We start from the raw sequence: 121,896 nt of genomic DNA on the forward strand, positions 1-121,896 counted from the left end.
AAAAAAAAACTGTATCAAGGACATATTATCTTGGATTTTTGGAAAAAAAAGTTAATAAATACTTTTCAAGGACTCTCAGATAATCGTGAAGTTTTCAAGGAGTGTTTTTTTAAGGATCCGAATCTTTTTTAAATCATGGACTTTTTAAAGAATATTCTTCAAGGACTCCCGGGGCCATAATCGTAGATTGTTAAGGAATATTATTCAAGGAACTAATCGTGAAGGACTTCCAGAGCCATTACTGTGGATTTTCAGTTAATACCTCTCAATTTTAGAGAATGAGTTTCGGAGATAAACTTTTTTTAGGACTCCAAGAAAAATGATGGATTTTTTAAAAAATATTTTTCGAGGCCTCTCAGAGCCACATGGTGGATTTAAAACAATATTTTTAATGAACAATAGTGGATTTCATAAGAATATTTATCAAGAATTCTCAGAGGGAAATCATTTTTTTTTTTTTGAAGAAAAACTTCAAGGACTTCTAAAGTCATAGATGTGGATTTTTAAGAAATATTACTTAAGGACTCCTAGAACCATAATTAAGTAATATTTTTTATCAATAATGGGGAATTTGTAAGGATATTTTTTGGGCTATCCAAGACTCCAAAAAGTCATAATTCTAGAGTTTTTAAGGAATAGTTTTAAGGACTCCAAGAAACATAGTCGAGGAATCTCAGATCAATAATCAAAATTTTTTAAGGAATTTTTTTAAGCTATAAATGTGGATTTTTTTATAGAATATTTTTGAAGAATTTCAAGAGCCATAATCGTGGATTTTTTAAATACAATTCTTGACTCTAAGTGCTAAATGCGGATTTTATAAAGAATATTTTTTTGGAGTACTTCCAAGGCCATAATCGGGGATTTTAAAATATTTTAAAATGCTATAATCCTAGATAATTATTAATCAAAACAGCTCGTATACCCGCAATAATAGAATTTTTAAGAAATCTTTTTATAGACTCCGAGAGCCTACATCGTTGCTGCTTTAATGTTTTAGAATACTTTTCAAATATTCAATGAACAAGAATCGTGGGTATTTAAAATAATATTTAACAAGCTTATAGAGATAAAATCTACGATTTCTTATGATAATGATTTAACAAATATTGATATAACAAAGTTAATCTGAACGACAAAAAACATTTTCAAAATCATCCCTTCCCCCCCAAATTTTGCCACCTACACAAGAGCTTCAACAACCTTCTCCCAAAAAAAAAATATTGACTACATGGTGTCAGTTTAAGTTTATAAGATTGATACCTCTTTACATTCCACAGCCAACAAACAAACGAAAAAACAAACACACAAACAAAAACATATTTTCCGAACTTCTTTTTTTTGGCATGTACGTATGCAAATACAGACAGACAACCTGTAAATGTGTGCCATATTACAGAAGAATGTGTGAAAAGAGAAAGACGAAAACTCCAGATTGCATGCAGTTAAGAAGGCAGGCAAGAAAGAGCGGGGTTATCTCCTCGAAAGAACTATCAATAATGCATTTCATGTTTTTTGTTTGTGATGCCAGCTCAAAGACGATATTGGTTTATGGAAAATCATGTAACTTCTTAACTCAAAAGGAGACTAGACGATAAATGAGGCATGACACTCAGTAGAATGTGATACACTTAGTTACAGAAGATAAGAATTGAGAAATACAATTTTCGAAAATAAAAAAGAGTCCTGTAATGTATACACATAACGCCACCACTCATACGCCCCAAAGCAAAAAAACATAGATTTTTTAAACGTGCATGTTAAAAAAAATTGAGGCCCAATAGTCCAACATATCAACAGTCTTAAATTTTCAAATAAAATTTTGAAAAATCAGTAGTCCAGATGAATTTTTAAAATGATTTTTGGCTTTTGTAACGACTTTTTTTTAATGACTAATAGTTTTTTTTTTTTTTGTTGAAGTGGTATTGAAGTCCAAATATATATTTTTAAAAGATTTATAAAATATATATAAAATATATATTTTTTAGCAATATCAGCTAATATTATTTATTTATTTATTTATTTATTTATTTATTTATTTTTTTTTTTTTTTTTTTTTTTTGAGGATATTTTCCACTTCTCCAATTAGTAGTCTATTTATTGAAATTTTAGATCTTCAAATGAAGTTTTTTAGGACAAGTTCGAGGAAATTTAAAATCCAATCGTATATTTTAAAAATACCATCTGAGGTCCAAAGTTAGATATTATGAAACATTTTCTTTAAAGGACCATTAGAGCTACAGTGGTATGTTTTTAACAGGAGTTCCTCAAGGACCAATGGAATTTCTAAATAAGAATTTTCCAAGTATGATTTAAGTTTAATTGAATTGAATTTTACTCAAGGACTATTTGATCGAGTATTCGAATTTTGTAAAGACTTTTTCTTCAAGGACTATTTGAGCTCACAACGTGGATTTTTAGATGATTTTCCAAGACTCTCGGAGGTCCAAACGTTAATTTCTAAAAGATTTTTAGAAGATTTTTAAAATATTGTTTAAGGATTATTTGAGGGTTTCTGCAAGTACCAAATGTGGACCTTTTTATATTATGACGTAAAAAATATTTTGCAAGGATCCCTAGATTTCCAAACGTTGATTTTTAAATGAATTTTTAAAAGTTTTCTGCAAGTACCATAGAGGACCAAGCGTGGAATTTTTGAAGAATTTTTACAAGAAATATTAGTACTTCGAACGGAAAAGTTTTTATGGATTTTCACGGACATTTTAATGCGAAGTCCTTAAAGAATTTTTCCAAGAAGACTCAATACCAGATATTTTGAAGCTGTTGTTAAAAACCTACAGTTCTTCAAACGTTTATTTTTTGAAGAATTTTTGCAAGGTCTATTGGCAATATAAAACAGGACGAAAATTCCAAAAATCAGTTTCTTTAAATATTTTTTTTTTTCAACACTTGTAGAGGTGTAAAATTGGATTTTTAAAATAATTTTTAAATGATTTTCTCGAAAACCTTATATTTTTAAATAACTTTTAAAATATTTTTTCAGGCATTAAAGGACTTTTCAAGGGCCAAACTAGAGTTTTTCAAAGGAATTTATTCTATAATTATTAGAGGATAAATTGTGGATTTTTAAAGCATTTATTCTAAGGACTATTGAAGGTAAAAACTTGAATTTTTCCGGGTACCTTTCAAGAATTTTTTCATGGAGGTCACCTAGGTTTTTTAAGGACTTATTGTAAAGATTGGTAAAGGATTAATTTCCAGAACCAATAAAGGTCCAAAAGTGTTTTTGAAAGGATTTTTGAAGGACTTGTTTTTTTTTCTTGCAAGGACAACCGAAGGTCAAATATTAGATTTTTTTAAGAATTGTTTCAAGAATCACTGTAGTTTTTAGATTAAGTTTTTTAAGGTTTTTTTAAGGTCCTGTAAAAGTCCAAAAGTTGAATTCTTAAAGAATTTTGTCAAGCACACCTTAAGGATATATTTTCATCGAATTCCGGAGATCAATAACTATGCTTTTAAAATGAATTTTTTTTCAAGGACTATTAGAGGGCAGAAGTTAATTTTTTTGAAGATTTTTTTATATATATATATATTTTTTTTTTTTTTTTTTGCAAATATATACTATCCTGACACTTTTTTTTGGATGAAGGACAAAATCCTGAATTTTAAAAAGATTTTTTCAAATACTTTTTCAAGAATTTCTATAAGAACTTTTGAAGGATTTTTTCAACGAAATCGGAGGCCAAAATCAGATTTTTTAGAGGATTTTTGAAGGATCACTGGGGTTCTGACATGACATCTTAAATATATTTTTCAAGGACCATTGAAGGGTCAAAATAAGCCATTGGTTTCAAGATAACTTCGATGTTCCTTGAACCCTACAATGGCACAAAATTTGGATACTTAAACCTCTAAAATATTATTTAAAGTACGAAGAATTCCTCAAGGATAGCCAGAACTTCTAACTATAATTTTTCGAGGTTGAGTAGAGCTTCAAAACGGGTTCTATTAAATAATTCTGTAGATTAATCAAACATATTTTCCAAGGACTCTTTAAGTAATAAACATGAATTTTTTGTTCTGTTTAGGGACTTCCCAATTATATTTTAGAGCATTTCTAAAGGATAAAGGGTTTTTAAAAGGGTTCAAGGGCTCTCTTAATTACAAATGTGGATTTTTCATTAGATTTATTCAAGAACTGCATATTAGAATATTTTTAAAGATACTTTCAAGACTTGTTTGGATTTTTTATAGATTTGTTTCAAAGACCCGGTGAGCTATGCGGACTCACAGAGTTTTTATCGTGGATTTTTTACGAATAATTTTCAAGGATTCCCAAAGTCATCCGGGAGCTACAAATGTATATTTAAGAAAAATCAAAGGAATTGCAAAGTTTTGAAACTCGATCTTAAAAGAATTTTTTTCATGGATTTTTTTAGCAATTTTTTCAGGACATCCAGGATAACAAAAATGAATTTTTTGGACATTTTAGAAAATCCAAAAAAAATTAAAAATTTTAGGCAAATGACTTAAAAAGTGGAATTTTTAACATTTCTAGGAAAAACTATCAAGGATTGTCTTCCATGGATTTCCAGGGCATATTTTGCAAGGATAACAAACATGAATTTTGAAGACATTTTTTCAAGGACTATAAAAAGAAAAACGCTAAAAAATATTTTGTCAAGGACTTCCAGAGTTAAAATCTAAACATTGTAAATAATATTTATTCAAGGATACCCAGGGCAACAAGGATTTCAAAACGTGGATTTTTAAGAAACATTTTTGAAGGACTTTCAAACTAACATCGATTTAGATAAATATTTATATTTTAATTAAGTGTTGATTTCCAAGTGAAATAAATATTTATTTTTTTGTTACCCAGTGTAAACCAACTCCCCTCTACCCCCAAAGTGGTAAATATAAATAATGATGTGCGATAAAAAAAAGAGAAAACTATACTTCGTCTTGTTATCCTCCATTTTTTCCTTTCTTTCCATTTTCAACAAATTGAACATTTCTATGCAATCATCACTTTGATCCATCAGTTGGTCTGTGTTTTCGTGAACAACATGATCCTTGCAAAGGATTCTCGCTGCTGCTGTTGATGATAAACTTTTGGATGGTTGGCAGGAACAGCATTCATCACAGCAATCCATCATTCGGTTAACTTTATTTTAGAGCAATCATCGATGCTAGTAAATGATGCTGTGCCATAGTTACTTGCGGGGAAGAGGGAAACTTGTAACAGATTAAGATGTTGGAGAAAACTCTCAAAGGGATTTAGTTTCCTTTTCTTTTTTTGAAAAATAAGATGAAAAGAGTTAAATAGTTTTTTAATATTTTAATGTCCTCCATGGACTTAAGTGTCTTTTTTTAAAAGGCTTGTAATTAGCTTTTCCAGCTTACTTTCCTCTTTGCTGAAATTTCTGCCGGTTTGTCTTCTCATTGGCCTCTTTCCCTTGCTGGAATGTTACCATAGAGTCCTGCGACCAACCATGGCTTAACTGATGTCTATCAGCACACTGTTTTAACTTTCGGCCCCAAGAGATTAGCGGTGATTTAATGGTCTATAAAATGGGAAAATTATATCGCTATCTCTCATTCTCTCTCTCCTTTTTTCTCTCTGTTGTTGTAGTTGGCGACAAACACACAAACTCAGGGTTTTTTCCATAAAACTTTCCACAAGAGGCTCTGTGTAAAAAATCATAATTAAATTTTGCATTAATTAATGCCGAGTGGACAACATTGACCTACCGAACATTTGTTGCTGCAGCTATGAAATATGAGTGGGTAAGGGTGTGTATTTATTTGAAAGGAGGATCATACATCATTGTTGTGCAGGGTCGTAGTCAAATAACATTTTTAGAAGTAAAACATTTTCTATATGGAAAATTACCAAAAATAAGAAGAAGGGGGGAGAGGAGATATATTTTGAAAAAAAAATATCTTTAAAAGGTTAAGTTTATTTTTTCAATACCTTTTCAATTATTCAAAAAAAAATAATAAAAAAAAAATTTTTTCAATTTCAATTTTAAAAATTTTTTTCAAAGACTCCTAGGATTGAATTTGTCAAAGACCCTAGGAGCCATAAACGAAGATTTTGTAAAATATTTTTTCCAAGGACCCTTACTGTTCTAAATATTGATTTTTAAAAGGATTCCCCTTAAGGCCCGTACTGTTCTAAAAGTGGATTTTCAAAAAAAAAAAAAAAAATGAAAGACCTTGACAGTTCGAAACGTGGATTTTTCAGGGACTCTTAGAGCTTCAAAATTGGATTTTTAAATTTCATTCAAGGAGCCTAAGGACTCTTAGGACTGGATTTTTCAAAGACCCTAAGAGCCATAAACGAGAATTTTGTAAAATAATTTTTTTCAGGGACCCTTACATTCTAAAGATTGCTTTTCAAAACGATTCCCCTCAAGGACCCTTACAGTTCTAAACGTGAATTTTCAAAAGATTTTTTTAAGGACCCTGACAGTTCTAAACGTGGATTTAAAAAAACAAAAATCAAGGAAAAATACAAAAAAAACTATTTTCAATTTCCTTTTTTCAAATATATCCCCTTTCCCCCCCTTTGTTACGAAATATGCAAACATATTTCCGATTTGCTACAGCCACACATGTAAATGTCACAAACTGTTTGATATTTTTTCTTTGTGGTCTTGTCGAATAGGTCACTTGACATATATTCTTACACACGCACACACACGCACCATATGTGTGTATATGGGATCGTATGCATATGTGTGTATTTGTATGGGTGTTACATTTATTTATTCATGTTTTTAATTCTTAAATTGTTATAACAACTTTTGTTGCTAAAGACCTTTTTGAACCCAACAACAACAACAGCAACACCAACATCATGTCATGATAAAATACTTCAAACATAATATAACAGATGGTGGAAAGTTGATAGGACTAAGGAAGGAAGGAGGGTTATTAAAAAGGCAATACAAAATATAAAAAAAATTAAATATTTTTTCAAGGACTTCTTGGAACCTCAACAAGGACCTTTTCTTAAGGACCTTTGGAGGCTCAATTTGGGTCTTTTCAGATTTATTTTCAAGGATCCTCGGGTGTATTTTTTTAGGAGTTCAAGAAAAATAATTGATTAATGTTGTTAAAGATATTTTCCGAGGCCTATCAGAACCAATATTCTGACTAAAAAAAAATAATTTTCAATGTGAATTTCAACAGTGAATTTTTTTAAGAATATTTATCAAGGATTCCCTGAGCCGAAATCATGTTTTTTTTTTTTTTTTTTTTTTTTTTTTTTTTTTTTTTTGTGGAAATAATTTCTTTTCTAGGACTATCAAAGCCATAATCGTAGATATTTCAAGGAATATTTTTAAGGACTCCTTGAACCATAATCAAGAATCTTACATCCAAAATCGAGACATTTTTGGGGAATGTTTTCAAGACCATAATGGTGGATTTGTAAAGAATATTTTTCAAGGACTTCCAAAGCCATAGTTGTTTTCAATAATATTTTTCAAGAACTCCAAGATATTCATTCCTAAATTTAAAGGAAAAATTCTTCAATTAGTTTTAGATAATACCTTTCAATTTATGATAATGAGTTTCAGGGAGAGAATGAGTTTCAGGGACTCCGAGAATGTTTAAAAAAATATTTTTCGATGACTCTCAGAGCCAAAATGGTGCGGTTTTCATCAAGGATACTAGTGGATTTACAAGAATTCTCAGCACGAAATCATCAAGGTTTTCCAAGGCCATAATTGTGGATTTTTCAGCCATATATTAGAGGGATCTTAAATCAATAAACAAGGATTTTTTAAGGAATATTTTTAGGGACATAAGATACTATTTCAAGGACTTTCACACAAATAATTTTTTTTTCAGGACTCCTAATGCCATAATCGTGGATTTTTCATTTTTTAATTATTTGTTAAGAACTCCTAGAATCATAATCCATGAATTCCAGATCAATAATCGAGGAATGTCGTCAGGAGTTATAGAAAAGGCAATACAAAATACGAAAATAACTATAAATATTTTTCCAAGGACTTCTTGGAACCTCAACAAGGACCTTTTCTTAAGGACCTTTGGAGTTTCAATTTGGGATTTTTTTGAGATTTATTTCCAAGGACCCTCGGATGGGCAAACGACGTAGTTTTTTAAGTAATTTTTTTCAAGGACCAATAGAGCTGCAAATAAGACTTTTTGTCAAATTTTCAAGGATAAGCATAGCCCCAAACTAGGAATTGATTAACCTTTTATTCAGGGCTAGAAAAAATATATTTTTTAAGAATTTTTAAGTTCTCTTAAGTCTTTAAACCTTGGGTTGGAAAAAAATGCTTTCAAGGAGGTTTGGAGCCTTCAACGAGGACTTTTTTAAAAAATTAATTTTTAAAGGACCCTAAAATCTTCTTACCTGGATTATCAGGAAAAGTTTCCAAGGACTCGCAAAAATGGATATTTTTTCAATTCCCAAGGATTCCAAGGAAAAGCCTTCAATCCGTGGGTTGAAAAAAAATATTCAAGGACGTTTAGAGTCCTCAACGAGGACTTTTTTAAAGAATTTATTTTTTTCAAGGACCTTAAAATCGTCTAAACTGAATTTTCAAGAAAAGTTTTCAAGGACTCTCAAAAAATTGATCTTTTCCCAAGGATTCTGAAAAACAACTAAGAAAAGTGGCGAAGGACTCCAAACACTGGATTCTTAAAGAAATTTTTTGAAGTATTTCCAGTCGAGGATATTTCATATTTTTTTTTAGGATTTACAACGTGGATTTTTTTTAAACTTCAGGACTTGAATTTTTTTAGGAAACATATTTAAGAACAACCAAACGTGGATTTTTAGAGAATTTTTAAATAACTCCCAAACTTGCATTTTTTAAGAAAAAATAAACTTAAGGACTCACAACCTTCGATCTTTTATGGAACTTAAACAAGACAGTGAATATTTCAAGAAAATGGTACTGGTCTGGGGAGACCTGTATTTTTTAAGGAAGCATTTTCAAAGACGTTCAAAAAAAATCCAGGTTTATTGGTCCTTAAAAAAAATTCCTTTAAAAATCCACGTTTATTGATGCTTAAAAAATTATCCTTTAAAATCAACGTTTATTGGTCCTTTAAAAAAAACCTTTAAAAATTCACGTTTATCTATCCTTGAAAAAATATTCTTTAAAAATCCACGTTTATTGGTCCTTGAAAAATATTCAAGGACTACAAAATATATATTTAAGAAGTAGATTTTCTACAAAAAAATGTTTTAACAACTTCCAAAAATAGATTTTTTTAAGACAATATTTCAAAGACGCCCAATGATGGATTTTTGGAGGAACAATTTTCAAAAGGCTACATTGTTCTTAAGGATCCTTCGAACTACAAACGTCAATTTTTTAATTGTTCCAAGCACTTTCAAAAGTGGATTTTTTAAGCAAAACTTTCAAGAACACCCTGGGTTGGATTTTCGGAAGAAAAATTTTGAAGGACTAGATTTTTCACTAAATCATTTTTCTACAAGGACCCTTCGAACTCCAAACATGCATTTTAAACGACTTTTTAAAAGATTTTTTTCCAAAGAGCCAAAAATCCATAAACGTAGATTTTTAATTTTTTTTTTTTTTTTTTTTTTGAGCCATAGACGAGGATTTTTAATGATTTTTTTTCAAATATCCATGGATTTTTAAAGATTTTTTTTCAAGGACTCTGAGAGGCATAAATATGTACTCTTCAAAGAATTTCTTTTAAGGATCCAACAAGCTACACATATGGATTTTTAAAGATTATTTTCAAGGATCTTTTGAGCCATAAACTTGTATTCTTCAAATAATTCCTTTCAAGGATCCTACAACAAACGTGGATTTTTAATAATATTTTTAAAGGACCCCAAGACTAATAAACTTGGATTTTTTAAAGAATTCCTTTCAAGGACACTACGAGCGATAAGCTTTAGTTTCTTTGGAAAAAATTTTAAAGGATTTTTGAGCCATAATTGTCGGTATTTATTTAAAATTTTCAAGGACAAGGACTAAGGATTTTTTCAAATATTTTAGGAGCCAAAGACGTGAATTTATAAGATAATCTTTTTCAAGGACCCGTAGAGCTTCAAATGTGGATTTTTGAGGAATTTTTTTCGAGGACCGATATATCTTCAAACGTAGATTTTTTGAAGAAATTTTATCAACGACATTCTGAGTGATAAACTTGGATTTTTTAAGATTTTTCTACAAAGGACCTTCAGAGCTATAAACGTGGATTTCCGAAGAATTTTTTTCAAGGACTCTCTTAGCGATTAGCCTTAATTTTTTGAAGGATTATTCGAGTGATAATCGTGCTTATTTATAAGAATCTTTTCAAGGACTATCTGAGGCATAAACGAGGATTTGTTAAATATTTTTTCAAACAGCTTCAGAGTTACATACGTGGATTTTTGAAAGATATTTTTAAAGGATATTAAAATACAAAACAATTTCATTCAAGGACCCTTAGAGCTACAGACGAGTATTTTTGAAAGATTTTTTTTACCGTCAAACTGGAGTTTTTGACGAATTATTATCAATGACAGTCGATATCTGTAAAAAAAATTTAAGCACCATCTGAGGCATAAACGAAGATTTTTTAATTTTTTTTCAAGCACCATCAGAGCTACAAATTTGGAATTTCGAAAGATTTTTTAAGGATCTTAAAAAAACACAAACGTGAATTTTTAAGATAATTTTCTTCAAGGATTTCAGAAAAATTGTTTTAACGACTCTCCTAGTGAGAAACCTTAATTTTAAATTTTTGAAGGATTATTTGAGCAATAATCGTCAATATTTATAAGAATTTTTTCAAGGACTATCTGAGGCATAAACGAGGATTTTTTTAATATTTTCTCAAGCTGTTTCAGAGCTACAAATTTGGATTTTTGAAAGATTTTTTTTCAGGGATCTTAAAAGTCACAAACGTAAATTTTTAAGATGATTTTCTTCAAGGATTTCAGAAAATATTTTTCAAGGACTCTCTTTTTTTGCAGAATTTTTTGAAGGAATACATGAGTCATAATCGTCTTCACTTATAAGATTTTTTTCAAGAACTGTCTAAGGCATAAACGAGGATTTTTTAAATATTTTTTCAAACACCTTCAGAGTTACAAATTTGGATTTTTGAGAGATTTTTTCCAAGGATCTTAAAATTCACAAACGTAAATTTTTAAGATAATTTTCTTCAAGGACCCTTAATGTAATGGAAGTGGATTTTTTGCAGATTTATTTCGAGGGCGAAAAGCTTGAATTTTTTGAAAAGTTTATATAGATTTTTTAGAGAGCTCCAAACTTGGATTTTGTGAAGATTTTTTCAAAGGATATTTTGAGCTATGAACGCTCTAAAAGGACAATTGGGGTTTAAATATTGGATTTTTTGTAAGGACAATTGGAGTTTTAAAATGTGAGTGTTTGGATTTTTTGTTTTCATTTCTTATAACCCCTTAAAAACAGCTGGCATATATTTGCAAACATCCTCCCCCCTTATCCTCCCTCAATTGTGGCCTGAAAGTGTAGGCGTTAGGCATTGTGCAGTGCTGGTCTGTCAGTCAGTCAGCCAACCAGTCACCCAGCCAGCCAGCCAGCATATGTTACAACAAGTTGCTGCTATTCAAAAATTTTTATATAAACTTATCCCTGGTGTGCCGGCCAATTCGGACAAACTTGGATGAGGGGAAGAGGGGGAACTGGCTGTAAAATATTCAAATCCAAAAGAAGATAAAGTACAACAACAACAACTACAAAAAGTTATCAAACACAAGGAAAAAAATTATAAATTCATGTAGAAAAATGACATGCTCCGAACATACGGTGACGGAATATTTTCAGATGAAATATTTCCACACTCAACCGGAGGCAATTGAAAAGAATGGCAAACACACAATTGTTGTTGCAGTTGAATAAAATTTATTTTTTATAATTATTATTTATTAAATGCCATTAGTAATTGTGGGGGGAGGGAGGAATTTTTGTTTTTCTCTTCTTGTGTGCGGAAAATAAATCTCTGACAATTAAATTAGGAAAATTATGGGACAATTTTCTGAGGTTTTTTTTTCTTGCCGTAGAAGAGCCTGACATTTTTTTCTATTATTTGCTTTTAAAAAAGGAAATGATGATGAGTCATGTTGATGACCACCCTAAGAGCTGGGCATGTCACTTTCCGCTGGCTTATCATGAGCTATACCTGAAGTTCCTGTGAGAACTTGTTGGAGATATTTTCTAAGAAATTCTTTTTTAGCTCTTTGCCTTTGTCTCTCCTCTCCCTTATTTCCAACTTTGTAATTAATGACTTTTAGTTCTGAAGCAAGTCCTCAAAACAAATATTATGATTGGTTACAACATCACAAGAATAATGGTCACCCACACACACATACACTCAATGAAAATAACAACGCCAAACAGAAACCATAAGAAATTATGAAGAAAAATAGCCTTGTCTTACACCTCCATCATTAACCTGAAATGAGGACTAAATACGGGAGAGTGAAAATGAAAAATAAAACTATAAAAGAAAACCCCCCTCCGACAAAGCAAAGGAAAATAATTTTCTCGCTGGAAAAAAAGTTCCACACATAAGTAATAACTACAGAGCACGGAGGATAAGGAGTGCTGCCGGAAAACCCCCCATTGCTTGTGACATGAAAACTGTAATCATCATAAATTATCAATCCGTATCCGTTTGAGTGATTTCAAGTGCTAACGATAATTGCTGGATGGCTGTGGTACTTCAACAACCAGATTGGAAGAGTGGAGGGGTGAGGGTGGAAAAAACTTTTAATTAATTCAATTTATCGAGTGAAAATTATAACTGTTACAACACAAACAGAACAAAAACAAAAAATGCAATTGCAGAAAAAAAACGCCCGCACTGAAAAGCACGCATAAGTTGTCACAACAAAATATTTTCTGGTTCAACGATTTAAACACGATTTACATTTTATTGATTCGTTTCAGGTTTTTGTTGTTTTTTTACTGTTTTCACAACAAATTATAATTAACAATTGCTTTTGTTGTTGCAATTTGTAAATGTTTCTTTTTAAAAAAATAAATATTACAAAGCGGAAAATGTTAAATGCATTCTTATTAAAGGGATATTGGGGCGTATACATGCTGACATTAGTCATACGCAGTGATGTCTTTGGAATGTTTAATTTTAGGTTGGAATGTAATTTTTCTATTTCTTTCAGAAAATTATTCGATATCGATCCATGTTTTGACACATCTCCCAAAAATCGATACCCAAGGACTTAAGGTATTTTAAAAATCTCAACCATATTTTGTATGAGGATTTTCAAAAACTTCTACAAGGCCTACCATCTAAGCCATAGACCGGAATTTTTTTTTGAGATTTTTTCATGGACTACCCAAGGATTTTTAAAGATTTTTTAAAAGGGCCATTTCCATAAACTTGGATTTTTTCAGAGAATTGAGCCATATCGGTGAATTTTTAAAGAACTTTTCAAGGATCATATTTCAAGGGTTTTTGAACACTTTTTTCAATTATCCTTAGAGGTCTAAAGTTTTTATTTTTTGAAGAATTCTTTTAAGAACCATATGGCCCATAAACAGGAATTTTTCAATGATTTTTTTCAAGAAAACTTTGGGGTCTAAATTTGATTTTCTTTTTCAAGGACCACCTGAGCCTTAAAACTGGTTGTTTTTTCAATAACTCTTAGAGGTCCGAGGATCCCTAGATGTCTGAACCTGGATTTTTTAAGATTCTTTTTTCAAGTATCCCTAGATTATTGAACGTGGATTTTTAAAAAATATTTTTCAACAACCCTTATAGGTCTCAACATGAATTAAAAAAAAAAAAACAAATTTCTCGAGGATTCTTAGAGGTCAAAACGTGGAATTTTTTAAAGAACTTTACCAAGGATCCTTAGTGGTCTAAAGTTGAATTTTTTAAAGATTTTTTAAGGCATCCTTAGAGGTCTAAACGTAAATTTAAAGGCTTTTTTGAGGACTCTTAAAGGTCTAAACTTGGATTTTTCTAATTTTTTTCTATTGAGGGATCTTTAGAGGACTACATGTGGATTTTTTTAAATAATATTTCAAGGATTCTTAGAAGTTCTAACGTTGATTTTTGAAAGATTTTTTAAGGGATGCTTAGAGAAAGATTTTCTTCAAGCACATTCATGGATTTTTCAAAAAATCTTCTGTAAGGACAATCAAAACCATAATCCCGGATATTATTAAAGAATTGTTTTCGAGGACCATCTAAACAAAAAATAGACTATGTGTCTCTTCAGGGGCTTGTAGAGGTCCAATCGTAATTTTTTTAAATAAGTTTTCAAGGACCCTTAGATATCTAAAGACCTTTAGAGGTCTAAACGTAAATTTTTTAATGGAATTGTTCGAAGGACCAATTGAGAGATAGTTTTACATTTTTTAAAGAACTTTTTAAGGGATCTATTTGAAAGATAGACTTGGATTTTGCAAAGAATTCTTTCCTAGGATCTTCTGAGCGATAAATATTAATTTTTCAGGGCCATGTGACCAATGAACGCGAATTTTTTAAAATAATTTTTTCAAGTACCCTTAGAGATCTAAACTTGGATTATTTAAAAAAAATTACAATATTTTCCGAAGACCCTTAGAGGTCCAATCTTTAATTTTTTAATGAAATTGTTTGAAGAACAAATTGAGAGATAGGTTCGCCTTTTTAAAGAATTTTTTCCAGGACCTTCTAAGCTATAAATATGAGTTTTTCAAATATTTTTTCAAGAACCTTCCTCTGGTATTTTAAGATTTTTTTTCAAGAACCAGGAGAGATTCACGAATATATTTTTTTAAAAATTTCAAACGTGGATTTCTTAAAGAATTGTTGTCAATGATTTCCAAGGCTTCAAACGTGGATTTTTGAAAGAATTTTGTCAAGGATCTCCAAGGCTTCAAACGTGGATTTTTTAAAGATTTTTTGTCTAGGATCTCCAAGGCTTCAAACGTGGATTTTCAAAGAATTTTTTTTTTTTTCAAGAATGACACAGTCTTCAAAAGTTGATTGTTTAAAAAAATTTTGTCAAAGATCCCCAAGGCTTCGAACGTGGATTTTTTAAAGAATAGTGTCTCCAAGGCTTTAAACGTAGATTTTTTTAAAGAATTTTTGTCAAGAATCTACAAGGTTTCAAACGTGGATTTTATAAATATTTTCGAGAATCTCCAAGTCTTCAAACGTGGATTTTATAAATATTTTCGAGAATCTCCAAGTCTTCAAACGTGGATTTTATAAAGATTTTCAAGGATCTCCAAGGCTTCAAACGTAGATTTTTTTAAAGAATTTTTGTCAAGGATCTCCAAGGTTTCAAACGTGTATTTTATAAAGATTTTCGAGAATTTCCAAGTCTTCAAACGTGGATTTTATAAAGATTTTCAAGGATCTCCAAGGCTTCAAACGTGGATTTTTTAAAAATTTTCAAGGATCTCCAAGGCTTCAAAGGTGGATTTTATAAAGATTTTCAAGGATCTCCTAGGCTTCAAACGTGGATTTTATAAAGATTTTCAAGGATCTCCAAGGCTTCAAACGTGGAATTTATAAAGATTTTCAAAGATCTCCAAGGCTTCAAACATGGAATTTATAAAGAATTTTTGTCAATGATCTCCAAGACTTCAAACGTGGATTTTTTTAAGAATTTTTTTCAAGGATCTCCAAGGACTTAAACGTGGATTTTTTAAAGGATTTTTTTCAAGGATCTCCAAGGCTTCAAAGCCTCCAAAAATTTTTTTCAAGGATCTACAAGGTTTTTATAAAGATTTTAAACGACCTCCAGCTTTTCAGACTAATTTTTTTTACAAAATGTATACAATTGTTCAAGGACCATTTGTTTCTCTTTTTTTCTTTCTTTCTCTCTCTCTCTCTCAATCCAATTCTCTCTCCTTCTCTCTCAATAGAACACCACATAATAGATCCTTATTACATTTTCTCATAATAATCTCCCAATACATCAAACAGCCTTTTCGAGTGCTATCCAGCTGTTTAACATAATTTGCAAATCCTTTTTGCTCTCAAAAGGATAAATTATGGCAACATAATCAAGCACACCTACACATGTATGTGCGTATGTGTGATATTGATTCCATGCCACTCCGAGGCAAGACAAATAAAATCACTTATACGTATCTAGGGCTCTCTAACAGAAAGATAAAATATAGTAATAATATATTTGTGTAACTCCCCCATCCCTTGACACTTGGAAAAAGGTCCCTTTGCTCGACAACTGGGGTTATCTGAAAGCAACCCGGTTGAGGAGAATAATGGGTAACAACAACATTTGTTATATCACAAAAATCCATTTACTTTGAAGTAACTCCACTTTAGAATTTAACATTACTGGCGATGGATGACTGGCAGGATGGCTGGTTGGATGGCTGACTACCTGGATGGATGGCTGACTACCTGGATGCTTGGCTGTCTGGTACGTAGATATCAACTGGGTTTCAATCTATTACCATTTGCTTTCCCAGTCTTCCAAAAGAAAATGCAAAAGCTTGCAAAAAAATCCAACTTAAATTCCCTCTACCATCAGGCACATTTATGTAAGCTGGCAAGGAAAAAAGGAACTACAGGAAACAGCAAAGAATGGGAGAAACACAGAGACTGAGAAAAAAAAATGTTGTAAAGTAGTGGAAAACGGAAGTACTTGAATGCAATGCTTGGCGGTGTTAGCCTCCCGTTTGAGTGTGGCAACATCCTTTGTTTACTTACCAATGCTTGTAAAGGATTTGTGCCACTTTCGTTTTTTTGCTGTTCTCTCCTTTCATCCTTCATTCTTCATGCTGCAGAACGTTACACCATTGCATTTGAATGCCTTGAATAAGGCAAAGTAGTGGCAAAGAGGGAAAAAATGTTTTCATGAATTTCCCTCCCGTTTTTTTCGAAAATTTCCTCTGAGATGTAGAGGGAGTGGGGGGGAAGGGAATTTGCTGTTGCCTTGATAGAAATGAAACTTTATGATATAATTGGATGATTTGAATGAATGTTGGTCGGTCGGTTGGTTGGTGTTACTATCTTCATCTCTAACAACAAAACTTTGTAATTTTTGCTCCCTGGTTGTGGAGGCTATCCTGGATTTTTGTTTCGTTTTCATTTGAAATTCTTTGTCATCATTCAAACCCAATTGATTATCATTGTAGATGCGTGTGTGTGCGTCTTAATTTCGCAATGTATAAAATAGAAAAAGGAAAACATGAAAATTGCAATATTTTATCAAACGAATGGAAGACAATAAAGACACATCGGTTATAAATCAAAACTGAACTACCAATACATTCAGAGGATTTGATTAAATATATGGATCACCAAGGCGTATGACAACTATCGTTATGTATACGTTGTAAACTCGAATTCATAAATTTCATTAATATTTTAATAATGTGATTTCAAATCTGTTTTCCATTTTAGGAAAAAAAATTAAATAAAAAAAATCCAAACTAATTTCCAAATGTGCCCCAATTGATGTTGAAGTCCATCTTTTTGACTCTGCAGATTACTGAATTCAGAGTCTTAAACTATTCTTAAAAAGCTGTAATGTTTCCTGGCATGAAATTTCATTGAAAATTCATATTTAAGTCTTGGCGGTTCTTGATAAAAATGGCCTTCGAATCTGTGATGATCTTTGAAAAAACTAAAAACTAAAAATCCATTTTCGAAGACTTGGAGGTTCTCGAAAAAAAATATTTGAAAAATCCACGTGTGAGGTCTTGAAAAAAATGCTCTAAAAAATTCACATTTGAAGCCTTGGAGGTCCTTGAGGAAAATTTTTTAAAAAGATTTCTTTAAAAAATTCACGTTTGAAGGTCTTGGAGTTCTTTAAAAAAATTGTTTAAAAAATTCAAGTTTGAAGGTCTTGGAGTTCCTAAAAAAAATTGTTTAAAAAATTCAAGTTTGAAGGTCTTGGAGGTTCTTAAAAAAATTCTTTTAAAAATTCACGTTTAAAGGCCTTGGAGGTTCTTAAAAAAATTCTTTTAAAAATTCACGTTTAAAGGCCTTGGAGGTTCTAAAAAATTCTTAAAAACTCCACGTTTGAAAGCCTTGGAGGTCCTTAAAAAAAATCTTAAAAAATTTATTTTGGAGTCTAGGCCTTGAAGGTCCTTGAAAAAAAAATAAAAATCCACGTATGAGGCCTTAGAGGTCCTTGACAGAAATTCTTTAAAAAATCCGCGTTTGAAGCCTTGGTGGTCATTGCCATAATTCTTTAAAAAAAAGTTCTCTAAAAATCCACGTATGAACCCTTGCAGTTCCTGAAAGAAAATTCTTTAAAATTCGCGCTTGAAGTTTTGGAGGTCCTTGACAGAAAAATTCTAAAAAAAGTCCACTTTGAAGCCTTTGATATCCTTGACGAAAATTCTTTAAAAAATCCACATTTGAAGGCTTAGAGGTCCTTGACAGAAAAATTCTAATAAAAGTCACATTTGAAGCCTTGAAGGTCCTTAGACAATTTTTTTCTAAAAAGGCCAGGTTTGAAGCCTTGGAGGTCCTTGAATTAATTCTTTAAAAAAACTCAAATTGGAGGCCTTGGATGTCCTTGAAAAAAATCTGTAAAAAAATTACGTTTGGGTCTTCACAAAAATTCTTTTAAAAAATCCACATTTTATGTATTGGAGGACCTCGAAAAAAAATTCTTTAAAAAATTCACATTCAAGACCTGGGAGGTCCTTGATGATAATTCTTTAAAAAATCAACGATTTAACCCTTGGAGGTCCCTCAAAAAATTTCTCTGAAGCCTTGCAAAAATCCATGATTGAAACATTCAAAAAAATTCAAATTCGAAGCCTTGGAGGTCCTTGAAAAATAATTCACGTTCAAGACCTGGGAGGTCCTTGATGAAAATTATTTAAAAAATTAACGATTTAATCCTTGGAGGTCCCTCAAAGAATTCTCTGATGCCGTGTAAAAATCCATGATTGAAATATTAAAAAAACATCAAATTCGAAGCCTTAAAGGTCCTTGAAAAAAATTCTTTAACAAATCTCCGTTTGAAAATCTTAGAAAAACCGCATTTGAAACCTTGGAGGTCCTTGAAAAAAATCTTAAAAAAAATCCTCGTTTAAGGGGGAGATTCTTGACGTAAATTCCACATTTGAAGTCTTGGAGATCCTTGAAAAACAATTTTTAAAAAATTGTATGTTCTCGAAAAAAATTTCTAAAAACCCAAGTTTGAAGCCTTGGTCCTTAAAAAAACATGAAAAAATCCTCTTTTGATGGGAGGTCTTTTATGAAATGTTTTTTCGCAGAAGATATCTCCCATATTTACAAGCCTTCTTTAGGGTATCCTCTCCATAAGAATCCTCTAGAGGCTTTTTTACATAAAATACTTTTAAATAACATTCTTTATATATAGAAGGTCTCTAAGGGTTCTTTTGTCTTTCGATGTCTTCCACAAAGCGTTCTAGGAGATCTAGGGTATTCTACAACGAATTTCTCTATAGGCTCTCCAATCGGTAAAAGACTTCTAGAGAACATTATGTACATAGGACATCTCTTGAGGGTCTTCAGACTTTTAAGAACCCCCAAGGGGGTTCCCTTTTTAAATTTGACTTCCAATGATTTTCCACATAATCATAAAATAATTTCTAAACTCTTTACCATTCCCTAAACTGTTTTCAATTTTCATTATCCTTTCACCGCATAATATCCTTATGCATTCTCCCATTTTCGAACGCCACACATCACATCACATTACACTTAAACCAAATCAACTCCCTTAAAATAAACTTCTCATTGGTTTTGATTGCTTCCTAATCACTTCGGTATGGCTGATGTCATGTCATTACAACAGCACATAATTAAATAAAGATCCAAAGGTGAGAGGGTGTGCAGTGAAAGGAAGGAGGTTAAGAATATATTCCCTTTTTTCGAGTAGATATTTTGAAGAGTGAAAGGAATAAATTGCTATGAAAAGCATTTCACAAAATCAAAGTAAGTTTTTATAGTTCCCTCTCAACTCTCTCTCACACACACACACGCACACCCACGCACCCAGCAATTGCCTTGATGTGGTGCAATGTCGCTCAGCCATAAGAAAATCAAAATAATATTCCGAACATGTGCATAATTAAATATGCATAAATAGTGTTTAAAGTGTGCCATTTTTTTGCTACGCGATACTTTTGCGATCAAGTGATTTTTGTGTGGTGGCCAGGTAAGGTTGGGAGGTGGGTAAAAGGGTTGGAGTGCTGTGAAGTGCTGTGGCGTGGGGGTGTGAAAAAAATAAATTAATAAATTGTTTGCAGTATTACCTGCCGGTGTTGGAAAACTTTTTGTGTGTATGGCTGTGTGGATGTGAGAAAGTGAGAGCCATATGGGGGATTTAAAAAATGACTCGACTTATGTTGAAATAGGAAATATTGGAAAAAAAATATTAAAAATAAAAATATGAAATGTAAACTATTTGTTATAAAATTTTGGCAAAAAATTGCTCTCCTCAAAAACCTCTAAAGGATATAAAAATGCTTCTACGATTTTCATTTATGATATCAAGAAAATTTGTGGACCCAGGGGCTTGAAGATTCTGGAACGGAGTAATTACAAAAAATATTTCTAGGTAGGATATCCAAAATTTGAAAAAAAATATTCGTTTATAACCTCTAGAACCCAAAAATTTCCACAATTACATGTTCAGGGTGAGATGAAGAAAACTGCAACCATTTTTAGATTGTTGTCATTTCTAAACCACTCGTCCGATAGCTATTAAAATTATTCCAGAGACAGCTTATTGTATTGTTCACAAGTGTACAAAAGCATTTTGGTGAGAATTTTCCAGAAAAAAAGTTATTCGTGGTGGAATTCAAGCGTGATTGTGTGATAGCTGGAAAACCACAAGTGGCTATCGTTAGAGCACTCCGGAATTTGAATGTGAATAATTCTTTTGTGTCTCGTACCATCGCTCGTTACCGTGAGTGAAACTGATAGCGTAGTCCGACGTCAAGGAAGTGGACGTAAGAAATCGGCAACATCAGCAGAAATGGTTCGAAAAGTAACGAAGCGACTTGATCGAAACCCGCGTTGCAGTGGCCGAAAAATGGCTCGTGACCTGAACATATCACAATAATCCATTCGGCAAATATTGAAAAACAAGCTCGGGGTAAAGCCATTGAAATTCCAAAAAATGGTGCAAGAACTAACACCGCAACAGAAAGAAAATAGACTCAAAAGAGCTAAAGAGTTGCTTTGCTTGGCCGAAAGTGGTAAACTGCCGAATTACGCTTTTCTCTGATGAGAAAACATTCGTTGTCCACAAAAGATGTCGGCTGAAAATGTGCACCTTTGGTTGGCCACAAGAACTTAAGCGTCGGCCAAGGTGATGGTATGGGCCGCCATAACAGCCGATATTCGCTCTCTGTTCGTATTAAATGACCGTGGCATCAGAATAAATACAGAATATCATCGCGAAAATACTCTGGAGGGTGTGTTAAAGCCTTGGACACGTAAACATTTTGACCGCAGGCCTTGGATATTCCAACAGGACTCAGCACGAGCCACCCAAGAATGGTTACAAAATGAGGTTCCTCCAGAAATCAAATGCCGGCCATGGTGATGGTGTGAGCAGCCATAACAGCCGATGGTCGCTCACCGCTCGTATCGACCGTGGCATCAGAAAAAATGTCGAATATTAAAGCGAAAATATTCTGGAGGGTGTATTAAAGCCTTGGGCAAGCAAACATTTTTTCCATCGACCTTGGACATTCCAACAGGACTCCAGGCACCATCGCACTCAGAGCACGCGCCACCCAAGAATGGTTACAAAATGAGGTTCCTCCAGAACTCAAGCGCCGGTCAAGGTGATGGTGTGGGCCGCCATAACAGCCGATGTTCGCTCTCTGCTCATATTACATGACCGTGGCATCAGAATAAATACTGAATATTATCGGGAAAATATTCTGGAGGGTGTATGAAAGCCTTGGGCCTGCAAACATTTTGGCCGCAGATCTTGGACATTCCAACAGGACTCAGCACACCACCGCCACCCAAGAATGGTTGCAAAATGAGGTTCCTCGATTAATTTCCAGCGCACAATGACCATCTCCAAAATCTCCAGATACCAATCCCTTGCATTCGTGTGTCGGGAGTATTTTGGAAAGCAGGGTTGGCACCTCAAGCAAGCGCTTCACCGGGAATGGGCCAAAATACCGCAGAGCAACATTCGGGCAACGTGTGACGGTTTCATTGGCTGTTTGAAGGCCATAATTCGTGCCAAAGGTGACCAATTCAAACAAATCTAAACTTATTCTAAAATTTGATGCTATTTCCGACATTTTTTTGCTTTAATTCAATAAAATTTAAAAAAAAATCCTTTGTCCTGATATCGAGAAAATTTGAAACAAAAAATATATGTTCCCTTAAATTTAACGAAAAAAAATATTTGGTTTATGAGTTGTAGAACCCAAATATTTACTAAATTTAAATGTGTGTATAATTTATCCTTAAAATGCCCTCAATGCCTCATATGTCCATATTACCTGCCGAATAACAAACTTAATTTTGTATGTGGGTGTATTTCATTTTGTAGGTGTATGATTCTCACTCGTCTCTCTATCTCTCTGTCTATAGGTTTTTCACCCACTCTCCCTCTCTCATCTCTCTCCCCCCTCCTTTCTGTAAAATATGTAAAACCAATATCACACACACACATATCCACCCAAATATCCTACCATTTAACAACCTCTTTTGCCGCAATGCATATTTGCACTCAATTAAGTACGGCAAACATTCAAATATTTTAGGGAGCAAAATATTACCGAGAGCTGGTAGCCAAACCAAATGCCCCTGGAGCAGAAGCATGAACATGAAGAAGAAGAAGACCAAGTTCATGCTGAGCTCTTCATTCGAAGAAGAGAAGTTTGGAGGACAATTTTACGTGATTTGATTTTTTAATTAATTCCGAAAAATTTTAAAACTCACACAGGGACACACACACACGTTAATACATAGGTACACACACACAAGCACATAGGCTATAAACAATGGCTCAAGTGCTCACATAATTAGAGAGTTAAGGAGAGAGATATTGAATAATTGAAAAATATTTCCACAACGTAGCCTCTTGAAGGTTTCCATGATAATCTTGACGATTCTATGAAGAACTCTGGAAGACCTTCGGGGTAAAAAATCCTTTAAAGGTCCCCGGGAAGACTTTACGAGGCTACAACTTTAAATAATGAGCTCTTAGACTTGATTCTGACGGTTGAAGAGTCTTTTATATATAGAAGATATCGTCAGACACCTATATATAGAAGATCTCTTCAAGAACTTCTGATTATGGTCTCTTTAAGGGCTGCTAGAGGATCTTCTATGCAAAAAAAAAGTCCTCTAGAAAATCTCGCCAGAATGTGAAAATAATTTTAAAGGACTTAGTTGATGCTCTCTAGAAGATTTCTTATGCCAAAAATGGGGTCTTTGGGGTCTTTGGGGTCTTCTTAAGTTGCCCTTTCTATAAGACTTCTAGATTTCCCTCTTTGTATAAAAGACCCGAAGTCCACATGGAATTAGTAGAAAGTCGTATACATATTTCAAACACCGTTTGGTGGTCGCCTATTGAGGTGGTCATTGGTGGTTCTTCCTTCTTTACATTTGCAGGAAACTCTCTCTCCCTCCCCTCTCTCTCACTCTCTCTATCTCTCTCTTCATAAAAGGCCTCTTAAGACTATTCGTCGTTCTAGGACCACCAGTCCTTTTTTAAACACTTTTGAGAATACAAGGTTTCAAGAAGGTTTTGTCTATATAGAACACCACTTCAAGGTCATCTAGGAATGAAAAGACCCTCAAAGGACTTTTGAGTATGAAAGTCCTCTAGAATATTTTCAACACATAGACCTATTAAGGCCTTTTGAAAACCTTCTAATCATAAAAGACCTTCAAAATCTACAGAGTACGGAATATATCCTGAAAAAAATATATAGATCACTTGAATCTTGAAGTAAACGGTAGCCACCTTTTAAGATTATTTGTAGGTAGTCTAGGAATCGAAAATCCTCTTGAAGGTCCTTTATGAGTAAGATATATTTTCAAGGGTTTCTACGTACGAAAGATTTTATAATGGACTTATATAATAAAAAGGACTCTACAATGTATACGGTAGATCTCTGGAAGATATACCGAATGCAGATGACTTCCTGAAGGTCTTCTATAAATCGAAAACCGTTTGAAAGACTTTTGTGAAAGGAATGTCTTCAGAAGGTGTCCTCATCATGGAAAAAACTCTTGAAGGTCCTGATTTCATTGGAAAGAATATCACTTAAATGACTTCGGGATGTGGAAGATCTGTAGATCTGAAGTCAAAAGACCATCTAGGGTCCTTCTAATCAGAGAAATCCTCTATGAGATATTCCATCTGTAGAAGTCCTTTAAGAGGTCCTAAGTTTACAGTAGTCTCCGATTCATGGAATACCTCCCAGTGGCTTTCTATTTATCGAAAATTTCCAAAATTGTCGGAAGTCCTTTTCAAATCTTTTTGCAAAGAAGAAGATATTCTTCATCGATAATTAGAAATCAATTTGAAGGTTTCAAGAGTGGGGAATTGGTGGTATTGAATGTCTCCAGAGGAGGTTCTGAGTATGGAAGCCTTGTTGAAGGCCTTCTATAAATCAAAGACTTTTTTAAAGACTTTTTTGTCTGTGGAGGGTTTTTAAATTTTTTTTTTTTTTAAATATTTTAGGAATCGATGGTTACTTAAAGGACTTGTGAGTGTGGAATATCTGTAGGATTTGGGAAATTCTCTTCGAAGTATTCTATGAAAAGAAGGCCTCTCGTGTGTATTTAAGGACCCCTTAAGAACTTCTGTGAATGGCAGATTTCATTAAGGAATACTATTACAAAAAATCTGGTTTTTAAATACCAAAGACCTTTGGAAAATCGTAGATGACTATGAATGGAAAATCTTTTCGAAATCTTGCATAAATTAAAGACATTTCAGATGCCTGAAATAAATGTAAGACCTCTTTCAGATCGTCCATGGCTGGAATTTCTATGGAGATATATAAAAATGAAAGCCCTTTTGTAAAAACTCTACGATTAGAAGTCCTCTGAGCATGGAAAACCTCAGAAGTATATTCTATGCCTTTAAAGGGCTTCTGGATTACCAGGTATTCTAGGAATGTAAAATCCCGGGATTTTCTTCGATAAAGGTAATCTATGAAAGCAACAAAGAACGGGAAATATCTAGGAGCCTTGTGCTCTCCTTATGATAGATGGCCGTGAGAAACTTTCTAGAAGATATTCTCTGCATCGAAGGTCTGAAAGTCTACGAAATGAAGTCCTTCTAGAAAAAAGACCCCACTGAAGATCCATATTATGAAAAAAAAAATTTGTCCCATTCTCTCTTTATTCTGCAGATGTCTTTATTTTATATATTTTAGAAATTTATAAAGAACTATTAGTCGGATGGTAAAATTGATGGTTAGCTGCCAAAATATATATATAAATATTTTCCTACAAATACAAATGTGGCCAAAACTGTTTGCATACCTTAAGGCGTATACGTTGTGACAACACTCATACGCTCCATATGGAAATGCAATAAATAATTTTTCTTCTTCTATATATCATTAAAGCTTAGGAAAATTAAAGATTCTCTTGTTAATTTCGATCCACCACAAATGTTAAAATGTAGCCTAAGTCAAAAAACACACAAAAAAAGCTCGGAGAGCTATCCATTAGCTCCGCGTGCCAGCCAACCACCTTTATTTTTACTTCTTCGGCTTTGGCAAAACAAAAACCATTTATTTTGTAAATTGTGCGGAAATTGAGATAAATGCATATGGCTGCTGCTGCTGCCATGGCTTGGGTGCGGCGGTTTGTGGTCTAAACTGGACTGAGCTGGCTGGCCATTATGGAATGTGGTGGGAAAGTTCATGTGATATGAATATATCTCGGTTTTGTTTTAGAACTTCGAGTTTTTTCTTCCTTGGTCAGGACGATTATAAATGGTTGTGAATTTATAACGCCCTAACAATTTCTACACCTTTCCTAGTTTCCAAGTGAAAGGAAAATGGATATTTGTGAGAGAAAAAGTTGTGGGAAAAAATATTTCCAAATTGAGTTGTTTGTCTGTGGCAAGTTTCAAACCTTAAGAGCTGGGAATAAAATTCTTGGAAATTCTTCAAATTTCCAAATTTCAAAATAGTTTTGTTTGTCCGCGGCAAGTTTCAAACCTTAAGAGCTGCGAACAATAATTCTTGAAAATTCTTCAAATTTCCAAAAATTTTCCCTGAGTTACAAGTCCTGCCCCTCGTACTGACCTCCAACATAACTTTCGTTATGTTTATTTGCTCAAATATTGTTTATATGATTCCTCCCCTTATGTTGTTGTAGTAGTTTTTATTGTTGTTGCTGCTGCTGTTGTTCTCTGATTTTTATTAGATTTTAGTACGTGCGAATTATGCGATATAAATTTTTAAGGATTACGATTACGATTCATAAACACGTACCAAACATCATGGCTAGGCAAATAACAGTATTCATATATGTGAGCATATGTATATGTATGTGTGATATGTATATGTATATACATGGACATTTATATTCACTCTATTATTTCATGTGTAATTGTTTATGACCCAACATTTCTGGTTGGTTGTTCTTCCGACAAAAGGGGAAGGTAGGAGTCGCGAAGGCGTTTGGTAAATAATTTTATGATCCATATTTTTGGCATACACACTCCTCTGGCCGGCTGGACGTGAATTTTAATTGCGTTTTTCCGTTACGCGTTAAGCTAACATTTCATGGAGTTTATACCCATAAATATCTAAATAAATATGGGTTTATTATCAACATCGTCATGGTCATCATCTTCATCAGGAAGAGGTCAAATGACAGGAATTGTGTTGAGGGGGGTGGGTAAATTATTTTTGGCATATTCTTTAGTTAGGAATATTTTTAATATCTTCAAAATTAAATACACACAAAGATTTTTATTTGTGGTCCTTTCCCCATTGTCCGTGTCCTTTCAAGCCCTCTTGTGGTGGTCCTGGCCTTCCAGTTTATTTCAATTTCACACAACATAAAAAATTATTACCAGGACATTTTATTGCCCTGGCCTGGTCATTTGCCAAGGCAAAGCACAGGACTTAAGGTTGACTCATTTAATTTAATAATTTGTTTGTTAAAAAGGGAAGAGCGGGAGGAAGGGGAGATAAAAATAATTAATTTTAATTAATTGAATTAATAATTATAACTTTTTATATGTATTAAAGGCCATCTGAGGTTGTTACATGCCTTGAGGACATCTAAGAGGTATTTTTTGTATATAAGATCTTTAGGGAAAAAAATCAGAAGTCCTCCCATATTTAAAAGGCCTTCCAGAGGTCTTTTATGAACACAAAAAGAACTTATGGACCCCAACGTTGAAAATTATGACCTAAGGAGTCAGGACCCCTTCGATATGAAAACTCATAGACATATTCCAATTATTTGGTAATTTTTGAGGACCCATTCCACAGACAGAAAATCTTCTAAAGGGAGAGATAAAAAACGCCATAATTTTTACATTTTTACCATTTTATTGAATGAAAGCAAAAAAATCCGGAAATAGCATCTACCTTTAGAATAAGTTAGATTTTTTCGAATTGGTCACCTTTGGCACGAATTATGGCCTTCAAACGGCCAATGAAACCATCACACGCTGTCCGAATGTTACTCTGCGGTATGTTGGCCCATTTCCGGCGAACCGCTTGCTTGCGGTGATCGACACTTTGGTATTTTTTAGTGCCAACCTTGCTTTCCAAAATACTCCAGACACAATAGTCCAACGGATTTGTATTCGGACATTTTGGTGGCCATTGTGAGCTGAAAATGAGGCGACGAACCTTATTTTGTAACCATTCTTGGGCGGCACGAACTGAGTGCGATCCTGCTGAGTCCTGTTGGCATGTCCAAGGTCTGCGGCCAACATGTTTGCGTGCCCAAGGCTTACATACACCCTCCAGAATATTTTCGCGAAAAAATTCGCAATTTCTTCTAATGCCACGGTCGATTAATACTAGCGGAGAGCGACCATTGGCTGTTATGGCGGCTCACAACATTACCATCGCCGGCGCTTGGCCAACCGATTGTCTTCAATAATCCACGTCCTCGTCCTTAAAAAATCTATGTCAAAAAAAAATTTTAAAATTGAAATTGAATTTAAAAAAAAAAATACTTCTAGAGGTACTTCATATAAAAAATTTCCTTGAAAAGTATTCCATACATAAAAACCGTTTTAAAGAAGATCGTCCTTGTCAGAAAAAAATCTCAAAAGTCTAATCTTATGTCCTTAAAAATATTAAAAATCCTTGAAATATATTTTTAAAAAATTCCAACCTCATAAATTGTTTTTTTTTTTTTTTGCAAATAGACTACATTTATGTCCCTTCCAAAATTTTCATTTAAATGTCCTAGAAAAATATTTTCTCAAAATATTCTCTCGTTTTTAAGAAATTATGTCCTCAAAAAATCCTTGAAAAATACTTTCTTGAAAATTCCTCGTCCTTAATAAATCATGTTCCCAAAAAATCTTTGAAAAATATTTTCTGTAAAATCCTCGCCATTGTCCTAATAAAATTGTTTTAAAAATCCACGTTCTGATAAATACTTTAAAAATCTACCCTAATATCCTAAAAAAAAAACATTTTTAAAAATCCAAAAAAAATCATTAAAAAATTTTCTTTAAAAATATATTACAAAAAAATTCGCGACCATGTCCTTGAAACAAACATTGTAAAAAATCCTTGCTGATCCTTAAAGAAATAATCATAAAAAAACCGTATGTCATATATATCATCATACCGTGATCAATGTAAAAAGTATTTCGCAAAATCCAAGTATATGTCCTTGAAAAAATACCATTTTAAAAAATCCACGTCCATGTCCTTGAAAAAAAAAACATTTTAAAAAATCCAAGACAATAAAAAAGTTTTTAAAAAATTAAAAATTCACGTCCATGCCCTTGAAAAATCATCCGAAAAAGTGATCGTCGATGTCCTTAAAAAAAATTTAAAATCCCAATCATGAAAGTCCGCTTCCATGTCCTCCAAATCCTCGAAAAAATCTTCATAAATATGCATTCTTCAAAAATATCTGTCCTTAAAAAAAAATTATTCTCAAAAATTCTCGTTAGTCCTTATAGATCCTTGTAGAAATGTTCGTTAAAATATATATACTCTTCTTTGAAAAGGTACCCTTAAAAATTCATATACATGTCTTATTTGATCCTTGATCATTTCAAAATTTTCTTAAAATATCCTCGATGACTATTCAAGAATATTCTTAATAATGGTCATTTATCCTTCAAAAAAAATCCATGTCCATGTCCCGGAAAACATATGCTTAAAAATTGATATGCTCGTCGTAGAAAAAAAGATATTTTTTAAAATTTCCTATTCTTGTCCTTGAAAAATAATCCTTAAAATTTAAATAATAGTCTTTAAAATATATTTTTAAAAAATAGATTTTTATGGCTCTGTTATTAATTTAAAAATATCTTTAAAATCAAATGGTTGTATTTACCCTCTTTAAAATTTATTTTTCCTAATAAAAGTCATTGTCGAATTTTGAATTTTTTTCTCTTCCGAAACCTAGGTATTCTCTGCCTTACCCCCCTGGTAAACATTACCATCGTTTTCCACTAATAAACAAACGTTGTTTTTATAAAAATAACATTAAAGGAATTAATCCTGACAACTTTGCAACAACAAAATACTATGATATCCCGAACAAACAAGCTAACACTGTTCTTGAAAAATATTTTTTAAAATTCATATTCTAATCCTAAAAAATGTTGTTTAAAAATCGAAGTTTCCTTGCTCCGATGGTCCTTAAAAAAATATTTAAAATTTAATCCATGTACTTACCCTACTTTTACTGTTTTTTTTTTTTTTTCTCTATTAAATCCAATTTATTTTTCAAATTTCTTTTTTAAATATTTTTTATAATTTTTATTGATTTCTTTCCTTACTTATTTTGTTATTTTTCATCTTCATCTTATCTATGGCCATTCATTTCTGTTTACAATTACAAATTTTATTTCCACAATTTCAATTTCCATTTTTTTTGTTTTCAACTTCACATCAGAATTATTAAAAATAATGCTATGCTAGACTAGATTAAAAACGAAAATATGAAAAATATTGGAAAATTAAAAATTCAGAATTCACTTGAACTATAACTAACATTTAGAATCTAGATTATTTATTTTAAATATTATTTCCTTTTTTTTGTAGTTTCTGTTGTCTTTGATTTGCTGTTACCTTACATTTTCGTTACATATCGATTTGATTTGAAATATTTGGCGGTTTTATTTTCATTTTTATGATTTTTTGTATTTTTTTCTCTATTTTTGTTAAATGTTACATTATTTCATAATGGTCTGTTTATTTTAAATGTTTATTTTTTAAGTGCACATTTAGTAGAGTTAAATGAACTTAACTACATTACTTTATTATTTCTGTATGGAGTTTATTATTATTATTTTTTTTTGCATATTTTTTATCAGTCGCTTATGTTGAAATATGTTTATTTTTGATTTATTTTTAAAAATATAACCAAAATCGACTGCACAATTATTTTTAATATATTTTTTTTTTTTTTAATTTTTATTTCGATTTTTTTTCTTTTCAAATAAAAACAAAACGAAACCTTGTTATTAAGACTTTAGTTTTTTTTTTTGCTTTTTTCAAAACATAGCATTTAAATGTATATTTTTAATTCTATTATATCCACATATATTATTTATATTATTTTATATTATACCTAATGTTAACTATCTATATTGTTTTTGATTTTATATGTTACAATATTTTTTGTGCCTTTTTAAATAGAAAAACAAATTGGTTTGTTTGATTTTTTTTAAATTCAATGAAAATCACAATTACTTGATTATATGTTTGGATTCGGAAATAATATTTAGTTTTGAAATTGAAAACTCCACAAGAAATTAACTTAAAACAAGTAAAAAAGCTGTAAGTGCAGCCGGGCCGAACTTTAAATACCCTCTACCATTTGGAAAGAATTTGGAAATTTTCAAAAAAAAAAACCAGTAAGGAAAGCTCAAAAGTCGGGCGGGGCCGACTATATGATATCCTACACCACTATGCATATTTAGTAGAGCTCTCGTAAAAAGGTTTATACAGGGCATTTCAGAGCTCTATGAGATATTTAGTACAAAATCAAAATCTATCTAATTCTATCGTGCATTTTACGAACTATAGCTATCTCTGAACCGGGTTTCTCCAAATTTTATGTATTAGCTTCTAGACTGGTGATTTGGGCTGATATTGACCATTTAGTGCACATTTAACCCGAAATCGGATGAAGATATATATGAGAGCTATATCCAAATCTGAACCGATTTCGATAAAATTTAAAACAGCTATTCCTGTGCTCCATCTAATATCTGGTACCAAATATCACGGTTGTGGAGTGAATATTACGAATGTATGGGACTAAAACTCTAAATCGGATGAAACATATATATGGTTGCTATATCTATATCTGAACCGATTTTCACTAAATTTGATATACTTGCTTCTAGGCTGAATTTGGTCCGATGTACTAAAATTCAGTCCATTTGGACTTATATCGGACATTTGGTGAACAATTAACCCGAAATCGGATGAAGATATATATGGGAGCTATATCCAAATCTGAACCGATTTCGATAAAATTACAAACAGCTATTTCTGGGCTGTATCTTATATCTGGTACCAAATATCATTCTTGTGGAGTGCATATTACGAATGTGAGAGGCTTAAACACCAAATCGGATGAAAGATATATATGGGAGCTATAGCTATATCTGAACCGATTTTCTCCAAATTTGATATACTTGCTTCTAGGCCGAACTCGGTTGGGTGTGCCAAAATTCAGGTAATTTGGACTGATAGTGGATATTTGGTGCACATTTAACCCGAAATCGGATGAAGATATATATGGGAGCTATATCTAAATTTGATCCAATTTCAATAGGGTTCATCCTTGGACCAAAAAAATATTGTTTGGAAAATTTCATCTCAATCGGATAATAAATGCGACCTGCATTTTGTTCACAAGAATACATGGACAGACGGACGGACGGACGGACAGACGGACTGACATGCATAAATCGACTCAGAAAGTGATTCTATGAAGGTTCTCAAAAGTAACTATGGGTCTATCTCGTTTCCTTCTCCATGTTACAAACAAATGCACAAAGACATAATACCCTTACCACTATGTGGTGTAGGGTATAAAAAAAAATAAAATAAAATCCTTGAAAAATTCTGTTAAAATCTTACAAATATCGAATGTAGCTATAATATTAGGGTCTATACGACGACCTGGAGCTGCATAGGTAACTTTTGTCACAAGCCATTACAATATTTAAAAACGAAACTTGAAAAAATCCGTTGAATAATGTAGCTAAAATCATCAAAATACCGAATATCGGGAGGTACCGTTGTATGGGGGCTATACGAAGTCTTGGACCTGCACAGGCAATTTTCTGTCATAGGCTGTTGTATCCATTTCGAACTTCAAATACCAAATTTGAAACAATTCTGCCGAATAATGTAGCTAAAATCACCAAAATACCGGAAATAGGGAGGTACCGTTATATGGGGGCTATACGAAGACGTGGACCTACACAGACAATTTTCTGTCATACGCTGCAGCATCCATCTCGAACTTCAAGTACCAAAATTTGAAATAATTACGGTGAATAATATCGTTCAATTATCAAAATACCGAATATCGGGAGGTACCGCTACATAGGGGGCTATACGAAGACGTGAACCTGCACAGGCAATTTTCTGTCATAGGCTGTAGCATCAATTTCGAACTTCAAATACCAAATTTGAAACAATTCCGGTGAATAATATCGCTAAAATCATCAAAATACCGAATATCGGGGCGTACCGTTACATGAAGGCTATACCAAAACGTGGACCTAAAAGACCAAATTTTTGGAAAAAAAAATCTTTAAAAATGTCACGCTTACTAAATGACTGTCTTTGAAAAAAAAATCCCGCTCCGTAATTAATCCCGTCTTTCAAAAACTTTACCTTAACAGCTCAAAAAGACCTTGAAAAGGTCTTTGTTGGCTTTGTTGGCTATGAAAGTCCATAATAACTATAATTTTAAAACTCCACGTTGATAGCTATAGAAGTCCTTAAACATTATCCTTAGAAAATTTTACGTTTATAGATCGGAAGGTCCTTGAAAACTATCCTTAAAAACTTCACATGTGTGGCTTCGAAAGTCCATTTGTTCTGAAATTCCATAATAACTATAATTTTAAAACTCCACGTTGTTGGCTATGAAAGTCCTAGGAAATTATCCATCGGAAATTTCACGTTGATGGATCGGAAGGTCCTTTAAAACTATCCTTAAAAAACTACACATTTGTGGCTCTGCATGTCCTATAGAAAGTATCCCTTAAAAATTCCACAATTATGGCTCTGAAAGTCCTTGAAAATATTTTGTTTCTAAACCCATGTTGAAGTCCTTGAAGACATACGATGCTCTACTGCTCCTAAAAAATATAGTGAAAAATTCACATCCATTATCAACGAGGACCTCAAAAATATTTTTAGAGAATTATAAAAAATTAAGCCTTTAAAAGTCCTTAAAAAATCATTTTTAATTAACTCTCGATTTACGCTCTGAGAGTCCTGAATAATAACTCTTAATTTATTTTTCATTTGAATAGATTTGGGAGTCTTTAAAATTACTTTTTTTCAAAAAAGCCACGTTTATGGCGCCCTGCTTTGAAATATCCATGTCAATGCTCAATGCAATCCTAGGAGTCTTTGAAAATATTCTTCTAAAAATCCTGAACTATGTCTCTGGGAGTCCCTGAGGAGTATTTCTTAAAAAAAATATATTTTCATCAGTGGAAGTCCTTGAAAATATCCTTTAGAAAATCTTAATTGTGATGCCTGCGCATCCTTAAAAATATTTATTAAAATATCTACCTTAACTTCTCTGAGAGTCTTTAGAAAAATTTATATAAAATTCTTGAATAATATTCCTTATCAAAATTAAGGGTATTGGTTTTGATATTCTTAAATTTTTTCAAAGCTTTCTGGGTTACTAGAAATTACAAAAATATTCTTAAAAAATCCTTACTTTTAGCATTTGAAGTCCCTCAACACAAAAATCAAATTTCCCCTGGAATTCCAAAAAAAAATTACAGTATTCTTTAAGAATGAAATTGGCTTCCCTTAACTTTCCATTGAAGATAAATTTCGTGAATTTAAGTTTTATTCTTTTTTCTTCATTCCTTGCGACATGACTTTTAGGAGGATTCAACGCCAGCTGCTGCTCTGACGATGTCCTTTGTCGATTACATTGTATCAATATTTCATTTACATAATGCAAATAGTCCTGCGATCCCTATATTAAACAGTATTTTTAATTAACTCATAAGCAAATAATGAAGGAGGGGTGTATTGAGGTGGGTCGCTACAAAAAACTTTTTTTTTTTTTTTGAAATGGATTTATATGAATTTTGTGGAATTAAAAAAAAATGTTGTAATATAATATATAATAAAATTATAATTCTCACCCCCCACCCTTTTCCAAAAAAGAATTGGATACATTTAATTTTTTTTTTTCAAAATAATATTTCTTCACCCAACCCCAAGGTGTATATTTGCTACGTGTACGTTTCCACATTTGCTAAATTGAATTTAGAAATATTTTTTATAATTTTAAATAATCTGAGCAGGACTCGAAAAATTGTCAAACGAATATTTTTTCCACCCCACCCTAGTGTTTGTTCTCACCCTTACTAGGTTGTATTGATCAACTTAAATGCAATTTTTTTATGTTTAAATAGTTGGAGCGGAATTAGACGAGTTTTTTTCAAAACATTTTTTTTCAACCCACTTTAGTGTACATTTGCTACATTTTGCTGGCCATTTTAAATGCAATTTTTGTACTTAAAAACCTTAGTGAAAACAAAAAAACTTTGAATTTAAACAAAAAAATATTCCTCGACCCACTTTACGGTAGTTTTTTACACTTACTTCCATTAAGAAATGCTTTTGTATAATTTTAAAAAATCGGATCAAAACCAGGAAATTTTTTTAAATATTTTTTTCACCCCACTCTATTGTAGATTTTACATTTGCTACATTGCATTACCCATTTTAAATTCAGATTTTATAAGTGGAAAAATTAAAAATGAATACAAAAACTTTGAAATATATATTAACAAAGTTTTTTTCTCGACCCACCTTACTTTGAGTTTTCACTCTTACTTTCATTAAGAAGTGTTTATTTTCTATAATTTTAAAAAATCTGAGAAAAAATCCAAAAATTTTGGAATTTGGAATATTTATTAAAATTTTTTTCCTCGACCCAACTTACTGTACGTTTTCACACTTACATCAATTTAGAAATGTTGATTTTATAATTTTAAAAATCCGAGCAAATTTTCAAAAATTTTAATTTTTGGTTCAAAAAGAAAAATTATTTACCCCACTCTATTATACATTTCACATTTGGTATATGTCATTGGCCACCCTTAATGTAATATTTATGCGTAAAAGAATCTAAACTTAATGGATAAACTTTAGAATATATATTCAAAAAAATTCCTCGACCCAACTTAATGTACTTTTTCTCACTTAATTTCATTTAGAAATGTTAATTTTTTAAAATTTGAAAAAATCTGAGCAAAATTCCAAAAATTTAAATTTCTTTTTTTAATAAAAAAATATTTATTCACCCCACCCTATTATACATTTTACACTTGCTACATTGCATTGACCACCGTCAGTGTAATTTTCATAAGTAAAAAATCTTTACTGCATATAAACTTTGGAATATTTATGAAATTTTTTTGTCGACCCACCTTACTGTACATTTACACACTTACTTTCATTTAGAAATGTTAATTTTTGTAATTCTAAAAAATCTGAGCAAAATTTCAAAAATTTTAATTTTCTTTTTCAAAAAAAAAATATTTATTCACCCCACCCCATTATTCATTTCACGTTTGCTACATTACATTGGCCACCGCAAATGTAATTTTTATGCGTAAAAAAATCTAAACTAAATAACAAAACTTTGGAATATATATTAAAAAAAATTCTCGACCCACCTTACTGTACGTTTTTACACTTAATCTCATTTAAAAAATTTATTTTCTTTCAATTTTAAAAAATCTGAGCAAAAGTAGGAAAATTATTTTTTTTTTCAAAAAAAAAAAATATTTTTTCACCCCACCCTATTAAACATTTCGTATTTGCTACATTGCATTGGCCACCGTAAACGTAATTTTTATGAGTAAAAAATCTAAATTTGGAATATATATTCAAATTTTTTTTCTCGACCCACCTTACTGTACGTTTTCATTCATTTTAAATTTATTTAAAATCCGAGCAAAATTACAAATTTAAAAATTTTTTTTTTTTGTTAAAAAAAATAATAAATCACCCCACCCTATTATACATTTCACGTTTGCTACATTGCATTGGCCACCTTAAATGTATTTTTTATACGTAAAAATCTGATCTGAATAAAAAAAAAATTCAAATATTTTCGTAAAAAAATTTGTTTCTCGACCCACCTTACTGTACGTTTGCACACATACACACACTTAAAATTTTAAGAAATCTGAGCAAAACTCCAAAATTCCACAAAATTTTTAATATATTGTTTAAAAAAAAAAAATTAACCCCACCCTAGTATACATTTGCTAAATTTTATTGGCCGTCTAAAATGTAAATTTTATAGGTAAAAAATCTGATCTGATTAAAAAAATAACATTCAAATATTTTTATAAAAATTTGTATCTCGACCCACCTTACTATACTTATTCACACTTACTACCATTTTGAAATAAAATATTTTTTTTTAAACAAATCTGACCAGAATCCAAAAAAAAATTAAATTTTTTTCCAAAAAAAAAAAAATGTTTTCTCACCCCACCTTAATGTTCATTTTCACACTTATTAACTAACTTATATTTCGGCGGCTTTATTAAATATTCACGACATCGCTGCTTCACACAAAACACACATACATTTACAATTCTATGAAAATACAATTTGAATGCCAATCAAAGGACACATACACACACACATAGACACTTACACACACTTAGAGATCTAAACACACTGACATTATTACAAGAACTTTTGCCTACATTTACACTGTTACATACATATTTACACGATGATATGACGAAACAAATATTTTAAGATTTCGAGCCTCCAACAGCCAAGTCCAGCCATCCAACCATCCATCTGTCGGGACAAGTAAATACTTGGAAAATAAACAGAACTTTGGGAAAACAAATGGAAATGCGTAAGGCAACAAAGAACAACAAAAACAGAAGATGAAAACGCGAATTATGCCGCCAGGATATGCAAAGAACTGCCACGCGTTTTACAGGCCTCACATGCCAACAACAACAATAAAACACTTGAATAAACATCAGGAAGTCCCCACTTCATCCAGATGCAAGCTGATGTCCCTTCCATTGAACGGAGGCTGTGGCCAGGCGAAAAGTCATGGCTGTCAACGAAGTTATATTTCATTTCCGGTACTCAGCCAAAGGCACGGCAATGGCCACAAATTTCGGTGGTACTGTTGGTACCTGTGTCGTTGTTGTTGTTGTTGCTAGGTTGTAGTGACTCTCGCACAGGGCCGGGTAAAAGGAGCTGTTGGCACTTGTTAAAATGGCACTCCTACTCAAAAACTTGCTGTGACGCAAACAGGGCATTGATGGCCGGGAACGCGAACGTGTCAATGTGGCCGATTTGCCAAAGTGAGGCATAAAAGATGCTGCCGTCGTCGTATTGTGGCAGGGATGATTGCGGGACATGGTTAAGAACTTTTTAACCGCACAACTGTCAGCGGCATCACCCACTCCCACTCCCGGTCCGCCACTTGACACCAACGACATTTTACAAGCATTTTGGGATTTCGTATTTGCTTGTATCACATCCTCTGCGTACTAAATATCCGGCATTGCGCCACGTCCCATGTTCAAGTGCTGCCCACCACCTCCAGAGTTGGTGACAACGCCCAGTGTCCGATTTGCCTCCGTATTGGCTTTTGTTTTGGCACAATGCGTTGCCTCGTCCTGGTCATAATCGTCGTCATGTTGCGGTGGCTGCTGTTGGTACAGCTTCGGTTCGGATGTGGAGAATTTATTGAGATCACTGCCAGACATGTGCCCAGTATTGCCCGAATCCACCAGGACATCATCCTGTTCGGTTATGTGAAGATTTAGATCGCTGTGTTTGCTGAACGACGTTGTCATGGTATTGGTGGCCGGGGTGGGCGGATGATAGGGATGGTGATAGGCATGCATTGCGGCCGTTGGGCCATAGACCGATTTCTGCATAGCCGCATGCAGGCTATTCGAGCTAACCGTACGCTCAAGTATTTCACCCCAGTATTTCTCGGAAAGTCCTTCGATGTCGGGACGCATATGCGTGTGGTGGGAATGTAGACCGCTCTTAATGTGAAACGAAGAGCTGCGATTAAGGCTGTTGCTGCGCCCCCGGGCGCAAATGCCCAGCACAGAGGCTGTTTTGCCCGATGACAGATGAGGTTTACCACCGATGATGGAGCCACCACCGCCGCCACCACTGTTCTGCGGTGGCCGAGATGTTGGCGGTTCGGGTGGCATTGGCAGCGTTGTAATTTCTAAATCGGAATTTATGTGACAACATGGTGATTTACTCTCCGGCGTGTCTTCTTGACGTTTACACTGGAAAGGAGAGAAAAAAAAAGAAGAAGAAAATGTCAAGGATAAAACACATGATTTGAAATTAAAAGGATAATAAGGGCAAACAAGAATACGAACATAATAGCCAACGGATTTCCTAATTATAGGCATTTTCGTTTCGGAAAATTTTCATAAAAAAACGATTTTCATAAAAAATTGGATTTTCCACAGGAAAACTGATATTCAGTCCCGGCTGAATAGGATTTTCCCTGGGAAAACTGCTATTCAGCCTGGCTGAATAGGATTTTCCATAGGAAAACTGTTATTCAGCCTGGCTGAGTAGGATTTTCCATGGGGAAATTGCTATTCAGGCGGGCTGAATAGGATTTTCCCTGGGAAAACTGCCATTCAGCCGGGCCGAATAGAGGTTTTCCATAGGAAAATTGGATTTTTCCGTAGAAAACTGGATTTTCCTTGGGAAAAACTGCTATTGAGCCTGGCTGAATAGGTTTTTCCCTTGGAAAATTGTATGTTCCTTGAAAACTGTATGTTCCTTGGGAAAACTGGATTTTTCCTAGGGAAAACTGAATGTTCCGTGAGAGAACTGGATTTTCCTTGGAAAAACTGCTATTCAGCCTGGCTGAATAGGATTTTCCTTGGGAGAACTGCTTTTCAGCCTGGCTGAATAGATGTTTTCCTTGGAAAAACTGCTATTCAGCCTGGCTGAATAGAGGTTTTCCATAGGAAAATTGCTATTCAGCCGGGCTGAATAGAGGTTTTCCATAGGAAAATTGCTATTCAGCCGGGCTGAATAGAGGTTTTCCATAGGAAAATTGCTATTCAGCCGGGCTGAATAGAGGTTTTCCATAGGAAAATTGCTATTCAGCCGGGCTGAATAGAGGTTTTCCATAGGAAAATTGCTATTCAGCCGGGCTGAATAGAGGTTTTCCATAGGAAAATTGCTATTCAGCCGGGCTGAATAGAGGTTTTCCATAGGAAAATTGCTATTCAGCCGGGCTGAATAGAGGTTTTCCATAGGAAAATTGCTATTCAGCCGGGCTGAATAGAGGTTTTCCATAGGAAAATTGCTATTCAGCCGGGCTGAATAGAGGTTTTCCATAGGAAAATTGCTATTCAGCCGGGCTGAATAGAGGTTTTCCATAGGAAAATTGCTATTCAGCCGGGCTGAATAGAGGTTTTCCATAGGAAAATTGCTTTTGAGCCTAGGTGAATGGGATTTCCCACAGGAAACCTCGTTTTTCTTTGGAAAAACTGGATTTTTCCTTGAAAACACTCAATTTTTCATTGGAAAAACTGGATTTTCCTTGGAAAAAACTGGATTTTTCTTTGGAAAATCTGGATTTTTCCTTGGAAAAACTGAATTTTTCCTTGGGAAAACTGGATTTTCTTTGGGAAAACTAGATTTTCCTTGGGAAAACTGCTATTTAGCCTGGCTGAATAGGATTTTCCTCGGGAAAACTGCTGTTCAGCCTCGCTGAACAGGATTTTCCTTGGGAAAACGGCTATTCCCTTTCCATAAAACTTATCTCAAAGCCTGCAAAAATATTCTTTTTTAAAATTTCCCCATCCCTTTCTTTAATTCAATCAAATCAACTTCGATGCCTTCATCCTTTAACAGATTTATCCTTGCCAAGGCAACCCTTTCCCCTTTTCAAAAAAAAAAAAGAAATTGAATTAGATTTCATTCATTTCAATTCAATAACTCAATACAAAAAGCTTTTAGCACTGTCTGCTTTATGAAAATGGAATCAAAGAAGAATGGAACTCGCACACCAACAAAAAAAGAAAATCAACAGGACATCAAGTTCTTCGAGGAAAAAAAACCAAAGAAAATTCCTTTTTGTGGGGAAAAATGAAAGCAAGAAAAAAACCTAGAGACTAAAACAACAAATCAAACAATTCATTCATGGCCCAACATTTGAAGGCAATGGATCCCCCTGCCCTCCAATGAGAAATGAGAAAAAAAGAAGAAAATTCCAAACAATAACATTCAAATGAAAATTGGAAAGAAAAATTCAACAGCAACAAAGCCACAAAAGAAAAAAAAAACCGAACCTAACCTTAAATACAATTGGAACTAAATAAGAGGTTTAACTTCCAAACCATGAACACCAAAAAAAAAAAAAAATAAAGCAACAACAACAACAACAATTTATTTCCACTTGGATCCAGGGATCTCTGAATTTAGTCACCTAACCCCCTCAGTGTTTTTAGAGTTCTTGTAAGTTCCAGCCATAGCTAATCAGGCACGTAACAGGACTATGGACATTTAATTTTTTTTTTTTTTTTTTTTTTTTTTGTTATGCCTCGACAAGGACAGTAAGGAAATCTAAATGGAATTTGAATTATAGCCAAGTAAACGTTTTGCTAGTCATTTTCCAGCCACGTTTTTGCCATATCCAATTAGGCAGCAACAATTTGGTGAAGGATTAATAATATTTTCCGCAGGAAGTTCGCCATTTAGCGGAGCTGAATTTGATTTTCCTTGAAATATTTGCAGATTCAGCCCAGTTGGATTGGGGGTTTTCATGGGAAGTTTTGCAATTTAGCATAACTGAATGGGATTTTCTATGGGAAATTTTGGAATTTTCATGGAAAGTCAGCCCGACTGAATAGGATTTTCAGATACGAAAACTGCCATTCAGCCCGGCTGAATAGGATTTTCCCAGAGGAAAATTGCTATTCAGCCTCGGTTGAATGGGATTTTCCATAGAAAAACTGCCATTCAGCCCGGCTGGATAGGATTTTCCCAGAGGAAAATTGCTATTCAGCCTCGGTTGAATGGGATTTTCCATAGAAAAACTGCCATTCAGTCTGGCTGAATGGGATTTTCCATAGGAAAACTGCCATTCAGCCTGGCTGAATGGGATTTTCCATAGGAAAACTGCCATTCAGCCTGGCTGAATGGGATTTTCCATAGGAAAACTGCCATTCAGCCTGGCTGAATGGGATTTTCCATAGGAAAACTGCCATTCAGCCTGGCTGAATGGGATTTTCCATAGGAAAACTGCCATTCAGCCTGGCTGAATGGGATTTTCCATAGGAAAACTGCCATTCAGCCTGGCTGAATGGGATTTTCCATAGGAAAACTGCCATTCAGCCTGGCTGAATGGGATTTTCCATAGGAAAACTGCCATTCAGCCTGGCTGAATGGGATTTTCCATAGGAAAACTGCCATTCAGCCTGGCTGAATGGGATTTTCCATAGGAAAACTGCCATTCAGCCTGGCTGAATGGGATTTTCCATAGGAAAACTGCCATTCAGCCTGGCTGAATGGGATTTTCCATAGGGAAAACTGCCATTCAGCCTGGCTGAATGGGATTTTCCATAGGAAAACTGCCATTCAGCCTGGCTGAATGGGATTTTCCATAGGAAAACTGCCATTCAGCCTGGCTGAATGGGATTTTCCATAGGAAAATTAGCATTCAGCCCGGCTGAATGGGATTTTCCATAGGAAAATTGGCATTCAGCCCTTCTGAATGGGATTTTCCATAGGAAAATTGGCATTCAGCCCGCCTGAATGGGATTTTCCATCGGAAAACTGCCATTCAGCCTGGCTGTATGGGATTTTCCTTGGTAAAACTGCTATTCAGACTGGTTGAATGGGATTTTCCGTCGGGAAAACCTTAGGAAGTTCGCCATTCAGTGGAGCTAAATTTGATTTTCCTTGAAATATTTGCAATTCAGCCCAGTTGGATTAGGGCTTTCTCAGGAAATTCCCAATTCCGCGTAACTGACTGGGATTTTTTATGGGAAATTTTAGAATTTCCATCGAAAGTCAGCCGGGCTGAATAGAAGTTTTCCACCGGAAAATCCAGTTCAATCCGGAAAACCTTTGGCCCATACCAGCTCAATACATGTTCCTTTAGAATATCCTGAAATCGTCCCTGTTTATTTCGGTTCTCCATGGAAAAATGTTCAACTCAACCCGGCTGAGTAGGACTTTCCATAGACAATTTTTTATTACCCCCTTCCCTCTCTCCCTGGCATTTTATACTCCAATGAACAATAGAGGGTCCTCAATATTATTGACACCACTCCCCAACACTCTCCCCCCACCTCTCCAACCATCCATCCATCCATCCTCTTAATTTAATAAAAAAAAATTTATTTGAAATTTTAGATAATTTTCCATGGAAAGTCCGCCGGGCTGAATAGAAGTTTTCCACCGGAAAATCCAGTTAAATCCGGAAAACCTTTGGCCCATCCCAGCTCAATATATGTTCCTTCAGAATATCCCGAAATCGACACCATTGAATTCGGTTCTCCATGAAAAATCCTTAATTCAGCACGGCTGAGTAGGATTTTTCATGGAAAATTTTTTGTTACCACCTCCCTCTCGTCCTGGCATTTTATATTCCAATGAACAATAGAGGGTCCTCAATATTATTAACACCACTCCTCCCCCTATCTCTACCCCCCTCCCTCCCCATCTCTCTCCAACCATCCATCCATCCTCACGAAAAATCCTCTTAATTTAATAAAAACCTCCTAATTTCGCTTGGATTCACATATGGGTCCCCCCCCTCCCAAAAAAAAATATCAATAAATTATATTTAATCCTTATAAATGATCGCACACATAAACGGCTTAATAAAATCCATTAGAAATGCCAGACACATCCATGGTCCTGGTCCTCCCTTTACAATGAGTGCTCGTTTGTAGTCATCAAAAGGATACAAGCCAGTGGAAAAAAGGATACCAAACACCGAACTCTAATTGTAACGAAAAAAAAATGAAACTAAAAACCGGCATCGACAAGGACTTACCCTCCAAGGATTCATGACCTTTTTGCTAATGCGCCTAAAGTCATCATTTAGCAGCCAATAAATGAAGGGATTCCAAAAACTATTGCTCAAGGCAGTCCAGGTGACCACAAAGTCCAGAAAGGGAGGTAGCTGGAATGGAAGAAAGGAAGGAAAAAAGGCAACAGAAAAAAACATCAGCAAAAATTAATTACTCATTGTCCAAAGAGGAGGAGGAGGGGGAAGGGAAGGGGAACTCCCCCTCCACCCATCATCAGGGGTGTGCTCCATTATCATTGTTATATATATTTATTTTCTATTGCATAGTTTCAGGGGTTAAATACTTGCCTTTGAACCCGTACAGGTTGCCACAATTTCCTGGATTGTCCAGGGTGTAACCATAACAATGAAGCCCAATGAAATAGCTGCCATGGAACGTGACGTGGCTCCACTTGATTTCTTCTCTCGGCTCGGCGGTGTGGGGGCAATCTGCAAAAAGGTCCGGTACGGCACGACAAACAATGCCCGACAAAATTTCCATTAAATTAATAAAAAGGAGAAAGGAAGGGCAGAGGGAGGGTAGGACACAAAGATAAAAAACAGCAATCGGTGAATTGTTAATTAAGTAAATGTGCGGCTGACTTGGAGGACAATGTCCTGCCACAATGGAAAAATGATGTCAAGAGCGATATTTTCTTTAAGGACATGCGGAAATTTAATTTGCAACAATTTAAATAAGCCAGGCTGAATGGGAGTTTTCCTAGAGAAAAACCTTTTCAGCCGGGGCTGAATGGGAGTTTTACTAGGAAAACCCTCTTTAGCCGGGGTTGAATGGGAGTTTTCCTATGGAAAACCCTTTTCAGCAGGGGCGGAATGGGAGTTTTCCTAGGGAAAACCCTATTCAGCCAGGCTGAATAGCAGTTTCCTAGGGAAAACCCTATTCAGCCAGGCTGAATAGCAGTTTCCTAGGGAAAACCCTATTCAGCCAGGCTGAATAGCAATTTTCCTATGGAAAACTCCTATTCAGCCCGGCTGAATAGCAATTTTCCTATGGAAAACTCCTATTCAGCCCGGCTGAATAGCAATTTTCCTATGGAAAACTCCTATTCAGCCCGGCTGAATAGCAATTTTCCTATGGAAAACTCCTATTCAGCCCGGCTGAATAGCAATTTTCCTATGGAAAACTCCTATTCAGCCCGGCTGAATAGCAATTTTCCTATGGAAAACTCCTATTCAGCCCGGCTGAATAGCAATTTTCCTATGGAAAACTCCTATTCAGCCCGGCTGAATAGCAATTTTCCTATGGAAAACTCCTATTCAGCCCGGCTGAATAGCAATTTTCCTATGGAAAACTCCTATTCAGCCCGGCTGAATAGCAATTTTCCTATGGAAAACTCCTATTCAGCCCGGCTGAATAGCAATTTCCTATGGAAAACTCCTATTCAGCCCGGCTGAATAGCAATTTTCCTATGGAAAACTCCTATTCAGCCCGGCTGAATAGCAATTTTCCTATGGAAAACTCCTATTCAGCCAGGCTGAATAGCAGTGTTCCTATGGAAACCCCTATTCAGCCCGGCTGAATAGCAATTTTCCTAAGGAAAACACCTATTCTGCCAAGCTGAATAGCAATTTTCCTATGGAAAACTCCTATTCTGCCAGGCTGAATAGCAATTTTGCTATGGAAAACTCCTATTCAGCCCGGCTGAATAGCAATTTTCCTACGGAAAACTCCTATTCAGCCTGGCTGAGTAGCAGTTTTCCTATGGAAAATCCCATTCAGCCGGGCTGAATAGCCGTTTTCCTATGGAAAATCCCGGCTGAATAGCAGTTTTTCTATGGAAAACCTTTATTCAGCCAGGCTGAATAGCAGTTTTCCTTTGGAAAACCAGATTAGGGTTTGCCATGGAAACTCCTATTCAGTCTCAGCTGATTGGTAGCTTCTCACCCTTGACCCTTCCTGTCATTATTTGTGTTTTTGATGCTGCCAACTAACCTTTTTCGTTATGTTATTCCCCGCAAAACCCAAGCCCATGCTCATGGCCATGCTGAGGTTCATCACCGGGGTATTGGGCAGCATTGTTGTGGGTGTGTTCAGACAACCCATGGGAGTGTTGCCATCCACACTGGATGGCGTTGCCACAGTACTGCCACCACCACCACTGCCGGCACTGTCTCCCCGCCTTAGCTGGTGATGTTGCTGGGCTTGTTGGTGTAGCTGTTGTTGATGTTGTTGTTGCTGTTGCTGCTGATGATGTTGCGGATGATGCATCATGTGCATGTGTGTGTGATAGGGATGATAGTAGGGTGGGTGTTGCTGTTGCTGCTGGTGATGATGCTGCTGCTGCTGATAGGCTGGATGTTGCAGGGCCGCTGTCAGCGGCATTGTTGGTTCGTTGGGTGCGAAACGACTCATATGAAAGCTGGAGCCGTAGCAGTACATTAGCACCATGGTGGTGGGGAAATAAAAACCACATGTGGCCAATATTCGATATGAGGCCTTGCTGTAGAATGGCTCACAGGCCATTAGACCGGTGTTATTGAAATAATAGCCTGAAAAAGAGGGTTAGGAGAAAGGGAGGAGGGGGAGGGGAGAGGGGACAAGAAGAGAAAAACACAAAAGATATTTTTTAAACATTTAATGAAATAAATTTAATAGAAATTCCTTTCCCCAGGGCTCAGATAATTAAGGAAACCATGATTGCCATGGGAGCGTATAAGTAATGACAAAACGTATACGCTCCCATTATCTCTATTTTTAGGCGAATTTCAATCAAGGGTGATATTGGAGGTTCTCCAATCCCCACCCCACGTCAGTTTTGATTTTTATTTGATTGATTTCTCATTTCATTACCCAAATTACCTCCCATTAGCTTGGCTTAAAATTTGGCCTCCTTAGCCTCCCTTTGGAAATCAAGATTTAAATGCCATGTCACCCACACATAAACATACACACACAGACACATTATTTACTTACCTTTGGGCAAAACTAAAAAGCCAAATATTGTCAGACTTATAATCCAAGTCAGGCTAAGAACGGCCACACAACCCTAAAGTCCACAGGCCATTGGAGAAATGAGACGAGACGAAAAGAAAGAAAGAAAAAAGAAAACATGTTACGTAAATGTACATTAACAATGTCCTTAGGCATGGCTACTGCATGGGAACCCAGCATGGGGTTCCCAGGCTGCTGCTGTTTCTTGGGGTTAGGGAAAAATTCATTAAATTATAATATATGTTAATAAAATTCAGGTGTACGGCTGTGTGTGTGTCTCTCACATCAGGTCAATGTAGGGGTGATGGGCCAAAGCCCCCATTTAAGGTAGGTAAAAAGCAAAATGGTTTAACTAATAAAATTAACAGTAAGGGAATTTGACTTCCGATATCAGAAATTATAAAAAAAAAAACATTTAAAAAAATTGATTTAGACTACTTTGCCTTTGAACCATAACCAGAATCGTTGTTCCCTTCACAAAATTACAAGATTTTTTTTTGCGGGTGGATATAAATTTGATATACTTAAAAGGTAGCAAAATGACATAACTATTAAAATTAAAACTAAGAGATAAGGGACTTCCGATATCAGAAATTATAAAAAAAAATATTTAAAAATTTTGATTTAGGCTACTTTGCCTTTACACCATAACCAGAATCGTTGTACCCTTGTCAAAATTACAAGATTTTTTTTCTGCGGGTGGATAGAAATTTTATGTACTTAAATGCTTTCTAAGATAAAAGTATTGTCAGCGAAATCCTTTATGGGGAACCCAAATTGCGGTTGTGAGCCTGTTGTGAGCTCTTGGACCTATAATGAGTGTTTGGGCCTATAATGAGCCTATATTGCACTGGTGAGCCCACACTGAACTGGCGATCTTCTAGTGAGCCTATATTGAGCTGCTGAGCCTATATGGAGCTGGTGAGCCGATAGTGAATTGTTTAGCCTCTAGGATGCTGTTGAACTTCTAGTGAAGATATTTTGAGCAGGTGTGGCTATAGTGATCTGTCTGGCTGGCTGATGAGCTTTTAGTGAACTCATAGTGAGCTGTCGGGTCTATAGGAAACTGGTGAGTCTATAGTGCTCTGTTGGGCCTATAGTTAGGCTATATTGTACTGCTGAGCCTACACTGAGCTGACCAGCTTCTATTGAGACTATATTGAGCTGGTGGGCTTATAATTAGTTGTCGAGCCCATAGTGAGCTACCGAGGCTATTTAGAGCCTATATTGAAGTAGTAAACCCATAGTATGCTGTCTGGCCTACAATGAGCTGTTGGACCATTAGGGAGCCTATGTTTAAGTGGTGAGCCTATATTGGTGTGTCCATAGCGAGCTGGTGACTCTATGGGTAGCCTTGATTAAGGTTGTGAACCTGTAGTGAGTTCTCGAGCCTATAATGAGTGGTTGGATCTATAATGAGCCTTTATTATTCTGGTGGCATACACTGAGCCTGCCAACTTTAAGAGAGCCTATATTGAGCTGGTGAGCTTCTAGTGAGCCTATAGTGAGTTGTCGAACCTCTTGTTAATTGGAGAGTTATAGGAAATTGTACTGGTGAGCCTTCACTGAGCTGACCAGCTTCTATTGAGCCTATATTGAGCTGATGTACCTATAATGAGTTGTCGAGCCCATAGTGAGCTGCTAAGACTATAGAGAGCTTATATTGAAGTAGTGAGCCTGTAGTATACTGTCGGGCCTACAATGAGCTTTTGGGCCATTAATGAGTCTATGTTTAAGTGGTGAGCCTATATTTGGCTGGTGTGTCCATAGTGAGCTGGTGACTCTATGGGTAACCTTAATTGAGATTGTGAGCCTGTAGTGAGCTGATAAGCTTCTAGTGAGCCTATAGTGAACTGTTGGGCCTACAGTGAACTGGAGAGCTTATAATGAATCTATATTGAGCCTATATTGAGCTGGTCAGCATATAGTGAGTTGTCTAGCCTATATTGAGCCGTTCAGTCTATAGTTATCTGCCGAGGCCATATAGAGCCTATATTGAAATAGTGAGCCTATGGTAAGCTGTCGGGCCTACAATGAGCTGTTGGGCCATTAGTGAGCCTATGTTTAAGTGGTGAGCCTATATTGGGCTGGTGTGTCTATAGTAACTGGTGAATCCATGGTAGCCGTAATTGAGATTGTGAGCCTGTACTGAGCTCTCGGGCCTATAATGAGCCAATATTTTACTGGTGAGCCCACACTGAACTGTGGGCGAGCTTCTTGTGAGACGATATTGAGCTTGTGAACCTATAGTGAGTTGTTAAGCCTCTAGTAAATTGGTAAACTTCTTGTGAACCTATATTGAGCAGGTGAGCGTATAGTGATCTGTCGGGTCTATGGCGAGCTGTTGGGCCTATAGTGAGCCTATATTATACTCTTAAGCCTACACTGAACTGGCGAGCTTCAATTGAGCCTATATTGAGCTCAAGTGTCTATAGAGAGTTCTCGAGCCTATAGTTATCTACCATGACTACAGAGAGCCTACATTGAAGTAGTGAGCCTATAGTAAGCTGTCAGGCCTATAATTGGGTTGGTGTGTCTATAGTAAGCTGGTGACTCCATGGGTAGCCTTAATTAAAATTGTGATCCTGTAGTGAGCTCTCGGGCCCATAATGAGTGGTTGGACCTATAATGAGCCAATATTTTACTGGTGAGCCTACACTGAACTGTGGGCGAACTTCTAGTGAGACTATATTGAGCTCGTGGGCCTATAGTGATCTGTCAGGCCTATAGAGAGCTGATCAGCTTCTAGTGAGCCTATATTGAGTTGGTGAGCGTATAGTAAGCTGTCAGGCCTATAGATAGCTGATGAGCTTCTAGTGAGCCTATAGTAAGTTGCTGAGCCTCTTATTAACTGGAGAAATGAAGGAAATTGTGAAAAAAAATTAAAAATGTGATTTAGGCTGATTTGCCTTTCAGCCATACCCAGAGTACCCATTGTACCCTAGACTGCATTGCAAGAATGTTCGGTGCATGGCTATAAATTTGCTATACTTAGATGTTCTCTAAGAAAAAAATATTGTCAGCGAAATCCTTTTCTTAAAAGAAAAGATGAAAGCCCTTGAATTTTCCCGAGAAACCCTTAAAAACGAAATCCCTTGAATTTTCCTGGGAAACCCTTAAAAACGAAAGTCCTTGAACTTTTCTGGGAAACCCTTAAAAACGAAAGCCCTTGAATTTTTCTGGGGTTTCTTAAAAACTACTAAAAGGTATCTCAGGGGTTGCATGGGGTTTCCAATGAGAATAAATATATTCTTCTCAACCGAATAGTGTTTTACATTGGGAAATCTTCCATCTTCCAAATCAGCCTGGATGAATAGGATTTTCCTTGGGAAAACCTCATTGTAGCTTGGGTAAATAGGGAATTTTCTTGGAAAAATTTCTGTACAACCCGGCTAAAAGGGGTTGCCCTTGCCCAAATCTTCAATTTAGCCCGGTGAGTAGTGTTTTTTTTTTTTTTCCTAGGAAATATTCCATTCAGTCCTTCTCTACAGAATTTTCTTTGGGAAATTCTATTTTCCTCTCTGAAATTTTCACTAAATCTAATTTTGGAAAATTCCAAGGTAAAAAATTGTAAAAAAACACAATCAAAGACAGAGTTACATTAAGAAATACCAGAATGTCTTCCATGGGTTACTTGGGGTTTTCAATGGGAACACATTTATTAAACCCAGCAGGATAAATCTCCCTATCCTGCTGGGTTTAATAAATGTATTCCATAGGAAATCTTCCACTCAGCCCGGATTTTTCAATGCAGCTCGTTGAAAAACTGGAATTTTCTTTGGGGGAAATTTATCTTCAAAAGTGGTTAACCCACACGAAATCCTCTATTCTGCCCCTCTAAATAGGGTTTTCCATGGGAAATCTTTTATTCTGCCTTCCGAATATGATTTTCCCCTTGAAAAATTCTCCATTTTCCTCTCAATATCATAAATTTTCTCCAGTAACTTTTATTAAATCTATTTTTTGGAAAATTCCAAAGTAATAACACTTATCTCATTCAAAATCATTTACAAAATAAAGATACGTTTCGTTACAGCCCCCTGCCCGCCCCTAGCTCTGTTCACTTTTGTTGTAGTTTCAATACTCCAAGTAATTGTTATTTTTTATTCTGAAATTTTGTTGTTGCCATTGTTTTTGGTTTTCTGTGAGTTGCCCAACTAATCCTTAAGTGGGCTGACTTGGCTGAGGCTGCCAAATGGTCTCCAATGAATGTTGGGCCACAATAAGCCAAGCCAAGCCAAGCCAAACAAACAAAAATAATATAACCAACTCAATTCGTTTACATTATCTTCTTGTAGTAGTTTTCGAAAAAAACAAACTTTTTGGTTTCGTGTCAAATTTGTGCCAGGGGCGTAGAGGAAGGGGGGACGTCGAAAAGTCATTTAAATCCGCAAGAACAAATTAAAAGCTCCTTGGAGAGGATGTCTGACTTTTTTCTAGAAAAAAAAAAATGAAAAATATATCAGTCTTAAGCCCCCTCCCCCAATGCCTACGCCCCTGAATTCGTTCTTTTACTGCCACTCCAAACTCAGTTAAAGCCAACTTTCCCCGAAACAACAAACAAGTAGAACATTAAACTGTGTAAAATAGATCCTTGTAATATTGGCATTGTTCTGCCAAACTACCCCTCCCACCCCGCTACACCTCTCTTCCGTGTCACATTCAATGTCACATTTAGAAAAAAAGACATTTTAGCTTAAATTTTAATGTCCATGTCCAAAACTTGGGACTTAAACAAAAAATTATAATAATATATATTTTTTTGGTAATTTTACGAGCCTTTTGTTAGCTGGAGATCCAAAAGAGAGCCATTAGTGACATGGCGAGTCTACATAGAGCTATTGAGCCTTTTGTAGCCTTGGGAGCCTTGGGAGCGTAATGAGTCTATAGTGACCCCATAGTCCTAGTCCTAGGGAATCTATAGTCACCTAGCTGGATTGTGGTAAGTTAAAGAGCCTATGCTGAGCTATCTAATCTATTGTGATCTATTGAGTCTATAGTGAACCATTAGTGAGCTGGCGAGTCAATATTGAGTTGACAAGTTTAGAGTAACCTATCAAGTCTATAATGAAGTAAAGAGGCTATAGTGAGCTGTCGAGCCTATAAACAATCCATAGTGACTATAGGCGATCCTATAGTGACCTAGCAAGGCTACAGTGGCCTAGGGAGCCAATAGTGAGCAGGAGAGCTTATAGTGGCTTGTTGAGCCCAAAGTAAGCTGGTGTGCCTATAGTGCGCCTTAAGTAGCCGTTAGCACGTCCATAGAGACCTAGGGAGCCTATAGTTACCTAGCGAGCTTATAGTAATCTGGAGATCCTATGTTGAGCTAGCAAGTCTATTGTGAGCAATTGAATCTATAGCCAAACATTAGTGAGCTGGCGAGTCAATATTGAGTTGACAAATTCACAATAACCTCTCAAAGCTATAATGACGTAAAGAGGCTATAGTGAGCTGACGAGCCTATAATCAATCCATAGTGACTATAGGCGATCCAATAGTGACCTAGCAAGGCTAGAGTGCTCTAGGGAGCCCATAGTGAGCTGGAGAGCTTACAGTGAGTTGTTGAGCCCAAAGTAAGCTGGTGAGCCGTTAGCACGCCCATAGAGTCCTAGGGAGCCTATAGTTACCTAGCGAGCTTATAGTAATCTGGAGATCCTATGTTGAGCTAGCAAGTATATTGTGAGCAATTTATAGCCAAGCATTAGTGAGCTGGCAAGTTAAGCGTAACCTCTCAAGTCTATAACGGCGTAAAGAGTCTATAGTGAGCTACCGAGCCTAAATTCAATTAATAGTAACTATAGGCTATCCTAGAGTGACCTAACAAGGCTATAGCGACATAGGGAGCCAATAGTGATCTGGAGAGCCTATAGTGAACTGTTGAGCCCACAGTAAGCTAGTGAGCCTATAGTAAGTCATAAGTGAGCTATTAGTGATCTAGGAATCTAATAGTCAGTTGGTGCACTTGAAGTGAACTGACGAGTCCATAGGGAGCCTGACAAACCAATGGTGACCCTTCGAGGCTATACTGAGCAGGAGGCCTATGTTGAGCTACTTAGCCTATAGTGAACTAGAAAGCTTATATTGAGCCCATCGTGAGCTGGGAAGCATATAGAAAACTGCTGAAGTTGCCGACAGCCTATATTGAGTTGGTGAGTCTATAGGTGAGATGTCGGTTCTATTCTAAGCTATTGGGCCTATATTGTACGGGTAAAGCTTCAAATGAGCCTATAGCGATCTGTTGTGAGCTGATAAGCTTCTAGTGAGCCCACAGTGAGCTGTTGGGCCTACAGTGAACTGGAGAGCTTATAATGAGCCTATATTAAGCTCGTCAGCATATAGTGATTTGTCGAGCCTATAGTGAGCTGGTGATTCTTAAGTGAGCTGCCGAGACCATAGAGCGCCTATATTGAAGTAGAGAGCCTATGGTAAACTATCGGGCCCATAATGAACTCTTAGGCTTTTAGTGAGCCTATGTCTAAATGATGAGCCTATATTGAGCTGGTGTGTCTGTAGCGAGCTGGTGACTCTGTGGGAAGTCCTAATTGATGTTGTGAGCCTATAGTGAGCTCTCGGATCAATAATTAGTGGTTGGCCTATAATTAGCCCATATTCTAATGGTGAGTCTATACAGAACCTGTAAACTTCTATTGAGCCTATATTTAGCTGTTGAGCCTATAATACTCTGTCGGGCCTATAGTGAGCTGATGAGCTTCTAGTGAGTCTATAGTGGGCTGTCGGGTCTATTGTTAACTAGAGAGCTTATAATGAGTCTATATTGAGCTGGTGAGCCTATAGTGAGCTGCCAAGATTATAGAGAACCTATATTGAAGATGTGAGCCTATAGTAATCTGTTGGTCCTTTAGTGATCCTATGTTTAAGTGGTAAGCCTATATTGTGTTGGTGTGTCTATAGGAACCTTAATTGAGATTCTGAGCCTATAGTAAGCTCTGGGATCTATAATGAGGCTATATTGCACTGGTGAGCTTCTATTTGGCTTATATTGAGCTGTTGAGGCTATAGTCTTATAGTTAGCTGATGAGCTTCTAGTGAGTCTATAGCGAGCTGTCGGGTCTTTTGTTAATTGGAGAGATTATAATGAGCCTATATTGAGCTAGTGAGCCTATAGTGGGCTGCCGAGATCATAGTGGGCCTATATTGAAGAAGAAAGCCTATGGTAAGCTGTTGGGCCTATAATAAGCTGTTGGTCCTTTAGTGAGCCTATGTTCAGTTGTGAGCCAATATTGTGCTGATGGGTCTATAGTTAGCTGGTGACTGTATGGGCCTTAATTGAGGTTCTGAGCCTGTAGTGAGCTCTCGGGCCTATAATGAGCCTATATTGTACTGGTGAGTTAGCTGGAGAGTTTACAATGAGCCTATATTGAATTGTCGAGCCTATGGTGAGCTGATGAGACTATATGGAAATAGTGAACTCATGTTTAGGTGATGAGCCTATATTGAGCTGGTGTGTCTACAGTGAGCTGGTGTCTCTATGGGGAGACCTACTTGAGGTTTCTGAGCCTGTAGTGAGCTCTCGGGTCTATAACGAGTCTATATTGTACTGGCGAGCCCACACTGGTGAGCATATGGTGATCTGTCGAGCTCATAGTGAGCTGGAGAGTCTATACTGAGCTTGGGAGCCTATAGAGAATTGTTGAGCATATAGTAAACCTTTGAGCTTCTACATAACCTATATTAAGCAGGAGAGCCTATATTAATATAATAAGCCCCATGGCCTCTACTGAGCTGGTGAGCTTATAATGAGTCTATAGTAAGCTGCTACACCTGTATTGACCTGATTAGTCTACAATGAGGTGGCGATTTTGCAGCGAGAGTGGAAACTATGTAAATCTCAAAAAAATCTAAAAAAAAAAAACGACGGGGGACAACACGTTTTTGGGTATTTTATGGGACCAGCAAATTAAAATCAAGGGAGAGAAGAGAGAATTCCAGAATCGATGAATATAAACAGGTTTTCCCTAACTTACCTTTTTACTCGAATGTTGATAGTAGCGACGCGGATGTAGCGAACACATATATCTGTCGACGGCCATGCAGACAAGGATGACAGCACTCTGCTGGGATAATGCACCGCGCAAGAGACCCTGAAACCAAAAAAAAAATAAAAATATTTTCTTGGAAATCTCAACTCAACCTGGTTTAATTCGGGACCTCCTCAGAATTTCTTTTCTGCCTAGAAGAGATTTTTTCTTTAAAAATCCAAATTCAGCCTTGGCTAAATTGAAATTTTCCCATTCTAAGTTTTTCCAACTTACCTGAATCTGGCAAAATATTTCACCATAAGGCCAGCAATGGAACAATGCTGGCAGTAGACCAAAGGGGGTGATGAGCAAACCAATGGTGAGGTCATTCAAAGCCAGCGATGTTAGCAAATAACGAGGCTGCGAAATTCAAATGCGGACAACAGACACCAGACATGACCCACAACGATAACAGCAGCAGTCCAAGCCAACGCCACCATTATCGAACGGAAGTGAAAACACAAAAAAGAGAAAGGAAAACAAAAAATAGGACAGCATGTCAGTAAATTGAGCAGCAGAACAAAAACGAAGGGAATTTTTAATGCCACGGCAGCTGCAGCCAGACAGTTCCATCTCCCAAACAAACAAACAAAAAAACGGAGGAGCATTTTTCAAATTGAATAATTCAAATCAAAAAACAAAGACCAATTCTTATTCTACTTTACCTGCTGATGTATATAGGGTGAATAGCGTCTGTTGTTTATGACAAATATGACCAGGGCATTGGCCCCAATTACGCCCAGCGTTAGGATGAGTATTAGCACCGCCTCGACGGTCTCAACAATGCCGACATGCTGCAGGAAATTATGGCTGGTATAGCGGGGATGGGAACAACTTGAGTTTTTAACTGCCGGTGGTACCAATAATGTACCGGATTTCAGGTCCATTGCAATGCTGCAGAAAAAAAGAAATAGGAAAAGAAAAAAAAGGGGGGGAAGATGAAAACAATTGCAGTGTAAAATGAATGTGTTCTTTGAAGAACACCCTGGCGTGTAAGTGATGGCAATACTTATTATTATTATTTTTTTTTTATTGGAATTATAATTCAGGGTGGCTGAATGGAAAAGTTCTTATGGAAACCCTAACCTGACAGCCTAAAAAATCATGTTTCGTGCGGAGAACACTGTGGCGTATAATTACTGACAGTAAGTATACGTCACCTTGTTAATTTCTTTTTAGAATTCATTATTCAGCCATCCTGAGTTGCAGTTTCCCAATACCATTAAATGTGCTCTGTAGAGAACTGGCTATCCTTAAATGAGCTGATGAGCCTAAAATTAACTGGAAAGCCTCTATTAAGTTGACGATCCAACTGTAAGCTTGGCGTACCAATAGTGTGCTTAGCTAGTCTCTAGCGAGCGGGCAAGTCTATGATGAGCTGCAGCGCTTATAGTAAGCCTATAGTGTGTTATCAAGTCTATGATGATCTGGAGGACTTATAGTAAGCCTATATTGAGCTGGTAGTCCTGTAGTGAACTTCGAGCCCATAATAAGCCTGCAAGCATATAATGGGCTTACATTGACGTGGTGAGGACATAATGAGCAGGTTAACCTATATTGAGCTAGTCCGTCTACAATAAGCTGGTATGTCAATGGTTAAGCTAAAGGGCTTATATTGAGCTGGTAGTCCTGGAGTGGGCTTACGAGTCCATAGTGAGCCTGCGAGCATATAATAGACCTTCGTTGATATGATTAGGACATAGTGAGCAGGTGAACCCATATTGAGCTAGTCGGTCTAAAATACCAGGTTATGTCCATTGTGAAGCTGAGGGGCTTATAGTGAACCAATATAGAGCTGGTAGTCCTGTTGTGAGCTTGCGAGCCCATGGTTTGCCTGAGAGCACATAATATACCTAAATCGACCTAGTGAGGCCATAGTGAGCAGGTGAACCTATACTGAGCTAGTCGGTCTGCAATAACCAGACATGTCCTTGGTGAAGCTGAGGGGCTTACAATGAGTCTACATTAAACTGGTTGGTCTGTAGTTAGCAAACGAGCCCAAAGTGAGTCTGCGAGCCTGTAATGGGCCAATATTGAGCTGTTGAGGCCATAGTGAGTTTATAGTGAGTCATTGTGTTAATAGTAAGCTAGTGAGCCAACGAGCCGATAGTGAACTGCCAAAGTTCACGATAAACTGACAGACTTATAGGGCACCTATATTGGGCTGGTGAGCCAATAGTGAGCCTATATTGAACTATAGTGTAAATAATGAGCCTGAAGTAAGCTCATGCGATTGTAGTGAACCTATATTGAGCTTGTTAACCTATAAAGAGCTAGCAAACCCATATCGAGCTAGTGAGCCAATATTAAGTCTTCGTGGAGCTGCTGAGCTTACAATGAGCTGCTGAGCTTACAATGAGCTGGTGAGGCTATTGAAAGCCTAAATTTAACAGATGAGCCTACAATAAGCTGACAATCACTTAGTGAACTGGCAAATCCATGGTAAACTGACGAGTTTATAATGAGCTTATATTGAGCTGTTAAGCCTGTAGGAAACTTACGAATCTAAAGTGAGCTGGCAAGACTATAGAGGGCCTATATTGAGCTGAAGAGCCCATAGTGAGCTGTAGGGCTTATAGTGAGCCTATATTATGCTTGTAAGCCTATGGTATGCTGGTGAGCCTACAGTGAAGTGGTGAGATTATAGTGACCTTGTATCGATCTGGTGATCTTATAATGAGCGGACAATCCTATAGAAAACTGACCCTGTCCGCAGCATAGCCGGTCGGGCGAACTAGGAAGTCCATGGTAAACTGGTGGGTTTATAGTGAGCTTATATTGAGCTGTTAAGCCTGTAGTAAGCTCACGAGTTGAGGTTATAATGGGGCTGTTGAGGTTATAATGGGTCCATATTGAGCTGGTGATTCCATAGTGACCTGGAGGGCTTGAGAGCCCATATTAAGCTAGTAAGGTCATAACAAGGTGGTGAATCTATATTGAGGCCATGTTAAGACTTTATGGAACTGCTGAGCTTATAGTTAACTGGTAAGGCTATAGAGACCTTTATTGAGCTGGTAGGCCTATAAATAGTTGTAGGGCCTATGAGTCCTTAGTGAGCTGGCGAGGCTATAGAGAGCCTATATTGAGCTGATGAGACTAAAGTCGGGCCTCTAGTGAGCTGATGAACCCGAAGTGAGCTAGTAACTCTGCTGTACGTTGGATGGGTTAGACCGAGCTTATATTCGGCTTGTGAGCCCATGCTGAGCGTACAGTTAAGTGGCGAACCTATATCGATCTGTTGAGCTTTTAAAAGCCTGGCAATCCAATGGAAAACTGGCGAACCTGTGGTTAAAAGGCGAGCTTTTAGTCAGCCTATATTGAGCCAGTGAGTCGATATGGAGTCAGTATAGTAGGTTGGATAATTGAAGGTGAGCTGGAGAGCAAATCGTGCGCTGGGTGTTTACTGTGAGCTTGCGAGCTTATAATGAGTTGAAGAGAACTAGTGAGCCTATATTTATCTATTGACCCTTTAGTCGGGCCCCTAGAGAGCTAATAATGAGCTGGTAGGTCTATAGTTAGCTGACTAGCCTTCATATAATAAGCTAGTGAACTTATGCTGATGAGCTGGCAACTCAATTTAGAGATTTCGGTCTTATAGGGAGCCCTTATTGGGCTTGTTAGCCTATAGGGAGCGTACAGTGAAGTTGTGAGTTTATAGTGAGCCTATATCGGTCTGTTGAGCTTTTAAAAACCTGGCAACCCAATGGATAACTGGCAAACCTGTAGTTAACTGGCGAGCTCATAGTCAGCCTATATTGAGCCAGTGAGTCGATCTGGAGTCTCTATAGTAGGCTGGATAACTGAAGGTGAGCTGGAGAGCAAATCGAGCGCTGGACGCCTACAGTGAGCTGGCGAGCTTATGATGTGTCAAAAAGTCTATAGTGAACTGGCGAAGCTTTTTAGAACTGGTGAGCCTATATTTATCTATTGACCCTATAGTTGGGCCTCTAGTGAGCTTATAATGAGCTGGTAAGCTTTAAGTTGGTTGGCAAGCCTACAAAAAGCTGGAGAGCCCATAGTGAGCTGGCAACTCTATTTTGAGTTGACGGGCTTATAGTGAGCCTATATTATTCTTATGAGCCAATGGAGATCTGGTGAGCCGACAGTGAAGTGGCTAGTTTGTAGCTAGCCCATATTGATCTGGTGAGTTTCTAGGGAGCTGGCAATCCTATAGAAAACTGAAGAACCTCCAGTTAACTGGCAAGCCTATAGTGAGTTTATATTAAACCAGGGAGTCGATTTAGAAGAGGTGCAGAGCCTCCAGGGTGCTGGCGAGCTTGTGATGAGTCTGAGAGTCTATAGTGAGCTGGCGAGGCTCTAGTGAGATTGAGAAGCCTACAGTATGATAGAGAGCTTATGATACCGTCAAATGTTTGGGCTTCTTCAAAGTGATTTCGCCCTCCTTGGTGCGTATGAGTAACGGCGTTAATTATACGCCACTGTGACCTGATTTTTTTCTTTTTTTAAGACCGTTTTGTGAAGTTGTCGTCGGATGGTCTTAGCGATCGACCTTATATGGGCCATGATTTTTACTTTTAAATTTTAATTTCTCGGACCCATGGTGCGTATGATGGATGTCAACACTTATACGCCACTCGAGCAACTTATTTTAAACCCACCGTTAATGCCATTTAAAAAAATCGAACTCAATTTTTTTTCAGTGCATTTCTCAAAAACCAAAATTTGACAATTAAAAAATAATACTAAAAAATTTTTTCCAATTTTCTGAAAATTTTCGGAGAACAAATTTCCCAAAAATTCCATATCCTCTCCCCCAAACTCTCTTGGAGAAAATTACTATGCAAAATCCGCAACATGAATGAAATTGAACGCAAGAAAAGATATCGTCAACATCGTTTACGCATTCAAAATGCCACCAGCTTGGTAAATAGTCAAGCGCCGGCCAAGCGGAACGGAGATCCGGGGGAACAAAGAAAATTAACTTTCCTTGAAATGATGATGGCTCTGTGTCAGAAAGGCAGCAGCAGGACTTTTACACAATCTCCAAATGCAGTGGCGTTGAGACAATCATGTAGCTGTTGTCCTTTCAAGGAAGTCGGAGGTCGGCAATTAACCACACATGACTCGAACTCATCCAGCTTATCATTGGATCATGGCAGCAAGAAATTGAAATGCAAGCAACGTACCGGCCCAAGTTTGTCCAGCGATATACCCTATCATGTCTGGCAACGTTATCGCCAATTGCCATTCATAAAAAGTCCCAGCCAGCTGATGAAACTGCTAAGACCTCAAATATTTCTTGATTTGCACTCAGAGCATGGCCAACCTTTGGGACGGCTGGTTGTCCAACTCTTCACCGAAGCCTGTCCGGAAATTGTTCTACAATTTGTACGCATCTGCCTGGCCCAACAGCCGGCACGTTTTAAACTCACCCGTGTCCTGTTGCACCTCTGGCTGGAGGCCGAACTGCATTTGATGGACAAGAATGCCCTGACCATACCCAACATCGAACACGATCCGATGGCCATCAATCATGGCAGTGCTGCAGGCATTCTGTCGTTTCCCAGCCGTTATTTGCGTGGCAGTAAATTCCGTTTCATCAGCTTCAGTGTGAGTTTCAGGCCCATCGATGTTTTGAATGGCAAAAGGATTGCCTTTGGCCGCATTCGGCGTGGCCAACATGTGTTGCAACATTTGCAAAACTGTGAAGTATCCGACAATGGCAGGCCGTTGAGGGAGATTTATGTCAGCACGTGTGGCGTGTTGTGAGCCAGTGCGGGAATGAGTGAATGAATGAATGAATAATAAATTGAAAAGATATTTTCTCCCAAAAAAAATTAAAAAAAAAAAACAAAATTGGAACATTTAAATATTGCCCCAAAAAAAGACAACCCATTTCAATTCTGCTCGGGATTATTTCATATTGTAAACAAGACATATCCTTTGTTCCAGGAAATGCGATATCGAATCGAATAATCATCGAGAGACACAATGACCAGCGAGAAAGAGATATGTAACAATTTTACTTCGAAGCTTTTAATAAAATCAACACAATGAATTCTCGATAAATCCTGTGATATGTATTCCTTCGTAGTCCCCCACCTACACTGCAAACTGCTTACAACCTGTAGTTATCCCTCACTAAGCGGATTCAAATGAAATTCTGGGAAAAGCAAAAGATTGCAATGGACTGAAACTATATTTGATTTTACTTTGTATCAATGTTTTCGGGGGGGTTTTCATATTCATAGTTTTAATTAATTCCTTTTTCTGGGTATTTCGTGGCAGGATATTAAGGAGGATAGTGTGTATTTAGTGGAAAAATAACAAAGGATAGTGGAATATTGATATATTCAAAAGTATGTATACCATGACGTATACATTATGACAATACTCATACGTCATGGGGGGCAATAGAAAATACATTCAGAATTCTTCCATGAGGAGCTGGATGAGCTGATTGGCTCCAGGATGAGAAGACTGGCTCAAGGATGAGTGGCATAGCTCAAGGATGAGCTGACTAGCTCAGATCGATGAGCTGACTAGCTTACATTAATGAGCTGACCAGTTCATGGATGAGTTGCATCGATGAGCTGCCTAGCTCTTATCGATGAGCTACCTAGCTCATATCGATGAGCTGACCAGCTCATATCGATGAGCTGACCAGTTCATGGATGAGTAGCTCATATCGATGAGCTGCCTACCTCACATCGATGAGCTGGCTAGCTTACATCGATGAGCTTGCTTGCTCACATCAATGAGCTGAGTAGCTCATATCGATGAGCTGAGTAGCTCACATCGATGAGCTGACTAGCTCATATCGAAGAGCTGAGTAGCTCACATCGATGAGCTGAATAGCTCATATCGATAAGCTGGCTGGCTCATATCGATGAGCTGAATAGCTCATATAGCTGACTAGCTCATATAGCTGACTAGCTCATATTGATGAGCAGACTAGCTCTTATCGATCAGCTGACAAGCTCATATCGATGAGCTGACTAGCTCACATCGATGAGCAGATTAGCTCATATCGATTTGCTGACTAGCTCATATCCATGAGCTGGCTAGATCACATCGATGAGCTGAGCAGCTCATATCGATGAGCTGAGGAGCTCATATGGATGAGCTGACCAACTCATATGAATGAGCTAACCAACTCATATGGATGAGATGACCAGCTCATATATGTAGCTCGATAAGCTGAGTAGCTCGATGAGCTGAGTAGCTCACAACGATGAGCTGGCTAGCTCACATCGATGGGCTGGTGAGCTCATATCGATGGGCTGCCTAGCTCATATCGATGAGCTGAGTAGCTCGTATCGATGAGCTGAGTAGCTCGTATTGATGAGCTGAGATGACTAGCTCATATCGATGAGCAGACTAGTTCATGTCGATGAGCTGACTAGCTAATATCGATGAGCTGCCTAGCTCTTGGATGAGCTGAGTAGCTCACATCGATGAGCTGAGTAGCTCATATCGATGAGCTGCTTCGATGTTCATATCGATGATCTGATCAGCTCATATCGATGAGCAGACTAGCTTATATCGAAGGGCTGACTAGCTCACATCGATGAGCTGACCAGCTCATATCGATGAGCTGACTAGCTCATATCGATGAGCTGAATAGCTCTTATCGATGAGCTGGCTAGCTCACATCGATGAGCTGGCTAGCTCATATCGATGAGCTGCCCAGCTCATATCGATGAGCTGCCCAGCTCATATCGATGAGCTGCCCAGCTCATATCGATGAGCTGAGTAGCTCATATCGCTGAGCTGGCCGGCTCATATCGAAGAGCAGGCTAGCTCATATCGATGAGCTGAGTATCTCCTATCGATTAGCCGACTAGCTCATATAAATAAGCTGACCAGCTCATATCGCTAAGCTGCCTAGCTTATTTCGAAAAGCTGACTACCTCATATCGATGATCTGACTAGCTCACATCGATGAGCTGCCTAGCTCATATCGATTGTTTAATTTTATTTATTTTATTTTCATCTGTATTAGATGAAGTATAAAAACAAAATACTTCGGTCGACCATATCTGGTACCTCACGCACATTTTAACATTTTCTAAATAAATAATCGAATATTGGCTGAGGATATACATCTGTCGGCAAATCCAACAGATAATTTTTATTTTTTTTTTTAAATATTCCTTTCATTTCTCACAATTTTCGTACATCTTCATTTCACCCGGTTAATTTAATTAACTGCACCCGATGGCGTATACGTTGTGGCAACAGCCATACGCCTAGCTGTCCCCTCCCCTCTCGTAATGATTATTTATTTATTTGTTCTCATTATTTGCGAAATTTATCTTCAACTTCTCGCTATCATTTCCTTCTCCTCGGAAAACTCTTCAAACAATGCCACCGAAATGAACAACCATGACATATAATGGGATTGTCTGAACACGAACAGGCTCACACACACACACGCACACACACAATTATGTTTACGATTATTTCATACATGTCCCAGTTTTTAACAGAAATTTGTTAGCAATTCCCTTCATAATTTGGTACACACGTATTAAGTTCGACATCAACAACAGAAATAACAGCGACATAGTCTGCCACCACAACGGCAGCGGCAGCAGCAACAACAACGGCACTCCACACATTAAATCGACACGAGAGAATTGAAACCGGCAGTTGGAGTTGGGGAGAGAGAGAGAGAGGGAGCGAAAAAAAAAAAACACAGGAGCAACAACGCAATGATGCTTTGTTTGTCTTGTTACAACAAGACAAATGACAAAAATAAACACAAATAATAACAAAAGACTGTTTACTCGAGTGAAGAGGAAAACAAGGAAAAAACGAGAAGAAGAGGGGAGCGAATAAAATACGTTTAAATTACACTCACACACACATTCCGTGTTTGCGTGTTTACATTACAATGTTACAACACTTGAAAGAGGATTGTCTGTCTGTCTGCCTGGTCCTTTTTCTTGCTCTTATCTCTAAGTTACACACATGCAGGCGAAGGGAAAAAAACTTGTTCAGGATATATTTAAATTGATCATTTAAATGTATGCAAGTGTGGATGTGTGTCATTGTGTACAAATAAAAATAATAATGAATAAATATGTTGGTGGTAAACATCTAAGAAGATTTGAAGTAGAGAGAACTTAGATTTCATGGGAAATTAATATGATGGCGTATACATATTGTCATAACGTATACGCCAGGTGGTACAATTAGAGGTAAAGAAACTTCGTCAGATGTGAGCCATCGGTGTGAGTTATTCAGCTCAACGATGTGAGCTAACAAGCTGATCAATATGAGTTAACCAGCTTAGGCTATAAAAAAAATTAAAGGAATATTTTCCTTTTTTTTTTTTTTTTTTTGGAACATTGATGCAAATATTTTTTTGACATACAATGGTTATAGAGATTTCTTTTCTGGGGAAACTGATAGTGAAATTTAATGAAGAATATTTTTCTCTTTGACTTCATCCTTCTAATAAGAAGCATTGTTGTCCTTCTAGTAAGAAGCACTCTTGTGAAGTATGGTTTTAACCCCAAAATGTCTCTTCAATGTATTTGAATTCTTGGCGTTTGGGTTAGATCAAGACTTATGGTGCCTTTCCGGACGTATAGTAAAATTTTATGATAAATAATTTTGTGGAATGTTTCAACTTGCTACGATCCCGTTTTAAGGGAATTTCTAAGCATATTTTGGAAAAGAGTCCTTTTGATCTCTTTTCCAAAATATGCTGAGGGTTAAAATTCTTTGAATTTTTATTTCCAATATTGCCAAAGACACTATATACCTAAAATGCACAGATTCCGAGGAATCTTCATTCGAAAAATTCCGAAAATTTGAAAGAGGGGGAAACTTGTGCCCTCGGTTGACGTTACTTGGCGATGTAAACTTTTAAAACGCCCATACACGTGTCTGATGTTTTAGTTTTAATTCCTTAATCTGTCGGTTGTTCTCTGTAATTATTGATAAAATTTAAAATAATCATCACACAGTGTAATCTAAGAAATAGCCATTAACATATTTCCTTCTCAGTACATCGGTACGTATGAGTGATGTCACAATGTATACACCATATATACAGGGTGAGATAAGAAAAACTGCAACAAAGTTAAACGCCATAATTTTTACATTTTCTTTTTTCATTTTATTGAATGTCAGAAATAGATTCAAATTTTAGAATAAGTTTAGATTTGCTCGAATTGGTCACTTTTGGCATGAATTATGGCCTTCAAACGGCCAATAAAACCATCACACTCTGCCCAAATTTTGCTCTGCGGTATTTTGGCCCATTCCTGGCGAAACGCTTGCTTGACGTGATCGACAATTTGGCATTTTTTAGTGCCAAGCTTGCTTTCCAAAATACTCCAGACACAATAGTCCAACGGATTGGTATCCAGAGATTTTGGTGGCCATTGTGTGCTGGAAATTACGCGAGAAACCTTATTTTGTAACCATTCTTGGGTGGCGCGTGTTGAGTGCAATGGTGCTGAGTCCTGTTGGAATATCCAAGGCCTACGGCCAAAATGTTTGCGTGCCCCAGGCTTTTACACCCTTCAGAATATTTTCGCGGTAATATTCGGCATTTATTCTGATGCCACCGTCGATTAATACGAGCGGAGAGCGACCATAGGCTTTTACGGCGGCCCACACCATCACCATGGCCGGCGCTTGAGTTCTGGTGGCCAACCGAGGTGCACACTTTCAGCTGACTTGACCTCTTTGACAAGTAAACACGAGCGGATCATTTTGTTTGTTTACTAACTGTTGGACAACGAATGTTTTATCATCGGAGAAAACCAAATTCGGCAGTTCACACCTTTCGACCAAGCGTAGCAAATCTTTAGCTCTTTTGAGTCAATTTTCTTTCTATTGCGGTGTAAGTTCTTACAATTTTTGAAATTTCAATGGCTTTACCCCGACCTCATTTTTCAATATTTGCCGAATGGAATATTGCAATATCTTCAGCTCACGAGCCATTTTTCGGCCACTGCAATGCGGGTTTCGATCAATTCGCTTCTTTTCTTTTCGACCCATTTTTGCTGATGTTGCTGGTTTCTTCCTTCCACTTCACTTGACGTCGGTCTTCGCTATCAGTATTACGGTAACGAGCCATGGTACGAGACACAAAAGGTTTATTCACATTTAAATGCTGGAGTGCTCTAACGATAGCCACTTGTGGTTTTCCAGCCAAAAATAAAGAAATCACACTATCACGCTTGAATTCCTCCATCACGAATAACTTTTTTTCTGGAAAATTCTCTCCAAAATGCTTTCGGACGCTTGTAGACAATATAATGAGCTATCACTGGAATAATTTTAACAGCTGTCGGACGAGTGGCTTAGATATGATAGCAGTCTGAAGTTGATTAAGGTTTTTTTTCATATCACCCAGCATACGTTTTGACAATGGGATATTGTCAAAAGAATAATTTTGAAAAAAAATTTAAAAAAAAAATTTCTAACATGGAAGCAAGGTTTGTTTATAAATATTTAAAAAAGAAAAGAAAAATTGTAAAAAATTACAAACTTTAACAAATGTTTTCTGATATTCTAAAAATAAAAGAAATCTTCTTTCCATTGGTACCCCAGAGCGTATGAGTGGCGTCACAACGTATACGCTACAATTATGATTTTTTTATTTATTTATATATATTTTTTTTTACGGAATTTATACAAATTGAACTTAAACAGCTACAGTAATACATAAAGGTTGTTTACAAAAATATTCCTTAAGGAGGAGCCAGCCGATGACTTAAGCCAGCCAAAAATGCGCTTTATGTGTTTCCACCCTTGGTGTGCAAGTACATACAAAGATTGAAGTCATGGTTAGGCATATTATTGTCAAATTATAATGGGAAACGACGGCAGGATTTAAGTGCGGCTCTGAAGTCCCGTTATGAAATGTCACAAAATATGCTTTGCTATGACTTCAAGCTTCTTTTGTATGTGTACCTTTAGAAATCGTATTTTCGATTTTAGCTGTTGTTGGAAAATATTAATAAACTTTCAACATTTTAACCCATGAGGGATCACATTATGAAGGAAAAGAATATTTGATTGAAAATTTATTTGATTTTTTTTTTTTTTTTTTTTTTTTTTTTTTGAAAATAAACCATCTCTAGTTTCCACTGGTATCCCAGAACGTATGAGTGTCGACACAACGTATACGCCCCACATAGAAATTATTACTATTTTTTTCAATTTGTTTTTCTTTAATGGCTTGTTAAATAGAATGTTTAAATAATTGATTTATACGACTGGAACTCAAAATACATACACACACAAAAATCTCTGATCCTATAACATGTCCAGTAAATCACAAACAGTCCCCATTTCAAATGGAAGATTTATGGGCCATTTAATCAAAGAACAAAAAAAAACGAATAGAGACTCCTGTCTATGGGACACAATATTTCAACAGTAGCACACACACACACATACACACACGAATTGCATTTTAATTTTATTTAGTTTTTTGTGTGTGTGTGACTGTGTCGGTGCACATTTATTTATTGTTATATTTTGTCCAGTATGTTTGGCCTACATTACCCCGGCTTTTTTTGTCGGCCTCAATTTCAACCAGTTGAGACACATGGACATTCTCACACAAATGTTTATAGAAAAATAACCAAAAAAATAGAGTCGAAACAAATCACAGCAAAAATAATAATATATTATTTGTACTGAAATCTAAAAACTACAATTTCAGATCGGCCTGAAGAGATGAAACAATAGTTTTTAATGGAATTTGTGCCAGGGACGCAGTCAGGGAAACAGAATTAAAAATTATTTAAGGAGAGGAAAATTTTCAAAATTCAGAGTGGAGAGAAAGGCAGATATTTACTCTTCGGCATTGATAGAGATCTTATTCTCTTTACATGCTATCCATGAAACATAAACCATAATAACACATGTATTCCGTGTCCTAGTTGCTTATTATCGATTTCATGAAGCATGTGTAGGTATTGCCATAACTTATTATTTTCAAAATTTCCGAAAAAATCTAAATATTAAATTTCAAAATATTTTTCCTAAATCTAAATTTTCACATTTAAAAATTAGTAAATTATCCAAAAATTCCCTCCCTTAGCCACATCCCTGATTTGCACTAAAATTTGTTGTTTTATCGTACATTTTTTTTTTGCCCATTGTCCTGGGAAATTTGTCAAAACCAAATGGAATCACTTGCATGTGCCGTCATAACCAAGTCCAACAGCAACTGCATTTGTTTTTGTATCCAAAGTACGCCTGTCTACATCATTTATAGCTGGATGTTTGTTTACAGAGAAATATCTGTGTATGTATGTATGTGACTGTATATAAATAAATAAATTTATGGTCTGTTAAATTGTATCATCATAGCATGAATCTCTGTGTGTGTGTGTTTCTGTAAATAAAAATCGCAAAACTGGAAAATAATAAACAACCAACATTCCGAGAATAAATATATCACACACAGTGGAATGTGTCTGGAATGGAGTAGCAGGAAAGGGTTATAACAAGAAGCCTCAAAAATATGGATTCAGGGGTGTATGAAAGAATATTCGGAAAAATTATGGACCGTGGGTCTGTGGACAATTTTTTAATTTTTTAATTTTTTTATTTTTTTTTTTTTTTTATTTAAACTAGTTTTTTTTTTTTTTGAATGAATGGAATGACGAACTTAACATAACCTCCATACAAGTTTGTGCCTCTGTATGCTTGAAAATTACTTCAAAAAATTAGTTTCTCTTTATCCTTAAAAAAATATGTTCGCCCTTTAGTCCTTTCGAAATTAAATCAAATTTTAGTTTTCGAAAAATTCCTCGGTTAAGAGTTTTGACAATCACTGCAAAATAATGCATGAAATGGCAATTGAAATATATTCTTCTCCATTGTAAAAAGATCAATGTTTTGCTGGGACTCTGTGGCGTATGAATGGTGACAATAGGCATACGTATAGGTGGCCAGAGGGATTTTTATTTAATTTATTATTATTATTATTATTATTATTATTATTATTATTATTATTATTATTATTATTATTATTATTATTATTATTATTATTATTATTATTATTATTATTATTATTATTATTATTATTATTATTATTATTATTATTATTATTATTATTATTATTATTATTATTATTATTTTTATTATTATTATTATTATTATTATTATTATTATTATTATTATTATTATTATTATTATTATTATTATTATTATTCCAAAGCGCAATATTATGGGGCTGTGGTGCCTTGAAAAAAAATCTTTGAAATTAAGTTAACTGCTCTCATGGGTTTTCTTCAAAATATTTATAAAAATCCAGGCATATATCCTTCATAGGTACGTTAAATGGTTGTTCGGTTTTCTATTTTTTTTTTTATTTATTTGTTTATTTATTTATTTTTGAAAGATGTTTTTGATGGCTTTGAAAGTCCTTAAAAATCACCTTTCATAGGTCTAATAGTCCCTGATATAATCACATTTGTCATTGGTACACCTCTGCGTATGAGTGCTGTCACAATGTATACGCCACCTCTTGCAAAAATAAAAATATTAAAATCATTCGGTTTTCCATCATAACCCTTTTCGGATTATTTTTTTCCACCGCCACTGTATTACAAGCCCAATCTAAGCCATAACAGAAATCTCTTGTTAATACGATTCGTTTATGGCCATCGTTTTGTTTCATATTTCGCTTCGTTTAGGATTTGCATAAATTTCCTCTTCAAATTGCTCGGCATTACAGCAAATCGGATTGTTGTTGTTGTTTCACTGCAATCCCACGCTGCCGGCTTCCTTGCCGCGGCCATACATCCTTATATGTATATAATTTACGGGAGCGCATTTCCATGCTTCTACCATTATGGTTTTTTTTTCTTTTGTCCACTTCCACAAATCAAATGAACATTTATCAAATGACAAATGCCTCTAACAGTCGATTTTTTGGCCGATGTGGCGATATTGTGATTCTCTGCCCTGCAATTGGATCAGTCAGCTTGTAGCGGATTGTAAATGTTTTTGTTTTTTTCTATTGGCTTTTGATTAATGTTGGGAATTATTTTTGTCACATTGCGATTTGTGATCCAATAAAAAAAAACAGGACATGTGATTGTGTTATGAGCTCTTGTCTGTTTGAATTATGGCATCAAAATGTGACAATTGCAATGCGATGATGAGATGGGATAAGAGATGACGAGTAACATAAGGGTTAAAAATTGCCGTATTTAAAAAGAAATGCAAACAAATAAAAGGAATCTTTAAGTTCTTTATATGTGGCGTATACATTGTGACAACACTCATACGCTGGGGTGTGCCATAATAAATGTGATTATCTCAAAGACTACTAGACCTATCAAAGTGGATTTTTAAGGCGGATTTTCAAGGATTTTCACGACCATTAATTAAGCCTTTCAAAATAAAAATCAAGACCCTTAAACCCATTTTTAAAAAAAGATATCTCTGATAGATACATACCTGTACTTTACCAAATATGTTGAATATTGGTTAGAATCCTTACCTAATTTTTTTAAGAAACATTTTTTGATATTTCGGCTTTCTTTTAAATATCTAAACCCATTTTTATACCCTCCACCATACCTAGAATGGAGGGCATATTGAGTTCGTCATTCCGTTTGAGACTCATCGAAAAAATAATTTTAAACCTAACAAAGTATATGTATTCTTGATCAGCGTAAAATTTCAAGACGATGTAGCCCTGTCCGTCCGCCCGTCTGTCCTTCTTTTGCAATCACGCTGGAGTTAAAACGAGTTAAGATAGGAAGCTAAAATTTTGCACAGATCAATCTTTTGTCTGCAGGCAAGTCAAGTTAGAAGATGGGCTATATCGGTCCACGATATTGTATAGCCCCCATAGAACGTTCCCCCCGATACTCGGTATTTAAATGATTGTATCCAAAATTGTCAAAATTGAAAATCCACACAAGGAGTTCTTTCTAAGCACTTTACCCCCTGGAAAAGTATAGTCTATATAGGTACACGATATCGAATATCTCCCATATAACGATACCACCGATATTCGGTATTTTGATGATTTTAACCACATTTTTCAATGAAATTGTCTAAAATTCTACACAAGAAGTTCTCTGCGAGTACTTTACCCCCTGACAGAGAATGGTCTTCATTGGACCACGATATCGTATACCTCCCAAAGAAAGGTACCTCCCTATATTCGTTATTTTGAGGATGTAAGCGACATTATTCACTGGAATTGTTTCAAATTTCGTATTTGAAGTTCCTAAGAGGTACTACAGCCTTTGACAGAAAATTGTCTCTGCAGGTTCCGGTCTTCGTATAGCCCCCATACAACGGTACCTACCGATATTCGGTATTTTAATGATTTTAGCGACATTTTTCACCGGAGTTATTTCAAATTTCGTATTTAGAAATAGTACTGGGTACTACAGCCTATGACAGAAAATTGCGTATGCAGGCCCACGCCTTCATATGGCCCCCATATATCGATACCTCCCTATATTCGGTATTTTGACGATCTGTGGCACAATATTCACCGGAATTGTTTCAAATTTCGTATTTGAAACTCCTAATGTGTTCTACAGCCTATGGCAGAAAATTGTCTATGCAGGTGCAGGTCTTCGTATAGACCCCATACATCGGTACCTCCCTACTTTCGGTATTTTGATGATTTTAGCGACATTATTGACCGGAATTCTTTCAAAATTTCGTGTTTGAGGTTCCTAATAGGTACTGCAGTCTGTGACCGAAAATAGTCTATGCAGGTCCAGGTCTTCGTATAGCCCCCATACAGCGGTACCCACGATATTTGATTTTTTGACGATCTGAGGCACAATATTCATCGGAATTGTTTCAAATTTCGTATTTGAGGTTCCTAATGGAAACTACAGTCTATGACAAAAAATTGTCTATGCAGATCCACGCCTTCATATAACCCCCATTTATCGATACCTCCCGATATTCGGTATTTTGAAGATTTTAGCTACATTATTCACCAGGATTGTTTTAAATTTCGTATTTGAAGCTTTAATGGGTACTACAGCCTACGACAGAAAATTGTGTATGCAGGTTCAGGTCTTCGTATAGCTCCCATACAACGGTATCTGCCTATATTCGGTACTTTGATAATTCACTGAATACATTATTCACTGAATTTTTTTCGAGTTCCGTATTTGAATATTGTAATGGCCTATGAGAAAAGTTGCCTATGCAGATCCATGCCTTCATAAGGACCCCAATATAACTGCTTAATTCGGTATTTTGAAGAATTTTGTAGAATTTTTAACGTATTTTATTTATTAATTTTTTATTTTTATTTATTTATTTATTTTTTTATTTATTTATTTATTTTTTTTTTTTGAAATTTCCAAATTCGTTCCAAATGGTGGAGAGTATTCAAAGTTCGGCCTAGCCGCAGTTATTTACTTTTTTTTATAAATAAAACTAAATAAATGATCAGACCACCTGGGCGTATTCCTATTGTTATCACTCATAACACTCTGGGGAGTCCCAGCAAACAATTACCCGTATTCGAACAAAATTAATTTGTTATTTGCAACAGTAAAGTAGCTCTAATGGATTCATACCTGGATTAAAAAAAATATTTTAAAGAAACAATAAAGCAGTTAAATTATTTTCGAGGAATATTTATTATTATTTTTATTTTATTTATTTTTTATTTTTTTTTTTTATTTATTTATTATTTTATTTTTTTTTGTGAAAAGGTCCCTATATTGGGTTTTTGTAATTTATTTCACATATATATACCTTTTTATCAATAAAAATCTAAAATTTCCCTAGGCCACCTAGACGTATTCCTATTATCACAATTCATACGCCCCAGAGTCCCGACGAACAATTGCTCTTTTTTCTATTTCTCTCCCTCTGACTCTAATTCCATTAACCGAGCAAAAATAGTGCAACATTAAATTAAAGTACCTTTCTATTCATACCTAGATTTTTAAGAATAATTTGAAGAACCATGAGACCAGTCACCTTATTTTCCAGGACTTTTTCAAGAAGGCCCAATTCCACAATATTGGATTTTTCGAATTTATTTAACATATTTATCCCCTTTATCAATTTTGATCCCTTTTTATCAATAAATATCTAAAAATTTTCCCATGGCCACCTAGACGTATTCGTTTTGTCACCATTCATACTCCCCAGTGTTCCAGCAAACAATTACTCTCTCCCTATCTCCCTCGCTCTATCTCTTTCCAAACATTATTAATTCCATTAAACGAGTAACAAATATTTCAACTTTTCATTTGTTATTGCAACCAGCAAAGAACATTTGTTGACCGGAAAATTGTTTATCTTTTGAAGTAACAAATTAAACTTGTGGCTAATTTTTTGTCGTTTCTACCCCCTCCTCCCTTCTGCCAGCATCCTTCCAAACCAAATCATCATATTGTCACAACATCTAAACTTCAAGACTCGTGTCTAATATTCAACCAAAGGCAATTCAACAAGAACTAAGTTTTCGAGTTAAGTTTATCTTAATTTTTATTTAGATTTTTTTCATTTGGAAAAATTCAACACTTCCTTTGGCTGTCACGAAACAAGCAGCTACAGGGAGTGGGAGGGAGGGAGCTGTGCCTTGGGGCGAATTTCTCCTAAAAATTATTACGGCCATTCCATGGAACTAAGTTGCGGCTGCCTGTTGATGAGTTGGCCATGACAAAGTTTCGTCTTCTTTTCTGTGGCAATATTTTGGTTTGACTTGTTTACTTCCAAACTTTTGGCCAAAATAAAAAATTCATTCTTGATTGTATTTGCCTTGTTTGGGGTTAGTTGTGAATACTTTTATTGTTGTTGTTGTTGCTATTATTGTTTCATTGAATAATTGTAAATAAAATAAAATGCAGAAGGCATGCCAAAAGGGATACAAATTGTGGAGTAGAGTTAATAGAAGGCCTGAAGGGTTTTTCATGGGGGTGGAGGACGTTTCATACTCCATAAAGTCTTGCCTTAAAAGAAGAATTTGGGGTTTTATTTTTGAAGGTCATAGGGCGTATACGTTTTGACAGCAATCATACGCAAACTACTCCCGAATTCGTACGAATATTTTTGAAAGACTTAGTGCGCCCCATACGCGGATTTTTTAAGGACAACCATAGCCAGAAACTAAGATTTTGAAACATATATTTTTCAAGGACTATTTGAACTAAAAACGTGGGCTTTAAATCCTGGATCTTCGGAGAGATATATGAGAATGTAATTATAATCTTTCCATAGAATTTTTTAACAAATTATTTCAGGGACTATTCAGGCAAAAGTCAGGCGATTTTAAACATATTTTTCAATAGCTATTTTTTCAAAACCTGGAGCTTGAAGAATAAATTTTAAGGAATATACGAGTTCGAAACTTGTATTGTTTTAAACACATTTGTTCATGGAAGGCATGAGAAGAAGAAGGCATGCCAAAAGGAATACAATTGAGTAGAGTTCAGAAGGAATTTTTTCGTGGGGGTAAGGGAGGTCTTATACTCCTGAAAATCTTTCAACAGACAAAGAATTTTGTGCTCTTCTCTTTTGAAGGCCATATGACGTATACGTTTTGACAGCACTCATACGCAAACTACTTCTGAATATTTAAAAATATTTTCAAAGACTAAAAGCGCCACAAACATCAATTATGAAACACATTTTTTCCAAGGACTATTTGAACTGAAAACGTGGACTTTTAAGCATATTTTTGAAGGATCTTTGGAGACATAAATGTGAATGAAAATGTTATGTTTGAATAGAATTTTTACACAAATTATTTCAAGGACTATTGAAGCAAAAAGTTAGGCGATTTTAAACAAATTTTTCGAGAGCTTTTCCCGCTCAAAACCTGGAGTATAAAAAATAAATTCCAAGCACCTTTCGAGCTCTAAACCTGGTGCCTTAAAAAAGTTTTTCCTAGATTTTGAATTTATTTTTTCATACCTTTAAAAAAAAAATATTCAAGGCACCGAAGTAAATGTTGAGATTTTAAATTTATGTTTTCTAGAATTTTTTTTATAAAGTTTTACAAGAACTATTGGAGTTCAAAGTCATTTTTTAAACATATTTTTACAAAGACTGTTTGAACTCGAGAGCTTTCAAATTAATCAAAAATATTTTACAAGGACCTTCAACAAGGATTTTTAGATAGTAGTTTTCATTAAGATTGCTAAGATATAGACTGGGATATTTAACAACATTTTTTTTTCAATGATCAAAAGCAAAGAATTTTAAAACAGTAGTTCATCAAATGTTTTTAAACCTAAAACCTTGTGGTGTATGGGGATTCAGAACAATACAAGATATGGAAATACTGGATCCAGGTAGGGTGAGCAAGTGCGGGATAGATTCACCAAGATTCTTGTATGATGAATCCCTTCTTTTGTTTGTAGTAGAATAGAGTAAAATAATGGAAGTAAATTTTCCTCTTTCAATGTTAGTGTGTTGGATTCGATTGGCAGGTTGAGATCCCTAGCTCTGGAAGTCTCAATGATAGTCGGAGGGCCTAATCGAATGACGAGAAAATGCACTTAATTGAGATGCCCTGCACATAACAAAAATTTTTTTAACAGTAGGGTTTTAAGGACCTTCAGAGCTAAAAACTTTGATGCTTAAAGAGAAGTTTCCAAGGTCCTTTAACGATAAGAACGAGAATTTTCAAAGGTAGATTTTCAAGGGCTTGCAGAGCTACATCATGGAGTCTAAATGGGCAACTTTAAAAAAAAAATCAAGGACCTCCAAAGCTATAATCCTGGTGGTTTTAACTATATATTTCTACGACTTTTTGAGCTATAAAATAATATTTTTAAGTACCTTCCGAGATAAGTGGTAGAATTTTAAGAATATTTTTTAGGGCATTTCGAGATAAATTTTAATTTTTATTTTTTTTTTTTTAATTTTTTTGTAATTTTTAATTATTTTTTAGAAGCTGTGGCTTACAAAAAAATATTTTTTTTCGGGGAACAAAAATATCAAAAAGTGAAATTCCAAAAACCATTTCTCAGCAACTTTAAGAGCTATATATGTGGGCTGTTTTGAATATATTTTGTCATAGACAAACAGAACTTAAATCATAAATGTCTGTACAAAAAAGTTGTGAAAAATCCATTTATTCGACCCATACCTCAATACCTCACCTTTGTCCCATTTAACAATTTTAGATAACCCAAAATTTTCCTTTAAACCAGTAAAGAAAGTCTTAAAATCGGGCGGGGCCGACTTTATGATACCCTACACCACTTTGCTAATTTAGTAGAGCTCCACATAACAATTAAAAGTTTTTATGGGAGAATTCAATCATACACGCTATGATTATAATTATAACTTAAAGTTCAAAGGACTAAATATGCCGAAGCATTTTTATTTTTTTTAATTCGGAATTGTATTGCCCAGTTGGTGCACAATTAATTTGAAATCGGATAAAGATATATATGGGAGCTATATCCAAATCTGAACCGATCTCGGTAAAATTTGGCAAAGATATTTCTGAGCTGTATTTGATATATTTCCCTGAATATCGTTGTTACGGAGTGCATATTAATCGGATGAATAATATATATGGAAGCTATAGCTATATCTGAACCGATCTTCACCAAATTTGACATACTAGCTTCTAGACTCAATTCGCTCGTAAGTGCCAAATTCCATCCCATTTGGACGAATATTAGACGTTTGGTACACAATAAAAAGTTAAATCGGACGAAGTTATATATGGGAACTATATCCAAATCTGAACCGATCTCGATAAAATTTAGCAAAGGTATTTCTGAGCTGTATTTGTTACATTTCCCCAAATATTGTTGTTGCAGAGTGCATATTACGGCGGCGGTGGACAAAAATAACAAATCGGATGAACAATATATATGGGAGCTATAGCTATATCTGAACCGATTTCGATCAAATTTGGCATACTTATTTTCAGGCCTAATTTGGTTGTATGTGCAAAATTCCATACTATTCAGGCTGATATTACAAGTTTGGTGCACAATAAAAGGCAAATCGGAAGAAGATATATATGGGAGCTATATCTAAATTTTAACCGATTATTTCCAATTTCAATAGGGCCAAACAAATGATCTGTGCAAAATTTCATTTGGATCGGGCAATAAATGCGACCTGTACTTTGTTTACAAAAATACATGGACAGACGGACGGACGGACATGCAAAAATCGACTCAGAATGTGATTCTATGCAGATCATCAAAAGGAACTATGGGTCTGTCTCGTTTCCTTCTGCTTGTTACAAACAAATGCACAAAGACATAATACCCTGACCACCTTGTGGTGTAGGGTATAAATATTCAATCTCTATTTTTTTTTTTTTTTTTTTTTTTGTTTTGGTGCTCCATCCTCATGACGTATACATAGACTCCCAAATGACCACCTATAAATATGCAACACTTTCCCTATATTTTTATGTCAACTTGTTTTATCAGAATTCAACAACCATATCAATTCGATTCGATTCAACTTTTCAATTCATTCTGGTTATAACGTTCAATATTTATTACGGACATTTCATGTTATAATTTACATCCGTTTTATTGTTGGCTTTTTCGAAATGTTGCAAATGTATGTATGTGTGTGTATGAACGATCCTGGCAACATTTCACTTCAAATTTACATTTTCTATCGCTCCTCCCTGCCTTCGGGGAAAACCTTTCGATGCCGGAAGTAGTTGAATAGCAATAAATATTGCCTAGTCTTAGTGCAATAAATAATAAAATGATTGATTTTTGGTAGTTTACCATTCATGGCAATCATGATGCCTAAAAGTAGGCAACACTGCCGGGCAAGAAAAGAGAAACAGTGAGAGAGAGTATGCAAAACAACCCACCCCAGAGGTAAATTGAACAGTGATGCTATAATTTCCAAAAGTTATTCAATAATATTCTATACAAATAATGTTGTTGTTATTGTGGTTATTTTTGTTGCTTTTAGGAAAATTTACCCTTCTCTGCTAGTGAATTTAGCTGTAGAATTTCCTCTTCCTCTCTGCGAAAATAACTTGTTGATATTTTTGAAGGGTAATATAAATAGAAATTTAAATTCCCGATGTGAGAATATTCTTTGCAAATATATGTATTGGATTTCAGGGTAAATTTGCGTAAGGTATCGTATACTCTACTATATATGTAAATAGAAACACACAAGTACACACATCTCTGTGTGTGTGTGTGAGTGTTTATCCTAAAGGACTATCAATACAATTTGGCAAAAGTTTTACTTTTTCCTCGAAATGAATACATTTTCCCGTAACTATATCTATAAACAGGTAGTAAATTTTATGCGGGTGGAGGTGTGTGTGTGTGTGTGGTAGTGTATACATGTACATATATTTGCATAATATAAGTCATGTCATCACAAATGATTTTATGTTTGTATATTTAATGTTTATATGCGGCGAAGGTATAATGGTCATGTTCGAATGCTTGTGCAATTCGGGTAGAACCACAACATGCAGGGCCAGGGGAATTTCTAAAAATGTAGAATAGAGTGGAGAGAGAAAAATAATAATTACAGTGTTTTAGGAGTTTTAAAAATTTATTTAATAGCCATTTTTAAAATTAATTATCACAGCGTATACGTTGCGACATCAATCATACGCCCGGATCTAAGTATGATAGTAATATTACGATGTAGAAAGTTTTTGGACTAAATTGGATACTCCCTTCGAGAGTTATCGTGAGCACCAGCCAAAAAGATGTCCTGAAGCGGATTTGGTCCAAAGAGACGTATGATCTAAAACCATTATTATTTCGATGAGGCGCGTTTTGGCCGTATCAAATGTCATATGGCTGAGTTTTTATGTGGCGTATACATAGCGGCAACACTCATACACCCTGAATTAATTCTACCCTAAATTACTTCTACTCCATCCGAATATACCATGATACACAACACACCGTATTTCTTGCCTCCAGAATTTCCTTAGAACACATCGAACGATAAACTGTTGAAAATTTGTATTGTCAAGAGAAAATTTCAACATTTTCCAAAGGTTGTGCCGACAGCTGAGACAAATAAATACGCTTTCACTTGTCTCACATAAATATCGTGTGCTACTTAAATAGTTGGTGGATTTTTCTATTCGAACAGAAAACACTATTATATACTTTGTCCCCACAAAGGTATGGTGGTGGTGTGTGTGTAAGGATATTAGTATTTGGAAAGTATTTCCAAAGACTTTTGGGAGGGGTTCTGGTGGCGTATACATATTGAAAGTACTTATACGCCGGGAGACAGTTAATTGTAATACATAGTTTTAAAAAGCTCCCTGGTATTTTATTGTAAAAGAATATGTACGAAGAACATAGGACCCTCACAGTATGCCTCCATTGGGGTCTTATATTTGGGTGAGGTAAAAAAAAACCGCAACAAAGTCAAACACCATAATTTTTACATTTTTTTATTTTAAATTTTATTGAATGAAAGCAAAAAAATGTCGGAAATAGCATCAAATTTTGGAATAAGTTTAGATTTGTTCGAATTTGTCACCTTTGGCACGAATTATGGCCTTCAAACGGCCAATAAAACCGTCACACGCTGCCCGAATGTTGCTCTGCGATATATTGGCCTATTCCCGGCGAAGCGCTTGCTTGAGGTGATCGACTCTGTGGTATTTTTAGTGCCAACCTTGTTTTGCAAAATTCTCCAGTCAAAATAGTCCAACGAATTAGTATCCGGAGATTTTGGTGGCCATTGTTCGCTGGAAATGAAGCGAGGAACCTCTTTTTTTAACCATTCTTGGGTGGCGCGTGCTGAGTACGATGGTGCTGAGTCCTGTTAGAATGTCCAAGGTCTGCAGCCAATATGTTTGCATGCCCAAGGCTTTAATACACCCTCCAGAATATTTTCGCGATAATATTCGGCATTAATTTTGATGCCACGGTCGATTAATACGAGCGGAGAGCGGCTATCGGCTGTTATGGCCGATCCATCAAAATCCCCATGGCCGGCTTGAGGCTTGAGTTCTGGTGGCCAACCGAAGGTGCACATTTTCAGCTGATCTGACCTCTTTGACAAGTAAACATGAGCGGATCATTTTGTTTGTTTACAAACTCCTGGACAAGGAATGCTTCCTCATCGGAGACCACCACTTTCGACCAAGCGAAGCAACTCTTTAGCTCTTCCCAGTCTTTTTTCTTTCTGTTGCGGTGTAAGTTCTTGCACTTTGTGGAATTTCAATGGTTTCACCCCGAGCTCATTTTTAAATATTTGCCGAATGGAATATTGCGATGTGTTCAGCTCACGAGCCATTTTTGGCGACGCGGATTTTTATCAAGTCGCTTCTTTATTTTTCGAACCATTTCTGCTGATGTTGATGTTTTCTTCCGTCCACTTCCTTGACGCCGGGCTACGCAACCAGTATCACGTAAACGACGAGCGATGGTACGAGACGCAGCAGATTTATTCATTTTTAAATGCTGGAGTGCTTGGCTGGTTTTCCAGTCAAATATAAAGAAATCCCACTATCACGCTTGAATTCCATTTCCAAATAACTTTTTTTCTGGAAAATTCTCACCAAAAAGCTTTTGTCCGCGTATAAACAATATAATGAGCTGTCACTGGAATAATTTTAACAGCTGTCGGACGAGTGGCTTAGAAATGACAGCAGTCTGAAGTTGGTTGCCGTTTTTTCATCTCACCCTGCAATGTAGTTTTGTGAAATTTTCCTGGTCTTGGGCATGACAATTTATTGGCGTTATTTTGAAAAGAAGCGGTTCCTAGGAGGTATGGAAGTAGGTGTGGCAACCCTTAAATATGAATATTTCTAATATTTCAATAACTCTTTTGGGGGGTCTAAGAGCGTATACGTATTGGCAGAACGTATACGTCGTGAGTCTGTTTAATTTAAGGTAGTTTTTGAAAGATCCTTGGTTTGCGGAGCCTAATTTAATGTGAAAAAATTATATCGAGAATATATTAGGCTCACAATTAGTCCCCATTGGTGTCGAATTTTTTGGTTTATATATTTCTGGACAAATTTTGTTTCTTTGATTGTATTGTTGTACCAAATTTCCTCATTGGGTGTATGATTGATCCAGTTTTGTCCCGCTATACCTGAAGTAAACATTTTGTCTTATCCCGAACTGATATCCTCATTCTCCCTTAAGCCTAGATTTTGACTAAGATTTCTGGTATAGAGAAGTCCTTCCAAGAGGCGTATGATCATTTACAGTATGTATACGCCTTGATTTTGAAAAATATTTCTTTCTTCTCTGCTTTTCAAAATTTGAAGTGCATTTCTTGGGTCTTAGCCACCTCAATATATTTTACAAAATTTTCATTTATGCATTTTTATACACAAGAAAATATTTTCCTAACATTTTCCCACAGTATATAAAAATATATCGAAATATATATTGTCAAATAAAAACTGATATATTGTTATTGTTATAAAATGGTAGTAATGCAAATTTCAAAACTATAACCATAACTAAGTAAAATGTTGTTGTAATTCTCCAAAAAGCCAATGAAAATGAAATATGATGTTGAAAACTAAATGGAAACTAAGTGCCTGTCAATGGATGAGGGGAAATTTTGAGAATTTATTTATATATTTGCCATCGATATGTGTGCCTGTAAACAGGGTTCATAAGAAAATTTGAAACTTTTTTCTGTTTGCAATAAATAATTTATTGTTATTTTTGTGCTACACACACTTTAACCGATGCCGATGATGATTTAATTTTTATGCAAATTTTCTAGCAGTTTATCATTTTTCTAGTTGAAAATTATTATTTTTTGTTCTCTTATTCAGCCATATGTTAATATTTTGAGCAGAAAACCCAAGCCATGGAGATAAAAATCAATAAAATTGAGTGTGTGTGTGAGTGCATGTGTGGCGGATATGATAATCGAGATAAAAATACATACAAACACACATAAATATTAAATATCAATATATCAATAAAATTATTTATTATTGTTAATAATGCATAATTCGTTTGCCATTAACATTTATTTGCAATTCAGAAAAATACAGACAGAAATTCACTCACATAGACATATATTTCCAATAAATGATGTAAATACCTTTTACTGGTGTGTGTGTGCGGTTTTAAATTTCCCCATACATTCGTAATGCGATATTTAAAAATGTGAAGAGAGAAAAAAATTACGAAAAATAGCCCATTTGTTACTTATGGACTTCATGGCGTATGGGTGTTGAACACAGTCATACGCCACCGGGTTTGGTGGAAGAAAACATAGTGCATATTTTAGGGAGACTTATTTATTAGAATTAATAAAATACCAATTTGGAATCTCAATAGATCAATAAAGGTAGGGGATTAAAAAAAAAACAAGTAAAAAAGCTGTAAGTTCGGCCGGGCCGAACTTTGAATACCCTCCACCGTTTGATACAAATTTGGCAATTTTCAAAAAATTAAAATCCATTAAAAATTCAGAAAAATATTAAAAAATACTGAATATAGCAGTTATATTGGGGTCTATACGACGTGAAGCTACATAGGCATAGTTTGTCATAAGCCACTACCATATTCAAATTCGAAACTTGAAATAAACGGTGAATAATTTAGCTAAAATCATCAAAATATCATATATAGGGAGGTACCGTTATATCGGAGCTGTGCGAAGACCTGGACCAGCACAGCCTGTCTCAGGCTGTAGCATCCATTACGAACTTGAAATACGACATCTCAAACAATTTCGGTGGGTATTGTACCTAAACTCGTCAAAGTAACGAATATAGGGAGGTACTGATATATGGGGCCTATACGAAGACCTGGACCTGCATAGACAATTTTCTGTCACAGACTGTACTCTAAACTCTCTAAATACGTAATTTGAAACAATTCCGGTGAATAATGTCGATAAAATCATCAAAATACCGAATATTGGGAGGTACCATTATATGAGGGCTATACGAAGACGTAGACCTACATGGCCCATTTTCTGTCTTGGGATGTAATATCTATTACGAATTTCAAATACCAAATTTGAAACAATTCCGGTGAATAATGTCGCTAAAATCATCAAAATACCGAATATCGGGAGGTACTGTTATATGGGGGCTATACGAAGATGTGGACTTACATGGCTCATTTTCAATACCAAAAGTCCTGCAGACATAATACACATTTGAGTAAATTTTTATCAACTTACTTCATTTCGTTCGGAAGCTAGAGTGATTTCCACAGACGGACAGGCGGATAGACGGACGGACATGGCTAAATCGACATAGAATCTTATGCTGAGCAAGAACATGTATACTTTGTGGGGTCCAAAATGTATATTTCGAGGAGTCACAAACGGAATGACAAACTTAATATACCCTCTATACTATGGAGGAGGGTAAACAAATTTGGGTAAAACCACGTCCTCAGACACTGAGGAATAAAAAGGAGGCTATAAAGAAAGTCCTACATAAACAAACCATATAAGACTAAACGTATTCTAATTGCGGATCTAAGTGACTTATAAAAAATTCTAGAAGTATTCCTGAAGCTCTTCTCTGAGAAATCGTATACACAATATTATATAAGTCATGTCATAGAAGACAGAAGGCCTTCAAGTCTTTCCCACAAAACGTCTTGAGGTTTTTCCTTCAAAATGTCCCGAATGTCAGTGTCTGCATTAGAAAAGCTTGGGATTTTTTTATAGAGGGGTGAAAATCGTTTTTATAGACGAGGGTGTTTTTTTTTTTTGTCATAGAAATCTAGAAGACTTCTTCATAGCCAACCTTCAGGTCTTTTTCATTCTCTGAGATCTGAAGGTCTCAGTAAAGAAGACCTAGAAGGCTTTTTCATTGAAGATCCGGAAGTTATCTTCATAGAGACCTGGGTGTCTTTTTTTTATTTGGCTAGAAGTCTTCTCCATCGAAGGTTTGGAAGATTTCCTCCAAAACATTTCACAGAGGACTCCCTCATAGAAAATCACGTGGTTGTATTTTTTGATCAATTTGGGATCTGCTTCTTAGAAGACCCGGAGGTCTTCTTCTTAGATGTCTTTGATTTTTTGTTTTTCGAAGAACTGGAAGTCTTTTTCAGTAAAGACCTGGAGGGCTTCTTTCCAGAGGACTTGAAAATCTTCTACTTAGAAGGGCTGGAGCTCTTTTTCATAGAAGAAGTGGAAATCTTTTTTCAGGATTACCCGGAGCCCTTCATCTTAAAAAAAGCTTGAGGTCAACCTTAAAGAAAAGGAGAGGGTCTTCTTAGTAGAATATTTGGAGGACTTCTTATGGAAGAGCTGAAGGTCATTTTCGTGGAAGAGCTTTATATCTTCTTTGTAGAAAACCTAGATATCTGCAGTTGTAGGTCCACTTCGTGAAAAAGCTGAAGGTATTTATCATCGAAGACCTGGATATCTTTTCCCAAAATGAGATGGAGCTCTTTTTCATGGAAGAGTTGAGCGACATGGGTGAACAAGGGGTCTCACAATAAAAGCCTGGGAAGTTTTTTTTCTGAAATCGCTTTTATTTGTCAAATGCCACCGGGGCGTATAACTGCTGTCAACACGTATACGCTCTTGAGGTCTTCTCAGACCTTTTTTTCTTAGAAATATTTAAAAAATAAATTAATTGAATTTAATTTCGATACACTTCTTTGCAGAATTAGTTACAGAAAACACTCTTCAGTTGAATGACCTTTTAAGTACTTTTATTGAAAAGTTTTTTCTTTCCCCCATTTTTTCTCTCTCTCTCAGCGTCCCTCTCAAACATTAAAAATAACTTATTTTTCGTAAAACTTTAAATCCATTTTTGATTCAACACCGCAAACATTTTTTTGGGTTAATATTTTTCCGCACCTAGCAAAATTTTGCAACAAAAAAGTGACCCAAATCTATGCGCTAGATATTCGCTTTCTTTGGAGCCGTGGCCGCTTCTTCGCTGGCGTTGAATGGCATGGCAACTTTTTTATTTACACTTTTATGGTTACAAATTTCTGAAAGCATTAGAAATGCTTGAGAAAAAAAAAAACAAACGGCCAACAAATGCATACAGAAAATCCTGGCCAGGCAACGAAAGACTAGGCTAAACCCTTAACCATTAAATACACATAACTTTTCATAGCTTAGCTTCCAGGCAGAGAGAGAGGCCGACAAACAGCAAGGCTATTCCATGGGAAATTCAACTCTAAACAATTTGATGGGGTTTCTTTTTAACAGATGTTGTTGGGTGCCAGTTCGGTGTGTTTGGTATTATCTTTGGAAGCTGCATCAGTAGAAGAGGAAAAAAAGACTGGGTGGTCTCTGAAAACATCTGAAAATGAGGGAGACAAAAAAGGACGACAATGATGTTGTAGCAGATACCGGGCTTGTTTGTGGTTTGCAAAAGATTGAAAAAAAATCTAACCAGAGAAAGCCAAATAAAAGATGGAAAATAAAACCATGCCAAAGGCTTAGTTTATTTTAAACAGAACTCACACACAGACACACCTAGAGTTGGGAGCCCAACGAGCAGCATCATGATGCCAGAGGTCCATGTCCATGCCATGCAGCGACAGCCAGCTGTTCGGCTCTGAATGTTCCCAATTTTCAAGTAAATGAAAAACAGAAGGATGTTTTTTTTTTTTTTATTTTCATGTCTAAGCAAATCATGTCTGGTTATGAATGGACGAGAAAACCTAAATGGAAAGATAATTTAAAGGTATTTTAAATTAAAGAGAAATGGCTCAGAAATCATTTGGGAAGCAGGTAACGTATAAGTGAGGTCGTAAAATAAAATAGTGTAATAAAACATTTAAATGATAAAATTTGGAAAATATTTTTAAAATTCGGTGTCTATTGCTCTGGAGGTCCATGAAAAGTATTCATAAAAATTTATTGATTAAAGAAATGCGGGACTTAAAAAACTATTTTTTTTCTTGAAAAAAAAAATGTTTTAAATCCTCGTTCCGTAATCTATTGATAATCTTAAAAAATATTCTTTAAAAATTCAGGAATTAAGGATTGATTGATCCTTGAAACTTATGTTTCAAAATCTACGTTTTAGGGTTGTAGAGAGACTATTATTTAAAAAAATATTACAATATTAAACAATTAATGACATGTTAGTACTTAAAAAAATATCCTTTTAAATTTTGAAATATTCTTAAAATCTAAGATTGTAGGTATTAAAAATCTTAAAAAAAATTCCTTTAAAAATACGTTGGTCCTTCAAATGTTGCTAAAATAACACTGAAGGTTTCTTTTTTCAAAATATTCTTGTGAAAGCCTCAAGGATTCCTGGAAAAGTACTTTCTTAAATTTTATAACTCTAGAGCCCCTAGACCTCATTTAAGTTTTTTTAATCCATGTTTCGAAATCTTGTGGTCCTTGAAAAATATTTAAAAAGGTCCTTGAAATTTCTTTAAAAAAAAAATATTTAAATGAAGGTCCCTTTAAAATATTCTTCACGTTTAAGCATATGCCTATCCTTACAAAATATGTTAACAAAACCAACTTCATAGCATTGAATGTCCTTAAAAATATATTTAAAAATGTATTTCTAGAAATGTATTTATCTGATGGCAGTTTTATTTTATTTATTTTTTTTTCTAAAATCCACATTTATCCCTCTGAAGGTCCTTGAAAAATATATTGGCAAATTTTACTTTTATCTCTTGAAAGACTTTAAAAATAGGTTTAATAATCTAGGTCTATATGTCTGGAAGTCCTCGAAAAAAGCTATTAAAAAAGGCCACCACATGTATCTATGTGAAAGTCCTTAAAAATGGGATTGAAGATGGAAGTGTGTCTCTCTGAAGGTCCTTGAAAAACATTCTTAAAAATCCAAATTCATTACCATGAAAGTCCTTGAAAAGCTAGTTGCAAAAAAATTCTCGTCTATCCCTACGAAGGTCCTGGAAAAATATTTACTTTTTCTCTCAGAGAGTCCTTGTAAAATATCAAATTTATTTATTTAACTTAACTTCGCTGAAGATATTTGAATTTTTTCTTTAAAAAGACCAGGTATTATTAAAAAATCAGCATGCAACTCTCCGAAGGTCCTTGAAAAAATATTCTTGAAAAGCCACATTTATTTCTCAGAAGGTCTTTGGAAAAATATTCTTTAAAAAAAAAGACCTATAACTATGATGGTCCTTGAAATAATGTTCTCAAAGAATCGACGTTTCTAACTCTGAAGGTCCTTGGAAAAACATATGTAAAAAATCCATAATTTTAAGGTCCTTCAAAAAATATTCTGCAAAAAAAAATAAGATTGAAAAGATTAAGATTATTGATCTTTTAGTTCTTTAATGTTTTTTAAATCCTCGTTCATAATTCTAAAGGTCTATAAAATATGCTTTAAAAGATCCACGATTATTCATCTTTTTAGTTCTTTGAAAAATCCAAGATCATTGATCTTTTAGTCCTTTAAATATATCTCTTAATAAATCCATGTTTACGTCTCAGAACGTTTATAACTCTGAAGGTCCTTCAAAAAATATACTTTTATAAATCCACGTTGAAGTCCCAGAAGGTCCATGAAAAAATATTATTTAAAAAAATTGATTTTTCCAACTCTGAAGCTCCTTGAAAAAACATGTATAAAAAATTCACGTTTATAATTCTGAAGGTTCTTTAGAAAAGTGTTCTTTAAAAAAATCACATTTAACTATCAGAAGGTCCTTGAAAAAATATGCTTCAAAAAAAACCTTCTAAATATTATTTTTTAAAAATCCCCCCTCATAATTCTGAATGTCCTTAAAAATATGTTTTAAAAAATCCAAAATCCGTCATCTTTTATTCCTTTAAAAATACCCTTTAAAAAATCCATGATTATTAATCTTTTAGTCCCCTAAAAAATCCACGATTATTGATTTTTTGGTCTTTTAAAAATATCCTTTGAAAAATCCACGACTATTCATCTTTTAGTCCTTCAAACAAATACTTTAAAAAATCCACGAATATTGATTCTTTAGACCTTTAAAAATATCCTTAGAAAAATCCACGACTATTTATCTTTTAGTCCTTTAAAAATATCCTTTGAAAAATCCACGATTATTGAACTTTTAGTCCTTTAAACAACTCCATTAAAAATGTTCGATTATTGATCTTTTAGTCCTTTAAAAAAAACACGGTTAATGATATTTTAGTCCTTTTTAAAATAATCTTAAAAAATCCTCGATTATTGATCTTTTAGTCCTTTAAACAAATCCTTTAAAAAAACCTCGATTATTGAACTTTAAGTCCTTTAAAAATATCCTTTAATAAATCCACGTTTAAGTCTCAGAGGGTACATGAAAAAAAATTTTTAGAAAATCCGGAAAGTCCTTGAAAATTTTATGTGAAAAATTCAAGCTTTCTTCCCTTGAAAAAAATATTTGTTTTAATCCCTATTTTTCTATCGAAAGATACCTTAAGAACCTATTTGAAAATCGACGTTTATCTCCCTGAATGTTCTTGAAAATATATGTTTAAAAAAATCCAGGCTTATCGCTCTGAAGGTCCTTAAAAAATATTTTTTAAAAAATGCAAGTTTATCTCTCTTAATAATTTGTTAGAAAGGATCAACGAATATCGGTCTGAAGGTCCTTGAACTCCACATTCTTTGGAAAATCATAAAAAATCCTGACATAAGACTTTTGCTGGATCCTTGAAAATACATCGTTAAAAGTCCAATCTTTGAAGTTTGTTACCCCTAAAAGTATGTTATTAAAACCCACATTAATAAAATAAAACTCATCGACAAAATATAGGTACAAAAGTCAGATTGATAATTTTAAAGATCCTTGAAGATCCGTGAAGATCCTGGATTCTGAAAAAGGTCGATTAAAGGTCGTTGAAATCTTATGCTTAAAAATCTACTTTTCTACTTCTGACGATAGTTTAGACATTTTTCTCAAAAAAATCGAAATGTCCTTGATAAATTTTCCATTTTCCTTAAAGATCCTTGGAGAAATATCCTTAATCAATATAAGATTGCAATGCAAAAGATCTTTCAGAAACATTCCCGGAAACTCATTTTTTTTAACTCAAATGCTTGTTAAAATAACCTTCTTGATATGCCAGGATAATGGTCTAAAGGTCCTTGAAATATTTTCACCAAAATTCACATTAGTCTTTGAAAATTGTTTAAAAACTCACGATAATGGCTTTGACTGCTCTAAAAAAATATCAGTGCAACCGGGTGCGTATAAGTGCCAGTCATGAAGTATACGTCCTCTTGCCTTTGAAAAAAATGTTTAAAAAATCCCCATTTTGAAAACAGATAAACTTTGGGCCAAACATACAAAAAATGCAATTTGAAATATTCCCAAGAAAAAATATCCCTATTTAATTTGTTGTTTATTTTTTTCTAAAGACAACAAAACCTTCGAGGGGTCCCAAGTCACCGTCCTTCTCAAAACAATATGATCTTCTAATACCCCCCTTAGAAAAAATAATATACAAACTTTTTTATTGAGTTTATCAAAGAACTCCATTTTTTTTGTACCCTTGGCATCGTTTGCATCAAAAGATTCCAGATTTTTTTCTCGTGGCAGCATGGAAAAGTAAAACGAAGCAATAAAAACGAAACATGAATCTTTTGTTGATGTTAAACAAATAGCTTAAATTTTTTTTTTTTTTGTCCCTCAGCTCCTTCTCGCCGAACTAAGAGGAGAGAAAAAAAACAGAAACGCTTTTGGTTTTTAATTCAATTTGTTGGACGACAGTGGCTGTTGGTTGGTGGATGGCAAGCCAGCCTCAAATGAAAGCGATAATGGAAACCGAACGCCAAAAACCCTCATCGACCGATGGAGAGATAGTTGGTCGCAACGGCACTTCACTGGAACTTAGGTTGTATGAGATTCAGCGTGGAAGAAGAATAACAAGAAGAAGCAGAAGGAAAAACCTCTGATGGCTTTTACCACAACAACGGCACCAACGATGATGGTGATGTTGGTCCGCACGATGCCGGTGATGCTGCGATGCTGAAGTTTTGCCACAAAAAAAATACTTTTCAACATCGAGGGCCAGTCGGTAATCGATAAAAGCCATAAAACACTTATGTGACCAATCTACGTCAAAAGTTTTTTTTTTTCTCCCTACCTTCCTCCTCCCTTCCCTGCCTTCCTTCTTCTCCATTGTCACTCCCTTGGCCCTTTTCCTATGTCTATGGAACTTTCACTTTCTTCCATGCTCGTGTTTCACATTCTGTCTGACTGCTGAGGCTTTTCTATGTGTGTGTGTGTGCATGTGTAAACATAAATTTTTATCGTCTGCCTTGTTTATCTGTATGTGTGTGTGTGATGACACTATCTTCCATAGTTACAGCAAAAATATACACTCAATTTATCCGACAATTACGGCGCCAATATTATAAATACAAAAACGTTTTACGCTTATATATTTACCCACAGGCACAGTGTGCGGCCAAGGGTATTATGGGGCGTATGAGTAGCGACAGTATGTATACGCTCCGAATCTTAATCTTAAATAACATTGTGCGATAAAATTAAATTTTTTCAGTAATTATGGGGAAATTACAGCAGATTATGAAAGTGGAGTTAAAAAGAGAAGACACGTGTATCGGAGTTTTGAAAGTCTTTAACGCAAAGTAACCTAAAGAGAGGGGGAAAGTTTCCCCTTTCCAACACTTTATGGAAATTTTCGAATTAGGATTCCTCGGGATCCTTGCATTTTAGGTATATAGTGTCTTCGGCACTATTGCAGATGAGAACACGAGGAATATATTTTCGGAAACTTTTAACCCTCATGCAAGTCAAGATATGGGTCTTTTGGGTCCTTTTTTCAAAATATGGTTAAAAACTCCCCTTAAACGGGATCGCATCCGGACAAAATATTCCACAAAATTATTTACCATAAAAATCTACTATAGGTCCTAGAAGATGAGAAGAGTGTAAATCGTATCTAAACACCAGGGATATTAAAAAATACATTTTAGGGTTAAAACCTTACTTCTTACGAATTTATACAAAAATCTCCGACAGAGTATGATTTAAGAAGGATGACGTCAAAGACGAAAATATTCTTCATCAAATTTCACTATGAGCCACCAAAGAAAGTAAACCGATATTTCCGTCACAAATCAAAAAAAAAATAATAATTGTATTTATGTCCCAAAAAAATCGAAAATATTTCTTAATTGTTTTCATGAATTTTTCTTCGATCTTTTTTTAAGTTGACGCCTGGAAGTATCATTTAATTTCGTTTTAGCCAGCAGGTGTTAAGAGAAGAAATATTCTACACAATATTTCACTATAAATCTCAGAATAAATCACATATCTAAGTGCTATAGTTCTTATGGAAAATCCATTCGAAATTTGTATTTCGAAAGTGAATTTTATATGATCACGTTTTTGGACTACTAATTTTATGCGCTTCCAAATTGAACCCAAATCTTCAATAAGACAAAATTTTTGGGGAAATGTGTCAAAGAGAAAAATATTCTAGATAAAATTTCATTAAAGGTTATCACAAAAAAGAAATCGCTAATTCCATTGTAAATCAAAAAAATTTTAACGTCATTTTTGCTAAGAAAAAAAAACTGAAAATATTTCCCAATTTTTAGATAAAATTTTCCTCGGACTATTTTCGAGTTAACGTCAGGAAATTACCTAAAATTTCATTTTAGGCGGTAGATGTTAAAAGAAGAAATATTCTAGACAAGATTTCAGTATAAATTTTAGAATAAATCATATATCTAGGTGTAATAGATTTTATGGAAATTACATTTGAAATTTGTGTACTAAAAGTGGAAATTATGTGTTGGCCTTTTTTACTCATAATTTAACACATATCCAATTCAAGTGAAAATCTCCCTTAATACCTCATTTTTTGGACAAAGTGTCAAAGTAAAAACTATTCTACATCAAATTTCACTATAAGTCACTAAAGAAAATACATCTCTATTTCCATTATTAATAAAGAAATTGTTTGCATTTATGTTGCCAAAACAAAGGAAAAACAAAACAAAATATTACCTCATTTTTATGATTTTTTCTTTGGGCTTTTTTCGAGTTTACGCATGAAAGTAATACAAAATTTTACTTTAGGCAGAAATTCTCAAAAGACGAAATATTCTACACAAAATTTCATTATAAATCTCAGAATGAACTATATATGTAGGTACAATGGTTTCAACAGAAAATACATTCGAAATTTTTGTACTAAAGGTGAAAATTATGTGTTGCCTTTTTTTGTTGATAATTGATCTCTATTTCAAACCAAGTCAAAATCTCCCTCTATACTACATTTTTTGGGCAAAATGTGAATGTAATAATTATTTAAGATCAAATTTCATTGTGAGTCTCCGAACAAAATAAATTTGTGATACTGGTAGCGTAGCCCGACGTCAAGGAAGTGGACGGAAGAAAACAGCAACATCAGAAGAAATGGCTTGAAAACTAAAGCAGCGACTTGATCGAAACCCGTGAAGCAGGAGCCGAAAAATAGCTCGTGAGCTGAACATATCGCAATATTCGGCAACATTCGGCAAATATTTAAAAATGAGCTCAGGGTAAAGTCATTGAAATTCCAAAAAGTGCAAGAACTTACACCGCAACAGAAAGAAAATAGACTCAAAAGAGCTAAAGAGTTGCTTCGCTTGACCGAAAGTGGTGAACTGCCGAATTTGATTTTCTCCGATGAGAAAACATTCGTTGTCCAGCAGTTTGTAAACAAACAAAATGATCCGCTTGTGTTTACTTCCCATAGAGGTCAAGTCAGCTGAAAATGTGCACCTTCGGTTGGCCACCAGAACTCAAGCGCCGGCCATGGTGATGGTGTGGGCCGCCATAACAGCCGATTGTCGCTCTCCGCTCATATTAATCGACCGTGGCATCAGAATAAATGCCGAATATTATCGCAAAAATATTCTGGAGGGTGTATGAAAGCCTTGAGCATGCAAAAATTTTACCCGCAGAACTTGGACATTACAACAGGACTCAGCACTCACCAACATCGCACTCAGCACGCCACCGCTGGGAATGGGTCAAATATCGCAGAGCAACATTCGGGCAGCATGTGACGGTTTCATTGACCGTTTGAAGGCCATAATTCGTGCCAAAGGTGACCAATTCGAACAAATCTAAACTCAGCACCATCGCACTCAGCACGTTACAAAATGAGGTTCCTCGCTTCATTTCCAGCGCCCAATGGCCACCAAAATCTCCGCATACCAATCCGTTGGACAATGATGTCTGGAGTAATTTTGAAAGCAAGGTTGACACTGAAAAATACCAAAGTCTCGATCACCTCAAGCAAGCGATTCGGCGGGAATGGGACAAAATACCGCAGAGCAACATTCAGGCAGCTTGTGACGATTTGTTGGCCGTTTGAAGGCCATAATTCGTGTCAAAGGTGACCAATTCGAACAAATCTAAACTTATTCTAAAGTTTGACGTTATTTCCGACACTTTTCGCTTTCATTCAAAAAAAAATTTAAAAAAAATTAAAAATTATTGGGCGTTTGAAGGCCATAATTCGTACCATAGGTGACCAATTCGAACAAATCTAAACTTATTCGAAAATTTGATGCTATTTCCGAAAATTTTTGCTTTCATTCAAAAAAAAATTAAAAAAAAAATTAAAAATTATGGCGTTTGTCTTTGTTGCAGTTTTTTTTGTCTCACCCTGTATTTCACAATATTTAGTATAGAGCTTTGAAATTTCATAGAGATCTTTGATTACATCCAAAATGATTGATGCAGGAAATGGGTAATATTGGTCCAATTTTTGGAATTTGGGATAGAGCTTTGAAATTTGTTTAAGGGATCTTAGGATTACCTCCAGGATAATTGGTATAGAAAATGGATCGTATTGGTTCACTTGGTTAGGATAGCTCCGATTTCATATTTTTTATGTTTTGGCCATTTTTCCATTTGATTTCGGCATTTTGAGATCTAATTATGTTAAAACGCTATTTGCAAAATTTTATCAATATGGGTCCAACTTCTGGTACAGCCCCTGATTTTAGTTATTCCAAAGGGTCTGGGCCATATTTGCCTTGAAAAATACCCGCTAACATTTTCAAATTGGTATTCCAGGAAAAAAAATCATAAATCCGAACTCCTTTCAAAAATAGACTGAAAAACAAAATGTCCCCCCTTGGTGTGTATACTTGCTGCCACTACTCAAACGCCGCCTTACATAAATCCATTTTCTCCCCTTTTTCATAATTTCCCCTTAATTTATCAAAGAGAATTTCTTTAATTTGGTAATAATAAGGGTCTGGGCCATATTTTCCTTGAAAAATACCCCTTAACATTTTTAAAAATGTATTCCCGAAAAAAAAAAACATTCATAAATCCAAAATCCTTTCAAAAATAGTCTGAAAAACAAAATGTCACCCCCCTGGTGCGTATACTTGCTGCCACTACTTATACGCCGCCTCACATAAATCCATTTTTCTCCCCTTTTTCATAATTTCCCCTCAAATTATCAAAGAGAATTTCTTTAATTTGGTAATAATAGATCTCCTCCAATACTGTGGAATTCTTTGCGGATTATTACTGCGTGACTGTGACAGACTTATGTCTGTCGTCTGTCTGTGTGTGTGTCTGCTGGTGTCTGTATGCGTTTGATGGCTCAAATATAACACATAATCTTTGTAGACAGACAGTTTTCATGTTTGTGGTGTCGACTAACCGTACATAACTCAGGGTTTCATAGTTAAGCGGCGAGCACACACACACACATACCATATTGCACACACACACATATAAAACATATGTCATATCGTTGAGGTATTATCAAATATGCCCGCATATCCATATTTGCTGTGTGCGGTTCCAATGAATGTTTGCGGTTGACTTCGAATGATTTTTTCATAACGTTTAACATTTTGATAGCAGCTCGTTGCCACAAAAAAACGGGGGCGAACATAACAATAATGTTTGATATGAACAGCAACCAACCCACTCTCTCTCCCCTCCTTCTTTATAAAATTCTCTAGATTCAAGTTAAGGATGAGTTTGATTCATAGTTTTGCGTGGCAAGAATGATAACAAAACAAAAAATTCTGTGGAATTGTTATGGTTCTATTTTCCTTTGCAAGGCGTTTTTATCAAAACGAATACAGACCGAACACATTGATTGCAAATGGAGGGAAATTTTTTATTAAGCCCTCAAAGCCACAGACAAACAGTCATACGCACACACAATAAAAATTATTATTGCTTTTGGGGGAAAAATGATTTGATGGAGAGATGGAACAAACGAAATGGAGGAACACAGAAAAAAGGGTTAATCAAATTGCAAAACCGAAAAAAAGGACAATATTTAGAAAAGCCAACAATAATATTAGAGGAAAATTATGATTGTTTTCCAAGCCAAGCCATAAAGGAAAGTGTGAAAATGTGGTTATGTGGAAACTCACTTAAAGGGCTTAAGGAAAAATGATAAGTGGGTCTTTAAGGCAGCTGGAAGAAATTGAATACTCATTCTTATTGAAGTGAGAATTTGAGAATTGAAAGTGGCCACATAGGCGTATGAGTGTGGATCGTACTCATACGCCACATTGAACAGAAATAAATAGAGTTAAAACAAGTAAAGAAGTATTAGCCACAAACTACTAAATAATACGAAATTTGGAGTGGGTCAAGGAATAAGTCTGCAATCCCGAAATTTGTTATTAAGCTCTCTTTTTGGTGTCTGTGGTTAAGATATGGTGGTGGTTTTTGGAAATGCGTCCTATATTTTGTATGGAAACTACTAAGTGATACTAAATTTTATATTGGGTGATGGAATAAAGCTGAAATCCGCAAATTTGTTATTTAGGCCTCTCTTGGTGTCTCTTTTTTGGGATATGAAGGTAGTTTTGGAAATGTGTCCTATATGTGTACGAAAACTACTAGCTCAGCCAATGTTCGATGATTTAAATATATTTTAACTTCTGTTATGATTATTCAAATTGTCGAACCTTTATGACGTGGAATCCAAAGGAATGGTTCATTATTGTCCATTTCGTATCGGACCTAAATTGGTATGATATAAATACAGGGTGAAATGAAAAAACTGCAAACAAGTTCAGCCTGCTGTCATTTCTAAACCACTTGTCCGACAGCTGTTAAAATTATTCCAGTGACAGCTCATTATATTGTTTACAAGCGTCCGAAAGCATTTTGGTCAGAATTTTCCGGAAAAAAGTTATTCAAAAATGAAATTTCAACGTGATAGTGTGATTTCTTTATATTTGGCTCGGAAACCACGAGTGGCTATCGGTAGAGCACTCCAGCATTTAAATGTGAATAAATCTTTTGTGTCTCGTACCATCGCTCGTTACCGCTATACTGGCAGGCTGGTAGCGTAGCCCGACGTCAAGGAAGTGGACGGAAGAAAACAGCAACATCAGCAAAACTGGTTCGAAAAGTAAAGAAACGACTTGATCGAAACCCACGTCGCAGTGGTCGAAAAATGGCTCGTGAGCTGAACATATCGCAATATTCCATTCGGCAAATATTGAAAAATGAGCTCGGGATAAAGCTATTGAAATTCCAAATTCCAAAAAGTGCTAGAACTTACACCGCAACAGAAAGAAAATGGACTGAAAAGAGCTAAACAGTTGCTTAGCTTGCAGCTGAAAATATGCACCTTCCATTGGCCACCAGAACTCAAGTGCCGTCCATGGTGATGATGTGGGCCGCCATAACAATCGATGGTCGCTCTCCGCATCAGAATAAATGCCGAATATGATCGCGAAAATATTCTGGAGGATATATTAAAGACTTGGGCACGCAAACTTTTTGGCCGCATACCTTGGACATTCCAACAGGACTCAGCACTATCGCACTCAGAACGCCACCGCCAGTTTTTTTGTTGCAGTTTTTTTATCTCACCCTGTATATATGAATTTCTGGCGCTTAGGTAAGAATGTTCAGAATTGTGCAATTAGCAAATAAATGTCATTCTGGCAATGGCGTATGCGATTCTGCATCATCCATTCAGCTATAAAATCATTGGTTCCATTTTTTCTATGGACAGTCAAAATGTTCGGATATCGGCATTTTCACGAATTTCTGTAAAAATTTTCAGAGGTGACGTCTTCTATAGCCTATAGTAGAATTTTATTGCAAATAATTTTGTAGAATATTTTAACCTGTTACGATCCCGTTTAGGGGGAGTTTTTAACCATATTTTTAAAAAAGGACAAAAAGGACCCTTTTTTTGACTCGCTTGTCGACCTAAATATCCCTCGTAGTTTTATCTGCAATATTGTCTAATGCAATTTCTACCTCAAATCCATGGTTTTCGAGGGATCTTAAAACAAAAATGTCAAAAAGTGTGGAAGAGGGAAGAACTTGACCCCATCTATTTAGGTTACTTTGCAATGTAAACTTTTAAAACGCCGATCCAGGTGAGACACCTTTTTTTAGCTCTACTTTCATAATCTGCTGGATTTTCCCCGCAATCATTTTTTGTGTTGTAGAGTCAAAAAAATTGTTAAAAAAATCCCTGCTGTTCCTTTAAAAAGTACAAATCAAAATCGGTTCTGATCCTTAAAAATAACTTATTTTGAAATCCACTTTTTGATGACCTAAAAAAATAATAATTAAAAATCCACTTTTTGTGGTCTGTTATCCTTGAAAAGTGTTAAATTAACAAGTAAAAAATCAGTAAGTTCGGCCGGGCCGAATTTTGAATACCCTCCACCATTTGGAATGAATAAAAAAATTTTCAAAAAAAATAAAATCCATTAAAAATTTCTGTTATAATCTTTTAAAATCCCTAATATCGAAAGGTGCCGATATATGGGGGGAGATACGATATTGTGGAGCTATATGGACAAATCTATGTCTGGGGTAAAGAACTCACAAGGAACTCCTTGCTTGGATTTTTAGATAATTCCATTGGAAAATATAGCTAAAATCATCAAAATACCGAATATCTGGGGGTACCGTTACATGGGGGCTATACTCTCTCTTTCAGGGGGTGAAATACTCATAAGGGACTCCTTGTGTGAAATTTCAGACAATTCAATTGAAAAATGTGGCCAAAATTTTCAAAATACCGAATATCGGGAGTAACGTTATATGGGGGCTATACGATATCGTCGACCTATATAGATAATTCTCTTCCCAGGTATAAAGTACTCACAAGGAACTCCTTGTGTAGATTTTTAGACAATTCTGTTGAAAAATTTGGGTAAAATCATCAAAATACCGAATATCGAGGGGGGGGCGGTACCGTTATATGGGGGCTATACGATATCGTGGACCGATATAGCCCATCTTCGAACTTGACCTGTCTGCAGACAAAAGAAAAATCTGTGCAAAATTTTAGCTTCCTATCTTAATTTGTTTAGACTGTAGCGTGATTACGACAGACGGACAGACGGACGGACAGGGCTAAATCGTCTTAGAATTTTACGCTGATCAAGAATATATGCACTTTGTTGGGTCTAAAATGATTATTTCGCTGAGTTACAAACGGAATGACGAACTTAATATACCCTCCATATTATGTATGGTGGAGGGTATAAAAATCCACAATTGTTACCCCTTTGGTCCTTAATCACAATTTAATAAAAAAAGGTTTGTCAAGCCTTGAATGAAAAATTCTGAAAAAAAAATATTGTTGAACCATGTTGAAGGTTCTCCCAAAAATTGTGGTTGTGGCTCTGTAGGTCCTTGACAATTTCTCTTTAAAAAAAATCCATATTTGATTTTCCAAAGCAATTTTTTAAAGAGTCTGAGCTTTGAAAAACCAAAGGGTTCAAATACTCACATTTCGGAAAAATTTTCATTAAATTTTTAAAAATTCGAAAAATTTTGAATCCCACTTTTTGATGAAAAAATAATTAAAAATTGTCCTTGAAAGGGTTTAAAAAAAAATTGTTTTGAGTTGTGTTGGTCTTAGAAAAAAATATTAAAAATCTACATTTTTAGCCCTTTTGGTCCTTAACCACGATTTCATAAAAAAAAAGGTTTGTTTCTCCTTGCAAGAAAAATATTGAAATAACCCATGTTCTCTCAAAAAATTGTGGTTGTGGCTCAGAAGGTCCTTGAAAATTTCCCTTTAAAAAAAAATCCAGATTTGATTTTACAAAGGAATTTTTTAAAGATTCTGAGCTTTGAAAAACCAAAGAGTTCAAAAGCTTACATTTCGGAATATTTTTCATTAAAAACATAATTTTTAAGAAATCCAAAAATCTAGTGATCCTTGAAAAAGTTTAAAGACTCTGAGCTTTAAAAAACCAAATGGTTCATATGCTCACATTTCGGAAATTTTTTCATTAAATACATAATTTTTAAAAAATCCAAAAATCTGGTGATTCTTGTAAAAGTTAAAAAAATACCACCACTGATGAGTTTGACCCAAGTTTTATTGCCTTATTTTTTATTTTATTTTCATTTTTTTTTTTTTTTTTTTTTTGGAAAAATAAAAATATTTTCATTTATGTTTGTTTCTTTCAATAAACTTTATCGTGGCCAAAGTTGGTCATCATAACTTCTTGTTCGAAAAACAGTTCCACAATCTGAAAGCAATTTCAGTTTTAATGGCCGGTTATTAAAGTGTTACCAAAGTGTATTCCAGAGAGAGAGAGAGAGGGAGAGAGAGAGAGAGTCCATAATGACTGCCATCAATCGAGTAATACAAAACTTTTCGATTTCTATTAGTGGGGAGTCTTTCATTTCCACCACTTCTAATGAATGGAGAGTTCTTATTTTTGGAAATAATTTATTTCATTTTTTTTTAATTGCCATTTAAAAAATGGCATCCTGTTTAAGGAGAAATAAAGAGAGAAAAAAACAGAAACCCAAGGAAAAACTTTCCCAGAATCATTCAGCCATTTACCTCACTCAAAAACACAGATTTCTGTTTAAGAAAACTTGTGTTTTTTTCCCAGAAAAAAGCTAAACTAACGGACTCAGAAAACCAACAACAACAACAACAACAGACACAAAACAAAAAAATTACAAACAACAACAACAAGGAGATATAAACAAAACAATTCAACCAACCAACCAACCAACCATGCATTCAGTCGAGCATTGCCAAGAATGAACCGAAATGAAACGGAAGTCCAACTTTAATGTACACACATCCGTTTTACAAACTGTCATATGCGTTTGCATGAAGTACCAACTCTGCCCTGGCCCTCCAGGACTTTTCCAAGCCCTTAAGTTCCAACACACTTCATTGAAAGAAAGGAAGAAAGGCAAGAAGACAAAAACAGAAAAAAACAATTCTTTTGACAAAAGTCAAGAGACTTGAAAATAAACTTTGATAATCACTGTTGCCACAAAAAATGTCGAAAATGTCCCTTGGAAATTTGATAACACTTTTTCCTTCTTCTTCTTCTGTGGATTTCCTCTCCTTTATCCTTTCCCTTTTTCTCGGGCCCTCAGTTGCATCAGAAAAAGGAGGAAAAGGGAAAAGAAATCATGAAGTCGTAGCAAAAAAACCCTGTGAATCACTCAACAGAATTTAAGTGAAATTCCTAAGGATTTTAGGCATCGCTTGTTTGTCACTTGACTGCCCTAATCCAGTGATGCACACACACACACAACCACACTTTGACATATTCACACATTATTTCATGACAGAGATAAAAAGCCAAACACACACACGGTGGGGAGAGAGAGAAAGACAAAATGATGTGTTTTTTTTTTTTTTTTTGGAAGAAAAACAAATGACACACGTGAAGATATTTTTGAAGGCAAATAAAAGGAAAAGGCCCAAAGGCGAGACAGTGGGCCATGTTCTGAACTTGGAGATTTTTTTTTAAAAATCCAGGTTTGGGTGTCCTTGAAAAAGAATCCTAAAAAAATCCCGTTTCTAAAAAACTTCATATTGTTGGGCTGTTGGTCCTTGAGAAAAAATCCACACTTGGCCATCTGCTTGTCATCAAAAAAAAAAATCTAAAAAAACAAGGTCAAAAATAATTGATCCTTGATAGAAAAAAAATCCAAAAAAATTAGACTTCTGTTTGTACTTGAGAAAAATGTCGTGAAAAATCAAGTTCAAAATTCTGTTGGTCCTTGAGAAAAATTACGAAATAAAAGTTAAGCTCAAAATTCCATTGGTGTTTTAGAAAATTTACTAAAAATCCGCCTTTGGAGATCTTTTTCTTTAACAAAAAGTTCACATGTTTTGCTCGGATTTTCTTGAGAAAATCCCTGTTTGGAGGTTTGTTGGGCCTTGAGAAAATACCCAAAAATTCCTAGCCTCGAAGTTATTGAGATAATTTCTAAAAATTTCTATTGAAGGGCTATTGGTCCTTGAGAAAAGTTCCTCCAAATGTGCCTTGAGAGAAATGTAGAAAAAAACAGGTTCAAAAAATTTTCCAAAAATTTCTGAAAACATTGAGCTGATAATTATTTTAGTCTTGAAAATAATTCCTGATTTTTGAGAACTATTAGTTTTTGAAAAAAGTTACCGAAAAAATCCAGTTTCATTTCCATTGGTCTTTTAAAAAAATCTAAAAATCCACGTTCGGAGGTCCTTGAAATTTTTCAAAAAAAAAAAAAAACTCACCATTTAGAGGTCCTTGAAAAAAAAACCATGAAAAAAACTTCAAAAATTTCTGAAAAAATCGATCTGAAAAATATGTTGGTCTCCAGAACTATTATCTTATACATAATACCGAAAAAAATCAAGTTCAACTTCCATTGGTATTTTAGAAAAATTCCATCTTTGAAAATCCTTAAGAAATTTCAAAAAGACACCCCGTTTAGAGATCTTTGAAAAAATTCCTTAAAAAAAACCTCAAACAATGTGGAGGTCTTCATTTGGTCCCTGACAAAAATAACCACAGATTAACATTTGGATGTCCTTGAGAACATTTCTTCAATAAATTGACTTGAGATACAGTCTTGGTCTGGAGAAAACTCCTGAAAAAAATCGATTTTGGAAGTATTTTGTCCCCTCAGAAAAATATCTAAGAACTCCACAATTGAAGGTCTATTGTTTCTTGAGAAAAATCACTACAAATACACCCTGGAAAATCTGTTGTTCGTTGAGAAAAATGTTGAAAAAATCAATTTAAAAAAAAAAAAAACTTTGTGGAAATCTCAAAAAAAATCGAGTTCAAAATAATGTTGGTGCTTGAAAAAATTTTCAAATTTTTTGAATTTTGAGAAATATTTCGAAAAAAACTCAAGTTTAAAATTCGATTGATCTTTAAGAGAATTTCCTGAAAATCCAAGTTTGGAGGTTTTTGAGAATTAAAAAAAAATACAGTTTTGAGGTCCTTGAAAAAATTCCTAAAAAATCATATATCAATCTATAAGACCTCCAGTTTATCCCTGAGAAAATTGCCACAATCCAAGATTGAAAGTCCTTGAGAAAATTTCATAAGAAACCAATTTCCAGTAGGTCCCTGACAAAAATTCCCACAAATTCATATCTGGATGTCATTGAGAAAATTTCTTCAAAAATCGACTTTTTCCTTTTGTCCTTGAGAAAGAGGAGGTGTGTTGGTCCTTGAGAAAAGTTCATAGTTTTGGAGATCAATTGATTTTAGAGAAAAAAATCAAAACAATAAATTAACTCTTCAAAATAAATTCTTAAAATCCAAGTTAGGAGGTCCTTGAGAAATTTCAAAAACTCCCTTATTGGAGTTCCTTGCGAAATTTTTTAACAAAAAGGCAATCAAAAGGACCTCCAGTTGGTTCCTAACAAAAATTCCCACAAATCTGCACCTGGATGTCCTTGAGAAAATTTCTTAAAAAAAATCGACTTTCTCATTCTTGATTTCGTTGAGAAACAGAAAGAGGTTTGGAGATCTTTTAATTTAAGAGAAGCATATCGAAAAAAACTAAAGTTGAAAAATTGAATGAACGTTTGGAGGCCTTAGAGAAATTCCAAAATAATCGCCTTCTTAGGGGTTTTTAAAAAAAAAATCTGAAAAAAAACATATACCGATCAAAAACACCGCCAGTTGGTTTCTTAGACAAATTCCCAAAATCCACATTTAAAAGTCGTTGAGAAAATTTCTTAAGAAAACATGTTCCTAAAAATCTAGGTTTGAAAAATATAGTTTTCAAAATAATGTTAGTCCTTGAGAAAAATTCCTAGTTTTTTTTTTTTTTTGATTTTTGATTTTACAGAAAACTAGACATTAAAAAAACGCCACCTGATATTTCTATCACTTTTTAAATAAAAAAACTTTAAAAATCCACGTTTGGAGGTCCATGAGAAATTTAAATAAATCGCTCTTTTAGAGATTTACAAAAAAATTCCCAAGAAAAATATATACTGATCCAGAAGACCTCCAGTTCGTCCTTGAGAAAAATCCACGTTCTGAAGTCATTGAAGACAAATCGACGTTCTTCATTGGAAGTCCTTAGGAAATTTTAAGAAAAACTCCAAAAAAGTCTAAGAACATTGCAAGTGACTTTAAAAAAAATCTTCAATAATCGTAGATTTAGTTAAAAAATAAAAATCATTGAAAAATCCTAATAAATTTACGATTGTGGATCCTAAGTTTGGGAGTCATTAAGAAAAACTGCAAAAAAAATCATCTTTGGTGGTTTGTTGGTCCCTGAGGACTAGGAAATCTTGGTTTAAAAATCATGTTTTCTTAAGAAAAAATCCGATTTTTCTTCTCTATAGGTCTTTTGCCGAACTTGTCCAAAACTCTAAGCTAAGAGCTCAACGTGTCCTTGGAAAAATAAGTGTAAGAACCCACTTTAAAAAAAAATAAAAATCTACACTTAGTGGGTCATTTGGTCCCCAAAAAATATAAATAAATAAGGTCCTTTAAAAAGAGAATTAGGACATCCAGCATTATGCAGTTATTGGTGCGTAAAAATCATTCAAAATTGATGTCTGTTGGTCCTTGAAAAAAATTTCTAACATTTTTTCAAAAATAGAAGGGTCCAACTATTTTTGAAAATATTATCCCAGAACACTGTAGATTTTTTCCGTTACCCCAGTCAGTCTGTGTGGGTGTGGGTGTATGGGTATATCTGCTAAGTCCATAATCCTCGCCGAGTAGAGAGAGCGAAAAATCCCATAAAACATTTACATGTTGAAATGAAAGAGTTCGGAATTTAAATCCTTATGAAAATGCGTTAAATCCATTCTGAAATGAGATTTCCCATTAAAACACCACAGAAATGTGGCATCCCACCCGGATTCGAATTGGATAAATGATAGACATTGCTTCATTATCACATCACACACAGATACAGACATCGTCTCACTCACACACACACAGCCACACATTGGCACAAAACTAGCAGTCGTTGCCTAGTTGTTGGAGAATTTCACCCAGCTATGGATGATGGCTGAGTTAGATCAAAATATTTGCTGTAGCATCCGTTTCCTTTTGTTTACATTTTGATGTCCTTGTTGGAGAAATGGGTTATTTTCGGGGAGGAGAGTAGGTGGTGGTGGGGCAAAGGGCCATAGAACCCCAGTCAGTTTTGATTGCTTTGATAAATGTTGCATTTAGTTTCAGTTTTTTTTTCTGTTGAGATCGCAATATGCAAATCACAATCCATCATGTCGGACCAAAAAATAAGTTGTCTTCATCCTTCCCATCTTCCATCGAAGGAAAATGAAAATCAATTTCCAAAACATGTTTATTTTCGTTGTATTTCCACTTGATTGCCTGGGTGATTTGTTGTTTTGATGACTCGTAAAATCCTAATCAAATATTCCACATCGATTTTTTGGTTCTCTCGTCATTTCGTTCTCTTCAGGCCCCATAAATTCGCAACGAGCCGTGTCAATGCATTATTGAGTGGCTGCTCTCCAAAAAAAAAAAGAAAAACCCTAGCCAAACAGCCGTCCTTTGATGTATGGCCATTATGTAAAAGCTTAAGTGTCCAACATCAATAGCCAAAAAACAAAAACATAATGGAAATTGATGAGCCAGGCAAACAGGGAGACAGGCAGAGAGAGAGAGAGAGAGAGGGAGCGAGCGAGAGAGACATACAGTTCTTAAGTGGCCATTAAATGGACAAGAGGATTGCCCAGAAACATGTTTACCTGTTGTTAGACTCTTGTCACCGTTAAGCCTTGGTCCTTAAAACAATCTCTCCCTAAATTGGATAATTTATTTTAATACAAAATGAAATGAATTGTTATTGTTTTAGTTGAAGTAATTGATTGAACAGAGATTTGCTTTGAGAGAAAATATGGTGTGATGGCGTATACGTAATGACAGAACGTATACTTCACCGGTAGTTCTATGAAAAAATAATACGAGGATTAACAATTTTTTTTTTGGGCCAATGGAGGTATAAGAGTGGATATAAAAATTTTTATATCAGGGTTCTTAAAAGTTAAAGTTGTGGATGTCTCCAATTTTTTTTTTATAAAATTTTTCTTTCAAAAAAAAAAAAAAAAACATCACAATTTGTGGCAAGGACTTTCTGTGCCATAAAAGTGGATTTTTCAAGCACATTTCCTCAGGGACCTTCAGAGCCATAAACTGGAGCAATTAAGAATTTCTTTTCAATAACATTCAGAGCCATAAATTAGACTTTTTACGAATATTTTGCCAAGGATCTTTAGATTTCGATTTTAAAAGAAATTAAAAAAAAAAAACTTCCGAACCACAAACTTGTATATTTAATTTTTTTTTCAAGGACCTTCTGAGCAACAGATTTAGACTTTTTAAGAAAGGACTTCCGGAGCGGTATATGAGGATTTTTTAAAAATAGTTTTTTTTCGAGGACCTTAAGAGACAAAAATTTGGATTTTTTTAATTATCCTTTTAGGAATGTTGATGGAATTTGTAAAAATTTTTCAACGACCTTAAGAGCCTTGTTTTCAGGACCATAAACCGGAATGTTTCAAGATTTATTTTAGGATCTTCAGGATCATAAACGGGGATTTTTTAAAGGACCGTAGGGAATTATTTAAAGAATCTTCAGGACCATAAACGTGGATTTTTAAAGGATTTCAAGGATCATTAACGTGGATTTTTTAAGGATTTCAAGGATCATAAACGTGGATGTTTTAAAGGATTTCAAGGATCATAAACGTGGATGCTTTTAAGGATTTCAAGGATCATAAACGTGGATGTTTTAAAGGATTTCAAGAATCGTAAACGTGGATTTTTTAAGAATTTCGAGGATCATAAATGTGGATGTTTTCAAGGATTTCAAGGACCATAAACGTGGATTTTTAAAGGATTTCAAGGATCATTAACATGGATTTTTTAAGGATTTCAAGGATCATAAACGTGGATGTTTTAAAGGATTTCAAGGATCATAAACGTGGATGCTTTTAAGGATTTCAAGGATCATAAACGTGGATGTTTTTAAGGATTTCAAGGATCATAAAAGTAGATTTTTTTATAGGATTTCAAATATCATAAATGTGAATATTTTAAAGGATTTCAAGGATCATAAACGTGGATTGTTTTAAACGGATTTCAAGGATCATTAACGTGAATTTTTAAGGATTTCAAGGATCAAAAACTTGGATTTTTTAAAGGATTTCAAGGATCATTAAAGTCGGTTTTTTAGAAAAATGTTTAAAGGATTTCAAGAAAACTTAGTTTTTAAAGGAACTTAAGGATCTTAAATGTGGATTTTTTAAAGAATTTTAGGACCGTTAAAGAGTTTTTCTACGAAAAACTTTTAAAGGATCTCAAGGATCAGAAACCATTAAAGCCGATTTTCTTAAGAAAAAATTTTAAAGGGTCCCATGGACCAAAATTTGGTTTTTAAGAATATTTTTTAAAGAAACTTAAGGATCGTAAACGTGGATATTTTAAGGGATTTCAAGGACCATTAAAACGGGTTTTTGTAAGAAAAAATTTTAAAGGATCTTAAGGGCCATAAATGTGAATATTTAAGAATATTTTTAAAGGATATTAAGGATTATATTAGTGGATTTTGAATAATATTTTTAAAGGATCTTTAGGACCATTAACGTGGATTTTTAAGAATATTTTTAAAGGATATCCAGGATCATAAACGTGGATTTTTAGGAATATTTTTAAAGGATCTTAAGGATCATAAAAGTGGGTTTCTAGGAATATTTTTTAAAGGACCAAAGGACAGCAAAACGTGATTTTTTTGTATTTTTTTCCAGAGACTGAACGTGGATTTTTTGTGCATATTCTCAAAGGACCAAAGGACATCAATAAAACGAGGATTTTTAAGAAAATTTTTTCAAAGGCCTAAGAACATTAAAACGAGGATTTCTAAGGATATTTTGAAAGAGGTAATCAACACGTTATTTTAAAAATAATATTTTTCCAGGATTGAAGGACACCAAAAAGTAAATTTTCGAGGACTGAACATGGATTTTTAAGAATATTTTTAAAGGATATTAAGGATCATAAAAGTGGATTAAGGATCATAAGAATATTTTTTAAAGGATGTCAAGGATCATAAACGTAGATTTTTAAAAATATTTTTTTTTAGAATTTTTAGGACCATCAACGTCGATTTTTTTAAGGATTTCAAGGACCATAAACGTGGATTTTTAATAATATTTTTAAAGGATCTTAAGGATAATAAAAGTGGGTTTTAGGAGTATTTTTAAAGGGCCAAAGGACATCAAAACGTGAATTTTATGTAGATTTTTTTAAAGGACTAAACGTCGATTTGGTGTGCATATTTTCAAAGGACCAAAAGACATCAATAAAACGAGGATTTAAAAAAAAATTCAAAGCCCTAAGGACATTAAAAAGAGGATTTTAAGGATATTTTGACGTTATTTTAAAACTAATATTTTTCCAGGATTGAAGGACACCAAAAATTAAATTTTCGAGTACTGGTGTTTTAAAGAATATTTTTTAAAGGACCAAAGGACATCATTATAACGAGGATTTTTGGGAATATTTCTTCAAACCTAAGGACATTAAAACGAGGATTTTTAATATTTTTAAAGGACCAAAGGACATCATCAATAAACCGAGTATTTTTAAGAATATTTCTTCAAACCTAAGGGCATAAAAATGTGGATTTTTATGGATATTTTGAAAGAGTTAAGCGATATCAACACGCTAATTTCAAAATACTATTTTTGTAGGATTGAAGGACACCGAGAAGTAACTTTTTTTCAAAAATTTTCTTCAAGGACTAAGGGATGTCGACATGTAGATTTTCCAACTTAAAAAATTTAATCCAATGTAAAAGAATATTTTCAACCATACTTTTTCAAGGACATTTTGTCAAGTATAACCGGACATCAAAACGTGTTTTCAAGGATATTTATTTAGAAAAAATAATACTTTCTTTAGAAAATGTTGACATCTTAACTGGAAACTTGTAAAGTTGCGTATACGTGCTGATATCAATCATACGCTCCCCATTCGGACATCCTTTATTCTTTATAGCAAATGAATACATTCTTGGCCATATTATTACAGTTAGCCCCCCAAAACATTTCTTAGAAACTGAAGTGTTATTCTCATAATCTATTTATGGAAATTTTGTTTCCAAGCAATTAACACTAATTATTGAGTGTCCATGTAGTGGTAATAAAAGGAAATTCCAATAATCAATTTCCTGGAATTTTATAAATAGAATTTCAATAAAGGCGAAGTTAATCTTCAACTGAATATAAATTCAATATCAAATAATAATTATTGAAATATTTATAAGTTAATGAATTAAACAATTTTCAGTGTTACATCTACCTGGCGGCATGAAATATATGTGCTCCATCTGGTTGTAATAATTGGAAAAAGGTAAGGATAAAAATCTATCAAATTCTGTAAGGTGTTTAATTTTAAATTTGGAATATGCTTTAAATATTAATTATCCACATGTTGAAAATTTCTCGGAAATGATATAAATAAAGCGAAAAAATAATTAAAAAGTTAATTATCAAAAAATAAATAAATTACGAAGTCATAAAATAAGGCATTGTTGCGTATGAGTGTTGACAGCACGTATACGCCCACCATATTTTTTCCTTAATAATTACTTAAAGCATTTATCGTGAACTTTTTAGGAATATTTCTGAGAAATTGAAGGAAATAATAATGTTGATTTATAAGAATATTTTTTAAACGGACTGAAAAACGACAAAACCTAATTTTATCTAATTTTATTCTTGAAAACCTAATTTTATTCTTGAAAAATTGATACTCATATAAAATATGAAATAAGCATCCGATTCTCTTCAAATTGCACACATCCCAATATTTCTAGCAACAGAAGACTTGGTGTAAAAATTGAATATATCGACTTACTCCTTGTGGTACCTCCCCCACAAAGGGGTCAAAATTTCGAATTATCATGAAGCTCATAAAACGCTAATTGAGTATCTGATTCTCTTCAAATTTCACACATCCCAATATTTCTAACAACAGAAGACTTGGTGTAAAATTGAATATATCGACTTACTCCTTGTGGTACCTCCCCCACAAAGGGGTCAAAATTTCGAAAAACCATGAAGCTCATAAAACGCTAAGTGAGTATCCGATTCTCTTCAAATTTCACACATCAAAATATTTCTATCAACACAAAATCCGATGTGAATATGGAGTATATCGACCCATTCCTACTGGTACCTCCCCCACAGAGGGTCAAAATTCTTGAAAAATTACAAATCTCATAAAATGTGAAATAAACATCTGATTCTCTCCAAATTTTACACATCCTAATAATTCTGTTAACATAAAATCTGGTGTGATTATGGAGTATATCGGCTCACTCCTTTTGGTACCTCCCCCACAAAGGATCAAATTTTCGGAAAAATTAATACTCCTATAAAATAGGAAATAAGCATTCGATTATCTCCAAATTTCACACATCCGAATATTTCTACCAACCCAACATCTGGTGTAAAAATTGAAATTATCGAGCTACACCTTCTGGTACCTGCCCCACAAATGGGTTAAAAATTTTTTGCATAACCAAAATTCTCAAAAAATGCGAAATAAATATCTGAGTTTTTCTAAGCTTTAGATATTCCAATATTTCCACTGACCTAAAATCTGAATCGGCTGAGGGTATATAATTTGTTTATCTCTAAAATAATATACCACAAAAAACTACAGATCACTTTATGGGGGGCGTATACGTGCCGTCAACACTCATACGCCCCTGTGTCACTCAAATATTGCCTTAGCCTATTTCGAAAAAAACAATAGCCCCATTTAAAACAAAATCCCCTTAGCGCAGATATTTCAACGAATAATCTCAATTGTGTTCCACATTTTCGCACGTATAAATTTCCGACGGAGTCATATATTTACAATAATTTGTTTATATATATGGCCATAAGCCAGTCATAAATCTTGTGGGGCTTAACAGAGAATAAAACAAAATAAAATAAATGCAACAACAATAAAACAAAAAAATAGCAACAACAACAGTAGTGGCAATCGAACAAAACCAAAACAATGCAAATATTTTGGCTGCTTGGCTGTTGCCAAAAAAAAACCGAAACCGAAATATTTTAGTCTTGGTTTGTTGGTATTTTTTTCGGCGGATTTTATTGGTGTTTGTTACGCTCCATGACAGTTTGGTTTTGTATATCTCCATGTGTGTGTGTGCCAGGACCAGTAAATAATCCTTTCAAATGCAAAATCCGATCCAATGCAAAAACTAAGCTGCCCACAAATAATAAAATGCAAGCCACCAGAAACGGGGCAAAAACGGCCAGAACTTGGAAAACTGGCAACAGCAGCAAGTCATTGCAAGTTATACTACTGGTCGACATTTAGTAGACTGCCTAAGAAGAAAGAGGGGGAAGGGAGAGAGGGAGGAGCGGGAGCGAGAGCGAGTAGCGAGGAGTGAGAGAATACCAAACAAAAAACTGTGTTAGCCCTGACAACTTGCAAACCGCTCCTTTTTATCAACTCAACAGCCGGCCTATTGCCAGGCGATGTCTCCGCTTTGAATGGGAAATTGTCAAACTGCCTGGCAATTAGAATTAGTTGGCGCTTTTTCCTGTGTCTTTCCACACAGCCGCTCGTTCGTATGGCCGCATCCTTTCATTGTTGACATAAATCTCCGGCAGCATTTCTTTTTCTTCGACTCCCCACACACAAGACATGACACACATTTGGGGTACCCACTATCAGGACCCCCTTAAGGGGTTGAAGGTGGGGCCTGGTAGTTGTTTCGCTGCTTGTTTTGGGTTCCGTTTTCGCAATACTGGTCTTCAGTCGACTTGTTTTCTGTTTTGATTTTTTTCTGGGTTTTGGTGTTGGCAAATCCTTGCATTGCAACTTCCCTAACAACAACAACAATGACGACAAAATATTGCCACGGGGTTTGTTTTAAACTCAATTGTTTTTATTCCACATTTTTTGTTGGCCATGTTTCTGACTGGGCCAGTCAGCCAGCCTTCCAGCCAGTCAGCCACCGAAAAAAAAACTGGAAAAGAAAATGAAAAGTTCGTTTTTCGGTTTTTAGCCTTTAAGTGATGTCTAGGGGATTCTTGCTGTTGTTTTTGTTGTTATGTTAACTGGCCATCATCGTCATTGGGGTCGTCGTCATCATCATCATCTGGCTCAGCCAGCTAAAAGGATGTGTAAACGCCAAAGCTTACACAAAACTGACAGTTTTGTTTCACAGAACTTCGGATATTTCCAAAAAAAAAACGATAAAATTGTCTCAATTCGGAGTGGGTGTTTCAAAGGAAGTTGTGACACAGATATTTTATTTTTGGTCGACAGAGGGGGTTTCGGGGCAATAGAAAATAAATTTAAAATTAAATTCAAAATTTTTGTTCAAATAGCTGGGGAAAATATTTTCCCAGGATTGGAGGACATTAAAACTTGGATTTTTTAAATATTTTTTCCGGGACAGAAGGACTTTAATTCTGACTTTTTTCCAGGACTTCTGGACATCAATTTTTTAAATAATTTTTTCAAAGACTGAAAAATACCATAATTTTTGGCATATTCAGAAATGTTAGTTCAAATAACTGGGAAAATATTTTTCCAGAATTAGGAGATAACAAAACGGAGATATACTTTTCATCTTTAAATATTTTTTCCAGGATTGCAGGACATCAAAACTTGGATTTTTTTCAAAGATTAAAAAATACTAAAATAATGGTATTCAAAAATTTTAGTTCAGCTATTTGAACTAGAATTTTGGAATACCCTAATTTTGGCATTTTTCAGTCTTTGCAAAAAAATTATTGAAAAAATCCGAGTTTTGATGTCCTGCAATCCTGGAAAAAATATTTAAAAAAAAATTTTAAAAATCCCCGTTTTTATACCCCCTAATCCTGGAAAAAATATTTTCCCAGCTATTTGAACTGATATTTTTGAATACCCTAATTTTGGTATTTTTCAATCCTTGAAAAAAAAAACACTATTAAAAAATTCAAATTTTGATAACCTGCAAAATCCTGGAAAAATATTAAAAAACAAATCTCGTTATCTTCAGTTGTTTGAACTAAAATTTTGGAATACAAAAATTTTGGTATTTTTCAATCTTTGAAGAAACAATATTTAAAAAATCGATGTCCTGAAGTCCTGGAAAAAAGTCAGGATTGAAGTCTTATATTTTTCCCCGGATTAGGAGGATATCAAAACGGGGATCTTTTTAAATATTTTTTTTTTTCGGAACTGAAGGACTTCAGTCCTAAAGACAACAAGTTTTATATTTAAATATTTTTTTGATCGGGATTGCAGGACATCAACACTTGGGTTTTTTTAATATTCTTTGAAAGACAAAAAAATACATTTTTTGTGATTTTTTAATTTTCTTTTTTTTTGGAAAATATTTGTTCTAGTATTAAAAAATATCAAAACGGCGATTTTGAAAATATTTTTTTATTTAAAAATATTTTTGCAGGACTGCATTTTTTTAATTTTAATTTTTTTTTTTAAATAGTTTTTTCAAATACCAAAATAATACCCTAATTTTTTGTTCAAATAGCTGGGGAAAATATTTTTTCCAGGATTAGGACATATCAGGACTGGTATTTTTTTTATTTATTTATTTATTTTTTTTTTTTTTTTTTTGGACTAAAGGACTTAAGTCCTGAAGACAAGGAGTTTTATTTTTAAATATTTTTTTGCAGGATCACAGGACATCAAATTATGGATTTTTTAAATAATTTATTGCAAAGAAAATAAACAAATCTCTCGAAAGAGAAATCAAACACATAAATCATAGAAAATAAAAATAGTTGGAAAAAATATTTTTTTCCAGGATTAGAAGGCATGAAAACTTGGATTTTGCAAGGACAAAAAAATCAAAATTAGGGAATTCCAATTAGGGTATTCCAAAATGTTTTTTCAAATAGCTGGGAAAAATATTTTTTTTCCAGGATTAAGAGATCAAAACGGGGTTTTTATAAACACTTTTTTTCGCAACTGAAAGATTTCAATCCTGAAGACAACCAGTTTTATTTTTAATTTTTTTCCAGGATTGATGGACTAAAAAATACCAAAATTGGGGTATTCCAAAAATTGTTATGAAAATAAATTTTCATTGAAATTCAAGGCAAATTGCCTTCTAAAAATTCCAGAAAAAATTGCCTTTTCTTTGAATTACACACATACGCACATAGGGAGCGTATATTTCCTCACAACACGTATACGCAACATTGCCAATTTGATATTTTTGTCAACAGAAATTATTCGAATTTCATTGATAAAATTCCAAGAAATCATATGGGGAATTCCCCTATTTATGAAAATGTATTCTTGGCACTTCATGGAAACTTAATAATTACTGTTAATTGATAGGAAAATGTATTTTCCAAGAAAATTGTGGAGATGAATGCAATAAAATGACCGAAAATCTATTTTTTACTGTAAAAATACTAAATAATGATTTCTCTTCATTCCTTAAAAAAAGGTACAGAACGAGACACATATTTTTTTAAAAAAATAATTTCCCTCGAAAAAATAATAAAAAAACCTTTTCCATTAGTCCCTGAAAAAAATCGAATAAAAAATCCATTTCCAAGCCGTTTTCAAGTTTTCAGTTCTGTTGCTTCTTGGAAAAGAATTACTAAAAACCAAAGTGTGTGCCTTTGTTGGTTTAAAAAAATTGTCGAAAAATCCAAATTTAAATAATTTCTAAAAATCTCAAATTTCAAATAATTGTAAAAATTTTCAAACACAGATTTTTTTCTCAAATAAATTAATGTTGGCTTTTCTCTTAAAAATGTCATTCCAATTAAAACAACATAGTTCCTACTTCAAAGAAACAATCAAATATTTTCAAATGAATTATTTCAATTATTTTCGAGGAACCCAGAGCGTATACGTGCTATCACCACTTATACGCCACATTGGACCCTTGATTTATTTTTAAATTTTTTTTCTGTTTGTCCCGAGAAATTTTGTTTAGAAAATCAACAGCACCTTAACGGGTCCCTCAACAGGTTCAATGTTCGAAAATGTTCTTCAAAAAAAATGTGAAAGCTGTTGGTCCTTGATGGGTTTTACACCCATCCAGGTTTGTCTTTTTCAAATTTTTAAAAATCCTAAATGTCTAGATCAGTTTCAGATCTCTCTAAATCAATATTGACTTTTCTCTGAAATTCGTCATTTCAATTAAAACCAACTACGTTTTCCATTCAAATAAATTATTTCAATTATTTCCGAGGAACCCAGAGCGTATACGTGCTATCACCACTTATACGCCACATAGCACCCTTGATAATCTTTTGAAATTTTTCTGCTGGTCCCGAGAAGATTAGTTTAGAAAATAAAAGTTTGGGGCTCTAGTAGTCCTTAAAAAATACTCTAAAAAATTTTTGAGAGAGAGTAAAAAAAATCCAAGTTTGTCTTTCTCAAATTTTCAATAATAAATAAAATTTTAAATTTTCCAAATACAAAGAGATCTCTAGCTCACATAAATCAATATTGACTTTTTCTCTGAAATTCTCCAAAGCCAACATGGTTTTTTAACTTCAAAGAAATAATCAATTATTTCCAAATGAACCCGGAGCGTATACGTGCTGTCAACACTTATACGCCACATTGGCCCTATATCGTTTTAGAAAGTTTGTTTAGAAAATCCAATTTGTGGACCACTAGGGTCCTTAAAAATAAATATTAAAAAACTTGAAACTGTTGGTCCTTGATATGTGTAAAAAATCCGAGTTTGTCTTTCTCAAATTTTCAATAATTAAAAAAAATCCCAAAAATTCCAAATTCAAACAAATTTCTTCCCACATAAATCAATATTGCCGTTTTCTCTGAAATTTTTCCAACCCAATTAAAGCCAACATAGTTTTCCCTCTTCAAAGAAGTAATCAATTATTTCCGCAGAACCCCACAGCGTATACGTGCTGTCAACACTTATACGCCACATTGATGCCGTTGTTTGTTTTTTCAAATTTGTTCCTGTTTTTCCTGGGAAAATTTGTTTAGAAACTCCTAGTTTGAGGGTCTCTTTAGAAAAAAAAAACATTTTGGGAGCCACTGGTCCTTGAAGTGTGTTAGAAAAATCCAAGTTTGTCTTTCTCAAAATTTCAATAATGAAAAAAATTCCAAAATTTCCAAATTCAAACAAATCTCTTCCTGCATAAATCAATAATGAATTTTCTCTGGAATTTTTCCAACCCAATTAAGCCAACATAGTTTTCCCTCTTCAAAGGAATAATAAATTATTTCCGCGTATAAGTGTTGACAGCACGTATAGCGTATACACATTGGCCCTATATTGTTTTTATTTGACTTCTACAATTTGTTCCTGTTTGTCCCGAGAAAATTTGTTTAGAAAATCCAAACGTGTGGCTCTACTGGTCCTTAAAAATAAATATTAAAAAAAATTGGGAACTGTTGGTCCTTGATGTGTTTAACAAATCCAAGATTGTATTTCTCAAATTTCCAAAAAATCCCAAAATTTCCAAATTCAAACAAATCTCTTCCTGCATAAATTAATAATGACTTTTCTCTGGAATTTTTCCAACCCAATTAAAGCCAACATAGTTTTCCTACTTCAAAGGAATAATCAATTATTTCCGCAGAACCCCACAGCGTATACGTGCTGTCAACACTTATACGCCACATTGGGCCCGTTATTTGTCTTTTGGGACTTGTTGTTTCTGCACGGTTTACGTTTGTTTTGCGTATTTCCTTGGAAGGAGAAGTCATTTGTGAAACAAAAAAAAATAATTCTTGGAATTTTCCAAGACAAGACAATCTAATAAACTTCAAAAGCTAACCGAATTTTCCATTACCATTTGAATATTGATTGGAAGATGTGTGACAATTTCTTGGAATTTTTTTTTTCGGAGCAAAATTACCGGCAAGTTTTCAGGGTGTCCAATATGGAAGAAGAATTTTTTCTTTCCATTTTTGCTTTCCCAGCGAAAATAATGTTGGGTAAACAAAACTTAAATAATTACCATTTAGAGCATTACTTGTTTGCAGCTGATGAATATTTGCCAGGACTCGAACTCCTTTTGCCTGTTTTGTAAAATGTTGTGTTTCTTTTTTTCGGCTACTCCTCCTCCTCTTCTTCTGTCACGGCACGTATAATGACAGTGATGCAAACGAAGTTGGTAATATGGTTAAGCCACTAAATAACACATAGTTGTAACTGGTTTAGCTGTAAATCCTTTGGGTTGTAACTTTAAATTAAGCAGCTGCACAGACACGCTTCTTCTACTCCTTGCCGCACATGCACATGCACGCAACCACGATCACGAGCTGCCCTTAGCCACGTTCAGATACCGAAAATTCGGAGCGAGAAGAGATAATACAAATTACAAACTATGTTTGGCTGAGTACACGTCGTATTGCCTCCCCGTCTTGGCTAGAGGGCAAGGGGAACCACCCAAAATAACATGTTGGAATTTGTTATGGGTTTCTTTTGTTTCCCTCACCAAGTTGGCAAAGTGGGAGAGGTTAGAGATTTATGTTTTTCCAGGGAGTTGGCCCAGAATTTATAGCTTCTTCATTTATTTTTTATGATTTATATTTTTTCAAAATTTTTTCACACTTTTCTTTATTCTCAATTTTCTCTACCCACAATGGCAACAAGTATTCCTTTTTTCAGAATTTTTCCTTCTTGAGTTTTTTTTTTTTTTTTTGTTTCATTCAATTTTTATTAATTTTTTTTCGATTCACTTCAATTTTTTTTTTTATTTTTTTATTTCACCAAACACCGATACACATTCCGATAGCGAAGACACTCTCACAACATCTTCTCTCCAGAACCATAGACGGACAAAATTTTCCAGTTTATTTTGCGACACATCGAAATATTCGGATCGAGCTCAACAACCGCACCGCATCGTTGAAAGTCTAAAAAGTAACTGAATTGTTGTCAATTTGTTGGATTCCTTTGTTACTGGAAATTGTGGTTTAGTCTGGGTCCAAGCATGTACAAACATAGATATGAGCTGTAACACAACGCCAGCCAGCCAGCATGCATCAGGCAGACACACTCACACACACACATGCTCAGTTACAGTTATAACCAGGCGTAACAAAAGCAGCAGCATTGGCTTGAGACAGGGGAACAAAATGGGAAACGGAAACTGTTATACAGGCGACTCTCTCACATTTTGCTATGGGAATTTAATACGAGAGAGAGTAAGAGAGAAAACGAGAGAGTGAAAAACACGTGCTACACAACAAGTGTGTCATAAACTTGTTTGTATTTTGTTTTCCTGCAGATAATGGTAGGGGTAACAGACAAAAAATAAAAACTTTCCTCGCCGAGAACCGGAAAATGTAACTAGGCTTATATTTTTGCAAACAACGAGAGAGGAATGGGAATGAAAGTTGAAACAGGGAGTGTATACGTATTGACAACACTTATACGTCAAAATTTAATATTGGCAAATTCATGAGAAAATGAAATAGGTCTGAAATAATAATTTCAAGAATTGACAGGTTAGCCTTTAGAGTTTTAGACCCTGTGTTTTTCGTTTTCCGCCATTTCGATGAGGCACATTTTGGTCATATTAAATGGTATATACCCTCTGTAGCCATATGAATGAGTGTCTAAATATCTTTAAAAAAATCAAATTTGATCCTTAAAAAATCTTTGAAAAATCCATGTTTGATCTTTGAAAAATCCATGTTTAATCCTTGAAAAAATCTTAAAAAAATCCACGTTTGATCCTTGAAAAAATTCAAAAGAAAATCCACCTTTTTTTTAATTTGAAGAACTTTTAGCCCTTGAAAGAAATCTTTAAAAAAATCCAAGTTAGATCCTTGAAATTTTTTTTAAACAAAATTTTCATTTGAAGAACTTAAAAAACCCTCAGAAATCCTCCTTTGAAGAATTGCTAGTCCTTGCAAAAATTCTATAAAAGAATCCAACTTTGATCCTTGAAAAAAATCCACGTTTTATCCTTGAAAAAATTGTTTTTGAAGAACTGCTAGTCTTAGAAAAAAAATCTTTAAAAAAATCCAAGTTTTATTCTTGAAAAAATTGTCTTTGAAGAACTGCTAGTCCTAGAAAAAAATCTTTAAAAAAATCCACGTTTGATCCTTGAAAAAAATATCCTTTGAAAAACTGTTAGTCATTGAAAAAAATCTTTAAAAAGTCCACGATTCTTAAAAAAATCCCCGTTTGCAAATCCAATAAAAAAATTCAAGTTTTATCCTTGAAAAAATCTTTGAAAAATCCTACTTGGAAAAACTGTTGGTCCTTGAAAGAAATCTTTTAAAAAATCCACGTTGGATCCTTGAATATTTTTCAAAAATTAAAACTCCTATGAAAAACTGTTAGTCCTTGAAAAAGCTCTTTAAAAAAATACTCCTTTAAAGAACTGCTAGTACTTGAAAAAATTCTTTACAAAAATCCACGTTTTATCCTTGAAAACAATCTTTGAAAATCCCCATTGGAAGACCTGCTATTACTTGAAAGAATTCTTTAAATAGTCCACGTTTGATACTTGAAAAAATTCTTTTCAAAAAACACTCCATTGAAGAACTGCTAGTACTGGAAAAAAAATATTTAAAAAAATCTACGTTTTATCCTTGAAAAAAACTTTGAAAAATCCCTATTGGAAGACCTGCTAGTACTTGAAAAAATTCTTTGAAAAAATCTTGTTCTTGGAAAAAATTATTAAAAATTCCAAATTTGTGACACAGTTAGACCTTGGATTTTTTTTTTTAAATCTGTTACTCAGTTAGTCCTGGAAAAATCCAATCCAAGTTTGTGGCGTAGAGCTCTGCGAAAAAAAATTGGAGCTGTGTTAGTTCTTGGAAAAAATACTCGAAAAAACGGCGTTTGATGATCTTTTAGTCCTCGGAAGAGAATGTTTAGAAAATTCACGTTTGTGGCTCTGGAGGTCCTTGGAAAAAATCTTCAAAAACTCAACGTTTGTGGCTTTAGAGGTCCTTGAAAATAATTCTTCAAAAAGCCTACGATTTTGGCTCTAGAATCCCTGAAAATAAAATTCTTTAAAAAATCCACGTTTGTGGCTCTAGAAGTCCTTGAAAAAATTACTTAAAAACCCACATTTGTGGCACTAAAAGTCCTGAAAAAAAAAAACTCTTAAAAAATCCAAGTTTGTGGCTCTAGAAGTCTTTGAAAAAATTCTTGAAAAAATCCACGTTCGTGGCTCTAGAAGTCCTTAAAAAATCTTTAAAAAAAAATCCACATCAGTGGCTATAGAAGTCCTGGAGGAAAAATTCTTTTAAAAAGCCATGTTTTGTGACGCTAGAAGCCCTGGAAAAAAATTCTAAAAAAAATCCACGTTTGTCTCGAGAAGTCTTTGAAAAACAATTTTTGAAAAAACCCGTGATTGTGACTCTAAAAGTCCTTAAAAAAAACTCCTTTAAAAAATCCGCGTTTGTGGCTCTAGAAGTCCTTGAGGAAAATTCTTTTAAAAATCCACGTTTGTGACTCTAGAAGTCTTTGAAAAAAATTCTTGAAAAAATCCACGTTTGTGGCTTTAGAAGTCCTTAAAAAATCTTTAAAAAATTAGTGGCTAGAAGTCCTGGAAAAAATTTAAAAAAAAAAACGTTTGTGGCTCGAGAAGTCTTTGAAAAAAAAATTCTTGAAAAATCCACGTTTGTGTCTCCAGAAGTTCTTAAACAAATCTTTAAATAATCCACATTTGTGGCTCTAGAAGTCCTTGAGGAAAAATTATTTTAAAAAGCCATGTTTTTGACTCTAGAAGTCCTTAAAAAATCTTTAAAAAATCCACATTTGTGGATAAAAGTCCTGGAAAAAAATTCTAAAAAATCCACATTTGTGGATAAAAGTCCTGGAAAAAAATTCTAAAAAAATCCATATTCGTGGCTCTAGAAGTCCTTGAAAAAGTTCTTTAAGAAATCCACGTTTGAAGTCCTGTTAGTCCTTGGAAAGAAATCTTTAAAAAAATCCACGTTTGTGGCTTTAGAATTCCTTGGAAAAATATTCTCTAAGAATCCACGTTTGATCCTTGAAAAAAATATTTGAAAACCCCACTTTGATTTTTGAAAAAAATTCTTTATTTTTGAAAAAAAAAAATTAAAAAACCTGATTCTTGAAAAAAAAATCTTAAAAAAAGTTCTTGGGACAAAACTCTTCAAAAAATCCACATTTAGTCCTTGAAAAAAAATTATTTAAAAGATCCACATCCACAGTCAATGGGAAAAATCGTTTAAAAAATCCGCGCAAAGAGCTCTGAAAAAAATCTATGGAAAGTTCTCGTTTAGGGCTCCACTAGTTCATCGCAGTGGAGGTGCAAAAAAAAATCTTTAAAAAATCTAAGAATGGAGCTCTGCTAGTCCATGGAAAAATCGTTTAAAATATCCGCTCAAAGAGCTCTGAAAAAAATCTATAAAAAGTTTTCGTTTAGGGCTCTGCTAGTCCATGGCGATGGAAGAGGTTTGGCAAGGGTAGTTGAGTAACGCATTCCAGATACTACTATTATTAAAAAAAAAAAACTCTTTCTAGAGAATATTTTATGGAAAAATGTGGGGGTTGAATTTGGTGATATTAGGTTAGGGAGGATGGCGTATGAGTGCTGCCAACATGTATACGCAACTAGGGAAAATATCTTAAAATTTTTCAAAAGCCTTAAAAAATATTTTACAAATCCGTTCTAAACCCTTTATTACATCTTTTGAAAATCCCTTGGAAAGCTCTAGATTTCGACTTGGTTGTTCCTTGAAAATAAAAATGTTAAGAAAATAATATTTGGACCTCGAATGGTTCCTAAAAAAAACAATCTTAAATCCATCCTCTTTTATTTCAATATTTTAGGTGGCGTATATGTATTGTCAGTACTCATACGCCTTATTTTTTAGTTTTTTTAGATGGCGTATACGTATTGCCAGTACTCATACGCCTTGTTTTAAAAAAATACATTTTTAACCCTTCCTTTATTGTTGTTGTTCTTGTTATCCTTTATTTTAACAAATTAATTATCTGTCGTGTGATAATTTCACATTCTTTCCATTTCCCTCTTAACAACAATAATCCAGCAGACAGAGAAAAATGGCAAATACTTTCCTTCCCAATTCTCTTCACATCTTTCGCCTCTCTCTTCCCCTCTCCCTCTCTGGTTGGTGAAATTCCATGAACACCACTTATTATTCCATTCTGTAAGTCATTTCGAAATACCCCGATACAAGAGTAGCGATTTTTACATTTAAGACTTAATTATCCGACTTAAGCCTCCAAAGAGACTTGCCATGGTTAGTTTACGAACAGAGACTGCCTTCTTGGCCCTGTTGATGACTCTCGGCCCGAATGCCAGACGGCCTGCCAGTCTGGCTGTTTGAATGACGGAATGGAATGTTTCAACGCAATTTAAGCACTTTATTTTAAGACTACATTAATTAACTCTTAACCTGCGAAGACTACAGCTGGTTGGCCGGTATGAACGGGAATCGACAGAAATTCCATTATTTATTGAAATTGTAATCAACATTTCACGAGTCAGCGTTGTCATATTCATACGGCTGGCTGGCTGGTTGGCTGGCATATGGAATCGGAATTGGATCTTGAGAGCGGATGATGACATTTATTAATGCGATTTTTCTTCATGACATGGAGGATGGAAGAGGAGGAGAAGGAATTGGAGGAAGAGACAAGAAAAGGTAAAACTATGGTTGCTAGACAGCCATAAAATGGGATTATTTAACCAAAAAAAAAACCAGACAGAGTAACTCTTTAATGAAAGGAGCTCATCAAAGTCTACTTTGTTTCCCTTGGTGTAGGGTTAAAGGGGTTCCATTGAAATATTCTTACCTTTAATTTAATTCCTGTAATCATCTTATCTTATCCTCCCACATTACCTTAATCATCCTCATCATCATCATCGTGTTATGCCCTGCTTTGCTTCTTCTTTTTTTTTTATTATCACTTCCTTGCACAAGAAAATTACCCTCCACTAAGTGGTGTACTTCAAGGCTTGAGATGTGTCTTCTTGGATTTCATTTCGTCCTGCCATCCTCCCTCTGTCTCTCAGACGCCAACACCTTTAATGTATCAAAAGCCAAGCAATGCAAAAAAACCCAACAACTTGAAACACTTTCCCCTCCCCTCCCTTCTCGTCTCCCCTCCCCTCCCCTCACCTGAATGGTGGGTGTTAACAAGTCCAACCCCGAGTACATTAATTATGGAACTACAAGAGCCACTCTTTTGGCTCTTAAATCCTGGCAAAACACACAGCTAATTTAATGCCGTCAGCCCCGGCCAACTACCCAAGCGAACATCCCAAACCAACTGCGACCATGTTCGTACTAGCCAAAATAGTGTATGGCCTGTCGTCTAAAGCCGACATTGTACGACATGAAAAATCATGTACACAACAACCCCTTGTTTTATGATTCTGGCCAGGTGGAACCAACAAAAAAAACCTAACAAAACAAAAGAGATATCCTTTTAAAAAAATGTGTAGCTACATTCGCGTAAAGGTAAAGGTATAGATGTCCATGGTGGGGGAGGGTAT

The 121,896-nt window shown here is 34.8% G+C and overlaps 2 protein-coding genes across 2 annotated transcripts; one reads left to right on the forward strand and one right to left on the reverse strand.

Moving 5' to 3' along the window:
• Nucleotides 1-37,856: 37,856 nt before the first annotated feature.
• LOC101893868 (5-hydroxytryptamine receptor 1A-beta) lies at nucleotides 37,857-116,287 on the reverse strand. Its single transcript, XM_020037108.2, has 9 exons — nucleotides 115,396-116,287; nucleotides 55,050-55,278; nucleotides 54,619-54,744; nucleotides 54,331-54,447; nucleotides 46,328-46,400; nucleotides 45,347-45,903; nucleotides 43,702-43,842; nucleotides 43,378-43,506; nucleotides 37,857-38,629 (listed from the first exon to the last, which is right to left on the reverse strand). Exons 2-9 carry the CDS (start codon nucleotides 55,269-55,271, stop codon nucleotides 37,868-37,870), a joined length of 2,127 nt encoding a protein of 708 aa, XP_019892667.2. The 5' UTR covers nucleotides 55,272-55,278; nucleotides 115,396-116,287; the 3' UTR covers nucleotides 37,857-37,867.
• LOC101893705 (uncharacterized) lies at nucleotides 59,060-60,414 on the forward strand. The gene has a single exon (XM_005184523.4). It carries the CDS (start codon nucleotides 59,200-59,202, stop codon nucleotides 60,112-60,114), a length of 915 nt encoding a protein of 304 aa, XP_005184580.1. The 5' UTR covers nucleotides 59,060-59,199; the 3' UTR covers nucleotides 60,115-60,414.
• Nucleotides 116,288-121,896: the final 5,609 nt, after the last annotated feature.

This window comes from Musca domestica, unplaced genomic scaffold (assembly GCF_030504385.1).
Source record: "Musca domestica strain aabys unplaced genomic scaffold, Musca_domestica.polishedcontigs.V.1.1 58, whole genome shotgun sequence".
NCBI lineage: Eukaryota > Metazoa > Arthropoda > Insecta > Diptera > Muscidae > Musca > Musca domestica.

What these genes read in the sequence shown, in the direction of transcription:
- LOC101893868 (XM_020037108.2), bottom strand. Translation starts at nt 55,271, where the DNA reads ATGGACCTGAAATCCGGTACATTATTGGTACCACCGGCAGTTAAAAAC. An exon ending in CACCCTATATACATCAGCAG is followed by an intron (nt 54,745 to 55,049) that starts GTAAAGTAGAAT and finishes TGAATTTCGCAG; the next exon opens with CCTCGTTATTTGCTAACATC. An exon ending in ATCAACATTCGAGTAAAAAG is followed by an intron (nt 46,401 to 54,330) that starts GTAAGTTAGGGA and finishes TGTGGACTTTAG; the next exon opens with GGTTGTGTGGCCGTTCTTAG.
- LOC101893705 (XM_005184523.4), top strand. Translation starts at nt 59,200, where the DNA reads ATGAATGAAATTGAACGCAAGAAAAGATATCGTCAACATCGTTTACGC.